The following is a 130,063-nucleotide window of genomic DNA, read 5'->3' on the forward strand; positions in this document are numbered from 1 at the left end:
CTCTCCCCCAAAAAACTGTTGAGACTCGGGATCAATTGAAAATTTCAAAACTGAGATTTATAGATTTTTGTTAAGCAGTGGTATTAAGGATTACGGAACCAAGGTGGGTAAAGATACAGATCAGCCATGATCTCATTGAATGGCGGAACAGGCCCGAGTGCCTGAATGGCCTGCACCTGTACCTATGTTCCTTCCTGTGTTCATATGGACCACGCAGGGCCATGTGTGTGCAGTCAATTATCCCCTGGACTTTTGGGAAGCCAGCAATTCAGGTGAATCCCAGAGCTTTCTCCTGTTGCTTGGCAGCCTCCATAGGGAAGACAATGAAATTGTTCCCCTTGTTGAAGAGTGTATCTGTCACTGCAGCAGTGCACTGCAAATTGACTAATAAAGCTGGTGTCACCTGTTGCAGCCTGGAATGATCCTGAAGTATAGAAATTGAGGATCACAGTTACTTTAAGAGTCACAGGCAGTGCTGTGCGTGCCCTGCTGCTGAGTTCCAGTTGTTGCTGGATCAGTCACCACCTCCCTGGTGAAGGGGAGGTGCCGGACACATTGCTGTTCACTCAAGTTGAGGTGGGAGATCCTATTGTGGAAGATCCATGCGCCCTGTGCTCCTTCACCCGATTGTGCCAGCAGCTGCAAGTCTCTGCTGTCTTGTTTGCTACTGCTCCTCCTCCTCCTGCTGCCACCCCAAAGCCAGTCCCAGCAAAACACCCATCTTCCCACAATAAACAGCCAAGGCCCTTGCACAAACTAAGTCACTTTCTAGAACTTGTCCGCAAAATATATCTCAACCACGAAAGCCTACAAAAACTCTTCCAAGTCCACGAGCAGCCTAAAAAGACTAACCAGGGATTTACCTGAGTGCAGCTGACGCTGGTGCAGTCGGCATGCAGACTGTTGCCCCGAGAATCACTGGGTGGGCCTCGGAACCCGCGAATCCAGCATTTCCACAATCCAATTTCGTAAAATTTACACATTTCAATTGCCTCGACGTTTTGTTCAGGCTGCCGCCCGGGATGGCTGAAAAGACCAACATGGCAACCGCCAACCTTCCAGGGAAGATCGGACGTGGGATACCGCCACCTAAAATTAGTCCCTGCTGCCTCAAAAATCAGGCGCGAAGCAGATCAATTCCTCCCCCAATGTCTCATTAATAAATTTTAACATTAAGAAAAGCTATTAAGAAGTTGTAGAAAGCACTGCCAAGACAGACATTGCTTTTTGTATATAGTACATTTGCATAGTTGGTCCAGAAATGGTGCTTGAGTCTATTTAAGATATTCTTTTCTTAGGGGGTTTCCAAGGTTTGGGTTACTAGCCTGCAATTCTATACTGGTTTCTATACTATAGATAAAGTAAAAAAGGAATTAATATCTACATCGAACATCTGAAATAGGTTTATGAGAATTAAAGTCATCACTTTCTGGACTATGAATCATATGAAATATAAATTTCTTTGTCAAGAGTTGCATGTCTTAGATTTTTAAAGATGTAAATTTCCTCTCTAGGACCTTTCTTCTGAACTTCAAAAAATGAATCAACAAAATTGTTTTCTGTACTTAGGCTGCTTTCCCCATATGATACAAAAAGAGAAAGAGCTAGAGAGAGAACGAGAAAGAAGGTGTGACAATACAGTACAGGTTGCTTCATTTTGAACATTGGAAAATTGCCAACCGTAAGATCGGCTGGAACAAGGAATGGAGCTCACAACCTGAATTCTGGTTTTTCTTCTTTTGTTCTGGAGTTTGTTGATGCTGTCTATCTGACAAAGAGGACTGCAGTTCATTCATTTTTAATACGTAATTTCTAAAATATACAATAGGGATGTAATACTTTATAATAATGATTCATGTATGATTAATTCAACCAATCGGATATTTTGTCTCTTTAAAAATGGTGTCCTTGTTCGTTATAAGCTGTCTGGTAATTTTTTTTATTTGTTTGAATCATACTTGATGCAGCTGTGCAAATTTCATCAAAATCATCGTCATGTCACTTGCACGTGGCAAGCTTGTGATAGAAATACCTCACGGTTCTTCTGGCTCTCCTCCAAACCGAAAAGGAAATTTTTCATTAAAATTTCTTCATGAGGATGCTTTTAAAATAATTCATTCCATATCTCCTTCCTTGCTTACATTTCTACTGCAAGCTTACTTGTTTGTGTAATTAGAAAGTAAGAAATCCAGAAATAATGGATGTCACTTGAAATGTACGGAATTTGTAAAAGTGTCTTCTCATCAATAATCAGGAGACCAGAAACTACTGGGTGTAAACTCAAGGTCAATTTGAGGAAAGAGTCTAAAATGGTATCTACAAAAAAATCTGTGGTAATATTCATAGTCATAATTTTTGCACAATTCAAAGGTATTGCATAAATAATACTCAAATTATCACTATTGTAACAACTACAGTGGATTTCATTACTAACCATGATTCAAATATGCCCAAATTAGTCTCACTTTTTTAAGTCACTCTAAAAGATACATTTGATAACAATGCACTACTTAAGATATTTGTTTTGTTCAAAAAGTAGCAATAACTCTTTGTTTCACTTTACTTACAAGAAAAGGCTTGATCACTTATCTGGAAAAGTTGGTTTGAGTAGAGCAACATAATGAGGAAATTGCACATTCAATATTTTACAAAAGTGGCAGCTCCCAAATTATTATTGTTTTACTTCATTTTTGTAATCATTTTATCTGCACAACTTCAGCTTACCTTGTGCCACATACTATTTTCTGGTCCAAAAAGCACATCGGCAACCTGTTTCCAAGTCTTTGCATTTCCTCTTTCTAACTGCTGGACTAACGTATACAAGCGATGCCTGGGTTGATATGTTTTTGATGATCTCCTCATATAGGACCATTACAATACCTTGAGATCACTGGGTGCTACTGTCTGTTAAACCATGAGCACCGACCTGCAACTCCCTGGCACTGCACAACCACGCCAATGGAGATCACTAGTTTTATAAACTTGCCTATAATAAGATTTACATTTTCTGGTGATTGCCTTTACTATTTTTCTCATTAATTTGCTCCCCTCCCCTCCTTCTTTCTGGAAGATGTTAACTCCTTGCTGGGGTATGATTTCATGATCACCCTCTGGTACCTTGCGCAAACAGCCATTATCATGAGGCTTGTCAGTTAATGACACAGGCTATACAACCAAGCCAAGCGCTATCCTGTAGCTATATTGTACTGATCCCCACACGCATGCATTTCCAGCAGGGGTTGTAGGTTAACAATTGGGAGTGAGAATCCTGCTTGATTTTCCCCTCCATGACCCAGGGCATTACTGCCACACTGGTTGAGATTAGTTAACTCAGCACGGACTTCAAACTTGGGACCTTTCTGGCTCAGCTACTCACCCAATAAACTTGCTGAGTCATCGGGTGAGCCTGTTCTCTTTTACTTGTACGGTGCAATGCAGATAGACCTTATGCAGACTCAGAATGAAATTTATAAGCATAGAATTAAGGCAGAATGGCTCATTGGTGCAGTACAATGTAGCTGCAATGCACTGTGCAACAAATTGAATGGCTGCACATTTGCATCTGGATCTCTCACATAGTGAGTAAAGTTACTCTTTGTAGAGCTAAATACACATGCTACGTCTGCATGTGTAGTAATTTGGTGTGTTTGTAACAATGGAGCATTAATGCATTCTTGCCCACCCTCCTATAATTCTTCCCAGGACCGTACAGGTTTAACTCACATTAGCATCACAAGCCTAATGCTAACATCTTTTGGTTTGTTGAACATCAATCAAAGGCAAATGGGAAAATTTGCACATGCCACCTTTCCAGCCCACATTGCATCAATGATGCCACCCATTAAGCTGGCACTAACGCACCAAAAGAGCCAGCAAAGCTGCAGCACAAACTCCAACAAGAGCGACCCAGCTGTTTCAGCCCACCCAGTAGCATGATTGCATCAAAGTCCTATTTTTCTGAGCATGTTGGAGGAGGAAATGGAGGACAAGCACCAGAGAAGGGCCATGAAAATCTAGAGCATAAGAAGAGAGTCCCCCGGGATCCACTATTACCCCGGATAACATGTCTACTGCTGGTGACAGAGCTATCTCAACTTCACTTAGAAGCACTTTGTAAGGAAGCTATGCCTCACCGAGGAAGCTTTAGGTGAAGTGTACCATCTTCTTGGAAGCAGATCTGCAACCAGGGAGAAACACCAGCATCATGTTCCCAATAGTGGAAAACGTGAAAATGACTCTCAGCATTTTTGTCACAGGCTTCTTACAGATAATGGCAGGAGACTTGGCAAGGATCAGTCAGTTTGTGATTCACCGTTTCATAACCAAAGTCACAAATGCCTTGTTTCGACACGCTGGTGAACAAGTTAAAATTAGTGCAGGCAAGCAACAGCGCCTGGAGAAGTTGACAGGGGTTTTCCGAAGGACATTGCATTCTCATGGTACAGGACACCATCAACTGCACCCATTGACCATTCAAGCCAAGGATGCTATTCAATGAACATCTAAATGGTCTGTGAATACCGACAAATAATAATACATATGATGCACAGTTTCCAGAGAGTACTCACGATAGACACATTTTAAGGGAATCATAATCTTATCCAGGTGCAATAAATTGTATGGTAATCTCTAGAAAGATATTGATTACCTGCTGGAAAAGTAGCTCCTGACACTGCCTCACAACCTCCTCCCCAGCAAAGAATGTACAACAATGCATATTTGAGAGGTAGGGCCATAATCAAGCAGAAACTTGTTGTGCTCAAACATTGATTTCAATAGTTGGATCAAAGTAAGGTGTTCTGCGATATGTCCGAAGAAGATCTAGCAAAATGGTAGTGGTGTGCTGAGTGCTAAACACTGCATCAAATAAGTAACTATCAAATAAGGCATGCAGTTGTTTGTGGAGAATGAACAGCAACAAGGCATGGCACAGGGGGAGAAGACAATGGAGATTGATGATGAGGAGCCAACACAAGCTCAGCAGCACTGCAGCAAGCAGCATGGGTTTTCTAATTTCTAATTGAGCAGCTCTTTTATTGAGACGTACCTTTAGGCTTCATTTGATTTTTTAAAATATATAAACAACTATTCATCAGGAAAAGGAAGAACTTGCATTTATATAGCACCTTTCATGACCTCAGGACATCCCAAAGCATTTTATAGCCAATATAGTCCTCTTGAAATGTCGTCACTATAGACGGTTACCCGCAGATCCGACCAAAGAACACACCCACCAGCTCAACAAACTGATCAAGACCTTCGATCCAGACCTTCAAAGCATCCTACGCATTCTCATCCCACGTAATCCCCGCGTGGGAGACTTCTACTGCCTCCCAAAGATACACAAAGCCAACACACCCGGACGTCCCATCGTATCAGGCAACGGAACCCTGTGTGAGAACCTCTCTAGATACGTCGAGGGCATCCTGAAACCCATCGTACAGGGAACCCCCAGCTTCTGTCGTGACACTACAGACTTCCTACAAAAACTCAGTACCCACGGACCAGTTGAACCAGGAACACTTCTCACCACGATGGACGTCTCGGCACTATACACCAGTATCCCCCACGATGACGGCATCGCTGCGACAGCATCAATACTCAATACCAACAACAGCCAATCTCCGGAAGCCATCCTACAACTCATCCGCTTCATCCTGGATCACAATGTCTTCACCTTCGATAACCAGTTCTTTACCCAAACACACGGAACAGCCATGGGGACAAAATTCGCACCCCAATACGCCAACATTTTCATGCACAAGTTCGAGCAGGACTTCTTCACTGCACAAGACCTCCAACCAACACTATACACCAGATACATCGACGACATTTTCTTTCTATGGACCCACGGCAAGGAATCACTAAAGAGACTACACGATAACATCAACAAGTTCCATCCCACCATCAAGCTCACCATGGACTACTCCTCAGAATCAGTTTCTTTCTTGGACACACGAATCTCCATCAAAGACGGGCACCTCAGCACCTCACTCTACCGCAAGCCCACGGACAACCTCACGATGCTCAACTTTTCCAGCTTCCACCCTAACCACGTCAAAGAGGCCATCCCCTATGGACAGGCCCTGCGAATACACAGGGTCTGCTCAGACGAGGAGGAACGCGATGGACACCTACAGACGCTGAAAGACGCCCTAGTAAGAACGGGATATGACGCTCGACTCATCGATCGACAGTTCCGACGGGCCACAGCAAAAAATCGCATAGACCTCCTCAGGAGACTAACACGGGACGCAACCAACAGAGTACCCTTTGTCGTCCAGTACTTCCCCGGAGCGGAGAAACTACGCCATGTTCTCCGCAGCCTTCAACATGTCATCAATGAGGACAAACACCTCGCTATGGCCATCCCCACACCTCCACTACTCGCCTTTAAACAGCCACCCAACCTCAAACAGACCATCGTTCGCAGCAAACTACCTAGCTTTCAAGAGAACAGCGTCCACGACGCCACACAACCCTGCCACGGTAACCTCTGCAAGACATGCCAGATCATCGACACAGATACCACCATCACACGAGAGGACACCACCCACCAGGTGCATGGTTCATACTCCTGTGACTCGGCCAACGTTGTCTACCTCATACGTTGCAGGAAAGGATGCCCCAGAGCATGGTACATTGGCGAGACCATGCAGACGCTGCGACAACGGATGAACGGACACCGCGCAACAATCGCCAAACAGGAGGGTTCCCTCCCAGTCGGGGAACACTTCAGCAGTCATGGACATTCATCCACCGACCTTCGGGTAAGCGTACTCCAAGGCGGCCTTCGAGACACACGACAACGCAAAATCGTCGAGCAGAAATTGATAGCCAAGTTCCGCACCCATGAGGACGGCCTCAACCGGGATCTTGGGTTCATGTCACGCTACACGTTACCCCACCAGCGAACAAATGTTATCTGTTTTTAATATAATGGGTCATTTGCTGGCTCTCTCTGCCTTCCGGATGTTTCTGCCTCTCTCTGTTTTTTTTTCTCTGTTTTTTTTTCCCTGTTTGTTTTTTTGTTGAATGTGTATTCGGGGGTTCTGCAGGTGACACCTCTCTGTCTGAACACGGTGATTGCCTTGGCAACGGGCAGTTGCAGCGGCAGTCTGTAAACACCATGTATTGTTCTATATGTATAAATGCGTAGGCTTCAAGGAGCTCTTGAAACATTTGCCTGAGGAAGGAGAAAATCTCCGAAAGCTTGTGAATTTAAAATAAAATTGCTGGACTATAACTTGGTGTTGTAAAATTGTTTACAATTGTCACTATTGTAATGTAGGGAAATGTGGCAGCCAATTTGCGCACAGCAAGGACCCTCAAACAGCAAGGAGATAAATGACCAGATTATCTGTCTTAGTGAAGTTGGTTGAGGGATAAATATTGACCAGGACAACGGGAGAATCCCTGTGCTCTTCTTCGAATAGTGCCATGGAATCCCTTATGGGGATTCCCTGAGGGGGAAGATGGGACCTCGCTTTACATCTCATCCAAAAGACGGCACCTCCAACAGTGCAGCATTCCTTCAATACAGCACTGGAGTGTCAGACTAGATTATGTGCTCAAGTCTGTGGAGTCGTGGTTGAAGCCACAAGCCTTCTGCCTCAGAGGCAAGAGTGCTACCACTGAGCCAAGGCTGACACAGTAGTGCCGTTTATGTGAAAACCACTAATTTCAGAAGGAAAGAATGATTGTCGGTTTAAGATGAGATGTTGTGTTTTTATTGAAAGTAACATTGAAGTGTAGTGCGTGCTTAACATGATGTCCTGCTTTGCCTAATCCTTGTGGTATGTGAACAAGTTCATTGCGGTATTTCTATACTATTACTCCTATCTGATGTACGACTGGAAGGAACAGGTATGGAGGCCTCCTGAGAGGTTTAATGGATCTGATTCAGCTGATTGCCACCTTCAATGGCAGGAGCACTACTACAGCGTAACAGACTCAGACGGTCCCAACTGTGTGCCAGGAGGAGACTCTCCTGTTCCTGCTATGGCCGATTGTATGATTTCTCCAGAGGCAGCTCCAGGCAAGGACTTTTCAGCCACTCGTCTGTTGCTCTGCTTTTAGCCACATGCACCTACTGAAGCCAGGCCTTACCATCAGCAGTTGTTCTGTTCAAACAGAGAGAGCATTGCACTGCCCTGATTTCTCTGAATCCTTCACTGGTGAATCGCTGGCGTCTATCTCCAAGCTCTTTCCGCAATGGTGGTTATTATACACCTTCAACACCCTTTGCACAGTATCATTGGTGAGGCCTGGGAGCAGTTCACCTTCCTGTTCTGTCAGCTTGGGTGGAGCATGGTGTGGGGAAATACAGAAAGGGGAAGGAACAAACAATATAAATACCAGTAGCTTTAAAAATTATATTATACATACTTCTATTTTGCCTTTTAAAAATATTACCCTCAGTTTCACTGCTAAAACTGAATTATTGGTTCCCCAGTTATTGTTTCTTCCACATGAAATCCCCAATTCCAAAAGTACTCAATACAACCCCAATCAGTGTCAACAGATAACGAAATATTCTCAGATTACAACTTTAACTAGAAAAGAACAGATGATCCTACTTGGGCCAGACTCTAATATCTCGTTCCATTTCCTTTTGTTTCCCGTATTGACTGCTGGCTCACATTCCATTCGGTGTTATGTCCCCCTGACCTCGAAATGAATGGTTTTAAAATACAACATCCACTAATTTGCCTCCATGATTGTTGATGATCTTGACAACATATGAGATCCTTGTGTAATCATTTTATCTCAGTGTACCGTTTTGATTTGTGTGTTGAGTATCCCTTAGCACAGGTTGAACCAGACTACAAGGCTAAGAAACATGAGAAACCATTTGGATTTATTCATCGCAATCTCCAGCAGTCCCGGCAGAATGGAATTTGCTGCAAACCCTACAAGCAATATTAAAATTGTTAACACATGAGTTTCTGCCAGGGAACTATAATCCTAGATTCCATTTGTATAGATCCATTTCATATTTTGATATTATATTTTTGTCTTAGAGATTTTCAGTTCTCCTTTTACTGAAAGCTACCCTTCTTCGCTGTGCATGAATGAAGTATCTTTCGCTCTCTCTCTCCCTATCTCATTGTCAGGGCAGGCATTCTTCACACTTAGAATCATAGAATGATACAGCACAGAAGGAGGCCATTTGGCCCACCGTGCCTGTGCCGGCTCTTTGAAAGAGCTATCCAATTAGTCCCACTCCCCTGCTCTTTCCCCATAGCCGCGCAAATTTTTCCCCTTCAAGTATTTGTCCAATTCGCTTTTGAAAGTTATCATAGATTCTGCTTTCACCACTCTTTCAGGCAGTGCATTCAAGATCATAACAACTCACTGCGTAAAAAATGTTTTCCTCATGTCGCCTCGGGTTCTTTTGCCAATTACCTTAAATCTGTGTCCTCTAGTTACCGACCCTTCTGCCACTCGAAACAGTTTCTCCTTATTTACTCTATTAAAACTGTTCATGATTTTGAAGACCTCTATCAAATCTCCCCTTAACCTTCTCTGCTCCAAGGAGAACAACCCCAGTTTCTCCAGTCTCTCCATGTAACCAAAGTCTTTCTTCCATTGTACCAATCTCAGAAATCTCCTCTGCACCCTCTCTGACGCCTTAACATCCTTCCTAAAGTGTTGTAGCCAGAATTGGCCACAATACTCCATCTGGGGCCGAACCAGTGTTTTATAATGGTTTAGCATAACTTTCTTGCTTTTGTACTCTATGCCTTTATTTATAAAGCCAAGGATCCCGTATGCCTTTTGAACACTTTCTCAACTTGTCCTGCCACCTTCAAAAACTTGTGTACATACACACCCAGGTCTCTCTGTTCCCACACTCCCTTTAAAATTGTACTATTTAGTTTATATTGCCTCTTCTCATTCTTCTTACCAAAATTTCTCTGCGTTAAATTTAATCTGCCATGTGTCTGCCCATTTCACCAGTCTGTTTATGTCCTCCTAAAGTCTGTTACTATCCTCCTCACTGTTTACTACATTTCTGAGTTTCGTGTCATCTGCAAACTTTTAAGTTGTGCCCTGTATACCCAAGTCCAGATCATTAATATATTTCAACAGTGGTCCCAACACCGACCCCTCGTGGATACCGCTGTACGCTTCCCTCCAGTCTGAAAAACAACCATTCACCCACTACCCTCTGCTTTCTGTCCCTTAGCCAATTTCGCATCCACGCTGCCACTGTTCCTTTAATCGCATAGGTTTCAATTTTGCTAACAAGTCGATTAAGTAGTACTTTAACAAATGCCTTTTGAAAGTCCATATACATAACATCAATCGCTCTACCCTCATCAACCCTCTCCATTACTTCATCAAAGAACTCAATCAAGTTAGTCTAACACAATTTGCCTTTAACAAATCTGTGCTGGCTTTCATTTATTAACCCATATTTTTCCAAGTGCCAATTAATTTTGTTCCAGATTATTGTCTCTAAAAGTTTCCCCACCATCGACATTAGGCTGACTGGCCTGTAGTTGTCGGGTTTATCCCTCTTCCCTTTTTTGAACAGGGTGTAACATTTGCAATCCTCCAGTCCTCCGACACCACTCCCATATCTAAGGAGAATTGGAAGATTGTGGCCAGGTCCTCCGCAATTTCTACTCTTACTTCCCTCAACAACCTAGGATGCATCCCATCGGGACTGGGTGACTTTTCTACTTTGAGCGCTGACAATTTTTTAAGTACTTCCTCTTTATTTTTATCCTATCCAATTTCTCTACTAGCTCCTGCTATACTGTAACATTGGCAGCATCCTCTTCTTTAATGAAGACAGATGCCAAGTATTCATTTAGTACCTCCGCCATGCTCTCTGCCTCCACAAGAAGACCTCCTTTTTGGTTCCCAATCAGCCCCACCTATCCTTTGACTACCATTTTAGTATTTATAGGTTTATAAAAGACTATTGGGTTCCTTTTTATGTTACCTGCTAATCTATTCTCACACACTCTCTTATTTCCCATATGCTCATCATGGGTAAGATTTCCTCTTTGCTTTATGCATAGTGAAATATTAAATTAAATATATTCTTTATAAATGCATTGATGATTTTGTTACTAACAGCGTGCCTAGGAAATCTCCCCCACCTCCCACCCCGCAACCCCGGCTCCCCCACGAAATTGCACCAGGAGAAAGTGCAGGGTACATTTGGGATCAAACAAAAGCAGTTTATTCAGACATACAGAAAAATACATTATTTACCTGGAATAGGATACATCCAATGTTGTCAACAATACAGATACATAACCATGCGGTTTAAAACTACACAGTCCTGTATCACCAGGCCTCACTTTGGTACGTGTTCACTTAAAATGGTAAGCTCTGCATAACTTAAACGTCTTAGACTAGATTTTCTGGCCCCATCCTGCCAATTTTGCACTGGATCTAGGGCAGGCAGGGGCAGAAAATTGTCCGGGGATACGCTCTGCCACACCCCTGCCTCTGTGCACCTCCCCCTCTCCATTTCCCAGCGGCTAGACACAGCAGAGACTTATGCAGCTGCCCATATTTGGGTGGGTTTCCATGAAATCCATGCAAATTAGAGCATACATGTCCATCCATTTATTTCCCTCTATTTGCATCATTAGAATGCTGGATGCATGGGCTGCCTGCTAGGCCCAGGCATTTGGCTTTCTCAGTCCTGAACGCACTGAGACAGGCAGGTCAGAGCACAAAAACTAGGGTCTGTGCAAGCGCTCTGCACAGGTCAAAGGGGAGCATGGAAATTCTTACCCGTTACATTGGCAGCTTGGAGACTGCCTGCCACTGGGAATTTCCACTCCAATTTCAGCAGGGCCTCCCAGCGGAAACAGAGGTCAGGAATCAAGCTTCCAAAATGTAAATGACCATAGGCCGGAAATATGGCTGGGGTCAAAGGTGCAACTCCAAGGTAGAAAGAGTCCCACCCCACTGGAGATGCACACCGTTCCAGAAAAGCTGTAAAATCCTGGCTCTTATTCATGCACCTTTATTTCCATATGGCATAACATTATAGCAAAAGCAGGCATTTCACTGCTTTACCATTACCTTTACATAACAAGCTGCATGCGGTTCAACAGCCACCCAGATCCATAGCTGTGAGGTGTAAGAGAGTAAAACCAAGAAGTCTGAGTTGGGAAGAAGGGTTTGAACACAGGTTTCCAATCATTAGCCACATATCTTTTTCTTCAGGTCACACCACTGCCACCAGCCATTTTCCAAAGATACTTCAGGGAGGTGAGCTGTTTATCCACTGAAGTGACTCGTATCGACTCACAATGCTATACCAATTTCTACATCTCAGTAATTTCCCCCAGGGTTTATGAATAATCTTTTGCTTAATCCCTTACATTGCCACAGTACTACAATTAGAATGTCATTCTAAGAACATTATACAGATGAACAAAGATATGAAAGCTTCAACATTGTAGGGATAATGCACAACAATGGGTTAGAGTTAATACTCAACACTGATGTAGAATTGAAACTACAATCTAACTGTTTGAGAAAAATATACGTTGGAAAATTAAGTCAACATAACAATTGGAAACGGCATAAATCCATGGAGGAATTGTTTAATGGGGTTTCGCAGATGTTCTGAGCAGAATATACACCCATTTATAGTTGAAGTTTGCTCCCAATGTCATTACTGTCACCGGCAGCAAACTCCTGGTATAACCGTAGTAGTGGCATGCACCATCAAAGTAAGTGGTTTTCCGCTGTTCCTCTACTAGCGTCGCCATCTCAGCCTCCATCATCACTGTTTGGATGGATCTTTTTACGTAGAATGTACAGTGCAGAAACAGGTCCATGCCGATGTTTATGCTCCACACGAGCCTTCTCCCACCCCTCTTCATCTAACCCTATCAGCATATCCTTCTCAAAAGTTAAATACTGTGGATGCTGGAAATCTGAAATAAAAATAAAATTACCTTCTATTCCTTTCTCCCTCATGTGTTTATCTAGCTTCCCTTTAAATGCATCAATGCTAGTCGCCTCAACTACTCCTTGTGGTAGCAAGTTCCACATTCTAAACACTCTCTGGGTAAAGAAGTTTCTCCTGAATTCTCCATAGGATTTATTAGTAATTATCTTATATTTATGGGCCCTCGTTTTGATCTCACTCACAAGTGGAAACATCTTCTCTTCGACTACCCTATCAAACCCTTTCATAATCTTAAAGACCTCTATCAGGTCACCCCCTGAGCCTTTTCTTTTCTAGAGAAAAGAGCCCCAGTCTTTTCAATCTTTCCTGATAGGAATATCCTCTCAGTTCTAGTGTCACCCTTGTAAATCTTTTTTGCACCTTCTCCAGTGACTCTTTACCCTTTCTATAATATGGAGACCAGAACTGTGCAGAGTACTCTGTGTGATCTAACCAAGGTTCCACACACGAATAACATAACTTCTCTGCTTTTCAATTTTGTCCCTCTAGAAATGAACCCCTAAGGCAGTACTTGAGGAAGAGCAGGGAGTTCTCCAATAATTCTGTCCCAGTAAAAAAATAAATACAGATTAACTGCTCATTCAACTTTGTGACAAAAATTGATTTTTTTTTTCTGTGTTGAATTTTTAACTTGCATTTCTTATTACTGGAAACTATGTGCAAAAGGGATCACTTTGGGTATATTCTTCATCAGAAGCACTGCTTAGGTATCTTTCTAATTAAATGTACTTAGCTTGACACTTCAGTTAGGCTACAAAACCTCTCCACAGTTTACTGGGAGAGGCATTTCTTTCCATTTATCATAGATAGATCAAACTAGGGGAGGGGGGCAGACAAAGAATCCTGCCATTGCCAAAGGTTAATTATCCATTTAGTATTGAACGGTGAAATGAAACTTTTTGTGGGTAGCTGTATATGGAGTCGTCCATTGCCTTTTGATTCAATTGGAGCTGTGTTTCTATAGGCAAACACAGCAGCCATTCTACACTAGCAACATCCCACAAACAGTGATAACGTTGTCCCGTTTTGGGGTTTTTAACCTAACCAGCCCGGCGGAACGGGGTGAGTTTGGTTCGGGTGCCCATTTTACACCTCGTCCGATTTTATGCTCCATTGAAAATTGGGGCCTTATGTATAGAGAGAAAGTGAATGGTGCCTTTACTATTTTATATATCAAGGACAGTTGAGAAGTATGATTCACAGTTTTAGTATTGTACATTGTTCACTTACCTTTTTTTCTGTAAATAAACCAGCTGTTTGATTCAGAGTCTCGGTCTGATAGAATATGTATTTAATCCGCCGCTTGAAGAGAGGAGAATCAGGTGGTGGCACATGATACATTCCAATAGCTGGTGTACAGGATAATGGTTCTCTGTTACAATCGCTGCGTGTGTCTAGATATTGATAAGGCTAAGGATAAGGCTCAAGAGGAGACGACGGGTCCATTTATGGGAGTGGCCATTGACACGAAATTGGAGAAAATATTGAACGCAAAAACCCCAAAATGTGACAATGTTATTAGTGTTTGTGGGATGTTGCTAGTGCAGAATGGCTGCCATGTTTGCCTACATTAAAACAGTCATTGCCCCCAAAAGTAATTCACTGTGTTAAGCACTTTCAGACATTTTGATGGCGTGATAAGGTGCTATACAAATGCAAGCATTTTTCTTTCAATATAAACAATGATGTCGGAGGCCAATATAACCAAAAATGTGACTGCTGTTAGGAAAGGCTGAGGGACTTAATGGCCTACTCCTGGACCTATGTTCCCAGCTGTTGAACTGCTATAAATACTGCGCTTCTAGAAATTTTGCTCAATTTCCTCAAAACATCTCATCCACTTTTCACCATTCATATTCCCAAAAAACTTAGGATCTTTGTTCTAAGATCTTGTTGCTGCACGATCAGTTTAAATACACATTGCTTATGACCTCTATTTAAACCGATCCAAAAGAAGGATGACATTTTACTGCAAATGGAACTTTCAAGACAAAATAACCTTAAAGGGGAAAAATGTAAACAAAAAACGAATCATCAGAGATTCTCAATCAATCAATTATTTAAAACTTCTAGGTGTGCTTGTATCTCAAGCACCTTAGGCCAACTTAAAACACTTAGGGCACGAAATTCCTGGGGGTGTATTCTGTCTAGGCCAAAGAAAAAATGTAACTTTTTTCAGTCTTTGACTCATAAAGGAGCCACTTAGCCTCCAAACAAGATAATTGATCCCAAAAAGAGTTTTGGGCCTTCCAGGAGGCTCAAGCCGCCTCTCAGTTGGTGTGAGTTCCACTGAGGCCTTTCAAGGATGTAAAGGGCACAATTTCTGAGGTTACCCAGGAACTCCCTCTGACATGCCCCCTTGATTCCCTCCATGACCCCCTACCAGAATTTAAAAGACCAAGGCATCAGGGCAGAATCTCAGCACAACCAGGTTTTGCTCCAGATTCCAGACCCCGTCCTTGGCTAGAAATCAGGCTTTCCGCCTACTCCAGCCCCAAGAATTTTGGGGCCTTGGGCTTTTTCAGGTTACAAGACATAAACCAGATGGCTAGCAAAAGTTTTGGTTCAATAAACAGCATTTAGTTAAACTGGTCATGCCTTCATGATGATGTGCAACAGCTTAGAAACAAAACTTTTGTCAGCGGTCATAATCACACATAAAAATAAAGCCTCTGTGTTTTGGTTTCTCTTTTGCAATAATCAACGCAACAATTGGTCAAAGTCACTGCCTCATTGTGTCAACAGTATTGTTACCCAAGCACAGGCCCTTCTGCACTTATGAACTTACTTCCAGATAAAGTCGCCTCAGGTTCATTCCAACAAAGAGAAACGATCTTTCAATACTCCCTTATTTCTCCTTGGCGACTTAAAATGAGAACACTTTGCCACAGTTTCCTTTGCTAGCAATATTCACACTGGCACCAGTCCCCGTGAAGCCCAGAGCATCTCAGTTTCATAATACTCCCTTCTAATCGTCAGCCTGATTCACCCACTTTGTGCTTCTCTTCAGTTTGTATACTTTCCAATACAGGCTGACATCACATGTGGCACTGACAGTGTGCATTAGTGGCTCTTGACAGAATAGAGGGCTTGACTAAAGTCAAATACAGATGGCATATTGACTCATGCAGTAAGTTAGAGGTTGTAGGTGGGGATAAATTGCTCCTTTTCATGAGGACACCTTGGTCCAGCCCCCAACCACAAGAGTAGTGAAGAGATCACGCTAACATGTAACTGATGAGTCATTGAGCTGGAAAGTCCAAAGCCCTTCACAGTTTCTCAGCGTCACTTGGCTAATACTGTTCTGTTCTAAAACTGAAGATCATGATTTAGTGAACCCCTAATCACAAAGAAACTATGTTGATCTAGGGACTCAATAGGAAGGGAAAGCACAGTGGCATTTCTGAAATATTTTCCCTTCCTGCCCATTAATCCATAACTTTTTCCATTGAGTAGATTTTCAACATAGTTGACATCACTTCATATTAACTCTGTTCAGCATTCAAAAAAGCATTTAAGGATAACCTTTGCAGTTTTTGCTTGTGATATCTTGCCAATAGTAGGTGTGCTCACACTTCAAAATTTGGTTTTCTTTTATTATTTCTGCCTGTTTCCCTTGCCACTTTAATACTTGCTCCACCCCACCCCCCACCGATCCTTCTTTCAGATGAAAGAACAGATGAATGATCGAGGACTTGTCCAAGATATTAGACAAAATGGCACTTGAAAAAAAAATGACTTCAAAATACTAAAACAAGCCTCATTAGATGTAAGGTGTATTTGCATGGATTCCTTGTCACTGCTCAAATTGACGACAGAACAATTATTGTTTTAAGTCTGGTGGAAAACTTGTTGCCAGTAAAAGAGATACCGACAGTAATGCCACTATGTGTGACTGCTAACATTGGAGCATGCTGCTACAGGTTGAGACAGATGTTGGGAGTGTCATTTCCTTTCCCAAGGTTCAGGGCTCTACCCGAAGGCAGACTGTCCCACCTAGCAGCTTGGCTGAGAATGGGTAAAACATACAGCTCAGTAGCTTGTCAACCAGTTTCAGTCACAATGAGAATTCAGATCTAAAACCACAAGAATGCAAGGCAAGGCAAGAATATTCTTTGAGGGGGAGCAAGCTTTATAGCAAAGCCAGCAACCTGTAAAAAAAAATGATAAAAATAGTTGGAAATTTGAATAGTTATCATCAGCAGCTTAGTATGGTTATACAGATAACTGATGTTTAACCTAATTGATCTAAATGAATTTCTTTTGTCTGTTATTTTAACAGACAAAGATAACAACAAAACTGTTCATTTTTTTTAAATGAACTCATTCAGCACCATTTAAACTCAAGCAGCCATTTTCTGAAAACGGAAAACAAAGCAATGGCTCAATGACAAGATTTTAGAATTTGTCAATAATTTCTCTGATCTTGAGAACTAACTAGTGAATGAATGAATCCTATGTCATTGTATAATCCAGTCAACTATCAGGTAAGCTACCAAAACAAATTAACAAATTGGTGGACAGAAAATCTGTCGCTACATGACATGAATGGGGCAGTCTTTTTCTTTCATTTTCCTGTACTTTTCTTCACTACACAGTTTGATATCTTTTCGTAACTATTTCCAGCTGGAAGAGTCAGCAAATGAGTTACAGAGTTATCTGCAAGTTTGATACCAATGAAGCAACCGAAATATAACACTGCTGCACCACCCTAAACATTTTCCATTAGATTTCTCCTTTTGACTCTGGATCTATCGCCTGCCACCCACACTGGAACAAAAAGAAGCCTCGCACTAGCAAATTATTTTTATGTATGTAAAAACACAAAGTTAATCTACAATATAATTTCTGAATTTGCACTACAAGGAAGATATAAGTTGTACAGCATATTCAAAAGTTTACACCTTACTAAAACAGTCAGAGTGTATTATTTATCACTAAAATACTCTATCCATCTCACAATTGAAGTTTCCAATAAAGGGTTATCAGAATCTTGTAAGAATAAGCTCTTCCTGTCATGGACATGATGTAAAGTTGGGCACTTCAAGATTTGGCAGTGATAACAGCAGTAGGGAAAACTCAAATATGCAAACCAATAAAAACAAAACTGCACACATCATAACTGATTGGCTTTGTATATGGTCTAGGATGTAACAAACTCTTTGGGCCCAGATGACAGTCATAAAGCATTCAAGGTTTGCACTCTTGGTTTATGATGTTAAATTTGTGACACAATGCCAGTTATCTTTATACTCCATTTACACAGCAGTTAAAAACAAATAATAGCTTACAGACACCGTTATGATGCTTTACAGTGATTTGCAAATTGGTTGCTTATATATAACGTCTATAGAAACTGTGATGCATGCATAACTTTTCTTGGCAAATTGGTATTGATCTATGAGGATTCAACTGTAAAGACCAAAGTTATCTTCTCTATTCTCATTTAGATAAATTGCAAATATCTCTAGCTGAACGATATTGCAATGTTAAATTTGCAAGTTCCCACTCTATATATTATGAGTGCTCTTGAGCTCTGTACATAAGAACATAAGAAAATAAGAAATAGGAGCAGGAGTAGGCCAGACGGCCCCTCGAACTTGCTCCACCGTTCAATAAGATCATGGCTGATCTTCTACCTCAACTCCACTTTCCCGTCCTATCCCCATATCCCTTGATTCCCTTAGTATCCAAATATCCATCGATCTCAATCTTGAATATACTCAACAACTGAGCATCCACAGCCCTCTGTTTGTTTGGCTGGAATTCTGATTCAAAATGCTCCTATTTGCAATGCAGTCATTTTAGCCCTATTCACTTTTTGGCAAATCCTGTTTAATTCCCAAAAAAGCATGGGCACATCATCTTATCAATCAAACAAACATGCTTTCAGATCATATTCAAGTTTTTAGAATCCCCATATCATTTGATGTTTCCAGCTAAAACTTATTTGGTATTTTGACATCTAACATATTAGACCTGTGAAGACCAAATTGTGGGGGTCGGTTAAAATAAGGACATACTCAGATTGCCTTTCACTTTCCCAAATAAATATGTTAAACTCGCTGTTCTACATTCAACACATTCCCTGTTACATTTGAAAATATTAACTTTGGCTCAATATAGCATTTGTTGGTCATATCATAATTTCACTTACTGCTGCAAACAAAAGTGCCTGTACAATCTACTCTCCAGAGAACACTCAGTGGATGACTTGTTCTAAACAACGCCTATAAAGGCAGGGATTAAAGTGTTCTTCTGTGTCACAACTCCAGGACTAGTCAAAGCCATTGGTACAGATTGTCTAATATCATTGTCTTTTTTACACCTATCTGCGTCACTGTCTTTAGTAGCCTGCCCATCACTACCATCATTTTCTTACATCTTAATCTCTTCTGATGTTATATTTGTCTATGTGGATAAAGCTTACCAAAAAAAGTAAAGGTGAGCAAGTCTGGTAGAATGGCAAACTAAGTTTTCTTTGGTTATTTCTTCCACTCAGAATCATGCTAATATGCTAAAATGTAGTTGCAAAAATGACCCCACAAAAAGAACAAAAAGTGTTGCTTGGTAAATGTCCTCTGTGGCTTAGTGGTAGCCCTTTTGCCTCTGAGTCAGAGGTTGTGGGTTCAAGTTCCACTCCAGGGACTTGAGCACAAAATCTAGGCTGGCACTCTAGTGTGCTATTGAGGGAACATTGCACTGTCAGAGATGCTGTCTTTTGGATGAGACATTAAACGGAGGCCCCGTCTGCCTTCTCAAGTGGGCGTAAAAGATCCCCTGGTGCTATTTCGAAGAAGAGCAGGAAAGTTCTCCCCAGTCCTGACCAATATTTATCCCTCCATCAACATCACTAAAAACAGATTGTTTGTTCACTATCACATCACTGTCTGTGGGACCTTGCTGTGCGCATATTGGCTGCTGTATTTCCTACATTACAACAGTGACGACACTACCGAAAGCACTTCATCGGGTGTAAAGCGCTTTGGGAAGTCCTGAGGTTATGAAAGACGCTATATAAATGCAAGTCTTTCTTTCTTTAAGCACTCATAAATTCTTGTTACAAAATAATCAAGAGAAACTCTTGTAGTTTTGTTCAAGGTGTAACAAAAATTGTGTACATTATTCCCGGTTATACTGGAATTAGCTTTGTGAAGCAGGGTCAAGATATCGAAGTTTAAACTGTTCACTGACAGAAGCAGTAGCAGACTTAAGGAGAATGAAAGAAGCAACTGTATTTTACTTATTAACCAAATTTACATTGGCAAGCCTCATCTGAATCGACTCTTAATGCCAGCTGAATCCAACCCGATTCCCAGTGTAAACTCACACATTCAAATAAACACTTACAGGTGACTAGTCCACCACTCTTAATATGGAGAAGATTGACATATATGAAAATAAAGTATCAGTATTTTTAAGATATGGTCAAAATAAATAAAATGCTAACACAATGAATTGAGTGAACTTACAAATGTGAATATTTTATTTATACCTCAAAAATACTGACACTTATAACTTCATAAACCATATACGTCAATCCTCTCTATGTTAAGATTGGTGGACTTGTTAGTTATAATTTCATTCACTGCAGTATGTGAGCTGCTCCTGGCATTTGGGTGGTTACGGTTGGCAGTTGCAGTTAGATCTAGTCAGATTGGGATTACCATCAGCAGCCAGGTAAAGTCAGGAATTTGCAAAATCTTCATTGGGCCATTTTGATTAAAATTTGCTCACAGCTGGATTAGAGAAAAATACTTTCATTTATATAGAACCTTATGTCAAAATGCCTTAAAACCAATGAATTACTTTTTGAAGTGCAGTCACTATTTTATATAGGCAAATTTGGCAGCCAATTTGCACACAGCAGAACCCTACAAAGATCAAATGAATGAATGACCAGTTAATCTGATTTTGGTGGTGTTTGTTGAGGGAAGAATGTTGATCAAGATTACAGAAATTTTGATCAGTTTTCCTGACCATTGGAAAATTGGGTACTTGGATGTAAAGCAACGTTATTACAGATGAATCCTAATTGGCTGGTTTGCATTTGTTAACAATAACAGACTTGGACTTCATGAAATGTTTGGAAGCAAAATTGGTTTTTCTTTTTTTCACAATTTACATTATTTCCTTTTCTTCAACTTTGATATTCCATTTCTTTAAATTGAGGTGTATATGCTGTTTATATACTTTTTGATGTGTGTGTGCATTGTTTATTTAATGAATGGGCATGTATATGTTGTTTAAATTCCATGGTTGGATCCAGTAGACTAGATTTTAAAACCAGCATTAACCATTTTAAAATTAATGGATTAATGCCAGCATTAAAATAATGTCAGTAAGAAAATCAAGGCTAGTGTTTAGACTCTGAGTGCCTTTATGTGGTTTAGATATTGATTGAGTGTGTATATATTGTTTATATTCTATACAGATAGCTATATGATTTTATATATTCACTGGGTGTGTATGTGTTGCTTACATTCTGTCTAAGGAAGTATATATATGCTAAGACTATGTATGCTGTTCATATTGTGAAGGTGGATATACTGTTTCTATTCTGAGAGCATACATACTGTTTACAATGCGATGAGCATACAGTCTACTCCTGAAAACTGAAGCTTTTTGGACTAAAAATTATCTAGTAATACGAATTAAACAACTGGAATAAAGTATTTTTGGGATTTTTAGCACAATTCAAATTTGATATTGCAGTAAACATGATACAGTTTATTGTGCTTTTATTCATTCTCGGGATGTGGGCATCGCTGGCAATGTAGAAATTTATTGCCCATTCCTAGTTGCCCTGAGAAAGTAATGGTGGCCCTTCTTCTTGAACCAGTTTTGATACAACTGAGTGGCTTGCTAGGCCACTTCAAAGGGCAGTTAAGAGTCAACCATGTTTATGTGTATCATGTTTATGTTCTGAGGCTGGATATGGTATTTATACTTTGAATAAAAATGGATATGCTGCTTATAGCCTAACTGATGGTGAATATAATGCCTAAAATTTGACTGATGGCAGATATGCTGTTTATTCCCTGACTAAAGGGGGGAATGGTGTTTATCATAGAATCATAGAAAATTTACAGCACAGACGAGGCCACTCGGCCCATTGCGTCTGCGCCAGCCTAATCCCACTTTCCAGCACTTGGTCCGTAACCTTGTAGGTTATGGCACTTCAAGTGCATATCCAAGTACTTTTTAAATGTGATGAGGGTTTCTGCCTCTACCACCCTTTCAGGCAGTGAGTTCCAGATGCCCACCACCCTCTGGGTGAAAAAACATTTCCTCAGCTCTCCTCTATCCCTTCGATCAATCACTTTAAATCTATGCCCCCTGGTTATTGACCTCTCTGCTAAGGGAAATAGATCTTTCCTGTCCACTCTATCTCGGCCCCTCATAATTTTATACACCTCAATTAAATCACCCCTCAGCCTCCTCTGTTCCAAAGAAAACAACCCCAGCCTATCCAATCTTTCCTCATAGCTAAAATTCTCCAGTCCTGGCAACATCCTCGTAAATCTCCTCTCTAGTGCAATTACATCCTTCCTGTAATGTGGTGACCAGAACTGTATGCAGTACTCAAGCTGTGGCTAACTAGTATTTTATACAGTTCTAGCATAACCTCCCTGCTCTTATATTCTATGCCTCGGCTAATAAAGGAAAGAATACTTAGGGTGGATATCCTGCCTATAGTCTGACTGAGATTGAAAATGCTGTTGATACTGATGGAGGTTGGATATGCTGCTTATTATTTAATTGTGGGTGGATATAATGTTTATATTCTGTGGGTGGTTATAGTGTTTATATTTTGACAAAGTGAATTTGATGCATACATTCTGAGGATGACTGTGGTGCTTATATTCTAAATGAGGGCGGATATGGTGTTATACTCTGATTGAGGGTAGAGATGGTGTTTATACATTGATTGAGGGGTTATGGCATTTATACTTTGACTGAGGGCAGATATGGTGTTTATGCATTGAGGGGGATATGGTGTTTATACAATGAGGGGGATATGGTGTTTATACAATGAAGGGGATATGGTGTTTAAACATTGAGGGCAGATATGGTGTTTATGCATTGAGGGGGATATGGTGTTTATACAATGAAGGGGATATGGTGTTTATACATTGAAGGGGATATGGTGTTTATACATTGAGGGGGATATGGTGTTTATACAATGAGGGGGATATGGTGTTTATACAATGAAGGGGATATGGTGTTTATACATTGAAGGGGATATGGTGTTTATACATTGAGGGGGATATGGTGTTTATACATTGAGGGGGATATGGTGTTTATACAATGAAGGGGATATGGTGTTTATACATTGAAGGGGATATGGTGTTTATACATTGAAGGGGATATGGTGTTTATACATTGAGGGGGATATGGTGTTTATACATTGAGGGGGATATGGTGTTTATACAATGAAGGGGATATGGTGTTTATACATTGAGGGGGATATGGTGTTTATACATTGAGGGGGATATGGTGTTTATACTCTGACTGAAGGTGGACACAGCGTTTACACTCTGAGAGGCGTTATATTCTGATTGGGAGTGAATAACATGAATTCTGATTGGTTCAGATGTATCGCTGACTGAAGGTGGATCTGGTGTTCATACTCTGACTGAACGTGGCTATGGTGTTTACTGTCTGAGGGTGTATTAGGTAGTTATACTCTGTCTGAAGGTGTTTATGGTGTTTATACTTTGTTTGAGGATGAAACTGGTGTTTATTCTCTAACTGACGATTTACATGGTGTTTATACTATGTCTGAGGGTGGATATGATGTTAATACGCTGACTGAAGTTAGATATGTGTTTATTCTTTGAGAGGTGTTTATATTTTGATTAGGAGTGAATAATGTAAATTTTTAATAACAGAAATACGTAGAAGGTACAACACGGAAACGGATCACTCGGCTCAACCAGTCCTTTCTGACTTATATTCTCCACACGAGCAAATAGTCCCAATCACATTTACCTACCCTGTTCCTATATCCCTTCATTCCCCTTTCCTTCATCCACTTACCAAACTTGAATGTTGACAAATTAAGATGCATTCCTCCCCATCAGAATATAACACCTCTCAGAGTGTAAACGCTGTGTCCACCTTCAGTCAGAGTATAAACACCATAATCCCCCTCAATTATAAACACCATATCCCCTTCAATTATAAACACCATATCCCCCTCAATGTATAAACACCATATCCCCCTCAATGTATAAACACCATAATCCCCCTCAATTATAAACACCATATCCCCTTCAATTATAAACACCATATCCCCTTCAATTATAAACACCATATCCCCTTCAATTATAAACACCATATCCCCCTCAATGTATAAACACCATATCCCCCTCAATGTATAAACACCATAATCCCCCTCAATTATAAACACCATATCCCCTTCAATTATAAACACCATATCCCCTTCAATGTATAAACACCATATCCCCCTCAATGTATAAACACCATATCCCCTTCAATGTATAAACACCATATCCCCCTCAATGTATAAACACCATATCCCCCTCAATGTATAAACACCATATCCCCCTCAATGTATAATACATGGTTACGTGGTATAATACCATTAATACATGGTTTTCTGTGATGTATGAGTGTGTAGGTAAAATGTTCAAAATGCTCCATCCTGAAAAAAGGGACACCCATACTTCAGGGACATCCTTGTGATCTTCAGTTCTCTCTATCGCTTTGCTGCTGATATCTGCCCAGGGGAAATAGGTGCTCCGTAAGAAACCAATGCACATACCTATTATCAGATACTGTATTTTCTAAGAGTTTTCTGAGAAGGGACTAAAACAAATACCTTTTCTAAAAAGGGTATGTTTACTCCTTGTGGACTGATTCCAGTTCTACTTTTTAATTACTGTGCTGTTTTAGTGTATTGCTGTGTGGTTTTGCTTCTGAATATTATTTCAACTGTTAATATATCTGACCAAATAATTTTAGCCTGTCCACCCTGGCCTGTAAACTTGTTATTTTCTGATTTTGAAGGTTGCAGTATAAAACGGTGGGCACCACACGTATTCTCCAGAAAGCGGTTTGCCATGATTAGTGGTTTATTGTTATACTTGGGCATTCTATCCAGTATACCTTGGCGAACAGTAATGCAGCAATTGGTTCTTGTGGAAACTGCCATCTAAAAGTAAGCACGAGACCAAATGTTGGGGGAAAGCCTAAACTGTAACATCTATGTTAATTTTTATTTTAACAAAGATCTCAATTACAAAAACAGAGATAGCCCATGGGGCACACATAATTGTAGCCTTGATGGTACATTATTGTTCATTTTATTATTGCTATTATTTAAGCCTTTTTTTAATGCATTACAATTAACTATACAGCTCAATTGAATAGCAGCTGCTGAGGCTTATATAGCAGAACACTGACTGTGCAGTTTAAAATATGGCAGCATTCAAAGGACAATCAAAATGAAGATGCAGGGAGTTTTTTTGAAGGGAACATATTTGTCAAGGGGGATTGTTTTGCTGTTGAAAACTACATGTAACAAACTTAACCATTTTTAAAACGAGATTATCAGCACCATATTTTCACCATATAGCTGTGGCCAGTAGATACCTGTTGCAAGTACTTCCTACGTTACACAGGAAGTGTTTTTCCTTTCATTCATTTTTTTAAATTAATAAACTCTTATCAGTGCAATCATATATGAAACTACATTCCTGTATTCACATTCAAGCTACTGTTTTTCTTGACTGCCATCAATGCAAGACAAAATGTTCCAGCACCTATCATAATTTCCTGTCCACTGCTACATCACCACATCTACAAAAAAAGAGGCAAAGTAGTCTTAGGTTAAAGAGGGAATCTCATCATTTAAGCTTCTTTTAATTCTCATTTATAAATATTTATGATTAGAATAACAAATTGGTTCCACCCATTTTTGTTGCCTTTTTATACATTCTGCATTTTAATTACGATTTAGTGTTAAAAATAGTATTTTGACCTCAAGATTCTTGGAAAGAATAGAAACAAAAACCCCTCACACTACTTTATAGCAAAACTATAAAAATAAAATCAGCATGTTTACATTATTATATTTCTTACAAAACAAATGTGATTCTAAAGTATTGCTTGGTTGCTGCAATACTTATCTGATATCTGTGTACAATATCTTTTGTACTTATAGTTGTTGGTGATTGGAACTTTCTACAATTTTTTCCAACCACCTCAAATACTTAGAGATACATCATGAGTTTGTGAAATGTATTTTCATTGTATATTTAAATGTTACTTGCAGTAAGTCTGGATAGAAAATGGATAGAATCAGACTTATTCTGAGCTGTCTTCAGCAAGACAAATCAAAACTTTGTAATAATGTAGCTTACTTTATTAAGTGTATACTTTCTTAGAATTACAGTGTTTATTTAACTGTATTTGGACATGTAGTCATATAGGCATGTAGGAATTCCCCCCAAAAATAATTGTCTGGGCAGGCTTCGCGTTATTCGTCATCTTTTCTGTGTGAAAAGTATTTGTTTTGCCAAAACTACTGCAAAAAGATGCGATTTGTATTTTTTAATGTGAAAGAGTGTGCATTCAGCAATAAGCCCCTGCCACTAACACTCTCTGTGCACACTCTCTGCTCGTTTGAAAAAACTGACAATTAAAGATGTCATACATATCATTACTATACTTAATGGAGCAGTTGAGGGTTTGCAAGTTTACAAAAACCCAAGTAAACATCAAAGTTACACAAAATTCGAAAATATACTTTTGCATGTAATTTAGTTGATGGCTACAGATCTCAATTTAAGTTTGTGTCTAGACGTTGGCCAGGAAGACGCACTGGGGAAATTATTGCCCTCAATAATATGTTCCAAAAGAGGAAAGCTGACATCTAACTTTTTACACATCATGGTAATTAATCAAGCCTAAAACTATGTGAATGAAGCTCATCCCACGCCTCTGCCTCGCCCCCTCCTCCACCTCCTCCTGTTGCAGCTCCCACAGCGGCACGTGCTGCAGTGGCTGCCCGAGCGCGGGTCCGCATCGCGGTGACGTCAGCGACGCCAGGATTGGCTGGCGGCGCCGGAACGCCGTGTATCCAATTGCAATCTTTTAAAGAGAGAGAGGGGGCGGGATCGTCCGTCCCCCGTCCCCCCCCCGTGGGGGAGGGAGACCCACGGGGATTGGTGGAGCGCCGCGTGTTGGAACGTCAGGTTGCTGAGTGACGGCGGCGCGCTCCCCCCCCCCCCCCCGCCACCCCACCACATTCCACTCGCCCCGCCCCCCCTCCTGGCCCCGCCCCACTTTCTTCCCTTCTCCTGCTGCCGCATCAATCAATCAAAGACGTGTCGCGCGCAGGCGCTGCTTGTGTCCCTCCACCCCCCCCCCCCTTCCCTCCCTCCTCTCTTGTCTCTGTCGCGCGTTGTGCACAGAGGGAGCCTCCGCCTCCCTCCCCTCCCCTCCCCTCCCCTCCAGCCCAGTGAACCCAGAGTCAGTCCGTGCTCACTCGCCACCACCACCACCACCGTCACACTCACACAAGACATGGAGCTGCTCTGCATGGAAAATGCCCCCAAAATCCAGCGAGCTTTCCCGGACCCCACACTCCTTTCTGACCACCGAGTCCTCCAAAACCTGCTGCACACCGAGGACAGATACATTCCCAGGACCTCTTATTTCAAATGTGTCCAGAAAGAAATCGAAGCCTACATGAGAAAAATGGTAGCATTTTGGATGCTAGAGGTAAAAAAAAAATATTGTAGTGCAGTAATATGCAGCATTATTATTGTGTAGTTATGTCAAGAGCTTTGCAAAAGTATTTTGGGTGAAGTGCTAAGGAGTATATATTGGTGTCACATAATTAATTTTATTTTTTAAAGTTGTTTTAAAATTTTGCTTCTGAAAGCATATTAGAAAAGGCGTAGCTTTTAAATAGTAACTGCGTGCAAGTTTAACCAGCGTTTGCAAGTGCAGAGAGCTTCTTAGAATCGAATGCAAAATAAAACTGAATATTTTCAAGTATTTTTCCAAAATTTATAAGAACTGATGATGGCTGATAAACAACATGCTGTCGCCATGTTGACTCGACTTCAAAAACTTTTCTGCGTTTCTCTATTGGGCTCATCAAACGTCGCTTCGCTTTATTAATAAGAAAAACAGCAACTGGCATGTTACTAATTGGTGTTTTAAGATGTTGGATTTTTATTCTACGTCTCACAAATTGTCCTTTGCACTGAGTCCGCCGTATCTAACTCCTGGGCTCTTAATGGTTGGTGCAGAGAGCGAGTTAGACCACCCAAAATTCTTACATTATACCTTAAATTTCCTCCGTCTAGCAAAACGGTTTGTTGTCATCTCCTGACCCCAACTAAACTTCAGGATTTCTTGTTTATTTACATGTGAAAATTATCTGTGCTGATGCAATTGTGTAATTTTCACGATTTTTTGAAACTTTATTTCGAACAAAAGGTAACTCTGCTGGCAGCCACGCGATATTTTTTATTTAATTTAATTTTAATATTTTAGAAAATACGCAGTCGTCAGGGGGGGAAGCAGGCTGTTGCACAGAAATGTTATATCTTGCAAAAAGCGAATTTTAGGCAGATACTGTGCGTGTGGAAAACGACGAAAAAGGTAGTGTTTTTGACTCGTTCTGCAAATTGTTGGGGGTTATTAGTTAAATTTGCAATGGTTTTTTAAAAATGCATATGATTGAAATGATTTAGGCTTTTAAAATCAAATGTATGTTTTAATTGATGACCCTAGTTTTCGTCGTTTTTGCCTATGTAGGTGTGCGAAGAGCAGAAATGCGAAGAGGAAGTCTTTCTGTTGGCTATGAATTATCTGGATAGATTTTTATCTTCGGTTCCGACCAGAAAGTGTCACCTCCAGCTGCTAGGGGCAGTCTGCATGTTTCTAGCATCAAAACTGAAAGAAACGATCCCCCTGACAGCTGAGAAGCTCTGCATTTACACAGACAATTCAATCACCCCAGAAGACCTCCTGGTAAATTCACCAATATTTCAGCAATTTGACACGTTTTAATTTTGTGCTTTAAAAAATCTATTACAGAGCCTCTCTGGGAAAGACCGGGTGAAAGATAGATTACTTTGTAATTCGTTTAACAATTGCATTTTTTAAAAAAAAATTACGTTCAGATGCACAGGAACTGTAAGTGCTAACTTTATGGTCTAATGTGGAAAGTCTCCGAGAAAGAAAAAGGACCCACTATAAGTTGGATAATTTGTCTTGGCGGTGGTTCCAGTTATTGATCAGAATTGAGTGCAGACCGAGACTCATGACTAAGCGTTTGTCGCCCTCTAGTGCAGCGTACCAGCCCACCCTGCTTGTACCTACGTGCTTTCAAATAATGCACTGCGATAATAATTTTACAATTAATAATCCTTAGTTCTAGTTTGTCCTTAACAGTGAAATATGATCCATGCGATCATTATCAACAAAAGCTATAGAATATGGATAAAGTAAGATGCATTGGATTTTGGACTGTTTTTATATTTTACAACTATTATTATAAAATATATTATACATATATTTCTATACATAATATATGTGCATATATATATATGTGTGTGTGTGTGTATTCGGGATGAAAAGATCAGTCTTAATTATCTTAGATATGTTATAAGTGTTGTGCACTTTGAACTGATCTAAGGTTACATGCCTACAAATTTGCTTATGCAGGGCTTAAATTTATATGTTTAGGCTTTTATCAATTAGAAAATGTATGGGCCACTGGAAGTCCTCTTTAAGGCTTCCAAGACTTACAAGAATATTCATTTAAAATTTTTTTTTTAAAAAAACTTAGGGTAGCATGCTTTTAAGACACCAGATCCACCCACATCCATGCTCCTTCAGGGACAGTTGTGGTAAAGAGTTTGTTGCATCTGTTTGTGTGCAACGCACTTCTATGGTAACTGGGTCAGCGGGACCATGCAGATGCAGTTCCCTCATCTAGCATCCTCCAGAGGTGGAAGGTTGTTACATTTTTTAAAATGGAAAGCAGGGTTTTATTGTTTTCCCGAGCTTACATTTTTTTTTGCATTACTACCATAGCTATTCTTCTGACACCATGCAGGACGTTTTCAGTAACTTGACTTTAAAACAGTTGTTATAAATGCTTTGATAAGTTTTCACTGGTGTTGCTTTTTGCAACAGTAAAACTGATTAGAATTAGAAACGAGAGAGTGAAAGGTGAATTACTGGATGTTAGAACAGATGATCTGTGAAATACGGCTCCTTCAACTCTTGCCTTACTGAATAAAGTGGTGTTCATGATTGCAGTTAGCTGCACACACGCAGATCTTCAAGTGTTAATGCAGAACTTGACAACACCAAGACATGACTGAATCCTGTGTAAGAGATAAATGACTAGTGATTACTTGGCCATTTACATGGCAAAGTCTGGACTACTATCACAGTTTTGCACATTTGTCAAATTTGGATGAAACTCTGTGGTCCTTTTATCTACTTTCATTTACTGCTCATAATATTCAGGATCTATACTACAGAACTTTTATCTGTGTGCAAAAGAAAAATGTAGAATTCTGCTTCTCTGGTAAGTAATAATTACTAGAAAAAGATAGTGCCTGACTCTGTTACTGTGAACTACCTCTGCTATGTTACTTATGCACTTCCATGAGCTATCTTTTTTTAAAATAATCATGAAAACACTAAAAACTTGTTTCGGTGCAGTTTCATTTTATGGACTCGTGTCCAAAAGGATTTCCAGTTGTCACATCCCTCAGTTCTCTGGTTGGATGCAGTAGATGTATTGATTCCTGCGTTGCACTGTGGATGTACAGAATCGTTTGTAGCGGAGAGGCATCTGAACAGTATGACTCGGTGCAAATTCAAGTCAGTCCAATAATTGTTCATATCAATAACCAGACTAGCTCTCTAATAGCTAAGTGGGTAACTGCTCCGCAGGATGTGGTGCTGAGCCGTACAGAATGAGTTAGTTGAGCTCATCTGGCCTCAGTGTCCCTGCGATAATTGAGGTGGGGGGGGGGGAGCATTGGTAAATCACCTATTTTTCCCATTCCTGATCGCTATCCATTGAACCTTGCTGGAAAGTGAGTGTGGATCAGGACGAGATTGGTCCCAGGAGCTCCCTAACTCTGTGGTCCTTTTTATCTACTTTCATTTACTGCTCGTAATATCCAGGATCTATACTACAGAAGTTGACTTCCAGGAGTGGTGAATTCAAGGGACAAACTGCTCTCTTGACATTATTCAACTTAAGAAAGACCAATTTCTTTATGGTGAGTGCAAATACTTGGTTTACCCTTCCCATTCCCATCCACACAATAGAATGGCCAAGCGTTCATTCCCATTCACAGTGCCTAGGTTATGAATCCTAGCCTCAACTTTCTTGCCCACTCATGTGTAAATCTGCAATTTCTCAGAAAGGATACTAGATTGAGTGCTTTTCAATGATAGAGCGCCTCACTGGGAAATCTGAAAAATCCGCACATTCTCGCCTCTGGCTGCAGGGATGAGAATTTTCAGATTGGTTTTTAATACATTTCTCCCACTTCATTGGCTCCCTCTGAACAGCAATACTTTCCCAGACTACTGCCAATATCGCTTTGTAGCCAGCTGTTAGCGGGTGTGCAAGAACAGACTGGCATTACTCGCAACTGATAGTTTTCTTCCCCTTTTTGAGAAAACACTTTCCTCAATGACTGAACAAATGTTGAAGAGCTCTGTGTGTTCAAAACTGTAGACGTGGACCCTCTTCCTGTCACATTCTAGTGTGAATATGTTGTCCCCGGATTTGCATTTTGTAATTCTAAGTACCGCCACTTGTCTCCATATTATAAAAAGGATATAGAGGCATTGAAGAAGGTGCCTCTAAGATTTACACGGATGATACCAGAACTGAGAGGTTATATCTATCAGGAAAGATTGAGCAGGCTGGGCTCTCTTCTCTAGAAAAGAGAAGACTGAGGGGTGACCTGATTTGAGGTCATTAAGATTATGAAAGGGTTTGATAGGGTAGATGTAGAGAAAATGTTTCCACTTGTGAGGGAGACCAAAACTAGGGGCCATAAATACAAGACAGTCACTAATAAATCCAATCGGGAATTCAGGAGAAACTTCTTTACCCAAAGGGTGTTTAGAATGTGGATCTCTCTACCACAAGGAGTAGTTGAGGTGAATATCATAGATGCATTTAAGGGGATGCTACAAAAACACATCAGGAAGAAAGCAATAGAAGGTTATGCTGATAGGGTTAGATGAAGAGGGGAGAGAGGAGGCTCGTGTGGAGCATGAACACTGGCATAGATCAGTTGGGCTGAATGGCCTGATGCTGTGCTGTACATTCTATGTAGTTCTACGTGAGTTGCTTATAAATGACAGTAGAGACATCTAATGGGTAGGAAAGGGTACTGCATCTGCCATCATGAGCTGCAGTTTCAGTCAGTACCATCTTCAGATACTTTTTTCTTTCATATCTCTGACGAGATAGAAGGAAATTAGTGTTGCATAATAGAGGATCAACAAATGGTGTGGGTGTGAAGTCCGTGGTCGAATAATCGTATACGGACTTCGGCTGGACCAGCTTGATGGCCTGTTCTTCCAGATGTTTTTGTGTTCTAATTGAGATTGCTGCACTGAATTTTTTTTAAAAATTGTCAGTCCTCTTCATTTATCAGTGTGAACTTCTAAGTTGGAAAAAATACTTCAGTAACCACTTTCCCACAATTTTATGCAAAGCCGTTCATAGGAATACCGTTGACATTGGGGATGGCCATTGCCTAAGAACAGACTGAAGTCCTCAAGACAGCTATGGTATTCCACAAACAATTTTCGGTCAGGTCTTGGAAGCGTTTAGTAGCTGCCTACAAAAGAAGGGTGTGGTGCCACAGGGGAGCTTGAGCAAAGAAGCTGATTCCTCAGATGACCTAAGTGTCCAGCTCCAAAAGGTTGGCTGTCCCTGGCCTAGAGCCTGCTAGAGCACACCCTCTCCGCTGCAGCGGTAAAGGAAGGCACCCAGGCTGTTTGTTCTCTGCTGGATTATGAATGAAGCAGCAGCACAAGAATTGCTGGCGCTTAAGCCGGACCTTCATATTTTTGTCATGATCATGGGAGCTGCAGCAGCTGCACCTCAATATTTTCTATGAATGGGGGAAAATGTCTCAGCATAGCAGCAGCAAAACTTTGTGCATTGCTTTTCCTGCCTGTGGAATTCTCAACCACAGGGTCACCTGATCATCACCTGGAACTCCTTCTCTTGCATTCATAAATTCAAGTGCAGAATTAACCATCACTTGATGAACCAAGGTTGCTATAGATTCAGCATGCCATAAACAATAAGAAATTTGTCTACCATTGGTATCCCAGTACAATGTCTTCAAATCTTTGTGCACGCGGCAACCATCAAGATCCGATTGATCAGATATCCATCCTTATTAGTTTTTTCTGCTGAATTAATTATATTTATTAACTAATTATATTTAAAGCAGCTCATACTTGTATAGCACTTTTAACATAATAAAAAAAATCCCAAGACTCTTTTTGGAAGTGAGTGTAAAAGTCAATGAGTAGGAATTGGGAGACGATTAGGGGAGGCGATAAAAGGTGCAGCTGAAGAGGTAAGTTTTACGGAGGTTTTTGAAAGAGGTAACAAGGAGGGTTTAAGAGGAGAATTCAAAACTGCAGGGCTATGGTGGCTGAAGGTTGTGCCAGCGGTATGGTGTGGTAGAACGGGACAAATGCACAGAAGTCTGGACTCTAGTGGAGTGTGGAGCGTGCAAACAAGCACATAGGACAGAGGGAGGATCGAGCAAAGTCATGAAAGGATTTGTAAACAAGGACAAGTATTTTTGAATAGAGCACATTAGGGAAGTGTGGACTGTAATGATGGGACATTATTTAATAAAATGAAGTGACATTCAATTTGCTAGTCAGTTTGGCAATGAAATTCTGTTTTCATAATTTTTGCAAAAAATTGTCAGTGACTTTTAAGTGAGGAACATTTAATATTCGTACTGAATTTTTCACTAAAATTAACGAAGACAGGAATTTCACCTTCAGCTTTTTTTTCTAAAGCATCAAATTCTTGTGACAAAATATTCTCAATGGTGTCAGCTTTGACTCATTGGTAGTAAATTTGCCTCTGATTCAAGCTCCATTCCAGACATTTGAAATCCCATAATCTAGTGCTGAGGAAGTACTGCACTGTTGGGGGGTACGTCTTTTGGATCGGACCAAGACCCTGTCTGCCCTTTTTAAGTGGACGTAAAAAATCCCATGGCACTATTCGAAATGGAGGAGCCGGGGAGTTCTCCTGTTGTCCTAGCCAACGTTTATCCCTCAACCAACATCACTAAAACAGATTATTTGGTCATTTAACTCATTGCTGTTTCTGGTACCTTGCTGTGTGCAAATTGTCTACACTTTAAAAGTACTTAATTGGTTTCAAAGCGTTTGGGACACCTAAGGTTGTAAAACAAACTATAAATGCAAGTTCTTTTTTTCCTTTCTAATTTAATTTGTGAATATACTTTCAATAAGGGACTATATTTATACAATATTATTATTGGTAGAGCTGAGGATTCATATAAATTTAATGATTATTTTCTGCTGCTGCGAACTTAGAACTGTTGCCTAGTATTTTCTCCATTGTCACAATGTAAGCACCGTCTATTCAAACCTTATTGGTGTACCATTTTCAATTAAGTTAATGGTCAGTGCTCATTGGTTTCCTAGCATAGTAATAACAGGTGGGAAAAGAGTGGCTGAAAATCTGTATGATTGATATATATATATATATATATATATATATATATATTTTATTTATTTATTTAAACTGGCATCTATGTGCACTTCCTTTCTGAGCCACTTGATGTCCTAATGTCAAGTTTTTATTTTTTTAATGTAAATTTTCTCCACTTTCAATTCTGTGTCCACATTTATAATGAAAAATGCCTGTGAACTTGTCACTCTGCAATCCTGGCCACTGGGTTCCCACAATTCTCTCAATGCTTTTCTTCTGCCATTTTTTCTTCAGTAACTGAAATTTCTAATGCCCCAAATAAAGATTAAACCAACATTTAAAAAAATACTTATTTCAGGACAATATGATTAAACTCATCTATTAAACTGTCTTTTGTGTCTTTTAATCTTCATTAATATTTTTATTTGAAGGCCTCAGTCTCTCCCAAAAGCCAGGGCTTGGAGTTGATATTTTTGTCCAGAGCTGTAATGCTGTGAACTGAAATTAGATTGTGCAGTCTGAGCATGTTTAGTGCATCTTATTCTCAGGATTTCCCAGTATTCAGTTAACTATATTGAGGAATATTTTTCTTTAGTTTCTAACATTTTCTGCTCAAATCTTTTTCAAAATTATTTGGAAAAAAAACTAGAGGACAAATTTCAAAAGCTTTACTAAGGTAAAATTCATCTTAAGTAATTTTTTTTTAAAAAATGAGTCTGTGAGTGAGATATATAAATGACTGTTCTGAATACACAATTGTCATAGCATTTGTTTTATTTTCTGTAAACTTTAGAAAGTGAGAGACACTCAGGTCAGGGAGAAAGAGGGGAAGGAGGAGGAGAAAGTTCTTGATGCAGGAGATTGTTGCTTCAACTTTCAAAAAAAAACCCGGTTGAATTTTAAAGCAAGCTAATTTCCTCATCTGTGCTTTGTTGACCATTAGAAAAGATTAATACTAATGGCTTATGCCTCTGAGATGGGGGGGGGGGGGTGGTGGGGGGGAGAGAGACTAAGAAAGACACAAACAGAAAGGCAGACAGCTATCTTCTTTCTGCATTCCAATTTTGATTTATTTTTTTAAGTTGAATTTTGAGAGCAAGCAAAGCCTCTGAAGGAAACAGGATGAGAGAGCCAAAGTGGGAGGGGAATTGGCTGATGGTTAGGGGTTTCTGGCCCTTAATCACCCACTCTAAAGGAGAGGGGGTGGATGCAGGGTTAAAAGTTAGTTGACTGACATTGGAGCAAGAAATTGTGTAGGATAAATGGGTTGAGCAGGTAATTCAAAGGGGAAGCAATAGGGTCGTGTTGGGAAGGATGGTTGTAAGGAAGGGGAATGGGATGAGTTAGGGGCACAATTGAAGCAAGGGGCCAGTTGAGAGAGAAAAAGGGGTGGGTTGAGAAAGACAGAGTGTGTTGCTTCATTGTAATATGATTTTTTTTTAAAAGACAAGTTGAATTTTAAACCAAACAAAGCCTCTTTGAGGGAAATAGATGGGAAGGGAGAGTAGAAGAGGGAGGGGAGCAGGGAAACAGATGTTTAGGGGGCTTCTGGCATCTTGCGATCTACAGTTGGGGAGAGCGAGTGGGAGGGACGGCAGATGGAGGGTTAATGGTGAAGTGAGTGACAACTGAGCAAGGTGGTAGGGAGAATACAGGTGTGAGCGGGTAGCTCAAAGGTGAAGAGATGGGGGAGTAAGGGATGGTACGAAAAGGATGGGGTGGTGGGAACATGAAGGGGCACAATGTGAGCAACGGAGTGAGGGGAGCATGAGTGATGGAAGGGATGGGAAGGGAGCTGCTCACAACCACATTTTTCCTGCAACCCCCAGCCCAAATGCAGCCTTCCGCTGTTGGCGGCTCCTTTCAGTACCACACTTTGCCATACCTCCCACCAGAATGGAAATAAGAAACAAAACGCGAACAAAGCAGAAGAGGACAGGGAGAGAAGCAAAAAGAGTAAGAAAAGGGGAAATATAGCAACACGAAGACATCAAAGACAAGTAAGAATGACACATTCTCTGACTTACCAAGGGCAGCACCACGGGAGATCGACTAGTATATTTAAAAATGTTGATTATGCATGCACTTTCTCCAATTTCCCATGTCATGATTTTAAGTAGCTTTTTATAATCAGCATCTACAATAGAAATTACCTATGTAAACATTTACAGTCTACTGATTTAAAGTTTTTATTGCTTGGAAAAAACTTTTGAATTAACTAATTTTAATTAAGCAACTCATAGGACGGCAAATTTAGTGCAAAAAATTGAATCATCAGATATTTGAATTAAAGAACTCAAAAGTATATCATAATGGCAGTTTCGCTATGTGAACACTTACCCATCACAGTGTAATTGTGTGCTACCTGCTAGTGATTACAACAGCCTCCCCATCCCATCCCCAAACTGTTGAGCCTATTCTGGTTGGCCGCCCAAATTTCTATGTCTTCTTGCCTACTTTTTCGTCTTGTAAATTTTGATTATTTTATTTCCTGACATGCCTGTAACTTAGCCCCACATCTTCTCTTCCTTCCTGATCTGAAGCCTTGGCCTCACTGGCCTTCCCGGTCCCACTGCTGTTCTGGGCAGAGAGAGAAATGGTGGAGATAGAGATAAGCAGAAAACATAAGGAAGGAAGATGTATATGGGGAGAGGAAGACCGTGACAGGTATGGAGAGAGAAAGGGGACAAGTGGGGAGGGGGTAGCGAGGAGAGAGATCATAGAGAGAGAGACACCAGGGAGACAGTGCCATAAGCAGCAGGAGATACAGCATTAGAGAGAAACAGGGAGAGATATGCAAGTTGAGAGAAGGTGAGATATGGCCATGTCCGATCAGGGGAAACACTGATGGGTGGAAGTGATTAAACAAAGATAGCTTGCATTAATATAGCATCCTAGATGTAGCCAAACATCTCGATGCTTCAGAGGCATAAGGAAAACAGATGCTGAACCAAAGAAGGAGACAGTAGGAGGGATGACCAATAGCTTCTCCGACAGAGGTTTTAAGGTGGATCTTAAAGGAGGACACTGAATTCTAGAAAGTGGGACTAAGGCAGCTGAAGGCCTGGCTGCCATTGGTGGGACATATAAGAGGCTAGAGTTGGGGTTTTAGGGCTACAGGAGATTAGAGATTGGGAGGGGTGAGGCCATGGAGGGTTTTAAACACATGGATGAGGATTTCAAATTTGAGGCATTGAGAGATTGGGAGCCAATGTAGGTTTGTGAGGATGAGTGTGATGGATGAGCGTGACTTGGTGTGGTATAGGATACAGGCAGCAGAGTTTTAGATGAGCTGAAGTTTACGGATGCTGTAGGGGGATGGGAGGCCAGGCAGGAGAGCACTGAGGTAATCAAGTTTGGAGGTGGCAAAAGCACGTAGCAGGGTTTCAGTGCAGGTGGGCTGAAGTAGGAGTGGAGGTAGGCGATGTTTTGAGGTGGAAGTGGACTGATCGAGAGGTTGGAAGTTCAGCACGGGATCGAACAGGACATCGAGATTGCAAACATTCTGGTTCAGCCTGTGATAGCCAAGGAGAAGGAAAGAACAAAGTTGCATTTATATAGCCCCTTTCACGACCTCAGGACGCCCAAAAGCATTTTACAGCCAACAAAGTACTTTTGAAGTGTATTCACTATTGTAATGTAAGAAATTCGGCAGCCAATTTGGGAACAGTAAGGTCCCCCAAACAGCAAGAAAATAAATGACCAGATTGTCTGTTTTAGGTGTTGGTTGAGGAGAGGAATAGAGTCACTGGCTAGGGTACAGGATTTGAGGCAGGGGCCAAAGTCGATGGCTTCAGTCTTAGCAATGTTTAGCTGGAGGAAGTTACCGCTGATCCAAAACTGGATGTCAGACAAGCAGTCTGTCAGCGCAGAGGCAGTGGAGGGTTTGAGAGATGTAAGGAAGACACTTCAGGACAACGAAACAGAGACACCACAGACAAAAAGACATAGATAGCAACATTAGCGATATGGGTGAGATTCACAAAAAGCAGACAGATTGTGCTAAAGGATCATTGGAGAGACTGATGGATGCAGCAGATCGTAAACAGTTGTGCGAGAGGACAGCAAGATAGTGGATCAATGAGAGAGAGTACGCACAATATTGGGCGAAGGAGATAATGCAGATAGATCAAATATAGAGACAGAGATTGGGGAGGGATACCACATGCAAGCAGTAGGAGATGTCAGCACTGTGTAAATCTTATAAATAAGACTACAAATTAAGTATCAAACTGCAGATTTTAGTCTGTAAATCGATTGTGAATCCCTAGGACGATTGCCATTCAGGGATCAAAAAAAGGAAACCTCTTAAATGGATTGTGACTTGCAGAAGCATGTCATTATTTAATGAATTCATTACAGACCAGTTAAGCTAATAGACCTGTTTAGGAATGTCACTAAACAAGAATAGCTGTTAGTAACACGACAGGAAAAAAAAACTGGAATAACTTTTATTGGAAGAATACAGAGTCAGCATTTAAATCGGATGTATCGCTCATCTCATAGATCTAGAGTTCTAGGGGTGTTTGTAGCTGTGCAAATGTCTGCACACAATGGGACAATCGAGAACATGTACACAACATCCAGTATGTAAATTGCATCTTAAAGCAGATTTTAGTAACCAGGGAGTGTGATTGTGTACTGGTGCAAACGTTTTTACCATCCAGCCTGCAAGAGCTGTGACTTACACTGGTGCAACACTGAGTTTCACAGTACTTTTGCCATGATAGGTTACTGTATCGAGGCTTGTCCTTCCTTCTTACTTTTGTTTCCTGACTTGATGAATGTTGGGATCTTTTGTTTTTAAACATACATAGCAGCGTGTCTGTGCAGATGTTGGGCTTTGCAAACTATTTGCAGGTAGTTGATCAGTTTGCTGGTTAAACACGCAAGGAGCAGAGTGACTCTGTTACTGTTACCGAGTAGTATGTGCATTTAGCCCTGCCATGTACAGACTGATAGCGTGAGGATAACAATGACAGTTCAGTTCCTTGAACCAAAGTGCATTTGTGTGCTTAAAGTTTCATTAGTTCTCAAGATTTGTGATGTGGAAGATCTGACAGGTAGGCCTGACTCATCCATCTGCTCCATGAAAATGTATTGAGTGACACCATCGTTAATATTTTGTACAGTCAGAGTACATTTAGAAAAGCTACTGTCGGTCCAGTGAGGGATTTATTGCTGGTCATATAGCGCCTTCAGCTGCATAGGCCCTAAGCTCTGGAATTCACTCCCTAAACCTGCACCGCCCCTCCATCCTTCTCCTCTTAAGATCCTCCTTAAAACCTAACTCTTTAACCAAGCTTTTGGTTAGCCATCCTAATATCTCCTTCTTTGGCTCAGTGTCAATTTATGTCTGATTACACTCCTGTGAAGCACCTTGGAATGTTTTCCTATGTTAAAGGTGCTATATAAATACAAGTTGAGTAGAATGGGCCTATAGTCTAGAGTTTAGAAGTATATGAGGTGATCTCATTGAAACATATAAGATTCTGAGGGGGCTTGACAGGGTAGATGCCGAGAGGCTGTTTCCCATGGCTGGAGATTCTAGAACTAGGGGGCAGGATAAGGTGTCAGCCATTTAAGACTCAGATGAGGAATTTCTTCACTCAAAGGGTTGTGAATCTTTGGAATTCTCTACCCCAGAGGGCTGTGGATGATGAGTGGATGAATATATTCAAGGCTGATATAGATTTTTGGACTCTAGGGGAATCAAGGGGTATGGGGATTGGGCAGGTAAGTGGAGTTGAGGTCAAAGATCAGCCATGATCTGATTGAATGGCTGTGCAGGCTTCTGCTCCTATTTCTTATGTTCTTAAATTGTTGCTGGTCCTGACAGCTGTCCAGGTTTGGCACATTTCAGTTGCTAGAATCTGATAATATCTGAAACGATTGAATAATTTTGGATATCAGTAATACTGAACTAACTTAGTCATTATTGAACTCCCTGTACTACAGAAATGTGCAGAAGGGGAATTTGCATTATGTCTTTGTCCTTTTGTTATCTGCAAATCATTATTAGCATTTTAACCATTTTAAAAATCTTTTAGTTGACCTGATTGAAGCTGCAGTGCATCAAGCTTAATCACTTTGCCATTCAACTTCATAAAGGGACCAATCCAAGTGAACTTTTGTGTGACTGTTCCTGCCACTTTACCTATCAGTTGCCCCTTATAACTTGGACCAAATGTAACCTGTAGACTTCACTAGCAATTGTTTCTACAGTCAGGATAATAATTATGTTGAAATTCAAAGTGGTCTGCCTCCATCATATTGGCTTTTAATTTAGAAAATGATCACAGATTTGTAGCAAATGCATTTTTGCTGAGCCTGGCTGTTGGGGTAATAATTCACAAAAGTGATACTATACTGCGGAAATTCAACAATGCCCATCACCAGCCGTTTTGGTTTCCAGTGATAACCTCAGTACTTCGTTAAATGACTGGAGTGGGTGGGGTCCCTATTTAGAACTGGCCGCCAACAGCATCTGTGCCAATAACCTTGAATGCAAATTGTGAAATAATAGGGAATTAGTTTCTCTATTGGACCCACCCTCCTGCTTTATCTTTCCAGAGGCCAGCAGACCTTGATGTGTATACTGGTTTTATACCCACAAAGTGATGAGAAATGTTAGCACTTTTGAGATAATTAAAATCCTTTCCTATTAATTGTTAGTATGGGTACTCAGATCCTGTGCGGTCTGACACAATCGAGCAACATGGTTATACACGAGTCAGTGCTGTGATTCAAGTGGCCCCATGAGACATCAAATAAAGCTGACAGTAAAGGCAAGGTCATGGTACAAGCCAAGGATACTTGCTTGCTGTCAGTGACATACAAAACAGTAATCTGGTCTGGGCATTCAGATGGTGAAAACAAACTCTTCCTGTGGTGTAGGATATCCTATATGGATTATCACTTTAAATTCACTGACAGTCACCCAGTATCTTTTTTATTTGTTCTTGTGGACTGGGCAACACTGACAAGTCATCCCTTAGGTGCCCTGAGGGCATTAAGATTCAACCACACAGGATGTAACTGGAGTTACAAGTACATTGGAACAGGTAGGACATCTTTCCTTTCCTGAAGGATATCAGTGAACCAGTTGTTTTCCAATGCTAGCCCACAAATTAACAGATTTTTACAATTCAATTTCATAACCTGCCGTGGTGAGATTTGAACTCCTGATTGCTAGTCAAGTGTCCTCGCCACTCGGCTACCATACCTGTCATAATGCTTAGCGCATTTTCTTTCTCCCAAATTTCTCTCCATCTCAAGATGATGATGACTTATGCTACGTTACGGTACCGGGGACACCAGCAGCCCTTGAGTACCTTGTCCAAGTGGCTATCCTTCATGTATCAGCCGAGACAGTGAGTATCGGCATGCTGTTTGACCTCCAGGAGTGTCCTGGGCACGCCTGATCCTGCCCGCACCCATTGTCCACAGGTGCATCCATTTTTCCAGTAAGGGTCGGTTGATGGTGACCGAGTAGGAACCCTGGCTGATCTCCCCACCCCCCCCCACCTTGTTACTTTGGATAGTCAATTGCAGAAAAATATCACTAACCAGCAAATGGTATTCTCTAATGAAACCTGGAGATATAAATTTTCTTTTCTCTTTTATTACTAAATTCTAATGTGCGTATACACGACCACTTTTAATGGCACTTTTTTTTCAGGGAATGGAAGAAATGCTCTAACAGGAGCTTTTTTGTTTCCAATTGAACCTGGGGTTATTTTGAGATTCATCACATTTTGATTTGACACCCGCATGGCTTATAAGGATTTATAAATGAAATGGTTGAAGCAGCTGACTGACCTCATGGAATTAAGGCAATGCAGACTGTGGGAGAGTACACAGGATTCGTGTAGGAAATCTATCAGAACCAGAGCAGATTTTAAGAGGTTTATTACATTTGTAATAGGAAACAAGAGTTACTGGACATAATCTAGTTGAGGCATCAAGATATATATATTTTTTTTAAAAGTACATGTAGTATTAATGAACATGAGCCCAATAAAGGAAAACATCTGTAGCGTCCCCTCTGTGTCATCCTTCCAATAAAGATACTATTCTTAGTTGGGATGGTTCATTGCTCAGATTATTCTATGGATGTTGCAACACCAGGGGGGGGACTTTCCTCAACGGTTTTCCCTTTCAGCCCCAGAAGACTCAGTTAACATTGGCAGCTTCACCCACTGAGTGTCTATCATGACCATCCCCCTTCTCCAAATGAGTCCCAACACTGTGAGGAATATATCCTGTGTTTTATTTACAGGCGCTTCATCATTCTTAAGAATTGTGCAGTGCTGAAATCCCATTTGATCTAAGACTCTTTTCCCTTTACATCTGTTGTCACACTCCACATACCCTAGACTTTTCCTTGTACTTTGGGATGGGGTGTGGGGGTGTTATCATTTGTGCAGCTTTTGCCATTACCCTAATGCAAATATTATTAAGAAAAGAGAATTTATGTTGGGGGGGGTCGGGGAGTGGTCACAACAGTATTAGCCTCCAGAGTTTATGCCCAAGCCTTTCACACAAGGTAAGAATGGGCCAAATCAATGCAGACTTCTGCTTCTTCCAGTGACACTTTGTCCTCTAAGAAGGAAATGGGAACCACATCCATTTCCATTTGATACAGTGCAAAATTTTTGAATTTTACCCTAAAAGGGTGTAACTTGTATATCAATAAAAAATCGCTTATGGCCGTGCTCACCTTAAATAGTCTCACTCCCTGATCTTTGTATGTCTCATCCTGTCCCCTGACCTATGTTTCTCTACTTACCAAGCTATCTGTCTCTTTCACCCAGTGTCTGTTTTCCACAGTGTCTGTCTATCTATCTTTTGATATCGCTCCACTTTGAGATCTCTTTCTCTTTGTCCCACTGGTGTTAGTCTCCCTGATCTTCTGTCCTGTCCCCTAATTTATCATCTCCTGGATCTGTCTGTTGCCCAATATTTTTCTCTGTCCCTGCCCCTCTCCTGTCAGCATTGATCTATCGTACTGATGTCTCCCTCTAAGATCCCTCCACTGACTTGTCGTTAGTTTTCTTTTTCTCTCTCTTTTTTTCTCTCTCTTTCTTTCCCCCCCCCCCCCCCCTCCATTGTATCTTTGTCTCCTAGACCTCTCTGATGTCTTTCCCCACCCCTGATCTCACGTTGGCATGTTTGTATCACCCAATCTGGTCCTGTCGTTTGGTGTCATCTGGAACACATTCACTCTGCCACAATCAGTGTTGGGAGCTGTAGTGTAAATGGCAGTTGCATCCACAAATAAATGAAATTGGCTGGATGTCAGAGTGGAGCTGGTTTATATTTTTATTGGGGCCACAACAGGAAAAGCTGGCAATGAGAGGCAGGGAGCGTTCTTATACATTTGAATTGAATGGGCTGCACGTGGAAAGGTTGGTAGTGCGGTAAAAGACTGCTGGTCAGCAAATAGGGAGCCACAGCAAAGGGAAAAGGCTTTTGGAGCAGGTAAATCAGGAGGCAGGACAGGGGTGGAAGATTTTGGGTGGTCAAATTGAGAGGAGACGTGGAGGCTGGCAAATTGAAGCACATGGGGTCAACAGCTGTGGTGGCAATTTTCATGTTGTGGGGTCACATTTTTATGAGGCAGAGGAAAATGTTGAAAGTTTTCTATATATTTAAATTTACTATGAAAAATAACCTGAAATTGTTGGGAGTGAGTAGATAGGCCTATAGTGAACACAGCTGGGAGATGGACATGGGTAGTGTTGGGAGGACTGAAAGGTGAGTATAATGGTAAGTCTGGAGAGTTTAGCCTGCTTTGGTGTTATTTATAGCATTACACATGACAGGCATTACTAGGGTGTGAAAAATGTCACAAGAGGTATGACTAAATTGTGGCACAGGAAATAAGTGTCATAGCATTAGGTGGTGCAGATGCAAGGCTTTTAAAAAAAAATATATATAGACATTTAGCAATTATGTAATATTTAGATTTTTTTTTTCTTCCTCAGGATTGGGAGATAGTTGTCCTTGGGAAACTGAAGTGGGATCTCTCAGCCATAACTCCAAATGATTTTATTGAACATATCCTGGGGAAGCTGGCTTTTCCAGTGGACAAGCTGGAACTTATTAAGAAACACACTCAAACATTCATCGCCATGTGTGCCACAGGTACTGTTTGACTTTCTGGTTTTACAGAAAGAAAGGAAATTCATTTTATAAATGCTGAGATTGAGATGCCAGTTCTTCTCATTTAAGACCAGACCCAATGAATCACTCGGGGAGGATATTTCCGTGTGTGATATGTGTAATAAAATTGTAAATCCATTCTTTACAAATGATTTTGTTACACATTCTGAAACAGAATAATGGATGAATGGTATTTCCTAATTCTTGCAAAAGCTGATATAATCTCATCTCTCTATTGTTCGGCTGTAGCTTTTACTCTCCTGGGAAGATATCCACTACATTGGGAGTGATGTTATCAGTGCCAAAGATTTCCATTCCCCTTCCCTTCCCGGTCTTTGTGTACAAGTGTTAAAATGATACTGGAAGGAGCAAAGCTACTGTCTCATTGCCAGATTTTTCTTAATTTGGTTTTGGGTTTAATTCATGGAAGATGTAAGGACAAATGAAAATTCCTTGCCTCCCTGCTGCAACACAAAAACCTTATTCTCTTGGTTACTCTCAATGCTGGAGTGCATGGAGGCCACATACTGTTAAGCAATTGAGGGGATGAGCAGTCAACCTGCTGCCAACCCTCTGTGAATCCCACTTTGTTATGAGCCTCTAGGAAGTGTGTAAAAATGGCTCTGAATAACTAAGTCATTTCCTTTCTGTACAGCAAATGCCTGGCCTCTATAATGAACCCTGTTTCCTTCCTACAAATGGTGCAGCTCAATTTAGAAATTTACCATTAGGTGCTTATGACATCTTACCATGCTGTGTCATACTACATGGAGGGGCCAGTCCAAAATCAGGAGCTTGTGGAAGCAATCATGGGCCCTCAATTACAAATTTTATTTAACAGGAAGTAAAATTAATTTCTTTGTTATTGAGCCAGTCAGTATGGGAACAAAACAAAGACAGAGGCTTAGTCCCCATTTTTTTTTTAAACGTTTCCTATTTCCCTGTGTGTCTCCTCAGTAAAAGGGATGAAACCGTTTGACTTGCCTTGAGAATGAGGTCAGTGCTGTTCCGTGGAGTGGTGCTGGAACAAGGTGGACCCCAAGGCCACCTTGTTCTCAAACCAAACTGAGGTGGGCAAAGCTGGTGTCTTTGGCTGGTGGCAATTAAATTTGGATTTCAGGAATCAGTGCTTTAGGCATAATAAGTACTGAATCACAACATTTTAAGCCTAGATCACTTGACAGTACCCCTACCTCTGAGTCAGATGATTGTGAGTTCAAGCCCCAATGTACAATTTGAGCACATAGAATCTTACAGCACGGAAGGAGGCCATTCGTCCCGTTGTGCCTGTGCTGGCTCTTTGAAAGAGCTGTCCAATGAGTCCCATTCCCCAGCTTTTTCCCCATAACCCTGCAAATTAGTCCTCTTCAAGTACATGTCAATTGCCTTTTGAAAGTTCCGATGGAATCTGCTGCCACTACCCTTTCAGGTCGTGCATTCCAGATCTTAACGTTCTGTGTGAAAAAATTTCAACTCATTTCCCCTCTAGTTCTTTTGCCAGTTATTTTAAATCCATGACATGTCAGAGGAAACAGTTTCTCTCTACTTGCTCTATCAAAATCCCTCTTAATTTTGAATACCTCTATTAGGTCTCCCTTTAACCTTCTCTAGACTAATTTTTTTTTCATAAAATATACTTTTCATAAAATTTGCAGCAAAACATACAGTACAGTTGTCATATCACATTCCAAACATACACAATATTAGACTAATACTGCAGTGTAGTACTGAAAGATGCTGCACCTTCAGAGGTGCGGTTTGTAAGACAGACATTAAACCAAGAACTTGTCTCTGCCTGTTCCAGCAGTTCCGGTGGATCTTAAAGATCCTATGACACTGTTCAGAGAGTAAGGATTTGTCTCTGTTCTGGCCAACACAAACAAAAAATAGAGTAACTGATCATTCACCTCATTTTTGTCTGAAATCTTGCTATGCACAAGATTTTGTGAGCTAATGTATTTGAATACATGCAAATTAAATATTTGTCGAATAACTAACTTGGTGCAGGCCTGTGATTAGATTATCCTATCCAGTTGATTCAGGTTTTGAAAGTGCTGCAGTGACTCTTTTTGTGCATCTGTTTCAGATTTTAATTTTGCCATGTATCCACCTTCGATGATAGCAACAGGAAGCATAGCAGCAGCAATCCGTGGACTTGGCATTTCATGCAGTTCTCTTTCAGACGAGTCTTTGACAGAGCTGCTGGCCAAGATCACCTGCACAGAACTGGTGAGTTTGGAACACAGCATCTAAGAGACAGGATAAAAGATCCGGAACGAATTAATTAATAGACCACCTAGTTCTTCGTAGATCTACGAGCTAAACAGGGAAAGCAAGGGGAAACGGGAAGTAACTTGTCTACAATCAGCCATACTTTGCTTTTTTAAAAAAAAACATTTTTTTCACTTTTCTCTCCTTTTCAAGTTGGAATGTAATCCAGATAGTAGTTTATCAAACTCCATCGCAACAGCCTCAATGAAATTACAGCCTAAAATCCAAATATGCTAGTCACTTGGTGAGGTGGTTAAGTATTTGAACTGGATCGGTTACAGGTTCCAGTGGTATTCACTGGTAGGTGGTAGATAGCCTTTGAACCACTGTACACAGTGTCCTTGATTCATCTCTGGAACACTAGCAGAGACATTGTTTGTTGGAGCATCTCATCTTGAGAGTAACCATTAAGCGCTTTTCGTGTCAGTTGGGTCTCATTGGCATTGTATACCAAAGGAGTCCATAGCAATCAGCGACTCTGAAAATACGTTGTGGGCTCCAGTTATTGGTTAATTTACATGCTGACTAGTGATCTTAGGATGTAGGTACAGTAGCATCTGGAAAATCTCATTATTCAGTGTATATTACAATACACATGGATTGAAGAGGGACATTTTTAATTTGTTGGGAAGCAAGGTTTTACTTAACAGAAAAGGGAAAGTACAGACAAGATTAATTTCAGAACTGTTAATATTGATCTGATTATTACTTATGAAAAGGTGATATTTTGATGTTTGATCTATGAGTTCATTGAAGGGGGGGAAAAGAGAGCCTTTAATTGTAATGAAACTTTGTGATACATCATCAATACTTGAAATAATCCTTGATGCAGCATCAAGGTGAATAAAGGCTGTTTTTGATCTGAGATTTATAAATGTATCATTTCAGCATCTCCTGAAAGAACAGTTAAAGTTTCTTTTTCCTCTTGCAAGACAAAACAAGAGTTTGAGTCACTTGGGAGTTCCTGTGTTGGAGCCTGAATAGAAAGATTGTGTTGTACCTCCTCTAGGTGCTTCAGAGCTAGAAATAGAGGAATCTCATGATGACAATAAAACAATTGGTAGTCAAGAGCTGGAATGCAAAATACAAGACTCAAACAGGAAAACTATCTTCGGTAACCAAGATAACAGGCTTGTCAGCTGCTTATTGTTAGAAATCTGGCCAGAGTAATCTGCATTTTTTAAGCCTTATCTTTTGCCAGTTGCATTTTAAAGGTCAAGGATAAATTCTCCAGAATTTTCCATTCTTAACACCTTGTATTTTTCCTGTTCTGGGAGATTTTGAAATTCGGTGAGATCCAAAATAGTATGTGAAATCTTTCAAGTTTTAGTGAATACAGCGTTAGATGACAGTGCACTGGGGTATCACATTGCCGGGGGACAACATGGGTTTGTGCCTGATTTCCCACAGGGGAGTTCTTGACAACAATTTGCACTAAGATAGCACCTTCTACGTAGTAAAACGTCCCAAGGTGCTTCACAGGAGCGTTATCTAACAAAATTTGACACCGAGCCACATGAGATATGGGCCGATACTCTCGAGTTAAGAAGAATGAGAGGTGATCTCATTGAAACATATAAGATTCTGAGAGGGCTTGACAGTATATGCAAGGCTGAGATTGATAGATTTTTGGACTCTAAGGGAATCAAGGGATATGGGGATCGGGTGGGAAGGTGGAGTTGAGATCGAAGATCAGCCATTATCTTATTGAATGGCGGAGCAGGCTCGAGGGGCCGAATGGCCTACTTTTATTTCTTATGTTCTTATCTTATATTAGGACAGGTGACCAATAGCTTGGTCAAAGAGGTAGATTATAAGAAGAGCCTTAAAGGAGGAGACAGGCGGAAAGATTTAGGGAGGGAATTCCACAGCTTAGGGCCTAGGCAGCTAAAAGTACAGCTGCCAATGGTGGAGCGAGAAAATCGGCGATGCGCAACAGGCCAGGCTCAGAGGTTACATAGGAACAGGAGTAGGCCATTCAGTCCCTCGTGCCTGCTCTGCCATTTGATAAGATCATGGCTGATCTGTGATCTAGCTCCATAAACCTGCCTTTGGCCCATATCCCTTAATACCTTTGGTTGCCAAAAAGCTATCTATCTCAGATTTAAATTTTGCAATTGAGCTCGTATCAATTGACGTTTGCGGAAGAGAGTTCCAAACTTCTACCAGTTTTATTGCTGGAGGAGGTTACGGGGGTGGGGGTGGGTTGCAAGGTCATGGAAGGACTTGATAACTGGAATGAGAATTTAAAAATCGAGATGTTGCCAGACTGGGTATCAGTATGGGTCAGCGAGCATAGGGGTGATGGGTGAACGGGACTTGGCGCGAGTTAGGATAGGGACAGAGTTTTGAATGAGTTCAGGATTATGGAGGGTGCAAGGTGGGAGGCCGACTAGGAGAGCATTGGAATAGTTGAGCCTAGAAGCAATAAAGGCATTGGCAGGCACTGTTTAGGACTAAGGTACTTCACAAGTGGCAAGGGGAAAATCAGATGGGCAAAAGCAGTCGAGTGCTTTTCCATCTTGTAGAGGTAAATGGCATAATAGAATGACCTGAGGCCTGGGTACAGGTTTCCTGCTTAATTGTCACAGGCCTGAGCCACCTGCTTTTGTTACATAAAGTACGAAAAACCTCAAAATATTTGAGTCCAATAACTTTCCACATACCAGATAACACAAATATTCTGCATTTCTCTCAATACTCGAATGGATGTTAGAATCCCAAAGTTAAGTACGGCCATGTGCCCTTAAATGGTTTCGTTTGTTTGTTTCACCATGTTGGGCATAAATTAATGCGTGCTCAACTTTCTGTTGACTGGCTTGTTTGGACCTTCGTTTTATTATTTCCAATGAAGATCATGTTTGTCCTAGTGCAGTGACATTTGGCTGGAGCCTATGCTACCCAGAACTTGCTGTAGTACTATCAATCTCTTGGTATCATTGCCAATTACAGAGGTTGGAACTTTTGTTCTGTGATCAACCTCGTTTAAGTACACCTGTGTGAGACTAGCCTGAAAGCAACAGGAGTAAATCTTAGTATGAGGTGACATTTGTACTTGCTTTCTCTACATAAAAGCACAAAATATGAAATGAGGAAAGAAAAAACATCAGAGTTGTTCATTGTAACACATCATGTGTAATTTTTTACCGTCATGGACTCTCCCAAAGCTTTTGAGATGTGAAGATCAACTATAAAATGTTCTAGTAAAATCTGCATTTTCTCCCTGACTACAAGATAATAGTGCCAAAATTCCAGGATATCAGTATAACATTGTTATTCAACCCTGACCAATTGCATTCCACAGATAATGTCCCCTTTGCCCATCCAGTATTTGCTTGTCTATCACTACGCTCATGCCATTCAGTTCCCGTTAATCCCATACTTGTCCAGCTCTATTGTTAAAGAAGTTAACTGATAGTGTTACCTACTTTTGATAGTCTATTCTGTAGCCAATGAAGTACTTTTGAAGTGCAGTCACTGTTGTAATGTTAAAAAAAAGTGGCAGCCAATTTGTGCACAGCAAAGTCCCACAAACAGCAATGTGATAATGACCAGATAATCTGTTCTTTTAGTGATGTTTGGTTGAGGTATATATGTTGGCCAGGACACTGGGGCAAAGTCCCCTGCTCTTCCTCGAATAGTGGCATGGGATCTTTTACATCCACCTGAGAGGTGGATGGGGCCTCAGTTTAATTTCTCATCCGAAAGACGGCACCTCCAACAATGCAGCACTCCCTCGGTACTGCACTGAAGTGTCAGCCTAGGTTTTGTACTCCAGTCTCTGGAGTGTGACTTGAACCCACAACCCTCTGACTCGGGAGACGAGAGTGCTACCGGCTGAGCCACAGTTGTTGAACACTACATCATCCTGCTATTTTGTGGCAAGGACCCTTAACACGAATGCTGTCTCTGGGCGTATTGCAGAGATGACCTGAAATGTAGCGCTGATTAATTTTTTCTGGTAGTTCAGCAATTGAATGTCTGAAAGCGAATTCCCTTCAATATTCTCAAGTGCTGCAGTGAAACTTTTTTTTGAAGGGGTGGTGTCACAATGTTTGAGTGTTTTCACAAGGTCTTTGTTCTTAAAACACCTGCTCCAAAAATCTGTGTAGTGCTGTGGATAAGCAAATACACTACGGATAATCATGTTTTCAGTGTTGGGGCATTATCTGTGGAATGTAACTGGTCAAGGTTAAAAGTTATTGCAGCAGATGTTCCGTCTGTTGGAGCATCAACTTTGCAATGGAAGTTTTTCATAACCTTTGCCAGATGTGTTTTGTCCATCCCTGCACTCCTGGGCTGGCTGATTCATGTTTGGGTACAGCTCCATAGATGTTGGCGGCTCTTTCATACCTCGCCCAAATGTGATCAAACACTATTTGTAGACTATTCAACTATAGAGGATATCACAGCTGACTCCGATCACATCCTCACCTGAAGCACGTGTGCATTTTCTACATGGAACACTGGATTGCAACTCCGGCACCCTGGCCCCTCCCCTCCGGCACCCTGGCCCCTCCCCTCCGGCACCCTGGCCCCTCCCCTCCGGCACCCTGGCCCCTCCCCTCCGGCACCCTGGCCCCTCCCCTCCGGCACCCTGGCCCCTCCCCTCCGGCACCCTGGCCCCTCCCCTCCGGCACCCTGGCCCCTCCCCTCCGGCACCCTGGCCCCTCCCCTCCGGCACCCTGGCCCCTCCCCTCCGGCACCCTGGCCCCTCCCCTCCGGCACCCTGGCCCCTCCCCTCCGGCACCCTGGCCCCTCCCCTCCGGCACCCTGGCCCCTCCCCTCCGGCACCCTGGCCCCTCCCCTCCGGCACCCTGGCCCCTCCCCTCCGGCACCCTGGCCCCTCCCCTCCGGCACCCTGGCCCCTCCCCTCCGGCACCCTGGCCCCTCCCCTCCGGCACCCTGGCCCCTCCCCTCCGGCACCCTGGCCCCTCCCCTCCGGCACCCTGGCCCCTCCCCTCCGGCACCCTGGCCCCTCCCCTCCGGCACCCTGGCCCCTCCCCTCCGGCACCCTGGCCCCTCCCCTCCGGCACCCTGGCCCCTCCCCTCCGGCACCCTGGCCCCTCCCCTCCGGCACCCTGGCCCCTCCCCTCCGGCACCCTGGCCCCTCCCCTCCGGCACCCTGGCCCCTCCCCTCCGGCACCCTGGCCCCTCCCCTCCGGCACCCTGGCCCCTCCCCTCCGGCACCCTGGCCCCTCCCCTCCGGCACCCTGGCCCCTCCCCTCCGGCACCCTGGCCCCTCCCCTCCGGCACCCTGGCCCCTCCCCTCCGGCACCCTGGCCCCTCCCCTCCGGCACCCTGGCCCCTCCCCTCCGGCACCCTGGCCCCTCCCCTCCGGCACCCTGGCCCCTCCCCTCCGGCACCCTGGCCCCTCCCCTCCGGCACCCTGGCCCCTCCCCTCCGGCACCCTGGCCCCTCCCCTCCGGCACCCTGGCCCCTCCCCTCCGGCACCCTGGCCCCTCCCCTCCGGCACCCTGGCCCCTCCCCTCCGGCACCCTGGCCCCTCCCCTCCGGCACCCTGGCCCCTCCCCTCCGGCACCCTGGCCCCTCCCCTCCGGCACCCTGGCCCCTCCCCTCCGGCACCCTGGCCCCTCCCCTCCGGCACCCTGGCCCCTCCCCTCCGGCACCCTGGCCCCTCCCCTCCGGCACCCTGGCCCCTCCCCTCCGGCACCCTGGCCCCTCCCCTCCGGCACCCTGGCCCCTCCCCTCCGGCACCCTGGCCCCTCCCCTCCGGCACCCTGGCCCCTCCCCTCCGGCACCCTGGCCCCTCCCCTCCGGCACCCTGGCCCCTCCCCTCCGGCACCCTGGCCCCTCCCCTCCGGCACCCTGGCCCCTCCCCTCCGGCACCCTGGCCCCTCCCCTCCGGCACCCTGGCCCCTCCCCTCCGGCACCCTGGCCCCTCCCCTCCGGCACCCTGGCCCCTCCCCTCCGGCACCCTGGCCCCTCCCCTCCGGCACCCTGGCCCCTCCCCTCCGGCACCCTGGCCCCTCCCCTCCGGCACCCTGGCCCCTCCCCTCCGGCACCCTGGCCCCTCCCCTCCGGCACCCTGGCCCCTCCCCTCCGGCACCCTGGCCCCTCCCCTCCGGCACCCTGGCCCCTCCCCTCCGGCACCCTGGCCCCTCCCCTCCGGCACCCTGGCCCCTCCCCTCCCCGCCTTGAGGCCAATTCTTACACCCAGCAAACTCAACACAGATTGGAGATTGAACCTGGGAGCTGCCTGGTCTGTCATACTGAGTGGCTCAGTATCGCTCCCAAGCAGTACATTTATCCACCAAGCCATTAGGGGAGGTATGTATCCAGCTATTCAGTGACATAATTGTATTATTGCGCCCTCCTCTGTGACATGCTTTGGAAATCAGATTACCACAGCAACAATTCCCTATTTAAAACTGAATCTGGGTGATGGCTCATGCAAATTAGAATGGAGGTCCCTATTGGGCTGTCGAGAATGATGCGTTTCTCTGCTGCATAAGAAGTATGAACCCTCCAACTCGAGTGGGGAGTTTGTATGCAAGCAACTCTCCCTTCAGAATGGGAAGCAGCAAGTATATACTCATCCCACTATCCTGGATATGTATATTTTGTTCTGAACCATTCTGAAGGTGATTTTTCACATGTCCTTAAACTGTTTGCTTTTATTGCTTTTCCTTTTGTGATTTTTTTAACAGAAGTTTGGGGGGTGGTGGGTGGAGGCGGTGGGATTGGAAAGAAATAAGAAATAGCCAAGCTGTTAGCTGGATAGGCTGTTCAGAGTCTAGTTTCCTGCCTCTCCTTTGATCCTGGTAATTGGAACCAATTATGGTGTGACTGGCCCCACAGGCCCTTGTTCTGCTATTCATTCTGCAGCAGAAAGACTGGGATGAGTTTACTACAGTGTATTATTCTCACTCTTTGATCTTGCTTTCTGTCAAGCACTCAATACTACTGCTCTGCAGCAGTGTTACCTGCACTCCAGCTGGCTTTATTATTTTTTTTTCAAGAGTTGTTGTTCCCTTCGGTTTTCAACTGCTTTGCTCCTCGACAGCTGTTGAAGATAAAAAAAAAGCTGCTCTTTGAGGGATGTGCCTCAGCATTGTGGCCTGAAAATGCTGGAGCGAGGAGCCGGTGGTGTATAATAGATGGCAATAGGTGAAAGGAATCTTGACTACTTCTAAAGTTACTACAACCACATAGATGCAGACAAAACCAATAGCTTAGGTATTTGTACACTGCCTTGTGAGGCAGTCTGGTTGAAAGAGAACAGATGGGAGGCTGCATTCATTTCTTCAGTGGAGCACGGTATCTGACGGAAAATATCAGTCGATTAACTACTATGGCTTTTTTTCTAAGCACAAAAGACATACAAAGATTAAAACATTACTGTAACAAGACTTCAGTGCATGCTGTATTACTGTCCCTGTATCTTTATTAATAAGATCTGAAGGGTATGAATTGAAAGTGTGCTTCATGCTTCACATTTTGATTTTTTTTTAAAAAATCATTTACAAGCAGCATTTTAGTTACAATAAGTGTTTTTTTTTAAAAAAAGTAAATTAAAATGTAAATTTATTGTTTTAGTGGATAAATGAAGAATCTCTGGACCCTAACACTTAGCTCTATTGTATAACAGTTAGGATTGATGGGTGCAATCACCAGTGTTTCCATTGGTGCAGAAGGTGAGAATTCTTAGTAATGACGTAGTGGAGATACTATTTTAGTTCACCACTTCCTTTGCTGTGCAATTTGGAACCCGAAGCATTTATTGTAAATTCCTAGTAAGAATAGATGGCCCTCAATTTTTTTTTTGAATTATCGTACTTGTGCGCCATTGTTAACTATTGTCACTCAAAGCCATTGCCACAGCAGTGCAGTGCTCTGATGTGCCCAAGAATATCCTTATTTTCTCTTTCCCATTTGCCTTTTTACGCCATGCACCCTCTCTGCCAAGTGATGGGGCTAAAAGGTTTCTCGTGGGATGTTTCTCCCTTTCAGTTTCCTTGCTTTCCTGGGCGAGGGTGTAGGAGGGCCAGTACTTGGTCTTTGCTCCGCACTTCCCAACCACCAAACAAAGATTATATTGTGGAGAATCATGGCAATGAACTCGCACCTTACCATTGCCTCATCCCCGGTACGCTTGGTAGTCGTATTTTAAGGTGAGATATTACTTTGGAACCTGTGGCTTTCCTGTAAGCTGTCCTAAAGGCTGAAGAGGAAACTCAACAAATACAATAGCGGCTCAAAGATTGGAAAGTAGGTAATCCTAGATTTGACTTTGTGTGCATATCAGAAATGTTCTTAGCTTTAAAGTAAATTTGGGTATGGGCTTTCTTTTTGTAACTGATTGTGGAAAATTCAAATTTACATTCTGAATTGAGAGAATTTTATTTAGAGTTTCTGGTGGTTGAAACAATTAGCAGAACTTCATTCAGGATAGTATTCTCTCTATAATGCAATGTCCTGATTTCATTATTTAAAATGGTTTATCTAATAAATGCGGGGGGGGGTGGGGGAACAGAACTAGGCGCCATAAATTTAAGATAATCACTAGTAAATCCAATGGGGAATTCAAGAGTAACTTCTTTACCCAGAGAGTGGTGAGAATGTGGAACTCGCTACCACAGGGAGTAGTTGAGGCAACTAGCATAGATATATTTAAGGGGAAGCTAGATAAATACATGAAGGATAAAGGAATAGAAGGATAAGCTGATGGGGTTAGATGAAGTAGGGAGGGAGGAGGCTCGTGTGGAGCATATTGGGCCGAGTGGCCTGTTTCTGTGCTGTACATTCTATGTAGTTCTATGTAAATGAAAATTAGAGCCCCTTGGTACTAATGAAAGTGGTGTTTTTTGGTAGTCAATAGTGTGTGTTACATAAAACCAGTGTTATGCCAAAGATGTACACTTGCCTGTACAAGTAGAGTATTTCACATTTACAGTTTTTGTACTGATCTGAGGCTAAACCCAGAAATGGGTGGCATAGTGTGCTTGGGACACATATAGGAGCTGAGCTTAAATCTAGCTGTACCGATTGGATGAAAACTTCACCCCTCTTTTGCCTATCCCATCTGGTCTTGCACGAAAATGAGTTTGGCCAATCTCAGTCCAGTTCTTGGCAGTCATGGATCCAAAGCTATAGTCCCACAAATTGGTACCATATTGGTAATTTCAATCATAGAGACCACAAGGATGGGCAGTTTGGGAAAAGGAAATGTGATGCTGTTGTGTTTGGGACGTTATACTGAAACTGGGAACAAAGCACAACATCAGGGCACAAAGTGGAAAGAGCTTTATTCTGCATTTGTTACAGCCAAAATGGAAGTGCTTCAGGCTGAGAATTTTCCAACTTTCCGCTCCTGATTGAGAGCCTTGCCCAGTGGAAGTGTAAAACGCGGCTAATGTCCTTAGGTGTATTTAGTTTATCTCGCTGTGTTTATAATGTTCTGTTTGCGCTTCAGCAGTACATTGTACTAATGTTAAAGTATAGAGAGCTGTTAAGGCTGGAACAGGATGTTCCCTCCTGTGCTTGGAAATAATGTTGCATGCTGCATTGCAGAGTGACTAATCCTTCTCCCACAGGAAGGAAGTAGCTGCTAGTCAACTGCGGGGCTTTGGGCAGTGGAATTTTCCATTGGCTTAGACTACAGTGGGGAAGTGTATTGGAATTGGGGAAACCCCTTGCAGGTTGGAGAAGTAGGGTATAAGGACCGCTTTCTATAAATGTTAAGGCGGAAAAATGTGCTGACCTTTCACAGAGGTGAGTTTGTGTGACAGCCTGTTAACTGGTCCTACTGAAAGAAGCCTCACCCGCCCCCCTTACCTCAGGTATGCATTTATTCTTGTCTGTACTTGACTGTAGGCTAGGGATGGGAATTTCTATGTGGTTGTAAATAAACCTTGTTCAGTTGTGCTAAGAAAATCCACTCTAGGTGTCTGCACCGTCTGAATTCAGATCCTTGGGTGAAGTTGGTACCTTGCACCGCCCATAGCAGAAGTTGGGCAGTGTGCTGCTCACCATTTTCTGACCATTTATGATCAGGAAATCCTGCGCCTGAATTTCTGATGAGTTTCCGGTGAGTGAGATTACTGTGGGGAATGCAAAGTTAGAACATTATCCCTTGGGTTCCAAAATAGGAAAAGTACTCCAATTTCCAGACATCCCTCCCCTTAAGCACAAATAAATTATCCAAAAATAATATGTTAAACTAATAAATGAGCAGAATCTACAATGCTAATCCTGCTCTTAAAGATTAGCTTTCTGTTGTAATGGGTGTGCAGTTCAACTGGTTGTATAAACCTTGACTCTGAGATGTGTGAGCACTGTACAGTACCAATTGGGGATGAATTACATGTACAAATCTTTCACATGTGTGCTGTAGCTGAGTGAACTCAAAAGATTCAACTTATTCAGTGACCACTGCAGCCACCTACTCTTGTTTAAAAGGTCACCTACTTTTGTTATGCATGTGCCTGTAAAATGCTATGGTGTAAAATGCTATGGTTCAAAATACTGCACTGTGCTGAAACTGGGGTAATTTGGTTAGTTTCAGAGAATAATTCGGTAACCTTTGCTGGGAATATGTTTCTGTAGTTGGTTAAAAACTGTCGTGCACTGCTTTTGGAGAACTCCTAATGCTCAACAAGGCATTGAGTAGCTTTCTTGCAAACTGTTCTAGCATATATGGGGAAACCTGTGGTTTTTGGCCTCACCCACTCGTCTGAATTAAAGTAAGAGCTGACACTTGGCCTATTATATGCATTAAGGGTGTTCTATTTGGCTGTAATTGACAGGCATCGCCACCTGGCAGGGGACGGAGGGCAAGAGAGAGAACACCAAAGCTTAGTGCCTAGACGGCTGAAGGCACAGCCGCCAGTGGTGAAGAAAAGGGAATGGGGGATGCACAGGAGGCCAGAGTTGGAGGAACGGGTTGTTGGGCTGATGGAGGTTAGAGATAGAGGGGCAAGGCCATGGAGGGATTTTAACATATGGATGAGGATTTTAATTCAATGGTCGAGTTTGGAGGTAACAAAAACATGCATGAGGGTTTCAGCAGCAGATGGGCTGAGGCAGGTGTGGAGATTCACGATATTATGGAGATGGAAGTAGGCGGTCTTTGTAATGGAGAGGATGTGGAGTCATAAGCTCAGCTCAGGGTCAGATAGGACACCGAGGTTGCGAGCAGTCCGGTTCAACCTGATAGTGACGAGAGAGGGGGTATGGAATCGATGGTGAGGAAATGGAGTTTGTGGCAGAGGACAGTGACTTTGGTCTTCCCAATGCTTAATTGGAGGAAATTGCAGCTCATCGAGGACAGGATGTTAGACGACAGAGGTCGAGAGTTGGGTGCGATCAGCGTACATGCGTAACCTGACGCCAATATCAGCAAGCACGAGTGAAGTTGGATGGTCAATTTAGTGGAAATCTAAAGATGAGGGGACGGGGGTCAGAAAAATTAGAGTAAGAATGAGAAGGTGGGGCACAGGATTTGAAATATAATAGTGGAGGGTGCTGCTACAGACTTGAGACACTACACTTACTCTGAACCATTTTTAGTACATGCAAAGAGCTATGGTCCCAAAATTCCAATTGGTCACTCCGCCAGCAAAAATGTGGCGGGTCAGGGCGGGCTGTTAGTGCATCCAAGTGAGAATCCAGACGCCATCCTCAGTTACAGGAGTGAGGTGATTCACATGCTCGGGGTTGCATATTGATTCAATAAGGACTCATCAGCAGCACCCGTCCCGATCCGCCAACAACAAAGTTGGAGCAGTACCATGCCGTTCCAATGGAGAAGTGGAGGCCTAGAAAGGGCCCAACAACCTGGTGAGTTCCGGCAATCTTCAGCTGCAATGGGAGCCAGGGGGGGTTTTCTGAAGGTAATCAAATTCTTCCGGGATTGATTACCTTTACCTGGGAGTTTTGGGGCCTTTGCTGGGCAGTAGTTCCATTAAAGGGCGTATTGGCCAGAATTCCCAGGGAAGTCCAGGAATTCCCCGCCCAGACATTCCCCCTTAACGGGCGGGGGTTGGGAGGGTAGTGTCGGTGGAAGGATGGATGGATGTTTCACCTACACCTGGCCCCCTCCCAACCAGAATTTTTCCTACGGGCACAATTGGGGCGGAACCTCAGCAGAAGCAGTTTTTGTCCCATTTTCTAGCCTCCTGATTGGAGATCCATCCCATTTACACCTTGAGGCTGATTTAGAATTTCAGAGCCGGTGTCTTTACTGGGCAGATGGGCTCGGCTTGGAACTAGTTGCATTGTTGCAGGTGATGGGATCAGTTTGTATGTATATCTAGCTATCTTGAGTAACTGCGGAGAATGGTGCTGGAACACTAGATTAAAATTTTAGACCAGTTGTCTAAAATTCTAATCTTGTGTTGCAGCACAGTACTATGTCAAAGTACTGGGCTATGAGTGATAGGACATGGGTTTGTGTTCAGTTTTCAATCTAAGCCATGGCATCATGGAGGTGTTTCTCCTCTTCCCTCCTTCTCAATGCCATTATTAGCGTCACAACCGAAAAATGAATTGCCTGATTTGTTAGGTGTGTACAGTATGAATTGTTTAATCACGCAATCAGTATTCCTGATCAATGCCTAATTCTAAACATAAGCATTGTGGCTGAGCCAGAGCTGTTGGGAATTTGCAGGCATGAGGTTAATCGTTTCCTGGATTTTTCTCTGTTCGTGCACTGATTGTTTTTGCTGACCTTGGTCTGTGTGAGGTGTGTAATCAAAACTAATTACACATAATGTCTAATTAAAATATATGAACAGAAATATACTGGTGAAACCTTAATTGATTTCAGAAATTATAATTTATTTTTATTGGGGCCGGGCAACATGCTTCTTATGGGTTAGCTGCATTTTATTGCATTCAGTCATCACAAGAGTAACACCTGTTGTATTTTTATCACATTGATAGCTTAGTGCTAGGGAATAGCCTTTTACTGCATCATCTTCCGAGCAGCAATCTTCGCTATGCTCTAAGACTGATACATCTTGGTGTTTTTTCCCTTTTTTATATATGCATGATCTCATTTACCTGTTCATTAATGTTATTGTTCTTTATACCAGGACTGCCTGAAGGCTTGCCATGAACAGATTGAAGCTGCCCTGGCAGAGAGCTTAAAACAATCTCAGCAACAGCAGGAGCAAACCATGTCCTCAAAGACTGTACACGAGCCAGACCAAACCAGCACTCCTACAGACGTAAGGGATGTCAATCTGTGATCATCCTCATGCAATTTTTAAAAAAAAAATCCAATGCAGCTCTGTGGATTCCGATTTTATTGAAATTGCATTTGCTATTTTAATGCTCTGATGCTATCCGAACAAGATCCTGCTTATTTCTATATTTTGATGTCATGTGGGGTGAAAACACTGAATGAAGAAGGCACAAACTTGAAAAGAGAAACAGTTGTGAAGAGAAAAATGGAGCAATGATTATCATCTGTGAAATTCCTGAACCCTGCGACACTCTGATTTTATATAGAAGGAAGTTTGTTTGTGATTTGTTGACCATCTAGTGCTGAATACAGCGGCAAATTGTGAGGTTGGGGGATTGTAATAAATATGGGGTTCTGGTTTATAAAAAAAAATTTTAGTGCCTTCCCAAAAATGTAGATCAAGAAGTGCAAGGTACATGTTTTTATAGCCATTCTGTTGCTTTTAACTTATTTGGTACTAGTCACGTAGTTTGATAACATCGAACATCCCAGATACACAAACAATAAGCAAAAGTCCAGAGGCTACATGAAGATTGTCTCCTCAGAACTAAACTGAATTGTCTCAAAGTTCATCCTATGATTAAAAATTAAGGATATTTGAACTGCTTTGTGTCAAAAATTTTAAGTACAGTTAATAGGGACATTCATTTAATGAGGAAATGCTTGAGCACCATCTGATTCACTGTGTGTTTAAATCAGTATTGGTATTTTGCTTAATGGAGACAATCTGATAAGTGGGACAGTTTAATTTTTATGATGTCCCAATTAACAGACTTCAACTATTTTGCACAGTGACGTACAAGAATATAACTATATAATATATAGATTAGTACTGGTATTTTGTTTAATGGGGGGAATCTCGTATATGGGACATTTTAATTTGACATTGTGATGTACCAATTAACAGCTTCAATTCTGTTTTGCACGGTGATGTACAAGATTCTAATTGTATATAATATATTTAAAATAGGGCTGTAACCGGAAGCAAGATTTGTTCTTTCTAGCGGATGGGAAGTTGACACACATTCTGAAACAAAATGTTTCATATTCAAGCCCCAGATGGAAGAATGAAGTTTTGAGACTGTTGCAGCCCTTATTTTAAAAAAATATATATATATATACACATATAAATATAAATGGAATACTGGTTTATTGATAGAATGTATACCAACTGCTTTATGTCTAATGGAATATATTTAATGACCTGCACACGTCTTCATAAAAAACACAAATTCCAGTATATGAACAAAAGGACCGTAGAGCATCAGAGAGGGTCATGAAAGTCCACTACAATCTTTACAGTGCTTGTCAAGATTTCACCTTTCAATCTTCACACAAATCTTTTTTAAAACAAAATTGTGAATATTACAGTGGACTGTCAGTTCTGTTTGTGATGGAACAGATCCTACCCGCATTGTTCTGGTAACATCTCTTGTTGTTCTGAGCTATTACATGTTACCCTGACAGAGATGAACATAGCTCCACATTATTATGTAGATTAAAAATTACACCTCAAAAAATAAAATGGCACCCGTTCCATGCATAGTGATATTAATAGGAAATGACCATGGTTGTTAATATTTGCACCTCCTGTGGGGTTGAAGCTTTTTACTTCCAGAAAATCAACCTGTAGCAAGTCCAAAATAGAGAAGAGCTGAGGGTGAATGAGGAATCTTAAGATAGTAAATTGCAGGTTTATTAATGGATTTTGCGAGGGAACTGCACCCACAATAGCTGCCTGCAGCAGCATGTAAACAACTTCCAGCCTGATTCATAAATATAGTTTTGTTTGCTGAATCTTAAAAAGAACAGTCTCTAAAGCCTTACATTCACTGATAATGAGTGGACACTCAAGTGAAAGGTGTGCTCGTGGAAGTACTAATGTGCTTGAGTGACCACGTGGATAAATGCACACAACAGCAGGGGCAAAGTAACAGTGATGCAGCATGTTGGCCCATGGGTGTGTTGTACAAATAATCTTAACTATAGTTCAGTCTTGGAGCAAATAACTATAGTGATTTCAGCAGCTTTTGTAATTACTGCTTCCTTGTATAAAATGGACCAACTGAAGAAAAAAAGTATTGGTTGGCCCTTGTCAGATCAAACCTTTCCCAGCTAAGGTCCCTACTTTTTGACGGCAATTTTGCATTGAGAATTTGGTTACTAAGGGGAGAGATTTCTGCTGTTCATTATTATAGATAATTTTTTTAATTTGTAGATGGAAGCTACTAATTTTACCTTTCCAACTATCAGATGTATGATGGGTAAAGATGTTGTATTTTGATATGTCTGTGTATATGTAGCCATGACATGCAAAAACCCATATTCAGACAATGTAAGCTATGATCAGTTGTAGAAGAATTCAACGTTCCCCCTCAAACAAAAAAGGGTTTGGATGGTCTTTGATAAAAGGTTACATTTCCGGGGGGGTGGGGGAAGGAGGGAAAGAGTTAATGGTAAAACCATTGAATTTGGCAGCACAAAAGGCGGCCATTCAGCCCAACAACAACATGCATTTATATAGTGCCTTTAACATAGACAAACATCCCAAAGCACTTCACGGGCATAAGGAAAAATCACGCTTGTGCAAGCTCTGAAAGAGCTGTCCACTTACTGCCATTCTTCTGACCTTTCTCCATAGCTTTTAAATTTTGCTTTTTCAAATACTTAGCTACTTCCCTTTTTAAAAGCTATTATTGATTCTGTTTCCAACACTTTCTGGCAGAGAATTCTTAACAAACCTAGATCTTAAATTTTTTTTAAACTTTTAACTTAATTTAAAACTTTTAACTCTGCCTTTGTTCTTTTTCATAATGATCTTAAATTTCTGCCCTCTACTTACTGACTAGTGAAAATATTTTTTCCTTATTTACCTTATCAAAGCCCTTAATTTTAAACACCCCTGTCAGATCTCCTCTTATCTGTTCTATTGAACAAGCCCCATTTTCTCTACTTTCTCCTCATAGCTAAAGCTTCTCATCTCAGGTATCATCTCAGTCAATCTCTTCCGCACCTTCTCCTTGGCCTTAACATCCTTGCTAAAGTAGGGCACCCAAAAGTGGACATAATATCCTAACTCTCTGCCTAGGCAATGATTTGTGTGCTATAGTATTTCTCAGTGTTATAGCCAAAAATGAGACCAGCATCTCTAGTTTTGCCTGTTATTTTCTGGGCTGGATTTAAGCCACACCTTTTGAGGTTTTTTGACCTTTACCTATTGTAGCATCTTATCCATGTAGATAAGATTCAGTAATGCCATAAAATACTTTAAACAGCATGTGTTTCTATCATACCCCCAATTACTTGATAGTGTTCCTGAATTCAAACTGTAGCATTTAATTTTGCTTTACAGTCTGAACACAGGCATAATATTTAATGAGTGTTGCATTTTATTTTTCCTAACTCTGCTTTATAGTTATGCGTTCTTTATTCCCTCAATTAGTAAAGGGTCTTGTTTGCTAAGTTTTGTTCAGATTTTTAAATACTACAGAAATTTGCTGATTTAGCATATTGCTTTAGCAAACTTGGAGTGGTCGCAGGACGTTGTACCTCTTCAGAATTATACTTGCTATAACATTCTGAGAATAATGCTATTCCTCCTGCTCCACACTGCACATGAGGACTTAATTTGATTTTTATCCTTCAATATCTCTAGTTTGGCCCCATGGGTGTTTTTGTTTTAGAACATACTGCAGCCCCCTTTAAGAATTATATATGCTTAGTTAAGTAAAAAATTAATGCACCCTCATTTCTGCAGGTGCAGTCTTTTATTAGGTAATTGGTTCTTTAATGGAGTTGGTCCTGCTGCAGAGACAGCTGTGATAATGAGCCTGTCTTTTCTAGCACTGTTGCACGCTGCTTCAGAAATGGTGTCAGGCTCCAGTTGAATGGGAAATATGGCTGTATGCTCTCCTTAGCCGACATTTTAAATTGCAGCCCTACATCAGCAGCTACTTCATTTGAAACTAATTTATGTTGCTGATCTATATTTAATTAGCCGATCGTTGGAAATATTAGATTCTTCAGCTTGCCACCATTAAGGCGCACAGCTCTTTTAACCAGTGCAGACTATTAAGTGGTTGATTTGTGTATTACGGTAGTAACACATAGGGAGTCATTTGAGTGCGCTTATGGCACATCTTGCCCGTTGCCACGTATATCGGAAAATCGCGGACAGCGAGATTTCCCACAGCTAGGGCGTACTCAGAAAAACACCATCGTAGACTTGATGAGTACCAACTTACTACTGCAGAACTGTCCCCGAAACAAGAGTGAGCCCCTTTGTGCTGTAAAGGTTGTAAATCTTTCTGGAGCTATTAATCACATTTTGATTTGTTTTCAACCAATCTCCATCCTTATGCAATGTTATCAGATAAGGGATTGGTCAATGGTTCCAGACTCTGAAAACATGCAACTTTTAAAAATGGCTGCTGTCTAATTTCCTGATTTGGAAGCTAATCAACATTGTAGGGACCTGTTAAGCCAAAATTGACAGTATTTTGACATAGGATCAGTTTGTACACTAATTATTTATGCCACATAAAACTTGCCAGTTGTGAATTACCAAGTGAGAAGGGACTAGGCTGCATGGTTTCATAATTTCTGGGCCACATGCAATTTACCAGTGGAAAACTAAGACAGATATAATCCTAATTTTTTCCCTCTTGATTAGGGCACTTTGAATAAGTTTTCACTGCTTGTCAAAGCATATTATATGAAAATATGGTTGATTGTGAAATAGGTTGACTTCAACAAAAATTGAAGCTGGAAAGAAAAAGTAGCATCATATAGAATCATAATGAAATTAAGCAACTGTGGCAGGCTCTGGTTAGTGAGGGTTGGTACCTGTGACCACTCCTATAGCAGGTCGAGATTGAAGCATTTAGGCCTTTGCTGTTGCTGGGTTTGGCAAAAAATCGGAGTGTATTTTTTTGTTATTTTTGCGCTGCTAAAAGGGCCGGTATATTACATTTTGTTACTTATCACTTTTTTCTTAGTTGTATTGTTTAATGAAACTTGCTGCTATGTTTTTTGTATACAGGGTTGTACAGACAACTGAACTGAAAGTATCTGTTGTTGGTTAAAGAGACTTTTATCTTGGCCTGCCAAGTTGTAGTCTAAAACTATTGAAACTTCCATTCTTAAATGATCCAATCTATTTGAAAACCTCTGTTTTCAAAATGATGTTGGATGCTGCAGTGGTTTTTCAGAAGGAGGGGAAAATCAGAGTTCACACAGTAAGGTCTTGAGATTGACCTGTGGTGATCTTGGGTGTTTTCAACATATTAAATGTTAATACTCCCACATTTATTAATTATTAGTGAGCAGAGCATATGGTATTTATTAAGCACAGATTCTGACTAGCTGTTCCTTGCATAGGTTTGGATGTCAGACCAAATCAGAACTAGTTCAGTTGGTTGTGCATCACTGTTTTATGTTTGATGGAAAAAAAATCAAAAAAACTTTTTTGCTGCTTATGTTTAAAGTCATACAGTAAAGTGGGGGAGGGGGTTACAACAACATTGATGTACTCAAATGCATATGTAAATTTGTTTGTTCTGTTGCCTTTTTTGTCTTCAGATGTTCCACTTACAATATCTCAGGTTACTAGACAGTTTCTACAGTACCTCAGCATTTTGGAGCTTTTGAAAGATCACACATCAGCGCTTTTTAAAGATCATATTTACATAAAGTCCTAAGGAGATACCATTGTCTGCAGCCCTTAGGGACAGGATTTGGTGTAAATGTTTTTATTAGATAAAGCATTAGTCTTTGGTGGTCCTTGTGGGCATCTGATTATCTTCAGTATCAGTTTCAGGTCAGATGTTTTTTCCCCTTGTTTGGTACTGGCTTTATTGGGCCCCAAACATTTTGGTATTAACATTTTGTAAACTATGAAAGTATCCTGAACTCATTACAGCATGTGTTTCTTTTGAGACTACATAATGAATTTCTACAGCAGCAATTTGTTAGTAAATGTGACTGTGTAATGCTTTGTCAGTGAAAATAGTTTGAGGTATAATTGGTCCAAAAATGACACCCTTTGACCAAAGTTTAGCAAATGGTTTGATAGCTCTTACTACAGTAATTTTATGTTTAACAGTAACATTATCCATCCATTTCACTGACTATTATATAAACCAAAAGCTTCAATTAATTGCTCTGAAATGGCAATCATACAGAATTAATTTCTGTAACTCTAACTTGTGTATCTGAATCTCGAGGAAATAAATGTTGGTCCTTTGAACTTTGCTGTTGGCTTTTGGAAATGATGAGCATGTTTACAAACCTACTGTATAGTATTTTCATGGAAGCTACGCGCATAATGTGTCGAGTACAGATGACTGGGTGTGCATTATGCAGGTAAAGTTTTATTTCATGAGCTCTTTGGTAAATGCACCACCCAGTGTGGAACTCAGCCATACAGACCAGCAAAGTCCCAGGTTCCATCTCTGATCTGCAATCAGTCAGTTGGAGGGGAGGAACAGTCAGGCTGCTAAAATTGACCCCATTACCCTCAGTGGAGAAAACCTGACCAGTGCTGCCATTCTTGATTGCTGTTGTTACCCCTGCTAGAAAGTGCAACATGTACCATGTTGGGGGAGAACAGAACTGGGCTCAGCTGTGGTGTCCTCCCCTTCATTAAATATACTGTTAACACTCATCGTCTAGGCTCACGCGTCAAGAATAGCTATTTGGACAAGGCACTAGAGGGTGGTTGATACCTGTGGAACCTGGTCCCAGCATGAGCCAGTGCCTTCAAAAGTAAAGGGCAGAAAATTGGGTGTAGGGTAGAGTAAGGAGTAAAGCTTGTATCATTATTTTTAGATGACTTACAAAAGCAGTGACAATAAGCCAACTTCAAAATTTATTTAGGTGGTTTTATCCCGTATTAATAGTGAATAACCGTAATGAGTTTTGAATAATCATCCAGTTTATTTAATTTTACCAATAGGGGACACTACATCAGCAATTTTTGTGCTTTTTTTAATCCAAGCAATATCCAGTACTTTTTAGCTGGTTGTTTCATAATTTGCAGCATTGTTGGGCCATATTCTGATTTCAGTGCACTGTCTGACTGTTACATTATGGCATCCATCTTGGGTGTAACAGAATGTTTTGAGTCATCTTGTCAATAATATGGTCTAATTCTTTGCCAAAATACTGTTGGCAAGAACAAATATTGCATTTTTTTCACTTCTTGTAAAGCACATCAGTTTCTAGAAAGTAAATAAACAATGTCCAAGTTGCTTTACAAGTCGTGACAAAAAAAATCATACACTTTTGTTTAACTTGAGGAAAAAATAAGAATAATTACAACAGGGTCTTAAGACAATGGGTGTTTGTAAGTAATTACTTCTGGATTTTAGTCTGTGCTTACTGTACATACTCGAGTATAAGACTAGAAATTTATCTCCCTGTATGGAGCAAAAAAATAGGGGTGGTCATTTTATCTGTGAATTGTATCCTTTAGATTTCTCTCATGGCTGGTTTCCTTCCTGGCAGAGCAATTTCTCCAAAGACTGGACACAGCAGTAGCACCAAAGCAGTGCATTCCTATCAGTTGTTGCTCTGCCTGGCTTTTTCAGCACTGAGATTTAAATGGCAACTTTACCTCTGACTCAAATGAGAGACAGCCCTGCAGCGTAGGTACAGCAGAAGATAGGATTTAAGTTGGGAGAGAGTTTCCATTTAAATATCAGCTCTAAAGGAGTGGAGCAACAGCTAACTGGAATGAACTGCTTAAAATGAGAGAGAACAGAAATGTATTTGCAAACACCAGCCAACATGAAGGTAAGAATTTTGGTGCAGAGAAGTTTTGTAATATGAGGTAATTGAATTTTTTGGGGTAGTGTTTGTGTGTGGCTTGTATATGTGTTGCCTTATACTCAAGTATATGTGGTCATATGTAAATCCCTTTTGAAAATCCTAAAATTGCAACAATAACTTCCTCTCTTTAATCTTAAACCCTCGTTACAACCTAGTGTTAGTCCATGAAATTTGCAGCGAAAAGCTTAATGAATTTAACTAGATGGCTCAGTAGTCTAGTGGCTGCAGCACTGGCTACCTAACTAGATTGGGGGAGGGGAGGAAGCATAGAGTAGTCTTATTTACCTAGAACAGCTAAGATGAATTTTATTAAGCCTCAGCCAAGCTGTTAGGTGGATGTATGTATGTGGAATAGGTAGGACCCTATCGACCTGCTACAAGAGAGCCTCCTTTAGCTGATCACAGGATAGCTTTGGCAACAATTATAAAGAATCTTAACCTGGATCACCATGTTTGTCATCTTGACCTGAAGGAGAGCTTCTGTACGTAGCAGGACTGGGGCAAGCCAGAATCAAAATAAGTGTGACTGTGAAATTATTTCTTTTACGATAGTTTAATTATTACTTCTAAAGATCATCAATGTGAAAATATACTCAGTAACTTTATGCAGGACTGAAGCATTAATATTACATTGAAAACACGAGACAACTACATGATCAGGACCCCATAATTCAGCAGAACTAAGAGGTCCACTTCATTAGGCGAAAACAAGTCCAGAATTAGTTGTGATGCTCCCACAGCAAATTGCACCCTGACACTGGGGCGATTTGAAAACATACGCCCAAAACATCCGTGAAGTGGGTGGAGTGGCCAGCGTCGGGTGAATGCAGCCAATGCTATGGGAGAGTGGGAAATTGGTTAACGCCTATGCTGAGCTCGACGGCAGGTCAAATGTGGCAGGGTGAGGGATTCGTTCGTGGATGAGAATAAGTGCAGGACGCAGTATTCCTGCACATCCTGGCCCCACGAAGAGAGAGATTTGGGCCCTTTTGTAGAGCAAGCTCCACCCATTTGTACTTAAAAATTGCAGTCACAGTCCTACAACTGCATGGGACTTTGGTTTACCTATTTAAACAGCTTCTCACTCGAAACAGGCAGGAGTGCTGTGCTCCCATTTATAGGTCCACCTGAAAATTGCATCAGACAGGCCTTGGACACCCACAGAGCAGCTGGGGTAACCCTTTGATTTCCTCTGCCAACTGGCTGTTTTTCAGGCAGTTGAAAATCGCCCCTGCTTGCTCTCTAGGCTCATACATGAAGAGTGGGCACTTGGCGGAGTTATCAGAAGCTGACCGGTACCCATGGAATTGTATTAAAACCTCCACCAGCAAAATTTGTAGGTAAGGGCCATTTGAAGTTCTGGTAAGGGACTCCTGTACATGATTATCATATTTAAGTTGTGAGCTGAATAGAAAAAGTTTAGTGCAGATCAAACTATACATTAGTGTTAAGCAGGTAGTAGACGGCATTCAATGGAAAGAATAAATAATTGGGATGACAATAATAGCTGAATCTAAGTAGCAAGCTAGTTGATCAATTTTTGTGTGGCTACAGTTGTCATTTCAAACGTAAGATTTTGTTTTAAAAAGAGAATTATTCAGTAAAATGAGTGCAGTAATTTCCGCTAGTCATTAGCAGTCAGAATCCTATTGTGCAGTTGGGTTTGGATGCTCGTATGCTAATGTCATGAAGTTTGATTTTATGTAGATTTTAAGCCTGTTTTTCTTGTTAGTTGCCATGAAAGTATTTTTTATATATCTTCACCTGTTATCTCCAAAAATGCAGCAATTACAGTAACCTTTCTTTGCAAACACTGCATTCTCATGGAGTTTCACACTTCTGATTAATTGTGTTACTAGATGTATTTTTCCAACAACTCGGGGCTCTCTGCAATTGTTCATTACTCATTAGTGTTTGCTGCCTAACAGTTAGAGGTGACCGTTTCATCCAACCTGGGTATTAAGCAGGGTGAGGATTTGTTTTTTCCAATTAAACAAATAATTTGTTGAAGGTCATTAAAGTGCCAAACATGATTTGAAATGCCCTCCTTGTTGCTGACTCAGAAAACAATGAAAAAGTTTTGGGACATAAAGCAGATTTGAGAAGTGCCATCAAACGCAGCAGACTAAAGAGAACAAATTGGGTTAGAGCCCTACAGTTGCCATTTGTTTCACTTAAATTTATAACAATGGTGTGTAATGAACCGCTCAACTCTTTAATCTTCATTAATTCTGATTGTTTTATATTTGAATTTTTTGGCACGAGAGTGCCCATGTCATGATTAATTCTTCAGTCCTTGTTCATATTTTGTCACCTATACTTAATGAAGAAATGTATTTTTTGTTCATTGTTGTATGCATTAGGGGTGTCCTGAATACCAAGTTTTCATCAAGCAGGTGTAGCTTTGTGCTCTAACTGCTTACCTTAGTAATAGGTTTGTAAAAATGAAATGATCTCTGTGGAAAGAAAAATAAAATTGTCAACTGATGACATCGAGGCCTTTTCTAGGCTGGTGTCACAGTGCCCCAAGTTGATAGCATCAAGAACCCTTTTTGATTTGGTTGTACTGGTTGCCTGCATCACAGGTAAGGGTTTTTGTTGCCATTTTGGACATGTATGTGTGATGTGATATATACACTCAAAAACATGTGCTCTTAATGTTGAATCCTTGCTAAAAATAGAATCTAAATAAGCTTTCCCACCTAAAAACTATATAAGCCTTGAGACTACTGTGAGCGATATTATAAGAATGCACAATGCACTCGTATGAAATTACTCTCCACTATTTTAATGAAGGCATTGACCTTTTATTTTAAATAGGTTTAGCGTTCATACAATATCAGCACTCATGGTAATTTTAATTAACATTTTTTACTGTGTTAGGAATAGAACTGTCACAAGAAGTAATGGGTATATTTTGAAGGATTTCAGTTTACTTGGCTTTAACCTAACTTTAATAAACTTAAAGATTTAACCAAAGCTGGAGTGAAATATCACGATAGTTGAATATGTGGTGACATCCCTAGTCAACTACATGATTTCACTGTTCCATTGAATGATCTTTGTGAGATATATGCAGAGGAAATCACTGAACAATAAATGCAGTTTTTCTAAACTAAATGTGTGATTTGTATTTTTTGTTTCTTTTTGAGGTGGTGAATTTTTTTTTAGAAGGTGTGTGACCTGATGTCTCACTTCTTCACTTCACACCTCTATAGCCGTGGGTTTCAGTCAAGATGTCTCTCAACTGCCTACACCTCCCACGCATATCTGGATACATACATCCGTAGTACATCAGAGACCAGCATGATTTACACTAAGGGACACATGCCTATCCTTCAGCAATTTGGCTTTAAGACAACTTACTGTAAGGTTTAATTTAGACCCCTCCCAAAAGGAAAATTTAAAGTAATTGTTTATTACAATAAAACACCAAAAATAAGGTTTAAAGAAAGCTCTATTTGCCTGGTACCTTTGTTTCACTTTGATAACAGTGAAATAGTATTTTTTTTCCACCATATAAAACAAAAGGAAAACAAAGCACCAATAAAACTCAGATAGTGAAATTGAGAAAATGGCTCAGCACTAAAAAGAGAAACCTTGTGGTAAGGGACACATGCACTCAGTAATTATGGGTTTGAAGATGACCAGCAGTGAAGAACATTTCAATTTCATTTTCATTATGATCAAAATGAGAGTTTTATTTCTGGAAGATAATTTGGGGGAGACTTAAAATAACCCTATGAGCAACATAACATTCTGTGTTATAATCTATAGTATATACAGTTAAGCTGCTACCAAACAATGTCATTCCTTAATTTTTTTTCATCAACTGACCCTGCCATATCACTGATTTTGCATCATAATGTAAAACACCCTACCTTTGAATAGGATATGGACAATACAGCACCATAATGGTGATAGGAGATAAGAACTCTGAACCTAAAATTGGATCGCTCTGAAGAAGCAATCAGTAGTACAGCATACAATTTTGTTTCTGGGGGTATAAAACCTTTCTACTTTTTCTCCTTGTACATGGTGCCCTGGGACTGTGTAAGCAGACTGGATTCCAGGTCTACAACTGTGCTGTTTTTCAGCTGCCTGCTGGAACACACATGACAATGTCCTAACAACTCTCCTCTTGGAGGGTGGGGGTGTTGCCTCCCTACGGTGCTGCAGCCAACTTCTGGAACTGAGGGAGCTACAGAGGAGAAATTATATCTGGCTTTCTCCCCTGGGTGATATTGATGCTGAAATGCACTGCATCACCATACAACCTATTCTATATATTAAAACATATTTGGGGTGTTTTTACGGCATTGGCACACTCTCTATGGATCAGAGGGTGGTCATAAATTACTTGAGCTGTTAGTGGTTTTAGTGTCTCAAATGAAATAACATTTCGACTGGAACTACTTATTTTATTGTCACTTGGGTGTTTCATGAGATCTCAAAAGTCCTCCAACACCAATGTGGGACAGCAACGACAGAACAGTGCATTACATTTATCTTCAGAACAAACCATTTATATTTTTAAAGTAGCTCTTTGCATAATTAAACCAGATTTAATGATTTGATGCCCAGGTCCTACCTAAAGAAATCTGTTCTCCAGCAGCTTGATTCACCAGGACTGTTACTATTATGCTGCAGAAAGGTTTTTCTCTCAATTGTTATTTGCTTGATTAGAATTACAGCTATTTCTTCAGGTTAAAAAAAGTTGAGCACTCCCAATGGATTAGCGGGCAGGTGCATGATGTTCTGCCACAAAGCATAGTCCCAGGTTTGATCCCGAGTAGGTGGTATTAGCCTGTGCTACAAGTGGTCTCGGCATCCTGGAAATGAAGGGTTACAAAAAGGGTTCCCACTCTGGATCATATTCCAAAGACACTTGCTGGAACTGTGTGTGAGGTTTAAAATGCACCGCAAGTTGACATTTTTAAAAATTTCATGTTACCAATCAGTTAAAATAAACTGACACTCAAAATAAAATTCTCTCAATTATATAATTTTACTGAGTACAGATGTAAAGCATGTAATAGGCCCACCAAGCCTGTAAAAAGATACTGAGCAAGGAACCCTTATGAATGATGAGTAATGAGTGGAGGTGTAGATCTCCACGCACAATTCTCACTAAAGCCATTATACAGAGTTGATCTACTTTTCCAATGTACTGTCAACTGATTGTACTTGCACTTCAGAAAAGCGTGTAAAGATAAACCCAGCAACTACAGGCCAGTCAGTTTAACCTCTGTGGTGGAGAAACTTTTAGAAACAATAATCTGGGACAAATTTAAAAGTCACTTGGACAAGTGTGAATTAATTAAGGAAAGCCAGCATGGATTTGTTAAAGGCAAATTGTGTTTAACTAACTTTATAGTTTTGATGAGGTAACAGCGAAGGCCAATGAGGGCAATGCAGTTGATGTAGTGTATATGGACTTTCAAAAGGTGTTTGATAAAGTGCCACATTGTCATGTCATCAAAGTTGGCTTGTCATCAAAGTTGAAGCCATGGAATAAAAGGGGTGGTGGCAGCATAGATACGGAATTGGCTAAGTAACAAGAAACAGAGCAGTGGTGAACGGTTGTTTTTCAGACTGGAGGGAGGTGTACAGTGGTGGTCCCCATGGGTTGGTAATAGGTTGGTATATTAATGACTTGGACTTGGGTGTACAGGGCACAATTTCAAAATTTGCAGATGACACAAAACTTGGAAGTACAGTGAACAGTGAGGAGGATAGTGATAGACTTCAAGTGGACATGTGGCAGATGAAATTTAACACAGAGAAGTGCAAAGTGATACATTTTGGTAGGAAGAACGAAGAGAGGCAATATAAACTAAAGGGTACAATTCTAAAAGGGGTGCAGGAAGAGAGAGATCTGGGGGTACATATGCATAAATCGTTGAAGGTGGCAGAGCAGGTTGAGAAAGCGGTTAAAAAAGCATAAGGAATCCTGGGCTTTATAAATAGAGGCATAGAGTACAAAGGCAAGGAAGTTATGATTAACCTTTATAAAACACTGGTTTGGCCACAACTGGAGTATTGTCCAATTCTGGGCAACGCGCTTTAGGAAGGATGTGAAAGCCTTAGGGTGCAGAAGAGATTTACTAGAATGGTTCCAGCGATGAGGTTTACGTGGTTCAGTTATGTGGATAGACTGGAGAAGCTGGGGTTGTTCTCCTTCGAGCAGAGAAGGTTGAGAGGAGATTTGATAGAAGCATTCAAAATCATGAGGGGTCTAGACAGAGTAGAAAGAGAAACTGTTCCCATTGGTGGAAGGGTCAAGAGCCAGAGGACATAGATTTAAAGGGATTGGCAAAAGAACCAATGGTGACATGAGGAAAAACTTGTTTACACAGTGAGTGGTTATGATCTGGAATGCACTGCCCGAGGGGGTGGTGGAGGCAGATTCAATCATGGATTTCAAAGGGGAATTGGATGAGTACTTGAAGGGAAAAAATTTGCATGGCTACGGGGAAAGGGCAGGGGAGTGGGATTAATTGGATTGTTCTTGCAGAGAGCCGGCACGGACTCAATGGGCCGAATGGCCTCCTTCCGTGCTGTAACTATTCAATGATTCTATTTAGTTTGTACTTGTAGTTTAGAAGATGTGGACTAAGCTTAAATATAAGTTGGCAACATGTTGGAGAGGTTGTGATGTCAACATTCCTCTATTTTGTACCTGTGCCCCTTTTGAAAAAAATAAATGAACAAAGCAATATGTTAAATTATTCAGATACAAATAGCTTTGATTTGAGCAATTCCTTCGTGGGACAATCAGATGGGGTGGTATTAGGGCGCACAAATAATTGCCTGATATTCTATTGGGCACTGCAAGGACATGTGTTTCTAAAAAAGAAACTGCCTTGAGAAAGAGTTTCTAGAAATTCAACTATAGTTGAACCTTTTATAGGAAACCATAGCAATGGGGAAAAAATACATACAGGAATTTTGTCAGAACTACTGAGATACTATGATGACCCCTGGTTAATTTTTATAGCCATTCAATTGTGACAGGACAGATGCAAAGTGAGGTTCCAAAATTCCAAATGCATATTCCAACATAATATACTTAATGAAATAATACCCCTGTACCACTTCTGTTCCTTTTTATAACAATCTCAAAAAGCATACGTTTTACACACAAACCACTTCCTATTGCACGAGTGCAGCGTTACTATTTCCTACACCAGCCATTCCTGTTGTCGCTCCCAAATATGGGCAGTGGAGTTGTACCTAACCTGAAGCTAAGTTGAGATTGCCTAAACTGATTTCACTTATGATGTGGAGATGCCGGTGATGGACTGGGGTGGACAAATGTAAGGAGTCGCACAACACCAGGTCATAGTCCAACAGCTTTATTTGAAATCTCAAGCTTTCGGAGCTTTGCTCCTTCATCTGACTTCACCTGACGAAGGAGCAAAGCTCCGAAAGCTTGTGATTTCAAATAAAGCTGTTGGACTATGACCTGGTGTTGTACGACTCCTATGATTTCACTTAGAAGGAGATTGCATTTATATAGTTCCTGTTAGGTCCTCAAGATGTCCCAAAACACTTCAGCCAATGAATTACTTTTTTTGCAGCCAGTGTCATTATGTAGACAAAAAGGGGGAAGCCAATTTGTACACGGTAAGGTTCCACAAACAGCAAACGAGATAAATGACCAGTTGATCTGTTTTGGTGATGTTGATTGAGGGATGAATATTGGCCAAGACACTGGGAGAATTCCCTTCTCTTCTACGAATAGTTGCCATGGGATCTTTGATGTCTACCTGAACAGGTATACAAGGTCTTGATTTAATGTTTCATCCAAAAGAAAGACAGAGGGGAGATTCTTATCCCAACAGCATGGTTTGGAATCAAATCCAGATCTCTTGTATGAAAAGAAAGAACCAAGGCCCTGAAATGAATGAGTGGGATATTAACATATGAAAGATGCATTCATCGGAAATTTCTCTCTGCTATTTTTAATGATGTGGTGATGGACTGGGGTGGACAAATGTAAGGAGTCTAACAACACCAGGTTATAGTCCAACCTGCTTTATTTGAAATCACAAGCTTTCGGAGCTTTCCTCCTTCGTCAGGTTGGACTTTTACCTGGTGTTGTAAGACTCCTTACATTTGCTATTTTAATGGATGATAATTTTGAAAATTCAAAATAATCATGAATGAAGTTATTCCAAGAAAGGTAACTACTTAGAATGTTTTTACTGATCATATTAATAGCCTGGTGAACAACTGATTATCACTTGATGTCCATATCAAACAATTTTGATGTAATCAGTATACATCAATAACGAAGCAAACACACTTTCATATTATGACAGTTGCTGTTGGCAAATAAACCCATACCTGCATGAAACTATCGACTACCTTTCTATACATAAAAATGTTCTCTGCCGTAGTAACATTTGTGTTTGAAAATGAAGCACTGCTCCAAATATTACCTATCTATCTCTATCAGATGTTCATTGAGTTGCTGTGAATTTCCACTCTAGCTTTGCTGCAGCGGTTTATGATAATTATGTAGACCAGGGTCCACAATTATTTTTGTGTTGCATTTGACCATGACACAATTTATTAAGTAGGCACCAAATGTAATAGTGCTCAGTTCAGCAATGGAAGTACATTTGCAGGAACAAATCGTAACATTTCCTGAAACCTGGGGCTATGTAAAGATAAAGGATGAAATAAGCATCAGAGGTTTGTATCCATCAGACCCTATTACAATAATCACTTATTCCAAATTTTTATCTCAAATATAATTTGATTCACTTTTTTTAAATAAAGAAATAAAGGCATTGCTGTTTTTTAAAAAAATCTACTTATCTTCTAAAATAAGAACCCGCAAACTTCCACAAAGTTTATGTTTTACCTGACTGAGTACATTTCCATTTTCGGTTTTCCATTTCCTGTTCACAGAAATTGGTACATTAAACATCAATAAGAAAGAAACTTTTAACATTTCAATAACTTTCAATATTTGCACTCTAAGTAGCTCCTACTCCAGAAATTCCTATCAGGACAAAAATGTCCACTATACTAAGAATCCTAGTACTTTGTTTTTTAAAACAAAGACTTGCTATTTTGAATTGACTGTAAGATGTCAATCATTCGTGCAGGAATCGGCCCCCTTTCTTACAGTTGCTACTTTTGTAAAAAAGAAAAACTATGCATCACATTCTTGTATGAACTGCTCCATATATATTAATAGGATGCAAATTTAGCATAACTACTCTTGTACAAATTGGATACAGGTGCCACAGGGTAAAGTGACATCTTAAAGGGGAAGTCCAGAGGAGTGCTTTTTGTTCAAAATGCTCGCCCATTTGTAGAAAAAAATAATAGTCTGAGCAGATTTTTTTTTTGACATTTCAGTAATGCAGTGTCTTTTAGGGCAGGTCTCCTGCCCTTGTAAGCCACTCTTGTGATATCATTCATGGGGGCTATCCCCTAGTGTCTCTGAGTAGCTCTGATAAACAAGAGGTAGCACCTGAGAACCCCTCAACCTGGAAAACAACACTTAGGGCTTGGAAATCTGCATACACACTGTGACAAATTCCATGGTACTGCCACTCTATGTAGGTAGATAAGGCAGAACTAGGTTTGTATCTAATAACAACTTGCATTTATAGTTCCTTTAATGTAGAAAAGCATCATAAGGCACTGGGTCAAGAGCGATGGAGCCTCTGTGAATCATGGGGGTGGTGGAGGAGGAGGAGGAGGAGGAGGTGGTGGTGGGGAGAGGCACCTCCTGGCCCCACAAAACTCTTTTTAAAAAAAAAAACACAGAAGCTTGCCTTTACCTTTTAGGGACCGCTAGTTAGGCACCTCAACGCCTGCTATCAATGGGTGGAGCGTATAAGGTGCCTTAAAATTGTGTTTGGGTCATAGGATCCCACTTAGTATATTACAAATGTGCTCCCACCTGAAACAGGTGAGCATCTGGGTTGCCCCAGCCAATATAACGGCAGGTGAGAACAGAAGGGTAATGGGGCATTAAATGTATCACTACAATTTGCAGAGCGCTACCACCTTGTTCCTACAGTTAAAATCGATCCCCAACCCTCTTGCTGTTGCCATTGTTAAGCTTGCATACTTGTTTAATTTCTATAAACAAATCTAGTTAGTTCACTTGGCATCTGAGCCCAGCTGATGTCTGGTGTATTGATTACATCATCTTCCAGAGTGGCTTTGGAGAGAAATGAGTGCAACGGGTACTAGCGATCTTGGATTGCATGAGTCCTAAAAGGGTGCAAAGTTTTTTTTTTACAGGGACAGAAAACCACAGGGCTGCAGCTTTGCTTTATAGGGGATCTGTGGTCTATTTACGGGCAGCACAGTAAGACCCTTTGCAAGAGGGAACAGCTCCATAAAACACCCTCCTCTTACATCACGCTGGTGGCAGCGAGTAGTGAGATGCCCCTTCCATCACACCCACCCAAAGTGATTTGCAGAAGTTGGGCAGCTCCTGGGTGGCTCTCAGGTCATTTTGAATTAATGTCTACTATGGAGTGACTACGGCAAACACAGCAAAGCTCTTTGGTGGTGATGTCACTAAAGCGGTCTAGAAACAAGGAAGCTTTGAATCAAGAGTCTCCACACCAGTAAGAAAAGTTTTACTACAGCATCAAAAATATCCTGCTGAGACTATTGCTTTCTTCTACAAAATGTGGGGGTGGGGGGGGGGGACTTTGAACAAAAAGTTCTCCTCATAGAGTTTCCTTCTCCTTTAAATCATATGTGAAACCAATTACTCAGAAAAGTTGAAGGGGTGACATATGAAACCCAAGAAGTGTATTCAAATGGAACTGAATGATTAAGCCTCATGCAATGATTGAGGAGTGAAGTATTACATAAAAAATAATTAAACTCCCATGGCATTGCGCACTGGGAGTCGAGATAAATTGTAGTGTTCAGGTGAATCAGGGTTAGAGGCCATGGAAAATTGGACCAGGGTTCTTGGGTGTAATTTGGCTCCCAGCTTAAAGTCATATATCCTGTCCATGTTTTTATATAAAATGTTGAATTTTACATTATTACTTACAGTTAAATAGCAAAACGTATGGCAATTTGGGAAGTAAAGAAGTAGAGTTAGATGGAGAATAGGAGTTTTTCTGCAGTAATAACTGAGGAACTGTTGGCTGAGGCAATAGAAGATGCGAAACTAAGATGCCACAGCACCTCCAGAGGGGTAATTACCGTGTGACAAATTTACATAGGCAGTTCCCATTACAAATGTGGACATAATTTATAACGATAAAGTTGGCACAAAAATGTGACAACCGGAAGTGAGGTTTTGTAGACAGAACGTGCACACAGACATAAATCAGATTTTTAATATGGAGATGAGGCTAAATGGATGACTTTAAAATGGGACTGAATTATGTCTGGTCAAATTATCATGAACGTTCTAATCCTGCTTCACCTGAAGAGTGCATTTGGTCTTAACTCCCCACGTGCAATGCCCTACACAGGATATCAGCTCTCTACACACACACTTTATATAGATAGATATACTCGTTGATCTCCTCTGGTGTAGCACAAAGCATGCATGAGCTCATTAAAGCCCCAAATTTAATCCAGTTTTATGTTAATGACTGTGGGCCATGATTTCCTACACTTTTTACTGGGATGGACTTGTATGCCCATCGCTAGATGAAAGGCATGTTTTGACCTTTCAAAATTGTATGTTGTACTTTTTTTATTGAAGTTTTTGGAGATTTCATTTGATGCATTATTACTGTGATATAACTTTCTGCTTTTGTTTGGCCAATATTTGCATTTTTAAATTTTCCCCCTAATTTCCCTACCACAGCATTGCTGCCAGCTGCAATTCCAGTTGCAGCAACTAAATATCTAAGATGGGAATTCCTCTGGGTACTCCTCTTGCCCTCAGAAGTTTGGAGGATGTGTACCTAAGGAAGAATCAAAGGCAGGTTCAAGTATATAGGGGTGTTCTGTCTACTCTTACTCCAAGAGGCAGGGCTACCTGGCTATATCGGAAGATCTGCCTTCATTGAGCTATACGGTCTCCTCAAGGTGGACTGTCAGACAAAGGATGGCTCTGTCAGTGGTTATGAATGTGATGACAGGGTTGAATTTTTTCACCACTACAGGTGATATATGCCAAATAAGTCAGTTGCTGTGCACTGACACAGGTGATAAAAGTGTTGTTTGCCAGGAGAATTCTCTCATCACTTCCTCCACGTAGTGTCAGCAACAGCATGAAAGCAAACAGTACTTTCACTGGGTGACAGGTTTTTCCAAAGTGAAAAACATCATAGATGGCACACAAATGGCCATTTTGGTCCATTCCAGAAACCTTTGGCATACATTGTTTGTATGTTCACAATGTACAATTTTCTGTGACTAATGGCAATTGTCTGTTACCATATGCACCAAATAATACAGGTGAATTTTCAGTACCCTAGTAGTAGTCTCAATGCATTTGTTTTATGCCCAATTACTGCGCCATCATTATTTGAAGGAGCAGCGAGCGTGAAGGATCCTGTGGAACATACAATTGGCATAGTAAAAGGGGTTCCAATGCTTGGACAGATCAGATATGCCTTAAAGTATGCAACGACAACTACTTGCATTTATATCGGGTCATTAATGTAGGAAAAGTTCCCAATGCGTTTCACAGAAGTGTAATCAGACAAAGCTGAATGCTGAGTGGAAGGAGATATTAGGAGAGGCGACTAAAAGCATGCCCTAAGGCGCGAGTGTTAAGGATGGTCTTTAAGCAGAAGAAGCAGTTGGAGGGGCAAAGGAGTTTAATTAGGGATTTCAACATAAGCCGGGAAAGATCTCCAAAATCATAGCAATGTACTTCACGCTGCACAACTTTACATTCATCCACCGACCTTCGGGTAAGCGTTCTCCAAGGCGGCCTTCGAGACACACGACAACGCAAAATCGTCGAGCAGAAATTGATAGCCAAATTCCGCACCCATGAGGACGGCCTCAACCGGGATCTTGGGTTCATGTCACGCTACACGTTACCCCACCAGCGAACAAATGTTATCTGTTTTTAATATAACGGGTCAGTTGCTGTCTTTTCTATGTTTCTACCTCTCTATCTCTGTTTTTTTTTGTTTGTTTTTTTTTGGTGATTTGTATATTCTGTGAGACCTGGCAGGTAACACCTGTCTGTCTGCACACTGATTGCCTTGGCAACGGGCAGTTGAAAAAACTGTCTGTACTCACCAAGCATTGTTCTGTGAATTATAAATGCGATTTCATTTCGAGGATCTCATTTCACATCGTTCACCTGACGAAGGGGGAAGCCTCCGAAAGCTTGTGAATTTAAAATAAAATTGCTGGACTATAACTTGGTGTTGTAAAATTGTTTACAACTTTACTATAGAGAGAGCAGTTACCATGCAGCAAAAGGACAAAGAAACCCATTCACAACAATTGGCAGAGTAGGACCATGTAGATGAGGCTGAAGAAATGGATGATCAAGCTTGTAGCCAGCCTTTCACTGTCTAATGCACAATGCATTGGCCCAATAAACATCACCACCACTAACTACTATGCATATCTATCCTTTCATCTGCTGATACCTTATTCTGCCCATCAGAAATGAACACTCAGGACAAAGTTGAAATAAAGTGCAACAATTTTATTTTAATGTAAGTGCATGTGACATTATATTTTGTTTCCCTCTGTGCCTCCCTTTGGTGACAGTGTATAATGAATGTCTTTACAATGTTCTAGCTTTGGGGGCCAGGGAGGGATTGGTGGAGGGAGTGAGTATGATACCTTGTTGTTAGTTGTCTGCAGACGAATCTACCTCTTTGTTCTGTGCCTTAGATGCCCCTACAACTCCTGGCACACATTTGATGCTGCTATAACTGTCCGCTATCTTGCACTTGTCCTGTCATGGGTGAGGTTGGCTGGAAGTGGCATTGGCCTGAGAGTCAGCAGCCTCATCTGTGCCTATTCCTGCCATGACCCAGCTGCTGGGCTCAGTCTCAGTCTACCCAGGGATCTGGAAACAGACCACTAACCAGCAATGAGTTGTGTGAAGCCCTCCAGCTTCTCGCAATCCAATCCCCCAGTATATTGAATGTGGTCATGAGAGGCTCCCGTGCATTGCATCTCAAGTTCGCCATAGCCCAGTCAGAGCAATCAGGAGAGAAATTGCAATTAGGCTCAGAACTTCTATTACAAGGGGTTCAGTGCAGATGGCCATGGAGTTGCCACATGCTTCATGGTATCTCGCAGTTCTTGAGGTGGTGCCTGCAACAGCTGAAGTGAGTCATGTGGTGCTGGTTTCTTCACATCATTAGAAACTTTGTCATCATTTTGGGAGACCCCTACAGCAATGGAAGAAGAACAAGTGTTTGGTGACAACAAGGAAATCCCTTCAAACAGAAGTTACATGCTTCTATATTGTGTGCCATGCTGCTGTGGTGCAATGAATGAATGAATGAGTGAGCATGAGGAGGAAGAAGAATAAGTAAAGGATGGTAATAGTTCTGAGCTTCAGGAAAATTTCCAAACTCTCCCTGTCTCACTTCTCCTAGCTCCTCATATCTGCTTAAGGGTCTGCAATTGTGGGGTCTTCCTCCATTATGCTCCAGCTCCCTCCTGCTATGGACAGACTTCTACTATCCATACAAGGTGATGAGATGCTGTACATTTGAAGAGAATAGACCATAACACCCAAATGGCCACAGTGCACTTGTTTGTGAATCAATGAACATGTATGATGCACCTACTTTGTTAGAAGCTTGCTTTATGGGGACAACTGTTATAGAATTAAGTGCAACAATCGTAGCATATTTCAGCATCACCTACAAAAGGTTGTGCCTGCACCAATTTGGATATGCATATGCATGTGTGAAAGAGCTGAGAAGTTATCGGAGGCCATTGCATGAGCCAAACTGCCCCGGGTTGACAGAAAACTCTTCGACCATGCTATGTCCATGTACATTAGGGTAGGTCAATGCTAGGTAAGCTTGGGTTGAAAGTCTTTTAGAGACTGAAAAACTTCTACCTCATTTGCTCCCAGGATCTTCAGACATTAAAGATGGCACTTGCCCTCTCTATCACCTCCTCCCATGCAATGCTGACTGCTGTGCAGTAGAAGGGGGAGAGGGGATGCTCCTATGTTCCAAGGAGTTCAACCTTCCTTTCCTAAACTTCTACCAGTGGTACTCTCAGGGCAGTTATCTTCAAAAGGAACAGTGTGAGTTGCATGTCTTCTATCTTACCTGATTTGTTTTTGTAACTTATTTCAAAACAAGCTGCTCCCTTTTAAATGTAGACAGCAGCCCTTTAAAAGCTGATGCCTAATTGGATATCCCTCCAAGCATGCAGTGTGCTCCCTGCATCTGGGCCAGTACAGGAAATATAAACTAATCCTGAGAGTGAGCTGACTACACATTTTCCAGCAAGGTCAGCCTCTTTTTTAAAAAAAATGTCATTCGATCCTGTCCCAGAACAGTATCTACCTTTTATGTGGATGTACATATATTTATACTCTGTCCTATTCTATTGCTCATCTACTTATTGTAAATCCATAGCTTTATTAGTTTTAGTCTGTTCTTGGAACTTTCATAATCAGATATTTGTTCAGTTTCTGTTTTAAGCAGAGTCACTACACTATCAATTTTTTAAAAATATATTCATGGGATGTAGGTGTCGCTGGCAAGGCCAGCATTTATTGCCCATCCCTAATTGTCCTTGAAAAGGTGGCAGTGAACCGCCTTCTTGAACTGCTGCAGTCGGTATAGTGAAGGTACTCCCATAGTGCTGTTAGGTAGGGAGTTCCAGGATTTTGACTCCGCAACGATGAAGGAACGGCAATATATTTCCAAGTCAGGATGGTGTGTGACTTGGAGGGGAACGTGCAGGTGGTGGAGTTCCCATGCGCCTGCTGCCCTTGTCCTTCTAGGTGGTAGAGGTCAGGGGTTTGGGAGGTGCTGTCGAAGAAGCCTTGGCGAGATGCTGGATTGCATCTTGTAGATAGTACACACTGCAGCCACGGTGCGCCGGTGGTGGAGGGAGTGAATGTTTAGGGTGGTGGATGGGGTGCCAATCAAACAGGCTGATGGTGTTGAGCTTCTTGAGTGTTGTTGGAGCTGCACTCATCCAAAATTAGTTTTGATGATAATCTATTCCATATATCTAAGTAAAAATCCTGCATAAATCCAAGTTAACTACACCGATCAGCATTTTAAAATTTTCCTTGTGTCCTCTCAATTGGCTTTTCTTTGACGAGAAAGGAAGCCACTTGTTCCCTCTGCTACATGATTCCATATGTAATCCAGAATCATAACCTATGTACAGTCTACTGATAATTTGAAGTTGCACTGAAAAAATTAATTATCCAGCCATTCAAATTAAGCAACTGGAATAAAACATTTAAGTCTTTTTAATTCGCATTTGATTAAGAAAGGTTGTGATTTTGAGTCCTACTATGGATTTGAGCACATAATCTAGGCCTACACTTCTGTGCAGTAGTCAGGGAGTGATTGTCCGAGGTACCATTTTTCAGATAAGACATTAAACTTGGGCCCTGTCTGCGGCCCAGATTGATGAAAAAGATCCCATTTGAAGAAGAGCAGGGAGTTCTCCTGGTGTCCTGGCCGACATTCCTTTCAGCAAACATCAGCAAAACAGATTATCTGGTCATTCATTCATTTGTTGTTTGTGGGTCCTTTGTGTGAAAATTGGCTGCCATGTTTGCCTACATAAAAGTGACTGTTTTTGTGTTGGTGACATCCTGATGATGTAATAAGTTGTTACATAAATGCAAGTTCTTGCTTTACATCACAAATATCAGGGACAGAAGTGAAAAGGAATAAGAAGGGGAATCATGGAATTTTTCATCCAAAGATAGGGTGCATCATTTTTTGCCAAATCCAAAACCAGTCAGAGTGTGGGGCCAGGGGCAGCTGTGACTTAAGAATTTTTTTTAAAATTGTATTAAGGCAAATTATTTCAGCTATCATGTGCTCTCAACATTCAGCTAGTACAGGGGTTACATTCATTTCATGCAATCTTTCGCAGGATTTGTTGACTACTCCTTTGCCAGCTCTTTATTTGGATGCTGCAGATTTAGATGCAGCACCTCTGGCTCTTTAATTATTGTTTAGTATTTTTATTGCAGTTTCTATTAATTCTTCTGCTCAATTTTACTATTGTGGCTTCTATATATATTTGCAGGCATTTCACTGGTTCCTAGTTTTGGTGTCTGTTTATCTATTTATATTTATCTATGTAGCCAGTACCAACTATTCTCTCCTTGATGTTGCCACTGAACTTCATTTTAAAACACTGGTGGTTTTTGCAGCCAATGGAATAGTTTGAATCATTCGGGTTTAAATATTCTATTGTAAACCCATTAATACCAAGCAAAAGACAAACGTGGGGACCAAACTTTCGCTGCTTGATTTTACTTCAACATTTTTTTTAAATGGCAGCCTGCTCCAAAGATGAGGCCAAACAAAAATAAACAGGTGACAATCCTACTCAATGCGGAGTAAGAATTATGGATTTTTAAAATGTATCCTTGGAACGTAGATGATGCTGGCAAAGCTTCATTTAATTGCACATCCCTACTTATCCTGAGAAGCTGGAGGCGAACCTAGTACCACTGGAGTCCTTGTGCTCCTACGATTGTTTTAGGTAGAAAATTCTATGGTTATGACCCAGTAACGATGAAGCAATAGCAGGTCTTTGTCAGGATTTGTGGGACACACTACAGTTGCAAGGAAGTCCACTCGAGCTGACAGTATAAATGGGCTCAAAAGGTATCTAGGAACATAGGAACTAAATGTATTTAAGGGGTATGAGGAGAAAGAAAGTAGGTGGGGTGAGATAAATCAAAACGGGGTGGGCATATTTGGGTTAATCCTTTTGGAGTGAGTGCAAACTTCATGACCGTCTGAAATGTGCGGGGCTGCAATGGTTCCATTCCCTCCCTGCCCCGGATAAAGTCAGTAAAAGTCCAATAACCTCACCCATCTACTCCTCCATTTGCAACCTGTGACCTACTTCTTGCTCGGCGGACCTGTTGGCATGGCAACAGCAGCCCTTTTACTTCTCTTCCCCCCCCCCCCCTCTTCCCCCAATCAGCAGCCCAACTAAAACCTCCGCTACAACGTCGCGGGACTGAGACCGCGTGGACAGGAGGAAGAGGACATGTGGCAAGTGGCAACAAGAGAGAACGAACGCGCATGCGTCAGAGGGTGAGGCAGCACGTCAAAGGAACCGGGGCTCCCGGCAACACAACCATATATGGAAGGAGGCGCGGGGCGCGCGCGCACATTGTCGGGTCACCGTCAGGACACAAGTCTGCCTGGCAACAGCTGGACATGAACCAGCCACGCCTGCGCAGAGAGGGGGCGAGGTTGAGGTGTACGTCACTGAACACTGTAGCAAAGCGCATTAGTTGCCAGTGTGAATTGTATCTAATATTTAAACACACAGCGCTGCATCCCAACAACTCAAGCAACACTTGGCACTTTGCATTAACAAAAAAAAAACATAATTCTCTACTTTACAGTTTAAGATTAGATTTAATGAAAACCGAAGACACTCACTGAACTGAAAAATATACAGTTTAATGTGTGCGAAATATCGCATAGAGAAGTAGTTATCCACCGGATTCCGTGTCCGACTCTTCAGCCCCTTATCGGGAAACCGCCTTAACAGAAAGTTACTTGCTGAAATAAAGATAATTATGTTAATATTTCTACATTGCGGCAAGCTGGAAATGATAATTAGTTCAAAACTATAAAGCGAGGTATTATATACTATGAGGTTTTTGTATAAAAAGTTATTTAGCACCTTTTATAATATATTTATTTTTCCCCACCTTTTTTTCTCCGTTAGCATTTCCTAACTAGAAATAAAGTCGCATTTTTTGCCAGGGGCATCGGCGTTGTTAAGCAGAGAAAAGGTGCCATCTACTGGTCCACTTTATAACTACCAAAAGCAACACATAAGTGGCATTACCTCATCTTCATCAATGGAAAATACAATCTAATAACGTTGAGAAGTGAAGGCTACACTTCGAAACACTAAGATAATTATTACTTCTATAATAATGAATTAAGTGGAGGATTTTATTTAATACCTGAAGACAATTACCATGAAGTGTTTTGCAACCTCCAAATATTCTTGACAGGTCCTCCCTGACTCAGTGTATTTTTTTCTTAATTTCTCGTCTTCCAAGTTAGTCCACATTATTTCCATACAATGGGAGGGCAAGCAGCACAATTACTGGGTGGATCTGGATAGCAACACAGTTCTTAAGTCAGATTTTGATAGTTATCCACCCTAAACCACACTCCCCATTGAAGCAGCAGGGAGGCAACTCTATCATTGCCATTCCATAACCTGGCATCCTAAACACTCTGCTTTTTCTTCCCATTCTGCTCTGGAGGTACCTGGCTTCTGCTCTGTACCTGCATCCAACAAATCAAGCCAACTATAATTGAGAATTTGCAATGGCAAAACATTAGCACAAATTCACATTCCAACACTCTTATAGCACATGGGATGTGCTCAAATGATGCAGGATGGTGCCCTCTCTATAACAAAAGACTTAACAAATTTGCTCCATAGGAAAAGCCTGGTGATGATATTCAAAATTTAGATTGGAGTTTCACAAGCACCCGTTGTGGATATTAAACGACCATTGCACATTTTTTTAAAAAGTGTCAAAGTCGGATATTTTTTAAACTTACATTGCTTTGATAACCTCGTTACCAATTTAAGTGCAGTATTTGCATTTTCTTAAGCCTGCCTTGAAAGGATTTATTACAATGTCTCAATTAATTCGTAGAATCATACAGCACAGGCCATTCGGCCCATCCTGCCTGTGCCAGCTCTTTGAAAGAGCTTACCCAATTAGTCCCACTCCCCTGCCCTTTCCCCATAGCCCTATGATTTTTTTCCTTTTCAAGTATATATCCAATTCTCTTTTGAAAGTTAGTATTGTATCTGCTTCCATCACTCTATCAAGCATTGCATACCAGATCATAACAACTCGCTGCGTAAAAAAATCTCATCTCGTCTCTGGTTCTTTTGCCAATTATCTTAAATGTGTCCTGGGGCGTATTCGTTGTTCGTGCTGATAACTGATGTTGTAATTGGGGTGCAGTAATCACATTTATAAGGACAGAGTTAGTATATTGTTGTGACTTCATGACTGGTCTTCCAAAGGTCACTCTCACCCACCTCTGACCACGTGTTCCAAGCTGCACTAAGGGGCTAGGACCGTTCTGGTCAGCCGGATTCGACCACAGGCCACGTGTGGCCAGGACTGTGATGAAGGGGGGGAGGGCGGGGGGAAGTATGAGTTTGAACCACTTGCAGATTGTGTAAAACTGCCTATTTGAACATTTCATATACATCCAGCCACTAAAATTACAGAGGTTTATTTTCCTTCATGTGCTTTAATGTTTTCACATTAAACTCCTGACTGCACTGTTCTGGCTCACAACTGTGTTAAAAAAAAGCACAGATTGGAATTTAATGTGAATGGTGTGCTAACAGCTAACTGAAAAAATTAAACTCTTAAGCGGACATTTTGCTAATTTATTCAAAACTGGACTTGATGCTCAACAATAAATGTTCATTATTCTCATCTTCTCTACGGAGCTGGTTATATGATAAATTCTTTCAAAAAATCAGCTTTCATTTTAATTTTGTAATTGCTGGCAAGTGCTGCCATTTTACATGAGCAAAAAGACATCTGAAACTTTATTGTACTATATTAAAAGTTAACAAAGGGATCTTTTTTCCCCAGCTGTCTGACATGCAAAGAAACCCATTGCCTAACTTTAAGTGTCTTCAAACCAAGCACTTGAAAAATCCCCACAGCCAGACTTACTGCTTGTTCAGTATTGCATAAATTGTACTATTTTGCCCACAGGGACAAACCTCACTTGCCCAAGTCCAGAGAGCTTAGACACAGGTTGGCAACAGCCAAGGCTTAGGGACCCCACTTATGCATTGGCGTACTGCTGGAATTTACTGAGCTGAAGCCACAGTTTATCAATACTGAGCTACTTCTCCAATGAGGAGGACATTATCTTTCAGCACATTATGTACGGTTATCTGGAGCTAAGGGGGATGATTTTAAGCCCCAGTGGCTGGTCTACCCTTCCAGGTCCCATCATTAATGAGAGAGGCTGGCTTACCAATCACCACTGGTATCCTGGAGTACTACAAACCTGCCTGCCTCAAGAATCAGATGATGGAGACTGCCGTAGAAGCTTGACTTGGTTCCAATAATATGATCAGAATCCAGTAATATTTTGAATAAAAAGGAAACAAAAAACCTGCAAATGGGGAATCAAGAATAAAATAGAAAGTTCTTTGCAAGTTTTTCTAAAAATATTTTAAAAGCTGGAAACTGCAAGTTAGTGTCTATATATAAAACCCAGGGTCTGAAGCACTGATTGTTCTTAGGTTGCTTATTTTCATAAAGGAGTAACAACCTGCATTTAAATAGCACCTTTAACATAGTCAAAAGTCCCAAAGTGCTTCACGCACGGATCTCCAAATAAACTTTTATGTGCATAATTTTCCTTCCCTCCCCTGTAGGCACCAGAATCCCTTGTTGGACTGCAACCCATTGTGCAGTGGTTGCCCTCGGTGCTTCTCCCAAGTGGCCATGTGAGTCTTGATGTTGACTGCTGGCAGCCTACCTGATGGTTAAGAACATCACAACCAAGCACTAATCTGAACTCAACATAGGTCCACTTCACATAAAGGTCTCTGTACGGGAAACAAAAGCAAGAACCATGACCAAATTTCACATCTCTAATCCCAAGCGCTGCAATAATTGTAGTGTCCTGAGATCAGCAAAGTAACGTTTTTGATTAAAAACTGACAAAATGCTGTTTATTGTAGATCTGTGCGCAGGACACGTGGATAGTTCTAAACCAGTACGAATGGAAAAACGATGGAACAAATTCCCCTCCCCACCCCCAATTTTGCTGGTGAATAAAAATTAATTTAATGACGCTACTCCACTGTAATGAACACTTGGATACATTTCAATACCTGTATTGCATTTTGTAAATTAATGGTTACTGTGAAAAAAAATGAATTGTAGGCTCTTTAAATATCACAGAGATGTAAATCAGCAAATGTTCTTGTGCAAGAACTTTTCTCTTTCAACCCACAAACTTCACACAGTAGAAATCCTTGCAATGTTGGGCTTAAAGAAAGGAAAAGGAATTGTATTTATATAGTGTCTTTCACAACCTCAGGCTGCCCCAGAGCTCTTTACAGACAATTAAGTACTTTTTTTGAAGTGTAGTCACTGTTGTAATGTAGGAAACACAACAGTCAATTTGTGCACAGCAAGGCCCCACAAATAGCAATGAAATAAATGACCAGATAAGGCTCACCACCATCTTCTCAAGGGCAATTAGGGATGGGCAATAAATGCTGGCCTTGCCAGTGACACCCACGTCCCATGAACGAACAAAAAAATTGTTTTTTTTTTTAAAAAGTTACGTTGATTGAGGGATAAATATGTCCACCAGAGAGGACAGACGGACCCTCAATTTAACGTCTCACGAAAGACAGTATGCCGACAGTGCAGCACTCCCTCAGTACTGCATTGAAGTGCCAGTCTGGATTATGTGTTCAGAGTCTCTGGCGTGGAGCTTGAACCCATGACCTCCTGACTCAGAGGCAAGAGTGCTAACAATTGAGCCAAGGTTGACACCTACTTTCTTCTGTCATTGTTGTGCAAAAGTCTTATAGTGGGTAAAAACTTAGTGCAGTAAATTCCTATTAACGAGATGACTGATTTGAATTTATTGACATTGCGATAGTACCTTCTGCAAAGGGAATATTCCCAAAAATCCTACTGCAAAAGTCATCAAATCCCACACTGACAGTGGATAAAGTCCCTTGTACATACTGAGTCAGCAGCTTAGCCAGGGACCTACAATTGGCCTCAGTGTGCTTGAGCAGGGAGAACGAACAACCAACCAGGGTTCCTGCTTCTAAACTTTACCCAATGACCCCCGTGTGGCTATGTGGATGTCAGGTGAGCACAGGATTAGGCTGGTCTATGATGCTTCATGCCCCACGTAGCCGGTCAACTCTCAAAGTCCAAACAAACACAAAGACTGGCCACTTGGGCTAGGTACCAGGGGGCTGACAGTGCCCACAAAGCCGTAAAACAGCATGATTCCATTTCTCTAGGCTGGGAAAAAGCTGAGGGGAGCAGGGAAAGAAGTGGGTGCAAAAAGAAATCATTAATCATGTGTGTCGTGCAACAGATAAACAATTATTTGTCCCCACTTCCTAGTGAGAGTTCTATTGAGAGAATCAGATAGATCAACCTCACTTCAAACCCAGATATTTATTCACGCAAGAGTACACAATCTGTAGGAAATGAGATACAAGTACGTCATTCCACTGCCATTCCCACTTCTACGTCCCTCGATTTGGAGTTGACCAATTCACGCCTGGTCTCAGGTGAAATATGTGGATGACCGTGGATCCTCAGCAGTTCCAGTAATGACTCCTTCTGTTCGGAGGACAGGTCCTCCTTATACCGCTGGGCAAAGGTAAGCAGGCTCTGGTGCCACAGTACTGGCAGGTTTCGCTTATCAGTCCTGAACTGCAGGAAGTGAAAAACCAGAGCATCGATAACTCGGAAGGGAAGCGCGTACTTCTTGTCAATCATCAGTCGAAGGAAGATGCTGTTTGCTCCATTATATTCCATTTCTGCAATCTTCAGCATTGCAGCACTATTAACAGAAGAAATATTATGGTAAAGAGATAGAGATACTGATATCACAAAACTGCAGATTATAAAACGTATGTATGCCTGCACCGTTGGAAGCTTTTGAGTCACCGCTGAAACTTATAATGATTAAATTTAGAAATTTAGAGAATGCCCACTCATACCTGAATTTGTATTTTTACACATGCATCATTTTGGAACCAAGGCACAACATGCATTCCACGAGTTGTTTTCGTCCCTCCACCAAAGTAAGATTCAAGAGTGGAATTTGTTGAGTTCACTTATTTTAAAAGACACGATTGGGTGGAAGGAAAAGAGCTATGGGCAGCAACAACAACTCGCATTCAGACAACACCTTTAACATGGAAAAAATATGTTCCGAGGCACTTCGCAGGGGAGTAAACAAAAACAAGATGGTGCCGAGCCGAAGGAGGAGATATTAGGAGGGGTGACCAAAAGTGCAGACAATACAAGGGGTAATGGGGTCACAATTTCAATTGAATGGTATTAGACTATTATGGATTTATAAACACACCACGTACAAACCAACAATTACCTGGTATGCAGAACTGGAATAGAGCATTTAGTCAGAATGCTGCCAATAATGATAGCTTCTCTTAGTGTGCACATGCCAGATTCACATAAAGGAAGTAGAATACCTGGGGAACGGGGAAAAAAAAGTTAATAAAATTAGTATTGCAATTGAGCATCAATTCCTGCCTTTCCCTTGCAAATTATATATTTTTTTCCGGCTCACTCTCGCACAAGGAAAGTTAGAAATTCACTATTGAGCAGGGAGGAGTTGACCTGCTGACTTGTCCGGAGCAGACACAGGAAATGTGACACTTCCCATATTTATCCTCAGACATTTTCTCCAAGTTTTTTTTTGTGTTCCCAGCAACCACCAAGGTCAGTTTGTAAAGTACCCTGTCCTTATTACAGCTGTCTCTAGTTGTAATTTTTTGTTGTCACTAATCAAGTAGAATAGCAGGAGCCATAGGAATAGCATTTAGTATAAGAACATAAGAAATAGGAGCAGGAGTAGGCCAATCAGCCCCTCGAGCCTGCTCCGCCATTCAATAAGATCATGGCTGATCTGGTCCTAACCTCAAATATTCATACCAATACACTATGGGGGGGGTGGGGAAATTGCATTTAAGTAAACGCATAGTGTTCTCAACTAAACACCTTTTTAAAATGGGATGTCCTTCACAAATAATCTGCCAACACTCACTGCCCAGGCTCATGTGAAAAATGGTCATTTGGATGAGCAATCAAAGAGCTGTTGGCACCCATGAAATCACAACCAAAGCAAGAGCCAGTACCTTCACCACAGGAGGGGAAAACGTGTTCGTTTTTTAAAAATATGAATAGTTTCTCGCTGCCACCAGTGACTCGAGCTGGAACCATTAGTACTGAATCCTCGCATTCTAGAGCGAAAAATACTCTCTCCAATCACAACCCAGGTTCAGAAGGAAAATCTACAATTTACTGCTACACGGTCTTCACAGTTCAAGTTAAGAAATGTCACCCCTCCCCTCCCCCCCACCCTGTGCCCCCAATTCCACTTTACTGAAGTCCCAACGACAACACTGCTGATCTGCGTTAACATCTGACGACTGGGAAAAGATTCTACAAAACGACAAATCAACCGTACTCTGCTGATCAGTGGTATTTTATGAGACAAAAACTTCCAGGTATAATACATCTACCATTGCAATACATGCAATGGTAGATGTATTATACCTGGAAGTTTTTCAGTGAGTTTTTCAACTCGTTTTTCAGTGAGTTTTTCAACTCATTTTTCAGTGAGTTAAAACAGAATTATACTTATCTCTACATCAGCTTTCTCTATCGCCTTTACCAGAGGAAAGCCATCTTACCTTTAAACCAAGCTCCGGGTTTGAAAAGCGCTTTTTTTAAGGCCATGTAAAGATGAAAGTTCAGCCGTTTGTATTCTGCAATGTCATCTCTCACTCGAGGCAAAAGTACCAAGTTATAGAATCTCTGCGCCATCCTCGCCTTCAAATTGGCAGAAAAGATCCTATCGGAGATTTAAGGGGAGGGAGGGAAATTATGCAAACATAGCATCAAGATGACAATTTTGTTTCTTTAAACAAACAAAGATGGTGAAATCACAGTGAAGCACTCCTTTACGTAAGGACACAACAACCCCTCAGGAGGTAGCTTTCTTTGGATACTGAATCACCAAACTGAGCTAATGGTCAAGAATATTACAAGCAACTAACCCCAACACAGCAGCACGGCTCCTACCCTCAACAGAAGCAGCAAGTAACTCCATAATGCAAACTTCTTGTCAATAGTACTGGGGGAGGGGGTTAAACCTAATCAAAGAGCTCTATGAAGTGGGTTGAGCAAAAAATACTTGCATTTAAAAAAACTAGCCCACCTCTATAATCGCCTCCCAACAACGCATAATAGCTGTACTGGCCACCAGGTCAGGTATCCCTGCCAAAAGAGGGCAAAAACAACCAAAAAGGGCACTTCAGTTCTCAAAGGGTTACAAGAATGCTGGTCTCTTACCGTGTCGCCTGATACATGGCTGCTGCTGTCCAGGTCTCTGGTTCGGTGATGTACAAGATCTGCTCCCAGTTTGACAATGCCGGGATAATCTTAAAGGCTTTGGGAAGTTTCCCGCTTCTGTACTTACACAATACCTTTAGGGAAATAAAATGTAAAATTCAATCCACTGAAAAGTGAGATTTTCTCATTTTATTCCTGCTTTAAATGTTAAAAATTTTAACAAATTACATTTGCAGAAAAATTTAGTCAAATGCATTAACAATGGACACCAGTCACCAGAAGTATTTGAGAAAGGAGATTCTGGTTATAAATGGTTCACTGGGGCTGCATTTCACTTAACCGAACACAGAAATTAGCAGCACACAAATCTGCCCCCATGATTCACCACACGCCATATTCCCTCTCTCAAATGGGTCATGTGGTAGACTTCCCCAGCACAGGAGAAGCATTTTCCTCCAGAAATAAGGGGTAGGGAGAAGAGAGATGGAGAAAGGAAGAGAAAGAAACAATCAACTTTAGCTATTTGCACAGATGATAAAAACTCAGTTGCAGAGTGATAGCCGCTCACCCTGTTTTCCCAGGGTTGATACATAGGACAGTCAGGGAGGTAGAGATAATAACAATTTAAGTAACATATTTAGTGAAAGGGTATCTTTCTACTTGAAAGCATCTTTTTCGTATCTTAACTTTCTTAACTCATTTGTTTGTACCATAGCCCCTTTTTAACAATTAATTCAAAGTTTGCTTTCTAACCAATTTTCCATGCTTTGCAAAGAGTAGGGGTAAAAGGTTTTTTTTTGGATTGGAAAGGTATGGTGAGGGGGGTTCCACAGTGACCACTTATTTACTACACACATTAATTAGGAGTTGAGGGAACAAAATCAAAGTTTCACAATGACACCAAACTAGGGGTGGGAGAGAAAGCAAATTGTGATGAGGACTGTGAAAGACTACAGGAGGAAATGGATGGGCTGGTAGGGTGGACAGACGGTTAGCAAATGCAGTTCAGTGTAGAGAAACGTGAAGGGATGCCTTTTAGAAATAAGAACGGGGGAAGGAAGCACACCTTAAATCGTAAAATTTCAAATGGAATATATCCCAACTTGGAAATATATCGCCATTCCTTCATCGTCGCTGGGTCAAAATCCTGGAACTCCCTACCTAACAGCACTGTGAGAGAACTTTCACCTCATGCACTGCAGCGGTTCAAGAAGGCGGCTCACCACCACCTTCTCAAGGGCAATTTGGGATGGGCAATAAATGCTGGCCTTGCTAGCGACGCCCACATCCCATGAACGAATAAAAAAAGTGGAATGGAGGGACCTTGGTATGCAGATATATAGGTCATTGTAGGTACCAGTTTAAGTAGATAAAGCAAGTGGAATCATTGGTTTTGTATCTAGAGGCGTAACATGCAAAAGCAAGAAGGTAATATGGAACTGAATAAGGCTACAATTGGAGTACAGTTTTGGACATGTTATTAAAGGAAAGGTTCACCGTAGCTCCACTGGATGTTACCACAGATGAGGAGTTACAGTTATGAAGAAAGACGTGAGAAGTTAGGCTTTTTCACTAGCGCTGAATAAGTTAAAGGATAACTTGATAGAGTCCCTCAAGAGTATGAAGGGTTTTGGTGAAGCAATAGTGATAGATTGTTCCCACTGGTCAGCAAGATGCAATAAGAAGGCATCAACACATGAATGTACTTGTTGCTGCACAGAAAATCATTCAGGTCCCAATTACTGCCACCACATTTCTTCCTTCATTAAGAAATATAAGGCAATTTTGGTCCTATCTATCCACTTGTCTCACTCACTCTCCAACACAGCACTCCCTCTAGTGGCATGGCTGAAGACTAGTAAAATATAACAACTGACAACTGATCAGAACTTGTGCCCTCAAGTTAGTGGGTACAATATTCCATTGCTAAAGCTACTGCCCTGGTCAATAAAATATCATTTACTATGAATGTGGCAGAACCCTTTACCTCACGAACTCCCTTATACACCTCCAGGACTCTGGGGTCAAGCTGAGGCATAGGTCGACCAGAGATTTCAGACATGGCTGTTTCCACTTCGGTCTGCTTCTCCGTAATCTTCTCCATAATGATGTCAGCAAGAGTACGCCTTCGGTGCAAAACAAAAAAGTAAACTGACACATTCGGCCAAAATACATTTATACCCGTCTAACGTTCGGGCTCAAAATGGGAGGGTTGATAATTATTTGACGACATCTGCCAACTCGACACTTAGTGATAGTAGAAAGAAAGTGGTGATAAAGGCTTCAACTAAACTATAATTTCATAAGAATAACCCTCACTTCTCAAACGGTTCTGTGGATAAATGCATTGCCCTATGTGGTACTGAGCCATATAGACACGAGGAGCAGAAAAGCCCAGGTGCAACCCTCTGTGCTGGGTTTTTCAATCCACAAAGATGTCAGTAGAGGCATTACGTCTGACTTCAGTATTCTGGGGCTGGCAGGCGGGATGAGAGGCCCCAAAAACAAAATCAACCTACTTGCGACCGCTCCTGTCACTAAACAGTGACTCCTGCTGGATACTACATACAGGCGCATGTTGGATAAGACAACAAACAAGCTCAGCTGTGATGCTCACCACCCCCTACACACTCAGACAAAGAGCCTGCTGACAATCACTGACTGACTTGCACCCAAAAGACAGTAATTTCTGCTAGAATTATGCTGACTCGCCAGGGGCAGAGAAATCAGACAGGACATACTCTGGCAGCTTCCTGCAGTTCCCAGCACTTACAAGGTTTTCCGCCAGAAGTGACAGGGGACATACACGTCCGTCTTATTATGACGAAGCATCTACAAAACATGTATGTAAATAGTGCACTTCTCACAATTTTTAGCAGAGCAATGCTGGACACTAGAAACGCTGTTATTATGGTACGTGTGTGGGGAGGTGGGGGGATATATGACTGATTCAACTCCCCATCTCTGCAATTTCAGATTAAAAATAAAAAAAACACCTGACTCCTCTCTCCAGCTACACTACACAATGACAGGCACGAGAGACCTGCCACAGAAATCCCCACGAGGCGGGTATCCTGCTTGACAAAATTTAAAATGAGCCCAAAACCAGAAAATCGGCCGTCATCGGGAGCACTGGAATGGAGCAGGCACAAAGCAGAACTCGCAGAGTTTTTATGCTGCAGCAGAAAATCGCAGTTAAAGAGCGGCCAATTCCGCACAAATACCAAAAAGCTGCGGATTACCTCAGTGGTGGATTTTTGCTCATGAACATATCGATTGCCTTTTCATCCTCAGGGTTTACTATGACTTCCCCGCAATACTCTTCCTTTGCGATCGCCGTAGCCCTGTCCAGTGCAGGCCATTCATCATCCGATTCGGAGTCAGAACCTTTACCCTTTGAACTTGTGCCTACAAAATCAAAACAAATTGAATAACCACCTGCACCCCATGGGGCTTCTCACTGAATTACTTTTTTTTAATGATATCTTTTTATTTTCACCCCCTTGGTTTAGCTTCCTCCGTTCTTTAGCAGAGGTCAGCCAGTGACCTCTTCCATGTTTCTTTTGAACCAAACTGCTGGAGGTGTGCGAGGATTATTTGCTTCTAAGTATACAACTGCAATTGATAAGACAGCAGAGATGGCAAAGTGTCATAAGCAGAGATGCCAATTTGCCATATTTAATAAGGAGCTGCTGAGTTTTTAAACAGCACAATATATGGCTGTTCATATATACTCACAATTCCCAGTATTAAATATGGCAAGTTCTACATATGGAATGCTGCAGCCTTTCTGTTGAAGCCTTGTCCACATTCATTACTCCTGTCTTTTAGACCACATTCAACAGTTTCATTTCCAGCTCTGGATAACATTAAAAGTAAATGATAGTTAAATCCTGTACAGCAGAACACATTGTTCTGGTCTTTACCTTGTTACAGACAAGGCTTTTGGCAATATTGCTCCAGTGAACTGAAAACAGTTTAGCAGCTGCTGAATTTGGTCTTGCAGTGTTTCCAAGATTACCTCAAACTGGTTAAAACAGATGTTGCAAATTACAAGACTTTGTTTTTGCCTAAGTCCTGCCCTGTACCTGTAGGGAAACTGTAATGGGTAAGACAAGAACCTCCAGTGAGTTCAGCACCAACATCACCATCAATATTAAGACTGGAGTCACTTAATTCAATCAGTACAACTTGTCCTCATATAATACCAAATAACGAACATATTACATTTCCCCACGTCTTACTTGATTTAAACAAAATAACATCTAACTATTCACATGCATTCTAACCTCAGAGTCTAGATGAAAGCCTATTCTAGCAGCTTTTTTGTTTGCTGTGTCTGTTCTTGTTCTTTTTATTTCCCTGTGTTCACTAGAGAGGAGGGTCTAGGACTGGGGACTTCCCAACACAGTGGTTGTGAGATGTTTATCAATTACCAAGACAGGGGAACAGATTGCTTATTGTTTTCAGTCTTTGTGGAACCAATGTAAATGCCTAGCTTATTGATATTTTTAACCACCTTTTGTCTCAGTAATTTAAAAAGAACTCAAATACACTTTGCTTTACAGCCCCAACATTTAAATGTAACTCTTTTTCAAAATCCTGTGGGGAAAAGGAAATGATCAAAAATCCCAAAATGTGACACGACACCTTCTCGGGAAATTGTGTACAATGAAGCAATCTAACCTCAGTCAGTTGTACAACATACTGATACAACAAACTAAAATGGTCAGATGAAGGTCTCCATCTAAAATCTTAACTTTTTAAAAATTCCTTCAGTTGTTGACCGACATTTCTATCATTTTCTTGTCTTATTAGTACAATAGAATTATTATACATCGTTTAAAATAATCTGAAGGAACACACAGAAAAGAATGTAGTTTGTACTTGTCAACTGTGGTCCTGGAATCACTACATCACACAGAAAATGTTGTAAATACATAGTAGGCCCGTCAGCTTCTGTAAAGAAATTAGTTCATATTTCGAGTGGACACACTTACATAGTATTTAGACCACAGAAACAGACCATTCGGCCCAACGGATCTCTGCTGGTGTTGATGCTCCACACGAGCCTCCTCCCACTCCACTTCATCTCACCCCATCAACATGTCCTTCTGTTCCTTTCTCCCTCATGGACTTATCTAGCTTCCCCTTAACTTGGTTAGAATTCCATTTCCGTTAAAATTTTAAAACGCTCTTTTTTTTTTGCAAGAGACTAATTTCAAACTTTGAAAAGCTGGAGTAATGCTGATTTAACAGCGATCCCTTTACAATAGATGTCATGCCTCCCCCCCGCCCCGGTCGTGTCGCGCAGTCAGTCCAGGCCAGACCTACCCAGGACCGTGGTTTTCGTTCTTTTCCCTTCCGATTTCTTCCCCACTCCATGCTCTGCCTCCAGCTCCTCCTGCTGGATCCTGGCCTGCTCCAGAATCTTCCGGGACAGTTTCTCATCCACGTACTCATCCTCGGCCTCTTCCCTCTGGTCTCGCTTCTTGATGCGGGTGACTGGTTTCACGGCGGCCCCCTGCAGAATCTGATCGGCCAGGGGCAAGCTTCTCGGCTCCCCTCCGCCTTTACCCGCCTTAACCTTCGGCATTTCCGATTAAACCCCCCCCCCAATAAAGGGTCACTCGATTCACAATTCCCCGGGCCCCAGACAGCACTAATCAGCCGCCCACAGACAGCTACCCTGGGCTTTAAATCACTCCCAGCCCCCGACCCCTCGTGGCTCTGGACACCGATAGCAGAAGACGGCCGTACTGCGCCTGCGCGACATGTAGCAACTTCAATGTAACAACGTTCGCCTCATTAACATAGTCAATCTCATGCAAATTAAGTCTCCGCAACTTTTCCCCACGTGGTTAACCACCACTCTACATCAATGCCCGTTGCCTCTTTTTTAATTGATCCATAAGGATGACATTAGGTTAGCAACATGTTTGCTGAAGGGCAGGAAAGTTCTGGTTTCTCAGGAAATAGTTTCTTAAAGGTGGTAATTTCATTACTGCAACCAAAATGGTGAAAATGGGTGTACCTTTCAGTATTCCTCTGTTTTTTGGAGGTGGAGGAAGAAAGGGTTTATCTTGGGTTATGTCTTCGGGTCTGCTAATTTATGGTTTGGTGCCTGTTGTGCATCTTCTCACAAGATCATCTTTTGGAAGGAAGCCACCGTTTATTGTCACGGGAAGGAAAGCCCAGGGAGAGTGTGTTGTATTCAAAGTAATTCCCCTAATTTTGCAATATATTATAGTTTTTATCTCCAAGGTGGAAAATTACTACCTGCTTTTGCTGTATTGCATATCCTTCCTACAGTGAGAATGAATATTTTTCCCCACAGAATAAAATGAATCTGGCATAGCCCCTGGGAAAAAGAACAACATGTGGATGTTTTATAAAAAGCTGTATACATTTCAGATCAAGACTGTGATTGAAGGTCCTGGGGAACTGAAAAGACCTTGATGAGTAAATAATCAATTTTACAACACCAAGTTATAGTCCAGCAATTTTATTTTAAATTCACAAGCTTTCGGAGGCTTCCTCCTTCGTCAGGTGAACGATGTGAAAATGAAAATAATCAGTGTTACAGGATGATTCCTTATCTGCAGTCATGTAAATGTCACTTTGCAAAAGGCTCAATCATTGTTCAAAATGGAGGTGGAAGATAGGTAGTTGTTTTGCACCATTACTTTTGGGAATTGGGAGAAAAGTATTTGAAAGTCACCTCCCTTATGAGATGAAATAAATCTCTATTTGATGGGGCAAATAGTAGCTGGTTTGCACCTGACCTTCCTGAGGTGAATAGATTTTTCTCCTCTTCCTATATTTTTGTGTTCTTAATAGTGTTGTGAAAATAACAATGATGAATCTTTGTACTGTTCTTAACCTGTTTGAGCTTTAACTGCAGCCTCTCTGATAAATTTTACTTAGCACTCTGATCCACTACCCTTTTAACTTTTGTCTTTCAACTTCTACATATGATTTGATTTAAATGGTTTAACCAAATTTTTTCATAGTAGCTGTATCCATCTGTGGTATGTATATTGCTTGTGATTTTGTTCATGGTAAATTGGATGTATGTTCATTTTATAATAACAGGAATTTTATGCCATGTAATGCAACATATTCTGTTACTAATGTAGAGCTAGGTTTAAATCGGCCTTCCTTTTAATGCCACAAAGTCTAATTGCTGTAAATTCTAAAATCAATTAGAACTTAATTATTGTTTATAAGGGAAAATTTCAGCTATTTGTCAATCTTTAGGTCAGAAGAAACCAGTATAAAATAACTGCTTTTTCTCTTTTTGTTAAAAAATACTTTTGACACTTTTAATTGTGAAGGATCTGCGTTTCAAGATTTTTAAATATACCTGTATAATAATTTAAAGGATCTGCTGATTTTCACTAGTTTTAAAGGTGGCCATTGAACAATAGAATTCTATTTTTACATATAATATCTAACCTATTTTCCTGGATTACTTGCTCACAAACATTGGTTTACATTATATGCACAAAGGCACTACATGGGGTGTCTTGAGTTAAATTTGCTGTATTTTCTGTACATGAAAAAGGTACTGACAACGTTCTAAATTTGTGCTTAGTTTTTTTTAAAAAATAGACTCCTTGCTTACAAACCTCACTCATTTTGGTTTTTAAAAATGTGATCAAATTTGCCTTGAAAATAGGTTTGCAACCTGCTTCGGTTGTGTGACCATAAATTTTAATGCTGGTTACTTGTTTTAAAAAGTCTCGACTCTGGAGTCCAATTGAGACAAGGAGCGACTTGTCCTCCAGTCCAGCAGGGGAGCCGTTGTCGAGAGCAGTCAATGTGAGCAACACAGAAATTCCTCTTTGAGGATTTGTGACCTTCTTTGTGGAGACAGCCTTTTTTGGGCGGGCGGGCGGGGGTGGCGAGGATGTCGGAGTGTTGGCGCTGAAAGGAAAACGAAGCGTTTTATTTTTTTCTCTTCTTTTTTTATTTGCAGCTGGAGGCGGCTCGGCAGCGAGTTTAGCGCCGATAAAAAGGGTGTTGACGAATTTCAGAGTTGGTCGAAGAGCCGGAGCTGAGAGGATGGGGGTTACCAGGTGAGAGGTGCCTCCTTAACTCTTTTTCAGACATGGAAGGAAGGGTCAAACGCCACTCCAGCGATGGAGCCTTGGCAGCAACTCCCCTCTCCATATCCGGACCTGAATTAAGTGCAGTCAGTAACCTAGGGCTCCAAAACCATTTTAAAATAATAAATTTGCGCTTTATAAACAAAAAAAAAATGATCTCGTATGCCAGCAAGGAAATACTAGGGCGCTTTAGCATTTCTGAAATGTTTAATTTCTATTTGCAATTTCAGGTTTATGGTGATTTTTTTTTTAAAAATGCATGTGGAAGCTTTAATATTTTAGTGCTGTTCGGGGGCAGGTGTTATTGGGGCCGATGTGCCTGTTAACATTTAGGCCCACAGAGCCAGGAGGGATATATATCCAAATCCTGCTCTACTCTTTCTGCTCTGAGTTGGGTGTCAGCTCTAAGGGATTGCCAGAGGCATACATGCCTATGTAGAAAACCAGCAAAAGCTGGCCAGCCCTGAATAAAGGTCTTGGAGACAAGGAGTTGCACTGAGAGTGCAGTGGGACACATGTTTATCATAACTTAAGCTGTCAGTATACCCAACGTTTGAATTTTGTGACCTCTGAAGTACAAAAAAAGTGCAGTTAGCAGAAAAAATTACTAAAATGTGATGAGTGCTGATGGAATGACCTTTATTTCCATGCTGGCTTTAGGGGCATACACTCCAGAAAACTTTGAATTCTGTGCACCTTTCAGCATTTTGGAGCATACTGTAATTCTGCCTTTCAAGCTAAAAAATGATCCTGAAAGGGTTGGTTATTTTAAAAACAAAATGAAATGTATTGCAGGGTCAAGTTCCATTTGTTGAGAATTCTAACTCCAGATCCATCATGTAAAAGGTTTCAGTTCACAAACGAACACATGCCTACAATGATCCCAACCACCACAGCATTCTACATTCCAATATCACTGAAAACAGATTATCTGGTCATTATCACATTGCTGTTTGTGGGAGCTTGCTTTGTGCAAATTGGCTGCCACGTTTCCTACATTACAACAGTGACTACACTTCAAAAATACTTCATTGGCTGTAAAGCGCTTTGAGGCGTCCTGAGATTGTGAAAAACGCTATAAAAATGCAAGTCTTTCTTTTCTTGCATTCACAAGATAAAGCTCTTGTCATGGATAAGGCAGGTTGAGGATTGAGGTTTTGCTGTTCTTTAATTGTTTTAAATTAACTTACATTTTTTCTAAAGCTGCTTTGGGTGTCAATCTTTTTTTTAAAAAAAACTTTACAATCAAGTACTGATGAATGCTTTCACCTCTTCCTCTGGTTGCTGTCCAAACTGCTGTGTAATTCAAACGTTTAATATTTTAAAACCTTAAACCTTGAGGCTAGAATTTATTATGGGTGTTGATAATGGCTTTGTCCATCTGCTATTTTAAAAGAGGTATTAACTCGTTTGGAATAAACAAGTTAACACTTTCATTAAAATAGCAGACAGGAATATAATCCAAACAACAACAATTTACATTTATAAAGTGCCTTCAGTGTAGTAAAATGTCCCACGGTGCTTCACGGGAACGGTGATTTCTGGCTTAGATGGCTCTTTTGATGGTTTATTTTCTTGTGCTGGGAATAAAAATCAATACAGTTGCATTTTTTTATATGGTAGTATAGAAATAAGAACAGAAAATGCTGGAAGTGCTCAGCAAGTCGGGCAGCATTTGTGGAGAAAGAAACGGTGCTAACGTTTCAGGCCGATGACCTTTCATCAGAACTGGAAGAAGTTGAAGATTTAACAGCTTTTAAGCAAGTACAGAGCAAGGCAAAGGGGGAAGGGGAGAAAAGAACAAAAGGGAAATCTCTGATAGTGTGGAGGGCAGGAGTGATTAAATGACAAAAGGGATGGTGCAAAGCAAGGAGGGTGATAATAGGACAAGTAAAGAAACAAAAGATGGGTCTAGAGGAGCTGTAAATGGCAACAGCAGAACCATTACCAGCATCAGCTGTCCTAAAGAAAATGGGAGCAGTGTTATGATCTGAAGTTATTGATATCAGTTGAGTCCAGAAGGCTGTGAAGTGTCTAATCAAAAGAGGAGGTGCTGTTCCTCGAGCTTCCGTTGAGCTTCACTGGAACAGTGTAAGAGGCAGAGGTCAGAGAGGGATGGAGAATTAAAATGGTAAGAGACCGGCAGATCAGGGTCACTGTTGTGGACAGGGCGGAGGTGTTCAGCAAAGCGATCACCCAATCTGCGTTTGGCCTCCCCAATGTAGAGGCGACCGCATCGTGAGAAGCCAAAACAGTATACTAAATTGAAAGAAGTACAAGTAAATCGCAGTTTCACCTGGAAGGAGTGTTTAGGTCCCTGGACAGTGGGAAGGGAGCAGGTGAAAGGGCAGGTGTTGTATCTCCTGTGCTTGCATGAGAAGGGGAGTGGGTGTTGGGGGTGATGGAAGAGTGGACCAGGGTGTCACAGAGGGAGCGTTCGCTTAGGAATGCTGGAGGGGGAGAGGGGAGATGTGTTTAATGGTGGCATCGCGCTGGAGCTGGTGGAAGATGATACGTTGAATGTGGAAGGTGAGGACAAAGGGGGACCCTATTGAGGTTCTGGGAGGGAGGGTGAGGGGAGAAGTACAGGAAATGGGATAGACATGGTCGGGGGCCCTGTCAACTATAGTGGAGGGGAATAATCAGTTGAGGAAAGGAAGACAGATCGGAAGCACTGGTGTGGAAGGTGGTATCGTCAGAACAGATGCGACGGAAATGGAGAAAGTGGGAGAATGGAATAGAGTCCTTACAGGAAGCGGGGTGGGAGGAAGTGTAATCGAGGTAGCTGTGGGAGTCGGTGGGCTTATAATAGATATTGGTTGATAGCCTATCCCCAGAAATGGAGATAGAGAAGTCGAGGAAGGGAAGAGTCGGAGATGGACCATGTGAAGGTGAGGGAAGGGTGGAAATTGGAAGCAAAGTTGATGAAATCTTCCAGTTTGGGGTGACAGCAGAAAACAGCACAGATACAGTCATCATTGTACCAGAAAAAGAGTTGAGGGAGAGGACCTGAGTGGGACTGGAACAAAGAATGTTCCACATATCCCACAAAAAGGCAAGCATAGCTAGGACCTATACAGGTTCCCATAGCGACACCTTTTTATTTGGAGGAAGTGAGTGAAGTCAAAGGAGTTGTTGTTCAACGTAAGAACAAGTTCAGCCAGGCGGAGGAGGGTGCTGGTGGATGGGGACTGGCTGGGTCTCTGTTCAAGGAAGAAGCGGAGGGCCCTGGTGGGGGATGGAGGTGCAGAGGGACTGGACATCCGTGGTGAAAAGGAGACGGTTAGGGCCGGGGAACTGGAAACTGTTGAAGTGGCGGAGGGTGTCGGAAGAATCGCGGCTGTAAGTTGGAAGAGACTGAACAAGGGGAGAAAAAAAGAGCCGTGATAGGAAGAAATAAGTTCTGTAGGGCAAGAACAGGCTGAAACAATGGGTCTCTCGGGGCAGTCCTGTTTGTGGATCTTGGGAAGGAGGTAGAAGCAAGCTCTGTGGGGTTGGGGGACTATGAGTTTGGAGGCCATGGGGGGAAGATCTCCAGAGAAGATGAGATCAGTGACAATCTGGGAAACTATTGCTTGATGTTTCGTGGTGGGGCTATGGTCTGGGGTGGGGGTAGGAGCAGGTGTCGGACGATGCAGAAAGGTATGATTTGCAGGAATAGGAACGGGACCTGGATTTTGGATCTGACTGCTTTCTGTCTCGGATTTGCACTGTATTATTGTTTTTTTTTCTCTAGTGGATGTCACTGTTACATAGATTTTACAGCATTGAAACAGTCCATTCGGCCCAACTGGTCTGTGACGGCGTTTATGCTCCACTTGAGCTTCCTTCCTCCCCTCTTCATCCAACCTATCAGCATATCCTTTTATTCCCTTCTCCATCATGTGTTTATCTAGCTTCCCTTAAATGCATCTATGCTATTCGCCTCAACTGCTGCTTGTCGTAGCGAGTTCCACATTCTAACCGCTCTTTGGATAAAGAAGTTTCTCCTGAATTCCCTATTGGATTTAATAGTGACTATCTTATATTTATGACCTCTAGTTTTGGACTCCCCACAAATGGAAAGATTTTTTTCTACGTCTACCCTATCAAACCCTTTCGTTATCTTAAAGACCTCTATCTGGTCACCCCTCAGCCTTCTCTTTTCTAGAGGAAAGAGCCCCAGCCTAGAATCATAGAAGTTTACAACATGGAAACAGGCCCTTCGGCCCAACATGTCCATGTCGCCCAGTTTATACCACTAAGCTAGTCCCAATTGCCTGCACTTGGCCCATATCCCTCTATACCCATCTTACCCATGTAACTGTCCAAATGCTTTTTAAAAGACAAAATTGTACCCGCCTCAACTACTGCCTCTGGCAGCTCGTTCCAGACACTCACCACCCTTTGAGTGAAAAAATTGCCCCTCTGGACCCTTTTGTATCTCTCCCCTCTCACCTTAAATCTATGCCCCCTCGTTATAGACTCCCCTACCTTTGGGAAAAGATTTTGACTATCTACCTTATCTATGCCCCTCATTATTTTATAGACTTCTATAAGATCACCCCTTAACCTCCTACTCTCCAGGGAAAAAAGTCCCAGTCTATCGAACCTCTCCCTATAAGTCAAACCATCAAGTCCCGGTAGCATCCTAGTAAATCTTTTCTGCACTCTTTCTAGTTTAATAATATCCTTTCTATAATAGGGTGACCAGAACTGTACACAGTATTCCAAGTGTGGCCTTACTAATGTCCTGTACAACTTCAACAAGACATCCCAACTCCTGTATTCAATGTTCTGACCAATGAAACCAAGCATGCCGAATGCCTTCTTCACCACCCTATCCACCTGTGACTCCACTTTCAAGGAGCTATGAACCTGTACTCCTAGATCTCTTTGTTCTATAACTCTCCCCAACGCCCTACCATTAACGGAGTAGGTCCTGGCCCGATTCGATCTACCAAAATGCATCACCTCACATTTATCTAAATTAAACTCCATCTGCCATTCATCGGCCCACTGGCCCAATTGATCAAGATCCCGTTGCAATCCTAGATAACCTTCTTCACTGTCCACAATGCCACCAATCTTGGTGTCATCTGCAAACTTACTAACCATGCCTCCTAAATTCTCATCCAAATCATTAATATAAATAACAAAGCCTGTTCAGCCTTTCCTGATAAGTATAGCCTCAGTTCTGGTATCATCCTTGTGAATCTTTTTTTTTGCACCTTCTCCAGTACCTCTATATCCTTTTTATAATATGGAGACCAGAATCAGAACACAGTTCTTCGTGTGGTCTAACCAAGGTTCTATGACATCGATGGTTCAGGGCTCTCTTCGTCCTGGTTACTGCACAGCAACAAACTGATCTCTTGTTCTGACAGTGTAACCAAACTAAAAATAACTTTCAAAAACTTAAAAGCTTTCAAAATTACATAACAGAAGTGGCTGCTAAAACTTGCCACTAGTCTACATCATGCATCAGACTAGTCGTATGCTAGTTTAATCCTAAATATGGCAATCTCCGTGTGGCTGCTTTTAGATCGTGAAACTGTTCACTCCAACCCCACTCCTTTGTTTATTTCTGATTATTCTGCAAGTGCGGTGACTGGAATATTCAAATAAAGCCAGCTGAAGCATCCCTGCCAAGGAACATCGCGCTTCTTAAAAAGAGAGCAGCTGTAGCGAGACTTGGAGGAAATGATACCTTCACGTAAGATAACAGCCTTGTGTGTTGCAGAAAATTACTTTTAAGGGAAAAGACATTTTTTTTTAAACCTGAATTTTAGTAGGTGATTATTGCCTGTAAGTTCTTTGGGAATAAATACACCAATGACTCTTCAAAACCATCCATTCATCTTGCAAAATTTTTGATCCCAAGTGCTTGAAGTAGGAGAAAATAATATCTGATTCAGACAGGTTCCAGTTTCACCCTCAAACCAACGGGATTGGTTCTGTCAGATCCCGTTCCTGCTCTTTAATTGATCTGATTGAATCAGACAGTCCGCATTCCTGTCTTCCCACTGATCTGATTGGTACCAAAGACCGCAAATCCTAGTGAAAACTGCTGATTTTTCTACTGAATTTTTATAGTACATGTAATGACCGTTTTGAAAATAAGGACACCTGCAAAAAAAGACAGCTGATGATGCCAGTCCCTAAGGTGTCTGTAATTTACAGGTTTCACTGTACTTTCAGGGGTCAATCATGCAATCCAAATTTTTTTTTTTACTACTGCAAATGGAATTCAAAATAGGGTCCCTTCATCTTGTACCCGTTTCACGGTTTCTGTTGTGCTACATCTTATGTTGCATTTATAGGTTTACATTAACATCTGTCTGTCACTCCTTGGCTTCTTTAAGACTGCTGTTTTATTGAGGAAGTAAATCTCATTACGTAAAACAGAATCGCAGAGAGTACTGACTTATTTTTATTAAATAAATTTAACCTTTGTTGAGAACCAGTGCCTTCTGTTTAATACAAACTACTGGAATTCATTGCCTGACTGGCTTTAGAGTGTGAATATAAACCTGCGTCTGTCTCAGTGGGTGACTCTTTAATTAGGATATAAACTATAAATTTAACCCTTGAACTTTCGTCTGCTCTAGGAAATTCCAAACTTCCCGGCCTGGCTTTTTAAAAAAAAAACATTTTAGCTTACTGTTCTCAAATGAACCATATTCGTGTAATATAGCTACTCAAATGTCAAGTATACAAAAATATTTTTGAAAATTTAAATACTTCTGCTTATCCAATCATCTGTCCTGTTAGCCGTGGCTCAGTGGAGCACTTTCGCCTTTGAGTCCAGAAGGTTTTGGGTTCAAGTCCCGCTCCAAGGACTTGAGCATGTAACCTGGGCAGATACTTCAGCGCAGTACTGAGGGAGTGCTGCACTGTCAGAGGTGCTGTCTTTCGGGTGAGACGTTAAACTGAGGCCCCCCCCCCCCCATCTGCTCCCTCAGGTGGGCATAAAAGATCCCACGTCACTATTTGAAGAAGAGCAGGGGTGTTCTCCCCGTGCCTTGGCCAATATTTATCCCTCATCGAACATCCCTTTTTTTAAAAAAAAAATTATCTGGTCATTTATTTCATTGCTGTTTCCAGGACCTTGCTGTGTGCGAATTGGCTGCTGCATTTCCAACACTACATTACAACAGTGACTACATTTTAATAGTACTTCATTGGCTTTGGGATGTCTCGAAGTCATGAAAGGCGCTTTAGAAATACAAATTTGTTCTTTCATTCCTGTTCTCTATCTCTTTTAACTTATTACTCCTGTCCTCTGGTTCTTTGTGTACTATTGTCTTGTGTCCATCCCAACTCTGCACCTCATCATTTTTTTTTTAAAAACCTGAATCATGTTATTCCCCTCCCCTGTCATCTCTTCTACAATTAAAATGTGTTCATTTCTTTGAGCCTCCCCATAACTTTCATTCCAAACACCTGGTTCATGGGTTTTTATAGAATAGTCATTTATTCTGTACCCCAATACAGGTTCGAGGATTAGGAAACACCGAGACGTCTGGTTAATACTCTTCAATCTATCCAATCGATTGTGTAGCACAACCCCTTACATGCAGTGACCATGAGACTGGTACCAATTGTAACTCGTGTGCAAAGGACTCATCATGATGTTGTAAGCATGTCGTCTTGATTGCTCACGCTAGCTTCAGCTAGGTCGAAGTCCCCAAGGAATTCCCTTGCTAAACCTCCACTGCTGTCTCCTCCTTTAAGACCCTCTTTTAAAACCTACCTCTTGGACCAAGCTTTTGGTCCCTCCTTCCAATATTTTTTTGGCTGATTATGCTTCTGTGAAGTGCTTTGCTACAGTTTTTTGACATTAAATATGCTATATAAATCCAAGTTGTTGCCATAAATTGTAATGCAGTGAGTGGTTTGTAGCTGGCAACAAGCCAGTGTGTGGTTAAATATGATCTGATGTGGACACAGTATTTATATAATTCTATTTATTATAATACATATCATGTCTGCTTTCGCTTCCTGTCATCAAAATCTTACTTTATCACATTATTGGGTTAACTTTTTCTCACTATAAATTCATATGTCAACACTGTAACTATATCCTCTCGCCAGTGGAATGCTGTGGTGCTTCCGTCTTGCATCTCCCAGTTCCTCAGCCTCTGTTCCAACAAACGCCACTCTCCAACAAATGCTACGTCTCTGCTTTCCAAATTGGATGAGTTTTGGTACAGAACTGTATAAAGAACATCAAATCAGAGTAATATTTAAAAATAAGGGCGCACTGTATGACCTTTAAATGGGGACTGAATTCTGCCTGCAGGTCCTGGTCCAGTCATCAAGCTGCCTGTAAATCCGCATCACCTGAAGACGATATTTGGACTTGACTCTTGACTCCCTGTGTGCACTGTCACGGGAGATCAACTAGTATTATTGCTTTTTTTTTGCTTGTCTATATGATTGTGCTGTTTAAAATGGACAGAAATCATTCCAAAGTGAGTTTGCTAACTTTCTAGTGTTGGGGAACCTAAACCCGATTTGAAATCCAACCCTAGATGCAGATACGGCAGTTTCTTTGCTCTGAATTTAAGGGAAAGCTAGATAAACACATGAAGAAGAAAGGAATAGAAGATTATGTGGATGGGGTTAGATGATGAGGGGTGGGAGGAGGCTCGTGTGAAGTATAAACACCGGCATGGACCTGTTGGGCCGAATGGCCTGTTTCTGTGCTGTAAATTCTATGAATGAGCTGACGTATAGGTTGAGATGCTGACGGTTGGTGTGTATGTGGAGGTGGTGCCGTCTGTCTAGAGGCCAGCTACAGGGGACAGTGGCAGCAACTTGCGAGCTTGTCATTCGCTGTTCTGTTGACCGTACAAGATTCCTAATCAGTGCAGAGGTACAATAATTGTTATAACAGGGTATGATGGTTGTTATGGTACTGGGCCAGCAACCCAGAGGTCGTATGTTCAAATCCCACCATGACAAATTGTGAAATTGAATTTGTGGGCCAGCACCAGGGAAAAAGAAAACGACCATAAAGCTGAAAAAAAAACCCGACATCCTTCAGGGAAAGAAACCTGCTCACCCTGTGTGTGGCTCCAGTCCCACGTGATGTGCTTGACTCTTAATGCTGTTTGAAGTGGCCTAGAAACTAGTATGAAGCAAAAAAGCATCACCATCTTTGGACTACTAGGGATGGGGAATAAACGTGGCCCCAGCCAGCATTACCCACATACCAAGGGCAAATTTTTAAAAAAGCACGTGTGTGTGTGTCTGTCACTTAAGTTCAGGCAAAGGAAAGCGACTCTGGTTAAATTATAAAATCGACTAATGTTTCAAAAATTGTCACAAGGTCTGTGTAACTTCTTTCCTAACATTCTTCACACAAAGTGTGATCAACATTTGGGGTGGACTTCTGGGTAGGGTAGTTCAGGTAGAAGCCCTGGAAACATTTTAAGGAGGAACTGGATGCTGTGATCAGGGACTGTAGGCTCTACCTGGATCGGTGAGCTAGGATGGGCCTGTTGCTGGGAATTACGCGGGAATGGTCTGGAGATGAATGTTAATTGTATCCATGTGATTTATATCAATTAATGTTAATTGTGGGAGGTGGGTATCAATTGGGGACTCTCGTATCCATTTATAGGAGGGAGCTTATCTAGGGGGTGCAGGGTATGTAGTGGGGATCTGAGAATAAAGGCTTGGAAGCAACTGAAGACTAGGCTCTGGTATTCTATCCTTCACCACCCCTGGCTATCCAAATTATTCCAGTGAAGACCTACATATTTTGTCTCCCTTCATCCCTGGTGGAAAAGTTGTTGACTTCCAGTGGATGTCTCCCCAACACGCTGCAACTCAGATTGGTAAATCGGAAGAGTGGGAAATTTTAAGGACCCTCTATCCAAATACTTTGGAGTGCAGTGGATTGTGTCTCCCATAATTCAGTCCGTCTTAAATTAAATTTCTAACTTTAGTTAATACTTTTGGCAGTGAAGGAAGAATTTGGTAAGTGCTTGTATATGAATGTTGGTTAACTGCAGGTTTTTAAATGTGTGAACTTTATGCTAATCAAGGTGAGGCTTGTGTTCTGGAAGTGGAATTTCTATTTTCAGTTGGTTCTGGTGTCTGCATTGGGTAGCTGTAGACCTGTAGGTAGATATTATTTGCATGGCTATGTTGGGTCCATATGGATAGTGGCACCACTTAGAATTAATCACATTGCTTAATTTTTTCAAATTGCAGCGTTTGAACAGATTGTTTTTCTGTGGGATCTTTCTGGTTCTACATATCGGAATTGGAACAGTTAGGTTCCTTATTTGAGCTGATCAGAAAAATGTGATCCTTGATTTGAGGTGATCAGGCAAGATTGTGATGCACTCTGTGGTTGAATAGCCTGCTAACACACACAAAATTGACCCTTTGGGCCGGGTACTAGAGCACTATGCATCTGTACCCCAACGCGAATCAGAATCTTCAGGAGGAGGGGAGAAAGTAGAAAGGAAATTCACTGCTCCCTCCCAAAAGCCGTGCTTGAATCTGTGCTGAGTTTTGCTAATTTGCTGATTCTTTCTTTCTCAGTGTTTCCCAGATTCCAGCAGTTGAGGGGAAGAGCGTCCAGCAAGCGGTGGAGATGCTCACAAAGAAACTGGAAATATTGGGTGCTGTTAAGCAGGGAACGTTTTGTGTGGACTGTGAAACCTATCATGCAGGACCTACTGTGACTATTCCAGGTAACAATCACAAACACTCAAGATCCATAAGTGGTGATGTGTGCATCTGTCCATTTTCACAAACTTAAAATATAAAAAAATAAATATGTCCACTTCTGTGTTTCCTTTGCTACTCTCTTTGAGGCTTGATATACACAATAGATAATAGTTCTTTGAGTGTGTAATTATTGTATTTTTATAAGTGTGGAACGATTCCTAAGAATCATTTTACAAGGTTCTCCCAGTGGTTCAAGGTGCGAGTAGCTGAAACATACAAACCAGCAAGGTCCCAGGTTTGACCTCTGGTCTCTGCCAAGTTAGTTGATCTGTGCTGGGGCAATGGTTGGGGTCATTACACTTAGCCTTAGTGCCCTGGAGTCAGGGAGGAGAAAAACAACAAAGTGCCCCACTCCATATTGCTATCCCACGACTCCTTCTGGAAGGGCACTTGTGTGGATGTTGGGTAAAGACAGAATCTGGTTTGGCTGTGATGCTTTTTTAGTCAACATTCATTGTCGAGGCTTGCATATGAGTAATAGCTACTTGTTCAGGGATCAGAGTGAAATTGGTGCATGTGGATCTCTACTCTAAAGGATTTGTGCTTTCAGGAGAGTAGGGGAGGGAGAAAATGAGGGAGAAAGCAAAATAATTATTTTCTACTTGCAGTCCTGGTCCAGTGCAAACTAGATGTGAAGAGGAGCTGTAACCAGAGCCGATTTCCCCTCCTGCCCCACCCTCAGCTCATAAGCGCTGAAGTCAGTTGTAGCACTTTCACTGCCATCGAGGGGAGCTTGTGTTCAGTTTTAACACTTATTGCACGTTGAAGATCATAGCCTATTGCCTACCAAAGATATGTTTTGGCTTCCCTGACTTTTTTTTGGCTTGGGAGCCTCTGAGGCAGTAATGTAGGCAGAAGATGAGGAACCAGACTGCAGAATCTCACTGTCAAAAATAGGTAATCGGGCTGGAATTACCCTTATTTCATTTTAGCAAATTGAAGTTCAAGTATTGCCGTAATCAAAAATAGTTCTTTTTTATTGGTGATAGCAAATCTAATTGTTCATTGCAATTTTCTAAGCAATCAATGCTCTCCCATTGTCGAAAAGTAGACTGTAAAGAAGAGTTAGAACACTTGGAATTCTGGCCTATTGTGCATCCCCGATTTTTAATTGCTCCACCATTGGCAGCTGTGCCTTCATCTGCCTAGGCCCTGAATTCCCTCCCTAAACCTCTCCGCCTCTCTCCCCTTCTTTAAGACGCTCCTTAAAACCTACCTCTTTGACCAAGCTTTTGGTCACTTGTCTGAATATCTCCTTGTGTAGCTCCATGTCAAATTTTGTTTGATAATCGCTCCTGTGAAATGCCTTGGGTTGTTTTACTATGTTATAGGCGCTATATAAATGCAAGTTGTTGTGGTGGGATGCAGGTTTTGTTCCTTTCCCCATCGAGCTGCTGAATTTTCAATCTTAACCTTATTACTGATAGCAAGTACCAAATGGAGGGCAGGCAGTTACCTGTTGTGAGGGAGGGGGGATGGGGGGAGAATTGGATGAGCTATCTTTAGACCGTTGGAGCACATCTTGGACTAGTAAAGAAAAAAAAGATGGGTCTAGAGGAACTCTTTCTTTCTCCACAGATGCTGCCTGACTTGCTGAGTATTTCCAGCATTTTCTGTTTTTATTTCAGATTTCCAGCATCTGCAGTGTTTTTGCTTTCGGTTTCATCTTGAACTCCGATCGTTTTACAGCTGCGAAAGCTTGTCTTCCCCAGTGGCTGTATGGCCACTCTTCAATGAATAAATAAAATCTTGCGCAACCAGAAACTGATAACAGTGCGAAGGGGAAAAAAAATAGTTGCGGATTAGATAAATCTCCAGCTGTAAACCTTACAACATTCATTGATTCAAATTTCCATTGTGGTAAACAAAGAATTTTACTGTCTTCCTATAAAACCCAACAGTTAAACTGCAATTTCTTTTACACCATAATACAGACCCAGGAACTTTAAAAGTTCTGCCTGTACAAAAACTCAATTAAACAATATCTCAATCCTTTGGCCTGTGCTGAGGTAGCTGATCTCCATTAATCTGGCAATAGGCGCTCCAAAACCCCTGGCTTGGGGAGGGAGAGGGGGGAAAGAAGTCAACCTCAATCCCCATCCCTGATCACTGCCCTGCTGGAAAGTGTGTGCATGTGTACGTCAGATATATGTGTCAGCCTTGGCTCAGTGGGTAGCATTCTCACCTCTGAGTCAGTATGTTGTAGGTTCAAGTCCCACTCCAGAGACTTGAGCACATAATCCAGGCAGACACCTCGGCGAGGGAGTGCTGCATTGTCAGAGGTGTCGTTTGTGGGATGAGACTTTATACTGAGGCCCTGTCTGCCCCCTCAGACGGATGTAAAAGATCCCGTGACACTATTTGAAGAAGAGTGAGGGGAGTTCTCCCTGGTGAATATTGATCCCTCAACCAACATCACTAAAACAGATTATCTGGTTATCTCATTGTTGTTTGTGGGATCTTGCTGTGCACAAATTGGCTGCTGCATTTCCTACATTACAATGGTGCCTACACTTCAAAAGTACTTCATTGGCTGTAAAGCGCTTAGGGACGTCCTGAGGTCGTGAAAGGCACTATATAAATGCAAGTTGTTCTTTCTTTCTCGATGAAGACCACATAATGCTTGTCCTACCCTAGTGAATAAATTGCTGTACTCGCTATCTATGCTCCGACATGAAGATTAACAGTTTGTTTGGGTGAGATACTGGAGTATCCAGCATGAGTTAGAGCTTTGGGAGGTGGGGGGGCAAAAATAATCTTATAGTTTTCTTTTGCTTTTTTGTTGGTGATCGGAAGATCTGATTATTTAGAAAGCTGCCATGAGCATTCAGTGCTCATTCTCAAATTCAAACTTTGTATGGTCAGAACAGTGTGTTAAGATATCAACCCCCACCAACCTCAGCTGTGTTACTCTGGGAGGAGCTGAACAGAAGTCGGGTAGTTCTCCCTCAGAAGGAAAGATTGCCTCAGTTCAATTCTGTGCATTTCTGCCTTCCTGGAGTACCTCTGCACAGCTGCTTATAACAGCACATATCATTTTTATGTATAATGCTTGCGGGCATTAACGATGGGGAAAAAAAATGATGTACATGGGGTTATCTCTGTAATGTTAAATCAAGATTATGCTGTCCATAATGAATTTTGGAGGCGAGAAAGGTGTCCCTAATGTGGTTGTAATAAGTACAGAGGTTTGACGCTGGCATGAGGGTCTGAGAGCTGATTGAAACATTTAGCTGTTCATGTTTCTGATGCCTTGAGCTTACCTGTTCAGGAATGCAGTAGAACTTGGTCTTTGAATCCTAGTGCCATTGATCTGTGAACATGCAGTCTTTAGGTCTTAGAATGTAAGACTTTCACAAGGCCAAATACCTCGGGTGATTTAGTCACAGAATTTCAATAAATTTGATGTACATTAGACCTTAAAACAACTCAAATATTTTCAGTAAGTCTTCCTACAGTACAGCTGAACTGTATTCTCTTACACTTTTTTTTAAAAGTGAATCTCAGCCAGAGACCTCATAAAGGTGGGGGGGTGCATCTGCATTTGACTTCAATGTTCCTGGGCTAGAGAGGGGGAAATAAGCCAGAGTTCTGACTTCTGTTTGTTATCCAGTGACTCCTGTTGGAAAGTGTGTGTGTAGAGTAAGGACAGTGTCGTGGTTGGGTGTGATGTCTTCCATAATTGAATAGCTCTTGCTGTCGAGATGCACGTGTGAAGATTGGCTACTGGATTGAAGTACCAGCAGGTGATCCAGTGCCCGTGGAATTTTAAGCCAGCATGAATGAATGCCTTCAGAAGAGGAAAGGGGTGAAGTTGGTCAATTAATAACTGATGTAAATCTCCTGCTGAGTGAAATTAGAAATCCAAATTCCGTGCGTGTGTGTTGGGGGGAGTAATTTAGTGTATCTTTGTTCGGATAGCTGTAACACCCAGCCTGAACTGTGTGTGACCAATGTGGGGCTGAAAGTATAAAGAGGGCTCAAATCTCTTCATGAGCCTTGTGCTCATTAGTTCTAATGATATCTGTCCTATTTTTCATTAGGGCAGCCTGCAAAGTTCATGTACGTTATGCACAACACGGAATATCCTCTCAGCTGTTTTGCACTTTTTGAAAATGGCCCCTGCTTGGTGGCAGACACGAACTTTGACACACTCATGGTCAAACTGAAGGGGTTTTTCCAGAATGCAAAAAGTAACAAGATAGAAAGCCGAGGACCTCGCTACCAGTATGGTGACTTCCTAATAAAGGTTGGGACAGTCACCATGGGACCCAGTGTACGTGGCATATCTGTTGAGGTACGTTCATTATTTAGCCTTGATTAGCCATGGATCCTTGATCTTTACCCCCTTTATGTTTTTGTGGCACTGTTTCTACAGGGTTCTATAGTATAACATTTTTTTAAAAATTATACTTCTGAAGTAATAAAGGAAAAAAATGCTCCATCTCTCCTCAAATCCATTCTATCTTTCCATGTCAAGTGGGTTGATACAATCAACGCTATGAACGGCAAAACAAATGCTAGAAGACGTGCAATTCTCCCCTACCTAGACCGGTAAATCCTTTTCTGTAGGGAAAATCTGGACGGTGAATGATCAATAAGAATTTAATTTTGAACCTTGGTCTCCAAGCCAAAAGTTCCAAGTTCTGACGTTGGAATTTCCTGATCACCCCAGGCCTTCTGTCCTCTCTGGTTGTTTTCACTGGGTATGATTGCATGGACATTGCCAACCCCACCAGTATCTTGTCCAAGTAGCCATCCTTAATCTGAGAGTCTGGACAATGAAACTTGCTTCTGGGTGGCATCACAGCTGACTACGGTCCTGTCCACGCCCAACGTCAGTGACTTTCCTAGATCGTAATCGGAAATAAGAAGCTTGGTGTGTTTTTTTTCTTCTTTTGCTCCTTCTATGCCCAAAACTCTGAGGCTAATTATCCTCTGCCACTAGCCCAATTGAGATTGGCTTATTCAGCATACAACAGTGAAGAGCCCTGTGGAATTTTTTTTCCCCCCTGTCTCAGTATAATGAAACTGTAGACTTTTATCCATTGAGAATCCAAGAGACTTTATGAAGTCTGTTAAAAGAAAATCATATGGAAATAATTCCGCAAAGTAGTAAAGCTGTGTGTGCTAGCAGATATTCCCCTTGATTTCTTCCTCGAGCTTGTTCCATATATCACTACAAATGGGAAGCGCTGGAAACACTCAGCAGTTTAGGCATTTTGTTAACCCTACCGTCCTTTCTTCACGGATGCTGCCTGACCTGAGTGTTTATAGCAATTTTTTGTTTCAGGTTTCCAGCATCTGCAGTATTTTGCTGTTTTTCACTACAAGTGAGCATTGATGTACTGCACACTTCATTTTAATGGCTGTACTTCACTTTGTTCTAGTTATGATTGTAACTGTATTAATTTACTTAATTTGGGCAGTGATTTTTGGTTTGTAAGCTGTGAAAGGGCCGAATTAAATGTTGTGATAGATCAATGCATTGTACTTTATCAAAGGTGGTTGTGTTGATATAAAAAGGAAAGGATACAGGTTGGAGACTCTTGCTTTATTTAAAATAAAGCAGTCAGTTAACAATTATAATGTGAGAGCGCTATGATGGCTGTATCACAAGTAGGTTTTCTATAAAGTCAGCCTCTAATTTTTTTTTGTGCATAAATAAATCTGATTTTTCATCCATTTTGCGTTCCCTGCCCTTCCACTCTCTCTCCATTGATGACAGAGTCTGCAGTCATCTTGTCCCTGCTCTCTGGAGTTCCCTTCCTCGAACCCTTTTTGTCTTCCTCACCTTCTTCAAAAAACCTCCATTTTAAAATGTGCCTCTTTGGCCACCTCCCCTAGATTTTCTCACTTGTCTTCCTAACCCTGCACTTTGTGAAGTATCTTGGGACCTTTTTTTTAAAAAAACAAACTATATAAGTACAAGTTGTTTTCTCCTGAATTCAGGGCTTAAAGCAGAAAAAACAACAGGGGAATTCAGGAACAAATGATTTAGTGCTTTTTTTCTGTCAAAAATAAAAATATTTTCTGAGCAAAGAATATTTGAAAGGAATGAATAAAATACTTTAAGTAAATAACAATTACTTATAACTGTCTTCACAAAGTATATACTCGCTAAAAGAAGTTGACTTTCACTCCGAGTGCATCCTCGGTGCCTCCTTCCCATAGAACTTTATTCAGTTATCTGTACGTGACGCACGTGACTGAAGGTGCGACCTATGTCGATGCCGCCTATTGATGCGAAAAGATTAATTACTCCTTGCAGCAAACAGGGAAAGTAACTGCCTGTGTCCCGCGGCAACTGCAGTATGCCGATGTCGTTTTCAGGTTTTATCGAGCTTGCTCTTAATTTTCGAAGTCGTCTTTTTTGAGTGGTAATTCTCAGGTCTATACTACACATTTGATTTGTGGAGTTTGTTTTGATTTTCCTGATTTTTAAGTGGGTTTAGCATCGCAGATGCGGTGGGAAACAGCTATGTGATGCACATGCAGATGCCACATAATGGCATGAAATCCCAGGGGGGAGGAGATGTGAAAAATGCATTGATCCTTTTTGGTAATTATAACATTATCAAGAAAACCACAATGGAACTGGGTGGTCTACAAAAAAGAGCAATTGTTCCTGATCCACTAGTTTGACAGGCGAGCTAGGCTGATGTCATTGATCTGATTTTTCCCTTCCTTCCCTGTGAGGGTGTGTTTTGGTCTCCACTTCCTAGTGACGACCTGATCAAGAACCCACATTATAGTTCTATTTGCAGTTAAACAGGGTCTATGTTGAGAGAAATAAACATTGTATGTGTTTTTCATATTTCTAGGTGGAATACTGTCCTTGCATTGTATCCAATGACTGTTGGAATCTGATGATGGAATTCATGCAAAGCTTCATGGGAAGCCATACACCTGGGATCCCCTCAGTGTTCTCGACGAAACATGACGGGATTTATACACCGACAGACACGGCTATTCAGTATATGGAGCTGTTCAATAAGATTCGGAAACAGCAACAGGCCCCTGTGTCAGGAATTAGATAGTCTGCTTTGAGGTAGAAAATCTGCGTAAAGCCGCATATGGACTTTGTACTTTTGTTTTATTTTATCTTTGAAAAATCTAAACCTCCTTCATATTAGATTGAATCACAATAATGTGTTTGGAATCACTCAAGGCGCTACAAAAATCTTACAGGATACTTTTTTTTTTAAAAAGAGTGGAATGTGGAGTAAAAAGATGGTTCATTGTTTTCTATCTCTACTGGTAGATAACTCCTCAACATCTGAGTGTACTGTCCTGAACTAGTCTGACGTTTTCCTATTTTAAAAAATCTCCCTCCCAACTTTCTTTCCTCTCCTCATGCTGACTCCCTTGTATAAGGATGTGGATGGGCAGAAGAGCTTAGAAAAGATTGAGTGTGTGAGGAAGACACGTGTGTGAGGAGGGGGAAGAGAGGTGGGGGAGGGGAGAGATTTTGGGACAGCATCATTCAATTAAAAGCAAGTACAGCATGATGTGACCAAGTCCACTGACACAAGTTTGCACCCAGTGCTGTTCAAAATTTCAGCTACCACTGTAAAGGAATGGTGAGTGGAAGCCATTTGCTCACAAGGAGGCAGGGAAGATCTGAGGGAGTACAGACCTGTCTGTTCTCGTGCACTTCCAATGGCTAATTTAAAAGTGACATGAGTGATTGGCAAATTCAGACTTTCTGCCTGGTTGTGGATGGTGGGTAGTATGGAATCCTTAAGCAGCAGAGGAGGGTGCAAATAGTGGAAAAAGCCTCTTGCTCCCAACAACAAAATAACCCTCAATGTCTTCCTGTACAACTACACAGCTCAAGCTCAGTGAAAATAAATGGCTTTGCTCTTGAGTAGGATTGACAGGTGGACTTGGCCTTAGTAAGTCCTTTGGTAAATGCACTTAATGAGCCTTACAGCCCAGCAAGGCTAGAGATTCAAATCTTAGTCTGTGCTAAAATCTTAGCTGGATCAACAGCACTGGCACACTTAACCTGGGTGCCGTCAAGCTGGGGAGGGAGTTTTTTTTTTAAAAAAAGGCAACTAATATTCCCATTTCTGATCACAGTCGATTGACGCCTGCTGGAGATACTTGTGTGTGGTCTTCTGGTGAGGGCAAGATCTGACTGCAATGTTCCACGTGACTAAATAGCCTGCTGAGGCTTGCTCTGGAAATTTACACATGAATGGTCACTTGTGTGAGGTACAAGAGGAATGCTGGTGCGGAGGCTGGTTCTGCGTTTTGGTTCAGTTATATACTTGAAAACCTCTACATTTGTATCTACTGTTAAATCTGTTCAATGTAAATGTTTGTTAAATTATTAAAAGAATTTCATGGGTTAGCTTTTTGCTTGTTGAGTGAACTTTTTCTCTTTCAGGTGAACAACATTATCTTCCCTAACTTTAAAAAATAAATTGTGAAGTGAGGAAATCTGCTTCACGCTGACTTTATACGTGCCTTAATTCCAAAACTCATTACAGCTCTTCCTTGCTGAACATCTCCGCTCTGTCTGCAAGCGTGACCCTGACCTGCCAGTCGCTTGCCATTTTAATTCCCCTTCCCACTCCTACTCTGACCTCTCTGTCCTCGGCCTCTTACACTGTTCCAATGAAGCTCAACGTAAGCTCGAGGAACAGCACCTCATCTTTCGTTTAGGCACTTTACAACCTTCCAGACTCAACATTGATTTCAATAACTTCAGATCATCACTGCTCCCTTTTGTTCGGTCAGCTGGTGCTGGTAATGGTCCTGCCGTTGCCATTTACAGCTACTCCTGATCAATCTTTTGTTTCTTAACCTGTCCCATTACCACCTTCCTTGCCTTGCACCATCATCCCTTTTGTCATTTAATCACTCGTGCCCTCCACCCTATCAGAGACCTTCCCTTTTGTTCTTTCCTCCCCTCCCCCCCCCCCCCTTCCCTGTGTCTGAACTTGCTCAAAAACTTTAACTCTTTTAACATCTTCCAGTCCTGACGAAAGGTCTTCGACCTGAAATGTTAACTGTTTCTCCACAGATGCTGCCTGACTTGCTGAGCTTCTCCAGCATTTCCTGTTTTTATTACAGCTCTCCCTATTACCTTGTTTAAAGCTAGCCAGACTACATTATGCAGCATGTTGTATTTCTGTACAACAGTTCATGGTTTTTATGTGCTTTTGGAAAGTTAATGGTTTTTATGTGCTTTTGGGACACACCACTCCACTACTAAGCAGAATATCGTGACCGAGGTTGAGATAATGTCGTAAACCACAAGAGCAAAGCTTGAGTGTCTTACTGACATCATCTCCATCTTGAGAGGTGTTAGTGCTCTGAAACACACTCAAAGTATATTTACAGTGTGCCTAACCCAAAGATTTCTCACTGATTTTGTGCTAAAGATTGCTGTAGCAGAATTGCTGGATTTATTAAGTGATACTCGCACGTGGCCTGATGAACAATAGTCGTGAGATTGATTTGACTGAACGAATAGACAGGCTGCGATAAACAAAAAGCAAAAAAACTGCATATATGCTGGAAATTTGATACAAAATAAAATGCTGGAAACATTCAGCAGGTGGTTTACCATCTGTGGAGAGAACAGTTCTGATGAAGGGTGCATAACTGAAACTTTAACTGGTCTGTGATGTTTTACTATTTCCCCCCCCACTCCAAATAACTTTTTCTTTCCTCTCCTGATACTGACTCCCTTTTTGGGATAAGGAATGGGCATTGCCAACCCTCTGGTAACTCACCCAGTGGCATTCTTCAAGTGGGAGCCTAGATGGAATGTTGGCATGCTTATTTGGCATCACACCTGAGCTGAATCAACAACAACTTGCATTTATATAGCACCTTTTAATATGGTAAACCATCCCACGGCACTTCACAGGAAGGTAATGAGACAAAAATTGACGCTAAGCCAACAAAGGAGACAATAGAACAGGTGGCCAAAAGCTTGCTCATAGGGGCATGTTTGAAGGAGCATCCTAAAGGAGGGGAGAAAGGCGCAGAGGTTTAGGGAGGGAATTCCAGAGCCTACGGCCACCAATGGTGAGGTGAAGGAAGTGGGAGATGCACAAGAGGCCAGAGTTGTTGGAACGCAGAGTTATCAGAGGATTGTAGGGCTGGAGGAGGTTACAGAAATAGGCCTGCCCTCATCAGATGTCTACACGTGTGTACTTTCCAGCCGGGATTGCTGAATAACCATCAAGAGTGGGATAATTTCTCTTTCTCTTTTTCCTTCATTTCCCCCCACCCACTTCATTAAGGACAGTTATGGTGGTCCACCCGCAGCCCTGACAGAGATTAGCTGACTCAGCACATGAGTAAGTTTGGAACCTGAAACCTTCCTATCTCGGGATTCTTTATTTCTCCTCAATTGACACATTTCAAGAACGGGTTTCCAAACATCCTCTTAGAACCTGGGCTATTAAAAGTTGGCTCATTCACTTTGCTTTTTCTTAAGCAGTAAAAGATGTGTGTGATACTTAGATGCAACATGGTTGCTTATACTTTTTGGTGTTCTTTCATAGAGTCCTATACTACAGTAGTGGTAGTCAGGTGATCTTGTATGATGGTCAGGTCCAATGTCATGGCTCTTTTGCCCTATCTCCCACAGTGAAGTCCACTCCCCAGTGGTTGAAGACAGTATTGCCTCCCTCAAGAAAGAGTCAGCACAAGTAACCAATTTATAAGCACTACCTGGTATTGAATCATACAGCACAGAAGGAGGCCATTCAGTCCATGCCTGTGCTAGATAATTAATGAATAAAAAGAATGGTAATCTGTTTGTGCTTTTTATGATGTTGACAAACTCCTCTAATTCAGTTACTGCCTTCCAACTGTGCATTGTCCAATATACAACATATAAGTGTTACTCGTAAAATGTCTGTCTTTCTGAAGTGGGTAAAATGAGTACCACGTGTTAGGATATGGAGAAAAGCAGGACACTGTAAGGTCTGTGTGCAGTGCTTGCTACATTGTCACAGGGAACTGGCTTTAGACATTCTGGCTAACAGCAACAGAAACCAGGATTAGCACCACCTCGTGCTACCATCAGATTAAGTCTCTGCCTCTGTTGTCTTTCTGCACCACATGCCTTCTGCAGATGACAAGACAGCCTATGGATTTACCTGCTGTAAAAGTGTTTAATCTTATGCCAGATCCTTCAGACTCACCTAGTTCAGTTCTCAAAAGTCAGAGGCTGATGAGTGGAGCAAATTAGCTTAACTTAATATGCAAAGTATTACTGATTCAGCATCAGTTCACAAATGTAATGAGTGACAAAGTCAGTGGATTCTACTTTTGGTGTCATTTACTACATATTGGTATATTTTAAAGCCTGATTACTTTCACTTTTTAAAAAATTGCCAATTGTCACATTATTTCCTGTATTTTTGCCCTTGGACAAACTGATCTGTCAACATAGGGAGATGTTAAGAGTATGGCTGAACATAATGGATGTGCTTATTTTTAAGAGTGATGTACATCAAAGTAGATCATATTTTTCAGACGAGGTTTGCAATGTACACATTTATTTTCTTGTTGCACGGTCAAGTTTATTTTGTGGCTCTTTTTAAAAGAGGGAATGTCTAAGTCTTTTACAGCTATTACAGTAGTACTGCAGTCACTACAAAAAGCAGCTTTATTGTTGAGTAGGGTTTATGACCACACTCATTCAAAAATTTGCAGCTCTCCCAGTGGCTCAATTGGTAAATGTTGGTTGAGTAGCAGACTTGGGAAAATCAATTGCCAAATTGTGTTGAAATTACTGATCTCAGTTGAGTGACAGTGACGGTACAAAAATATCTTGGGCCAGGAAAGAGAAAATTGTCCAAGGTGCTTGCTCCTTATTGCTATCCTGTGGGAAAGTCCAGTTATGACTTGTGACATTTGACAATGACAGAATTGGACTTCACCGTGGTGCCTTTGTGGCAAAAGAACCAGGGGGAAGAGTAGGAGAATTTTTTTTTCATGCAGCAAATTATAATCTGGAATGCACTGCCTGAAAGGATGGTGGAAGCAGATTCAATAGTAACTTTCAAAAGGAAATTGGATAAATACTTGATGAGGAAAAAGTTACAGAGCCAGAAATTGATAAGTGGTTTAGATACTTTGTGGTTGATCTCAGGAGATAACATGCAGCTACATTTGCCTATTTAGACCACTTGTCCTTAGAAAGTATTTGAGCAGTGGTCTTAAAAGGGAGAGGCCAGGTTAGCAGCTAACTATCATAACTGTGCTCCAGACTTCAAATCCCTTGGAGTGTTGCCACAGCACTGTCGTGGTGCCTGTTGCATGGCTGACGAACTGCTAAAATGGTGTCAGCTTGGTTCAGTGTTAGCATTCTGAGTCACAAGGTTCTGGGTTTAAGTCCTACTCTCGGGGCTTCAGCGCATTATTTAGACTGACATTCTAGTGCAGTACTGAGGGAGTGCTGCATTGTCAGGGGTGTTAACCTTTTTTTGGATGAGATGTTAAACTGACATCCTATCCACCTGTTCAGGATTTAAAAGATCCCAAGGGACTACTTGAAGAATATGGGAGTTCTCCTGGTCATCATTTATCCCTCAACCAATATCACCGCCAAAACAAATTAACTGCTTATTTATCTCATTGCTGTTTGTGGGTTATTGTGTGCAAATTGGCTTCCACCTTCGCCTACATAACAATGACTGTACTTCGAGTAATTTATTGACTGCGTAGCACTTTGGAACGTCCTCAGGCCGTAAAATGTACCATTATAAAAGTGCAAGTTCTTTCTGAAGACGGAAGCAGATCACAAGCTCATTTAAGCAGAGGTGATGTGGAGATGCCGGTGATGGACTGGGGTTGACAATTGTAAACAATTTTACAACACCAAGTTATAGTCCAGCAATTTTATTTTAAATTCACAAGCTTTCGGAGATTTTCTCCTTCCTCAGGCAAATGTTTCAAGATCTCCTTGAAGCCTACGCATTTATACATATTGAACAATAATAAATGGTGTTTACAGACTGCCTCTGCAACTGCCCGTTGCCAAGGCAATCACCGTGTTCAGACAGAGAGGTGTTACCTGCAGAACCTCCGAATACACATTCAATAAAAAAACAAACAGGGAAAAAAAAAACAGAGAAAAAAAAAACACAGAGAGAGGCAGAAACATCCGGAAGGCAGAGAGAGCCAGCAAATGACCCATTATATTAAAAACAGATAACATTTGTTCGCTGGTGGGGTAACGTGTAGCGTGACATGAACCCAAGATCCCGGTTGAGGCCGTCCTCATGGGTGCGGAACTTGGCTATCAATTTCTGCTCGACGATTTTGCGTTGTCGTGTGTCTCGAAGGCCGCCTTGGAGTACGCTTACCCGAAGGTCGGTGGATGAATGTCCATGACTGCTGAAGTGTTCCCCGACTGGGAGGGAACCCTCCTGTTTGGCGATTGTTGCGCGGTGTCCGTTCATCCGTTGTCGCAGCGTCTGCATGGTCTCGCCAATGTACCATGCTCTGGGGCATCCTTTCCTGCAACGTATGAGGTAGACAACGTTGGCTGAGTCACAGGAGTATGAACCATGCACCTGGTGGGTGGTGTCATCTCGTGTGATGGTGGTATCTGTGTCGATGATCTGGCATGTCTTGCAGAGGTTACCGTGGCAGGGTTGTGTGGCGTCGTGGACGCTGTTCTCTTGAAAGCTAGGTAGTTTGCTGCGAACGATGGTCTGTTTGAGGTTGGGTGGCTGTTTAAAGGCGAGTAGTGGAGGTGTGGGGATGGCCATAGCGAGGTGTTTGTCCTCATTGATGACATGTTGAAGGCTGCGGAGAACATGGCGTAGTTTCTCCGCTCCGGAGCGGAGAAACTACGCCATGTTCTCCGCAGCCTTCAACATGTCATCAATGAGGACAAACACCTCGCTATGGCCATCCCCACACCTCCACTACTCGCCTTTAAACAGCCACCCAACCTCAAACAGACCATCGTTCGCAGCAAACTACCTAGCTTTCAAGAGAACAGCGTCCACGACGCCACACAACCCTGCCACGGTAACCTCTGCAAGACATGCCAGATCATCGACACAGATACCACCATCACACGAGATGACACCACCCACCAGGTGCATGGTTCATACTCCTGTGACTCAGCCAACGTTGTCTACCTCATACGTTGCAGGAAAGGATGCCCCAGAGCATGGTACATTGGCGAGACCATGCAGACGCTGCGACAACGGATGAACGGACACCGCGCAACAATCGCCAAACAGGAGGGTTCCCTCCCAGTCGGGGAACACTTCAGCAGTCATGGACATTCATCCACCGACCTTCGGGTAAGCGTACTCCAAGGCGGCCTTCGAGACACACGACAACGCAAAATCGTCGAGCAGAAATTGATAGCCAAGTTCCGCACCCATGAGGACGGCCTCAACCGGGATCTTGGGTTCATGTCACGCTACACGTTACCCCACCAGCGAACAAATGTTATCTGTTTTTAATATAATGGGTCATTTGCTGGCTCTCTCTGCCTTCCGGATGTTTCTGCCTCTCTCTGTGTTTTTTTTTTCTCTGTTTTTTTTTCCCTGTTTGTTTTTTTATTGAATGTGTATTCGGAGGTTCTGCAGGTAACACCTCTCTGTCTGAACACGGTGATTGCCTTGGCAACGGGCAGTTGCAGAGGCAGTCTGTAAACACCATTTATTATTGTTCAATATGTATAAATGCGTAGGCTTCAAGGAGATCTTGAAACATTTGCCTGAGGAAGGAGAAAATCTCCGAAAGCTTGTGAATTTAAAATAAAATTGCTGGACTATAACTTGGTGTTGTAAAATTGTTTACAATTAAGCAGAGGTAACATAGCATTTTGGATATTTTATGTAGATGTGTTTATTATCCAAAGTTTTCTCTCCTCAAAACGTAAAAATGAGACTTGGCAGCAAATGTGTTGCCATACAGGGACTGTAATGGTACACTTGACTCGAAGTACAGTCATTGTTATGTAGGCGAAGATGGAAGCCAATTTGCACACAATAACCCATTGGAGTGTATACTGGACACGGGTGATAATATTGGTCCAGATTTTACTGTCAAAATAACAGTGACGCTAATGGCGCTCGCCGTTATTTATGCACAAATGGTACAGTAACGTCAGGCGAGGGACAGGTGCGTGGTTAAACTCAAGTATCTAAAAGTTGCCATTCGAGTTGCGCCGCTCAGCCGTTAGCTTTGTGAAAATGGCATCTCGCTGTCTGCCTCATCATTGAAATGCATTGAATGGCATGATGTTGCTGTATTTGCACGGTAGATAAAAACTAAACCGTCCACAAAGTTACGTCCTGTCATTTCAGACTAAGTACCCTTTTAACTAGTGTTAATTACTGCCAATCAACCTCTGGCACTGAAAATGAACTATTACAAAAGCAAAATACTGCGGATGCTGGAAATCTGAAATATAAACAGAAAATGCTGGAGAAGCTCAGCATGTCAGGCAGCATCTGTGGAGAAAGAAACAGAGTTAATGTTTCAGGTCGAAGACCTTTTGTCAGAACTATTACAAAAATGGAGTCTCATTCCTTCAGGTATTAATTTAGCTGGAGATTTTAAAAAGATTTTTTTACTTTGTCTTTTTTCTCTCAATCTAATCTTTCTTTCCCTCTTTTTACTTCTCTTTCTGTTTCTGATTTGACATTGAATTCACCCACTCTAACTTACACTTCCTTCTCAGTCCTTGCACTGTTAATTTCACAATCCTTCAATCTGATTGGTTACAGAGATACCCTGTTGCTTGCCCTGTTCAATCACGAACCAGATGCCCTGTTTCCCTCGCTGCGACGTTATCAGCTCTCACTTTCAGCAGCTTGCCACGTAAAAAATGTAAAAACTTAAATGTGCACAGGCAAGTGTAACTAACAACAGATGGCATTTGATGCCCTGCTACAGCAAATTATGGCCAGTCATAGAATCAGAATGATATAGCACAGTAGGTGGCCATTCTGCCCATCTTGCCTGTGCCGGCTTTTTGAAAGAACTATCCAATTAGTCCCACTCCCCTGCTCTTTCCCCATAGCCCTCCAAAGAAGTTATAAATGTTACTTTTACAAGCAGAACTGACCAAAAAAAATATAAATAAATTATAACTAACAACTCCTCCACAAGACAGGTTTCCTCCCCTCCTGGCACTTGAGTTTTCTTTATTTTATAGTTAGTTCTTTATTAGTTGTGCCCCTCTTAAAAAGGGGGACATTTTTTTTTGGTTGATTTTATGACACTATGGCAAACCCAGTGTCTTCCTTGTGGTTTTAAGAAAAGGCATATTGCTTTGTGTGTGTTCCTTTATTAAGAAAATGCATGTTGCTGTGTGTGTGTTTTTATTAAGAAAATGCATGTTGATTTGTGTGTTTTATTAAGAAAATGCATAGTGCTGTGTGTGTTTTATTAAGAAAATGCATATTGCTCTGTGTGTTTTATTAAGAAAATGCATATTGCTCTGTGTTTTATTAAGAAAATGCATGTTGCTCTGTGTTTTATTAAGAAAATGCATATTGCTCTGTGTTTTATTAAGAAAATGCATGTTGCTCTGTGTTTATTAAAATGCATGTTGCTCTGTGTTTATTAAAATGCATGTTGCTCTGTGTTTATTAAAATGCATGTTGCTCTGTGTTTTTATTAAAATGCATGTTGCTCTGTGTTTATTAAAATGCATGTTGCTCTGTGTTTATTAAAATGCATGTTGCTCTGTTTTTTTATTAAAATGCATGTTGCTCTGTGTTTTATTAAGAAAATG

General features: G+C 41.5%; 3 protein-coding genes across 6 annotated transcripts; 2 read left to right on the top strand and 1 right to left on the bottom strand.

The window, feature by feature from the left end:
• The first annotated feature begins 27,446 nt into the window (after positions 1-27,446).
• LOC137344527 (G1/S-specific cyclin-D2-like) lies at positions 27,447-71,307 on the top strand. The gene is made up of 5 exons (XM_068007569.1): positions 27,447-27,709; positions 28,757-28,972; positions 44,699-44,858; positions 46,963-47,105; positions 60,206-71,307. Exons 1-5 carry the CDS (start codon positions 27,512-27,514, stop codon positions 60,359-60,361), a joined length of 873 nt encoding a protein of 290 aa, XP_067863670.1. The 5' UTR covers positions 27,447-27,511; the 3' UTR covers positions 60,362-71,307.
• Positions 71,308-91,528: 20,221 nt separating this feature from the next.
• On the bottom strand, positions 91,529-100,234 carry bysl (bystin-like). The gene is made up of 7 exons (XM_068007570.1): positions 99,809-100,234; positions 97,717-97,882; positions 96,462-96,600; positions 94,475-94,608; positions 93,814-93,974; positions 92,487-92,589; positions 91,529-91,934 (listed from the first exon to the last, which is right to left on the bottom strand). The coding sequence occupies exons 1-7, from the start codon at positions 100,068-100,070 to the stop codon at positions 91,592-91,594; spliced, it is 1,308 nt and encodes a 435-aa protein (XP_067863671.1). The 5' UTR covers positions 100,071-100,234; the 3' UTR covers positions 91,529-91,591.
• A 2,136-nt stretch (positions 100,235-102,370) lies between these two features.
• Positions 102,371-121,675, top strand: med20 (mediator complex subunit 20). Of its 4 annotated transcripts, XM_068007572.1 has the most exons (6): positions 102,371-102,555; positions 108,168-108,280; positions 110,062-110,203; positions 113,128-113,279; positions 117,360-117,613; positions 120,141-121,675. In XM_068007572.1, exons 3-6 carry the CDS (start codon positions 110,196-110,198, stop codon positions 120,354-120,356), a joined length of 630 nt encoding a protein of 209 aa, XP_067863673.1. In that variant the 5' UTR covers positions 102,371-102,555; positions 108,168-108,280; positions 110,062-110,195; the 3' UTR covers positions 120,357-121,675. The 4 variants fall into 4 exon arrangements, with proteins under 4 accessions (XP_067863673.1, XP_067863675.1, XP_067863674.1 ...); XM_068007574.1 differs by lacking the exon at positions 110,062-110,203; XM_068007573.1 differs by lacking the exon at positions 108,168-108,280.
• Positions 121,676-130,063: the final 8,388 nt, after the last annotated feature.

Source organism: Heptranchias perlo, chromosome 27 (genome assembly GCF_035084215.1).
Source record: "Heptranchias perlo isolate sHepPer1 chromosome 27, sHepPer1.hap1, whole genome shotgun sequence".
NCBI classification, from domain to species: domain Eukaryota; kingdom Metazoa; phylum Chordata; class Chondrichthyes; order Hexanchiformes; family Hexanchidae; genus Heptranchias; species Heptranchias perlo.

What these genes read in the sequence shown, in the direction of transcription:
- med20 (XM_068007571.1), top strand. An exon ending in ACCTACTGTGACTATTCCAG is followed by an intron (nt 113,280 to 117,359) that starts GTAACAATCACA and finishes ATTTTTCATTAG; the next exon opens with GGCAGCCTGCAAAGTTCATG. An exon ending in TACGTGGCATATCTGTTGAG is followed by an intron (nt 117,614 to 120,140) that starts GTACGTTCATTA and finishes TCATATTTCTAG; the next exon opens with GTGGAATACTGTCCTTGCAT.
- bysl (XM_068007570.1), bottom strand. Translation starts at nt 100,070, where the DNA reads ATGCCGAAGGTTAAGGCGGGTAAAGGCGGAGGGGAGCCGAGAAGCTTG. An exon ending in GCCATGTATCAGGCGACACG is followed by an intron (nt 93,975 to 94,474) that starts GTAAGAGACCAG and finishes AATCTCCGATAG; the next exon opens with GATCTTTTCTGCCAATTTGA. An exon ending in ATTCCAGTTCTGCATACCAG is followed by an intron (nt 91,935 to 92,486) that starts GTAATTGTTGGT and finishes TTCTGTTAATAG; the next exon opens with TGCTGCAATGCTGAAGATTG.
- LOC137344527 (XM_068007569.1), top strand. Translation starts at nt 27,512, where the DNA reads ATGGAGCTGCTCTGCATGGAAAATGCCCCCAAAATCCAGCGAGCTTTC. An exon ending in TAGCATTTTGGATGCTAGAG is followed by an intron (nt 27,710 to 28,756) that starts GTAAAAAAAAAA and finishes TTGCCTATGTAG; the next exon opens with GTGTGCGAAGAGCAGAAATG. An exon ending in TCACCCCAGAAGACCTCCTG is followed by an intron (nt 28,973 to 44,698) that starts GTAAATTCACCA and finishes TTTCTTCCTCAG; the next exon opens with GATTGGGAGATAGTTGTCCT.